General features: G+C 41.3%; 2 protein-coding genes across 2 annotated transcripts; one reads left to right on the forward strand and one right to left on the reverse strand.

Moving 5' to 3' along the window:
* Window positions 1-3665: 3665 nt before the first annotated feature.
* HOMER2 (homer scaffold protein 2) lies at window positions 3666-107663 on the reverse strand. Its single transcript, XM_077828538.1, has 9 exons — window positions 107551-107663; window positions 63552-63708; window positions 37536-37667; window positions 27513-27605; window positions 22952-23091; window positions 19065-19221; window positions 16018-16128; window positions 10137-10217; window positions 3666-3854 (listed from the first exon to the last, which is right to left on the reverse strand). The coding sequence occupies exons 1-9, from the start codon at window positions 107661-107663 to the stop codon at window positions 3666-3668; spliced, it is 1173 nt and encodes a 390-aa protein (XP_077684664.1).
* Window positions 107664-134426: 26763 nt separating this feature from the next.
* On the forward strand, window positions 134427-138942 carry RAMAC (RNA guanine-7 methyltransferase activating subunit). The gene is made up of 3 exons (XM_077828844.1): window positions 134427-134534; window positions 136714-136889; window positions 138545-138942. The coding sequence occupies exons 2-3, from the start codon at window positions 136723-136725 to the stop codon at window positions 138735-138737; spliced, it is 360 nt and encodes a 119-aa protein (XP_077684970.1). The 5' UTR covers window positions 134427-134534; window positions 136714-136722; the 3' UTR covers window positions 138738-138942.
* The last annotated feature ends 5237 nt before the right edge of the window (window positions 138943-144179 follow it).

Raw genomic sequence — 144179 nt, forward strand, 5'->3', positions numbered from 1 at the left:
CTTAGACAGTACGGCAGAAGTGAAACAGCAGAAAATGGAGGGAAAACCTGATACTGAAGAAACCAACTACAGCTTGAGGGAGAGTTCAGCAGTTGTTACCTCAGAAATAGAGGGTTTGGATTCTCAGGGCCCAGTACCTACAGAAAGATGAAGGTGGGCTAGAGAAAGCATAAATGCTAGATCCTTACTACTACCTGAGAATTGCCCACAAAGAGAATGCTTGGTTTCCCAAGGCCCTGTACTCACGGTTTGTTGGAGGAAGGGAAGAGAGGAGAGTTTTTTGTACCCCACCAAGTCCCTGAGCAGCTAATAAGGTTCACATATCTGGCATTGTGAGGTGACTGATGGGCTGCAACAGAAGTTCAATTATAAATAAAGTATTTTGCAGTCATATCATTTTTCATGCTAGGAACTCAATGTGCTTTACCAACATGGATTTACCCTCACAACAGCCATGTGACATAGGTACGTATCAGCTGCTCTTAATGAAAGAACCTATCCGGTAGGGATCAAGATTCAAGGAAGAAATGCCTGTAGGTATCCAAGATACAGAGGTATTAAGTTCCTGTGGACTGGGAGCTTGCAACATTTATAATCTCCTCTAATTACTAGAAGAAGACAGAGTGGCAAAGATCAGAGAAGACCAATTTGCATAATCCTTACAGGTAACAAATAGGGCCTTGAATCCCAGGACCCAGTATTTACATTTTGTTACAGGAAAAAGAGAGAGCAGAAATTAATTAGACCGGGCTGTCAATCCAGTGGAGGATGCAGACAGCCAGAATGTCTGAGCCTGCAAATTGTGTGCTGAGCTCCCCCAGAGCCTCAACCATGTAAGAACTGAATACACCTGCCAAAGAAGGAAGGAATGTGAACACTGGGGTCCTGACTACAGGAGAGAGAACAGAGATTGCTCAAAGGGTATCCGCCTTGTTCCCCTGGTTTCTCAGAAGTATGCAGCACAAGTAGCAGGTCCAGAAATAAATGCTTTTCTTTCTAGACTCTGCCTCCACACCTTCCCTCTTATCCTTATTTCTTCTTTATGAGGCCTTGTCTACATCAGAAAATTGTACAGGTTTTACTTGTCAGTTTTTAAATTAATTTAGTTAAACCAATGCAACCCTGTGTGTGGACCCTCTTATTTCAGTTTAAGAGTGGCTTATTTCATTTATTTTAATCTGATTCCTAAATGGTTTAAGATAAACTGAAATAACTGGATGAACCCAAAATAAATCTGGATTAAACCAAAATAAGAGTGTTTGCACAGCCCTTTGCACCTATTTAACTACATACATTTAAAAATCACACCTTAAGTTAAACCAATACAACTCTCTCATGCTGACAAGCCCTAAGACTCGCTAGTAGTGAAAAAAAGAAAAAGAAAAGAAACAGAAGATTGAGCAAGGCTCTCAGTACGAAGGAGGTAAAAGCATTAATGGGAAGCAGAGTAGGGAGCCTGGCAATGTATACTGTTTGTGACAGACAATTGTTTTACTTCCTTGCTTCACAGTTGGTGCAGCTAACCTTAAGACTAGGATGGGAGTAGAGGAGAAGTAGGTCATCTGCCTTTTTGATGATTCTTTATTCAAAGTGAACTATATAGATGCAAACTAAATACTGAAATTATTTGTTCAGAAAATACACTGTGTATCCTTTGTCACTTTCAATTTTGAGTAGTCGGATCACATTATCTAACCCCACATTATGTTACACATGTATATTCTGCACTGGTGAAAGCTTATTTTCACATGCCTACATTCTATATTATGTTTCCAAGTACCTGATATTTTTTTTTATTTTATTTTATTTTTTTTAATACTGGCACTCTACAACAATTTTTATAAAGACCACCATACACCGAAATAGTCTAGCTTCATAATATCAGTTGTAGAAAAGGATTACAAAGCACACATACAAAAAAGGCAAGGCTAAATAGCCAATACTTCAGTGGTAGATGCAATCTAAAATTAAAGAACTATTGCAGATAGAGTATCTCTACAGACTTCCAGCATCTGGATTATTAGATCTGTGTGCAAAGGTATTCAATGTACTCTTCACTTAAAATATTTAAATGACCAAAAACCCCTTGATTACAGCTTTATTAAGAATTAGAAATCTAATTTGTAATATGTGAAATTAATGTTGTGACATGGCCACTCTAGTCCGTCCTGTTGGAACACATTAATTTCACACTTCAGTAGCCTTTGCCAGATTAAAAAAAAAAAGAGGCAATACCATCAATGTATCGGACATAAACAGAACTTCTTGCCCAAATTCTATTTGCACGGGCTTTCAGAATAACTTCAGAGCAGGCTATTGCCTAATATTTATTAAAAAAATAAAAACAAAAACAAAAAAGCCCATGAAAGTAGTTACGGAGACAAAAGCAGAGTTAGATTGAATTCTGAACCAGTGTTGCTGTTTATGTCACTGCCTGTAGTGAAGTAAGCTTGCTTCTTATTTTCATGCTCCTGGAATCCCAAGCATTCTCTTGTTTTACTCAGAATGTGTTTAGAGCTGCTGAATAATCAAATACGAGTTACAATGTCTTTCTGCAATGCCTTTCTTTTTGTCATTCTAAATGGGCAATTTGGTTTCTAACTCATCCCCTTTAATATGTCATAAGATCGGAAAGTATACTTCAAAGAAAAGTGTTTTGCTTTCATGCTACCTCAACTCTGGATGTCTCCTGAACAGAAACTTGCATTTGTACAAAACTGTCCTCAGCGGTTCTGTGAAATGAACTAATGTTTTTTAGATTAACAGCTCTGAAATCACTTCAGTGGATGTTCACAGCAGTTATTAAGTTATACAGATAATTAGAGGGCCCAGACCTATATGTGAAACAATAACCTATCCCTATTGCTGTATATCTGGTCCCAGGAAAAGAGTGTGGTTTTTTCTAAAGAGGTTTTGATTAACTTAATTATATGAATTTAAACACCAGGGCTGAGGAAAAAGATGCACTTGTTAAACGAGAAGTTCTCATCAGCTGTTGTACGATTTATATGAAGTACAAGAGCTGAGACCGACTGCAACTTTGCAGATTATGTGCTGTATGTGCACATACATTTACATGGTAAACCCTGTATCAGAGGTCACACAAGTATAAAATCGGTTGGTTTCTTTCTGTGAATTAGGCTTTATTGATTTGTTCCTAAGGATCTTAATATCTACTTAGAGGGATTTGCTACACTTGACTGCAGCTCAACTCAGACACATTTTACCCAACTGATTTACACATGGCAGGAGCCCCCTCTAATCTTAACTCCACTCCACTCAACAAAAGAAATAAAATTGCACGTTGCTAGGAGTATTGATAGTATTGTTTTCTGTTTCTATGGTTGCAACAGCCCTTAAGAAAGATATAAATTTCCCTGCAACAACTAACTGCATATTCATATAAGGTAGATCTAGTTCCAGATTCCTGAGACAGAATCTTCCACCTCTTCACAAACCCAGAGCAGCCATATAAATCATTTCTCTTCTCAACAGAATTCAGTGAGCAGCACAACTGGTTTGAAAAAACACACCAAATTTTCAGCCTGTATGTACAGAAACAATACCAACAAGTGGAATATTCTAGTCAAATTTTGTAAAATACACATTTGGGATCAACAAAACACCAAACATTCAGACCCTAGATTACAAAAATCTGTTGCCGTCTAGTTGTCAACTCCCAGTTTAGACAGTCCTTGTCGGAAGTCATGTAGTTCATCTATCTTCCCATCTAGTATGTCTAAAAAATTCTTTAATTCAGTTTTAAGGCTGTTCTGTCTCTGTTTGTTCTCTTCAACATCTGTCCTTAGTGTTCTGACTTTCTCCTCCAGGTCTCTGTTCTTTTTCTCAGCAGCCTTAAAAAAAGAATAGAAAGAAAAAACAACATGCATCTTAGAGAAGATGGATGAACATTTACTAGAGCAAAGTAACAATACCACGCAGACTTTAAACGTTTTGCTTTGACTTTCTATTAGTCTGCCTAATACAAACACCTCTGGAAGCAATTTTAACAGGATATATTTTTTTTTTAATTTGACTAATGCAGGGAAGGATACAGATTAAGTGGAAAAGATGCTTTGCATTAGATTTTGTCATTTGGTTGATATCTTTAAATTCTGCTGGATTTAAATTGTGGACTGTGCATACATTGCTACAGTTGCAAAATTAGTCTCTGTGCCACAAAATTATCTATGGTGGTTTAGCTTTGAAAAATAAGCTTTTACAAACATCCCCTGAGAAATAATGTCGCTTTATTAGGTTCTGCAGGATTTCTTTTTAACTCCTTGGCTGAATACTTAAGCATATAGTCAGTGAAAACAACTTAATGCTCTCCCACACTGCAGTTTGCTTTTTCTTTTAGAAAACCATGTTCTCTTATTTCATTAGCTTTCCTTTTGCTTTTCCTCATTTTAGGACAGTGTACATATCTAAACTTAAGTCTTCTTAAAACTTTAAATAATGAGCTTTATCATGTAGAAATGGCCTATGTTAATATCTTATTCCCACAGCTCACATTTCCCTCCCACCTCTTCAATAGTCTTTCCACTATTTTCACCTAGATGACCTTGTTTCATTTATTCTTTTTTCATGTGTTATGTTTATGGCGGTTTAAGCTTGTGAAAGTGTCAGACTAACAGCCTCAGAGTCCAAAGACCTTTATTTATACCCAGAACAGATATAGCACAAACAGGGAACAGCTCCCAACACACACCTTACCAAGGTGCCTCAGCCATAAGTAATCATTTCCAAGTGAGAGGGTAGTTCAGTTTCCATGCCCTTGCAGTTCTTGATTTTGCTGCTCAGGGTGGTAATTATGATGGTGACTTGGACTCAAATGAAAGCACTCACTTGTATAGCACAGGCCAAAACAACCATCAACTTGCAATGCCTTCTTGGTCACTACCACCCTATACCAAACCCATACCAGTTATCTAGACACTTCCTATCTCAAACCCTGGAACTATAAAGTGCCTCTGGTTCTTACTTTTTCCGGTATATTTACCCCTTAGCCACTGTTCCTTTTGTTGTGAGCTCTGCTAAGCTTGCCTCCACCACAACTTAACTGATGCCAAGAGGGATGAGTATCCTTCCATAAAAGCAAAATCTATTCAAGAAAGGCCAACACACAAAAGACTCAGCTGAAGTATTAGTTCAGTGCATAAGCCATTTCTCCAGTTAAATATTCAAGACGACAACAGATTTGGTGTTTTAGACTTTCCTCTACATTCTGTACAGGGCTAAGCACTGAGGGTGACTGATGAATCAAAAATTAATATCACTGAACAGATTAGACACAAATAACTAACTACAAAGTGAGATTTCACTATTAAAAATGTTTCTCCACTCTTTGTTCAAACAAGAACAAAACTGACCTCCTCTTCCACACTTTCCTTATCCATATTTACAGGGAGTGTCAAATGTTGAAAAATAATTCATTGCTGAAAACATGGCCACATGCTTTTTAGTTTTACTGTCCCAAATATTCATAAAATCTGGACATAGTATGTTTAACCAGGGAACCATACCGCTGTCTCTGAGCTCAACAAAGAAGCTGGAGGCACTGAAGAATATAAAGAGATGTGGGGAAAAGGGAGAAACTCTTTAGCTAAATCAATTCTAAACAGAGTCTTTTACTCACCCCTCCCTTTAGATCCTCACATCTAGGCCATGTGTAGATCTTGCCACCTCTTCCTGTATAATACCTCTAAGATCTGACTTCTCTTCTCCCTCAAAACAGCTCCATTTTTCATCCACTTCTCAACTACTGCAACCTCCTCTCCAGCTTTGACATGTCCCATCTCACCTCACTTATATCCATTCAGAACTGTTGCAAAAATCATTTCCCCAGATTGTCGCTTTGACCACATTACCCCTCTCTTTGCATCCCCCTGTAGGCTCTCCCATCCCTGCAGCATAAACACAAATTACTAGTCTTGCTTTTAAGGTTCTACACAGTTGATCCCTGCCCTATCGATCATCTCTTACATGCTACTGAGCTGTCGAATCTGGAATCTGCTCCACCAGTGATGCCAGTCTTCATCACCCATTTGTTTAAGTTTTGAACACATGTGCGTAGAGGGAGCTTCCCATAAACATTCACAAAGGTCACTTCATCCTACTTCAAATCTCTCCTTAAAACCTTCCCTGGCCATTTCCTTTGCCAAAATGATTATGGTTAGATAGCTGATGTACTGTTACCTCTGTTTATCAGACTGATCAGTATTGTCTCACTGTTTTCTTGTGTTTCCCCCATGTGTTTGTTGCATCCTTGATTTAGTCCTATTTGGAACACAAGATTTGGTTCAAGAGATAACGATACCTAAATCACTTGGTAATGGTCACCATAATATAATTAAATTTAACATCCTTGTACAGGGGTGCAGGAAGTAGGGGTTCTGGGGGTACGGTAGCTTGAAGTGGTTTCCATCATATACAAGGTTTACAGTTTTATTCAATGGCTTTCAGCATCCACACTTTAAAAACTGCTCCAATGCCACTGTCCTTGTAGGGCAGAAAAATACCCCAAAAATTCCACTACAGTAACATTTAACTTAAAAAAGGGAACTACACAAAAATTAGGACACTTATTAGACGTAAATTAAAGGAAGCTGTCACGTGGTTTAAATGCCTGCAAGCAGCACGGGGACTATTTAAAAACACTATATTAGAGACTCAGACTCAATGCATACTCCAAATCAAAAAAGACAATAAGAGGACCAAAAGAATGCCACCATGGCTCAAAGCAGAGTAATGAAGGCTATCAGAGGCAAAAAGGCATCCTTTAAAATTTGGAAGTCAAATCCTAGTGAGAGCAACAGGAAGGTGCTCAAACTGGCGGATGAAGTGTAAGAGTATAAAAAGGCAGACCAAGAAAGCATTTGAGAAGCAATCTGCAATAGATGCAAAAACTAACAGTAAGAATTTTTTAAGTACATCAGAAGCAGGAAGCCTCATGAACAGCCACTGGGGCCTCTGGACAACCAAGGTGTTAATGGGGAACTCAAGGAAAACAAGGCCACTGCAGAGAAGCTAAATGAATTCTTTGCATCAGTCTTTTCTGTAGAGGATGTAGGGGAGATGTCAAGAAGGATATCTCTGATGTGGGTAATATATCTGAAGAACTGCCCCACCCTGACGTGTCAAAAGAAGAGGTTTTAAAACAAACTGATAAATTAAACAGTAATAAGTCACCAGGACCAGATGGTATTCACACAAAAGAGTTCTGAAGGAACTCAAATGTGAAATTGCAGAACTACTAACTGTAGTCTGTAACCTATCATTTAAATCAGCTTCTGTACCAAATGACTGGAAGGTAGATAAATGTAACACCAATTTTAAAAAGTGCTCCAGAGGCAATCCTGCCAATTACAGGCCAGGGAGTCTAACTTCAGTCCCAAGCAATTTGGTTGAAACTACAATAAAGAACAGAATTATCACACACAAATAAACATGATTTGTTAGGGAAGAGTCAACACAGCTTTTGTAAAGGGAAGATATGCCTCACCAATGTAATAGATTTCTTTGAGGGAATCAACAAGCATGTGGACAAGGGTGATCCAGTGGATGTAGCGGACTTGAATTTTCAGAAAGCCTTTGACAAGGTCCTTCACCAAAAGCTCTTAAAGGAAACTAACCAGTCATGGGATATGAGGGAAGATTCTTTCATGGATCAGTAACTGGTTAAAAGATAGGAAACAAAGGGTAGGAATAATGGTCAGTTTTCACAATGGAGAGAAGTAAACAACAGGGTCCCTCAAGGACCTATACTGGGACCTGTGCTGGTCAACATAATCATTAATAATCTGGAAAAGGGAATAAACAGTGATGTGGCAAAGTTCATAGATGACACAAAATTATTCAAGATAGTTAAGTCATGGGCGGTGGGTGAGCCCCCATTTTGGGGAAGCTAACCTACCATCCCCATCCCGCCACATGTTGGAGCCCTAAAACCTGCCCATAACAGGAGGAGTCCTGAGGGGCCCCCTCCACCACGACCAGAACAGCCATGGCTAGCCCACCCCAGGCCGGTCCCCCCAACCCCAGTGCCAGGCCGAGCCACTCCCCCAGCGAGCACCAGGCCAAGTCGCCCCCTGCCTGAGTGCCAGGCAGAGGCAGCGACCTCTACCCCTGTCCAGCTAGTGGCTCCAGTGCCCACTGTTTGCTCGCAGCATCCCTCCTCACTCCTCCACCAGACCCCCGCGCCCGCCGCTTGCTCGCAGCATCCCTCCTCACTCCCCCACCCCTGAGGAGAAGCAACGCAGCGAGCATCATGGACTGGGGGGGCGGGGAGGTGGAGTGCATGTAGATAGGGGTGGTTGTGCCAGGGAAGGCCAAGCCCTTCCTTGGCCTATTATACCCACTGCCCAAGAGTTAAGTCCAAAGCAGACTGTGAAGAGCTACAGGAGGATTTCAGAAAACTGGGTGAGTGGGCAACAAAATGGTAGATGAAAATCAACATTGGAAAGTGAAAAGTAATGCACATTGGAAAAAATAATCTGAACTACACATAAACAAAGATGGGTTCTAAATGAGCTGTTACCACATAAAGATCTTAGAGTCACTGTGGATTGTTCTCTGAAAATTTCCACTCAATGAGCAGCAGTGGTCAAAAAAGGCTAGGATCTATTAGGAAATGGATAGAAAAGATGACAGAAAATACCATAATGCCACTACATAAATCCATGGTGAGCCCACAACTTGAATACTGTGTCCAGTTCTGTTTGCCCCATCTCAAAAAGGATATAGTGGAACTGGAAAAGTTTCAGAGACGGGCAACAAAGATGAAGAAGGGTATGGAGTGGCTTCCATATAAGGAAAGACTAAAAAGATTAGGGCTATGCAGCTTCAAAAAGAGATGACTAGGAGGTGATATTATAGGAAGTCTATAAAATGAATGATGGGAGAAGTGTTATTCACCCCCTTCCCACAGTGCAAACACCAGCATCACCTGATAAAATTAACAGGCAGCAGATTTAATACAAACAAGGAGGAAGTAGTTTTTCCACACAATGCACAATTAACCTGTGGAAGTCATTGCCCTGGGATGTTGTGATGGCCAAAGCATAACTAGGTTCAAAAAAGAAATAGGTAAGTTCATGAAGGGTAAGTCCATCAATGGCCATTAGCCAAGATGGCCAGGAATGCAACCCCATGCTTGGGCGACCCTAAACCTCTGATTCCCAGAAGCTAGGAGGGGGAAGATGGGGAAGACAACTGCCCTTTTCTGTACACTCTCCCTGAAACTTTGGTACTTGCCATGGCTGGAGACAGAATACTGGCCTAGATGGACTATTGGTCTGACCCAGTATGGCTGTTCTTATATACCTGTTGTTTGAATTCATACTTTTATTGTACAGGGCAGGGACTGTCTCTTTGTTCTGTGTTAGTATGGTATATACCATACTGAGGCCCAATCCATGACAGGGACCCCCCAGGTCCAAATTCTTGAATGCATCATTTTGATATATACAGTCAGAGTTCAAAAGCTTTAAAACCAACCAGATTCAAATACTTTGGTGATAGGGGGCTATATAAATATCTACATAAAAATACAGACAATGTATTGTGTTGAAAAAGGCTACCCACCATATAAATACCTTTTGTATGAACTTCTCCCCAACATTATGTAACTTAGTTGTTGGTTTTTTTTAAACAAATAACTTTTCTTCTTTTCTCTTTCTTTTATAATAATTAGCTTTAGCTGCCATCATGATGTTAGTTTAACTGACTTGACTACTCAAAATGGCCGTTTGGAAGGAGACTGGTGAATGCTTGCCAGCTCTTGTAGGTGAAGCAGTCACTTCTAGTAGCACTGCATATGAGGCGAGGCAATGCAAGGCAAGGACGGCATAAAATGCTGGATATAGAATATCCTGGAGTCTGCCAGGTGACAGTTGCAACATGATCCCAGAGTAGCAACTTCTTCAGATAACCAGGCAGAGATAGAAGCTATCTATAATTACTTCTAATTCTGTGGCAGCCACAGTACATTTTGTATGTAATCAGCATTAACTTTTATGAATTGAGGGTCTCTTTATCAGTTAAGTTACAAACAGGTAAAAATATATAAACATGAGAAATACAAAACAAAATGTCCCTTCCACTGTATTTAGATCAATTTCTTTGCTGAACTGTACCTGTAATTTCTGAGATACAGATTCACATTCTGTCATTAGCTGGGGTATAATTTCACCCTGTTTTCGAAGATCCTCCAGTTCCTATTAAAAAAAAAAAAAAAAAAGGAAAATTATAACAAGCTTCAATTTGAAAAAAAGGTAATTTGAAGCTGTGAAATTACTTTGCACAAGTATATTGTATGCCACACAACATTGGGATTTAAAAATAACTGAAAATAATGTTTTGGCTTTATAAATGGCAGTTGTTAATTTAATAAATTAAATATAATAATATTCATTTTTGCAACACATTTAATCAATCATTTCTTGACTACATAGTTTCGACATCTGAACATAATCTAATCTCCAGCTAGTTACGTTTATGAATTCTCACTACACATAGACACATACTCAATGAGACAGGGAAATCTGAAACGCAATAATGCTAAAAAGAGACCTAGCAGACAGCAAATTAGGTATGAGTTTGCAATGGTATATGGCAGTGAAAAAGGTCACTGGAATTTTGAGCTGTAAATGTAAAACATCACAGAGCACGGAGATAACAGACCTAAGCATATACATATATAGCTCTGAGCAACACCACCTGGGATACTGAATTCAACTCTGAGCGTCACATTACCAGAATAATATGGACAAACAGAAAGGAGTTAGAAATGAGCAACAAGACACATAGGTGGCTACAGAGATGGATTGAAGAGGAAAGTTAAAAAGAGTTTGTTGCTCTGCTAACAGCAAAGGCAGTGGTGACGTGGGGAACATATTTGAAGAACGTAAATACCAAGGGCCAAATCATCCCCCTCCCTCATTTAAAGCTGCAGAAATGGACTTTGAGTGAAAATACCCACAAAGATCTGCTCCTGGAGATTTCCCCTAGAGTCCAGGAGGAGGCAGGCTGCAATCTGTGGAGCAGGCTACAGGATCTGCCTCCAAACATGTCTTTTATTTCCTCAAATATTCTAAAAAAATAAATAAAGATAAAACGTGTCCAGCCTCATCAGTTCTTGGTCTAGTTTGATATAGGATAGCCAAGCCATATCACACATCACAAGTAGAGTTGTGGGATATGTGACATCTTGTCTTCCAGGTACTTGTGATCTCACAGCAGAATAAGAGTATACGTATCCCACACACTACCATAAAATTATGCAACAAAAAACATTTCCTCAATATCTCCAGATTTTGTTCCCCCAGGTACTATACCATTTCTCAAATTTCAGTTCCAACCCAACTTTTAAAAGAATCTGGTCTATTCCACAGTGGTTTTTTTTATTTGCTTCCAAAATTTTTGCCAAAAATACCACTACACAGAGACATTGAGCTTTCTCGATGAGCGATTCTGGTATCCAGGACATCTCCAATATTCTGTGTGTTCTTCTCCAACTTTGTGACCATTACTTTACAGTATTAACTGAAAGGCTCAAATTGCTTGTTAGCATGGCCTGTTTCTGACCATCACATTGAAATCAATTAAAAGAGGCTTCTAATGCAAGGGTAGCAGGCACCTACCCAGATATGCAAAAAAGCTGCTAACTGTGACACAGAGGCTCTACTACGGTGTGTCAACAAGTCTTGTCAGGCCTGACATAATCACTACACCTCCCACAGTGGGGTCACGATATTGATTTAAAAGATGACATATAATAGATTGTTTGAAATCTAACAGCACAACGGCTATTACAGTCATGGTGAACGCTTTGTAACAACTCTGTAGATGAAATTATGGATACTCTCTGATATTATGTCCTGGAAACTGTAAACAAAGATGACAAAACAGGTTTTTTAAATATAAAGGACAATGAAAATATGGCGGCAGATGCCCTGTCAGGAAAGAGGACTCTGACCTGCTGCATCCGGGCAGCCAGTGGCTAGCCCTGCTGCAGCTTTGTAAGGGGGGAAGTGTGACCCTACGAGCATCCAGGGCCAGAGGGCAAGGATTTGTGTTGGTATCAGGTGATGAGTTTCAGTTGGCCTGACCAATTCAGTGTTCCCCAACTCTAGTTATAATCTGTATCTAAAACGTGTCAAGTAATAGGTCATTGGAAAACGAACACCACACTGATCATTAATATACTTGTGTGATGGATATATACAGTGTGTATTAAGAGTTATAGATATATGTTGGAATGATTACTAAAATATGTTTAAGCCAGGCATGTCAGGGGTAGTTGGTAAACAAGTCTGTCCTAGACAAAGGAATGTTTGCTTCTCTGACCAGCCCCATCATCAAACACAATGAAGGTCCAATTTACATATTAGATAAAGAAAGCTATCAAGGTAACAAATAGGGGAGGAGACAGCATGGCATCTACACCCAGCAGGAAAAAAGCGTGGTCCAGGATTTATTTTTCAAAGAATACACTGCAAAGATTTACTGGTTTATAAAGACAAGGGGTCTGAACCTCACATGATAACCAACTGAATTAACTGATTGTAAACAATATCACTGTACTATAAAAGTTTATCAAGTGAGGTATTTTATTGAAGCCTAAGATTCACTGACGATTAATATTATCGTAAAAATGTATGTATTAACACTATATATGGATACTTATTGATATTAGGCCTTACAGTATGTCCAAACAAAGGGAGAAACACAGGTCTTTCCCAGACAGGAGGGAACATAGCAGCTATTTATCTGTCTCCTATGTAAATTAAGCAAATTAATAGAAGCCTTATATACATGCCAGGGAGTGGGAAGCCCCACAGCATGAGGTCATCCTGCCTCTTTAAGCAAGATTGTTGAGCTTTGGAAGTTATAAGCAAAGACAGAAGCCATCTTTAGCATCCATCACTAGATGGACACAAGAACTCTTGCAAAATGAGAAAGATGTGTCCTTCTACCAAGGAGGGGTTGAAGTCTCTAGGAACTGAATATGAGTGAGAAATCTGCTTAGGCAAAGATCTTTCACCAAGGAAGACAAGGGAAGCCAGCATCTTGTACTTCTGTAAAAGGTCCGGATGGAAGAAAAGTCAGCCCTGGCTGAAAAGGAAGGAAGGAAGACTGGTGACAGAAACCATCTTGAACAAAGCCTGTACTCTTCTAGTTTAAGTTTTTAGAGTTTTAGGTGCAGATTTTCACTTTTTTTTGCTTGTGACCCTTTCCAAATTTATTCCTTTTACTTGTTAACCTATGTCTTGTTGTTAATAAATTTGCTTTATTTTTACCATAAATTAACTCAGTGCTGTGTTTGAAAGAAAGGTGAATTTACCTCAGTTAATAAACTGTAATGTGCTTTTATCTCTTTAAAGGAGAAACAAACCTTATTTCTCTGAGCTGTCCAGGAGAGGGCTAGATACTTCAAAACGCACATGGTTTTGGGGAAATATGGGACTAGGAGTGTGATGGGGTCACCTTGTTGTTGTAAGCAAGGCTGGTAGAAGCCAGAGGGGGCTGCAGGGTGGTAGACAGGTTGGGGCGAGAGCTGCTGAACTAGGGATGTCTAGCACACAGATACTTAGGGTGTGACCTGCATACTTGTAGGTTGGCTGTGAGCATCTGAGACTGGAAGCTACAGAAGCAAAGCATTGTGAGGCACCCAAGGGTTGCAGAGCAAGTAGTGACAACTCAGAGTTCTAGGGTGTAACTCAGATCAGTGTGACAGTAACTCCCTATGTTTATTTTGAGATGTGAACCCCTATACATCTTTAAGCATTCTGATTCCCTTGTATAGGTCTGTGGCTCATATATCTTTTTCCCAATGCCTCTGCGCCTCTTTCCATCCCTTCATTTTTCTCTCCTCCCTTTATTGTTCCTCAAATGGACAGAATTTCAGAGGTGCTTCTTTTATGTCTGCATTTGTGAGCAGGCTCCATGCTGGTTTGCCTTGCAAAGCCAAGAGCAGCTTGTTTAGGGTGGTTTAGAGCTAATCAGAAATCCACTAATGTAAGAAACAGTCTGAAATCAGGCTGGTGCAGTTCATTCTCAAAAATGAATGGAAGCTAGGCCTGTAATATTCATGAGTCAATCAATTCTCTGGTTGATGTGGTGTCTGGAGAATGTGAACCTCAAGGAAAATGCTAGCACAAAGTAGGGGTTATTACATATGCTATTAGAGCAGAAAGGTTGGGAAAAAAGCATGACATTTTCCTTTGAAACTTGGTGCTGAAAACTACATTATATTTTTAACTGCGCATTAAAATCCATCTCCCTAACCTATCTCCTTGTACCATCTTAAAACTCCTTAATAGCACTGCTCTTTAGGAGTACCAGCTGAGAAGTTATAATGGCGCTAGACACGCTTCACTACATCTGCTGTCTGCGTTTGCTCTTGAGTCAGCACAGAACATTTGGTTTCTCCTATGGGGGGCGGGGGAGAACCTCAAAGATTCCATTATTTTTCCCCCTAGTCAGGGGCTATAAGTTTCCAACATCATTCGTCTTAGCAAAATGAATACCCTCTTGTCAAGGTTCCTTCCCCACTCTGAACACTAGGGTACAGATGTGGGGACCTGCATGAAAACCTCCTAAGCTTACTTTTACCAGCTTAGGTTAAAACTTCCCCAAGGTACAAACTATTTTACCCTTTGCCCTTGGACTTTCGCTGCCACCACCAAACGTCTAACACTGGTATTATTATTATTATTAGGAAAGAGTTCGTTTGGAAACGTCTTCCCCCCCAAAATCCTCCCAAATCTTACCCCCTTTTTTCTGGGGAAGGTTTGATAAAAATCCTCACCAATTTGCATAGGTGACCACAGACCCAAACCCTTGGATCTTAAGAACAATGAAAAAAGCATTCAGTTTCTTAAAAGTAGAAGAAAAAGTAAAAAAGAATCACCTCTGTAAAATCAGGATGGTAAATACCTTACAGGGTAATTAGATTCAAAACATAGAGGATCCCTCTAGGCAAAACCTTAAGTTACAAAAAGACACAAAAACAGGAATATACATTCCATTCAGCACAGCTTATTTTCTCAGCCATTTAAACCAACAGAATCTAACGCATATCTAGCTAGATTACTTACTAAATTCTAAGACTCCATTCTTGTTCTGTCCCCGGCAAAAGCATCACACAGACAGACCCAGACCCTTTGTTTCTCCCCCCCCTCCAGCTTTGAAAGTATCTTGTCTCCTCATTGGTCATTTTGGTTGGGTGCCAGCGAGGTTATCCTAGCTTCTTAACCCTTTACAGGTGAAAGGGTTTTTCCTCTGGCCAGGAGGGATTTTAAAGGTGTTTACCCTTCCCTTTATATTTATGACACCTCTAAACTAAGATGAGAGATTTAGGAATTCTGAATGAAACTGTCAGTAACATCCTCTAATTTTAATCTCCATCTTGGACTTAATTCTTAAAATCAGAAGGTATGGGTGACAAAATGGTAAAATATAAGACTCCACAGAAAGAGAGCCTCCCCTGTCTTAACAAAGATACTAAAAACTCTCTTGTAAGGGATGTTTTTTTACTGACAAACACCTGAAAGTCAACAGCTCCCCTCCTCCCATATGGTAAAGCGATTGGAGTAGGGGACTGAGAACAGTGATTCCGAGATTCTGTTCTCAACTCACTTGCTGTGTGACTATGAATGTACTATTACTTACCTGTCTCAGCAGGTGTTATGCTGTTTAACCAATTAATGGTTTTAAGGGGCACTGAGATCCTCAGAAGTGTAAAGTATAATTTTTGTTAACGATTGTCAAACTCAAATGCCAAATCAGATTAAAAATTCAGAACCTACAATGTTGTAAACGAGTGATTAGGGGACACGACTGACCTAGGAGGTCTAAAGAGTCTTACAGCAGCTAGAAAGAGCAGTAACTTTAAACGCTGGACTCCCTTTGATTGTGGTGACACATTGTATGTGTTGCTTTGTGTAGTCAAAAGCAGATGGGCCCACTCTGACTTTAAAGAATTTGTGCCATTTCTAAGTTTATTTTACTTACTAGTTCTTTGTCTTGAAGTTCTGATTCCAGTTCCTGGAGGCGCCTGTTCAGCTGTGCATTTCTTTCCTTCTCTTTATTTATTTCATTGCATTGTTCCTCCAGCTCTTCAATCTTTAACAAAAGATCATAGCAAACTCCAATTCTCTGCAAATCTAGGGGCAGATCCTCAGCTGGTGTAAACTGTCCCAGCTCCACTGGAATCAACGGAGGTACGACAATTCACATGAGCTAGGATCTGCCCCCCTAGAATATACCAGTTAGTACAACAGTTCAAAGTTACCACTGTTATATTTAAAATTAAGAACAACAAAGTAACCCAATTACACACACTCTAGGGAGCCTCATAGGGTGCATTTATTGTATCTCACGTAATGCCTTATGTAATTACATAGGACTGTGCAAAGCATTGGAATGTCATAATTAGTAATGAAGAGCAACGGATGGGCATAAATTTGCACTTCCATTTTTATGCAAGTATGAGCCAGTAATCTATGGGTTTTTTCAAATATGGTATGAGGAAGTAAGCTCTCTAGAGTTCCCAACATCATCTCCTCAGGGCCTGTCTATTATTCCAGGAGGAATAAGAGGGCTGGATACAGCATTAAAACTTAGCCAGAAGGATTAGTACAGTGTGACAGATGGTGCTTTGTTCTCTCACACAGGAAATGAGCTTGCTGATTCCACACTTCTTCTAGCCATCTCTGGACTCAGATCTTGTGTGCTGCACTGCTCGTAGGCCACCAGGCTCTCTCATTAACATATTTTTAATTCTCAGCGTTGGGTTACTCTGGGACTGTACTTGGCATCATTTTAAGGTAGATCAATGTGCAAAACTGTCTAACTCAATTAACACAGGAGAGAGAATTTCCCAGCACCCCATGCTTGGTGCAGCACCAATGCCTATTCAGAAACCTACTTGAGAGAAGAAACAGAGAAGAATCTCTCTCTCTGCAGGAAGATCAATGACACCATATGCAGACAGTGGGGCTATATGAACCACAGAAAGCATCTGACAGTTGGGCTATAGGTACCTTAACCACTGCGCCAGAATAAGGAAGCATTTTGTGAACCTGCTCATTTTTGACTACACTTAGAGAGAAGTGGCACGTTTGCACCTGGTCATGTTAATGAAAGGAACTTTTTCCTATGTAATATTACACAAAAGCAAATGTTGAGTAAATAAATTTTGTTGCATGATATGCTATTTAACTGTAATCTACTATTTTGATCAGCTATTTCTCCCTTATACATAAAAGAGACCTTCACTGCTAGCCTTAACAATGAACTATTAACTCTTTGCTCTAGGAACCTGATTTATCTAACAACCTAATATTACCTTGATGCTAACAATTAGTTTCAGGCAATCTTGACACCCAGCATGGGTTAAGTCGTAGTCTAAATACAGTGAAAGCTTGTTGTGAAGCACTGATTTGCTCTATTGGAATTATCTCCACATTCTGACAGTGACATCCTCAAACAGCACACAAACAGATATAAAATCTCCATCTTGCAAAGACAGAGTGAAATCCAATAGGCATTTTAGTGCCCTGACAGACAGGTAAATCAGGTTACATCTGCCTATCAGTGGCACTCCCACCAGCTACGACATTCTTCACCTGGAGCCAAGTGGCATGCTAAAAGGAATGAAAGTCATACCTACTCCTGAAAACAATCGAAAATCAAAAATCACTTGCAATCTGCTCTGTACATTGAATGCCCCAGTGATCTGTATGAGTGAAAGGCAAAAACAGCAGCAACAACAGGACCCAGCTTTTTGGAAAGTAACTTAAGATCAATAGGCTGAAATTATCACTACAAGCAGTATTCACAGAAACTGAATTCCCACTGTATTCAGCAGACTTGTACTAGTGCGTGGGCCAATTACAAGCTTTTGATAGATAGCATCATATTATTTTAGAGACAGTACAAGCTACTATTCTAAGCTAGGGTTTTTAAAAATCTAAATTTACATCTCCCAAGTGTTCTCTCTTGTGGTTCACATTCAATCCCTGTACTACAGTGCTGTGAAATTACACGCTCAGTAAGGAAGGGAAAAAGGCTTTTGGCAACAATCTCCAACAGGCTTATGGAGTTGAAATACGCTGCTTTGAAGCTGGTGGGCCTGATTCGCAGCCTGGCTCCTCCTCCTCCCCCCTTTTTGTGTTTACAGTATTGTGGGTACAACTCATGTCATCACTTAGCTGTCTGATTTTGAGATTTAATTAGCATTATTGAATGGTTTAAACCAGCCAACTTACTACAATGAGTGAGCACAAGGCATCAATATGCTTTAGCTAAAAAACTTATAAGAAGAGTACACTACGGTAATTGTCTTCATTGCAGTTCTCTTTCTTCTCATCCTACCCAACAGCACGGACAGACAGTATTATAGCTCCACCAACCAGGGAGCATGGACTCCTGGGTGATATGTAAATTGGCTCTCAGTTCTTTGCCTCCTGCATCCTGGAAGCAAGGAGAAGTAGCCATCTCCATCTCCTCTACTCCATTCTTCCTCTCTTTTTGCCTTCTAGCACAAGGAAAGAAGATGAAGCAGCAGAGTAGACAGAGAAGAAGAACATGAGTACAAAAGAGATGCCACTGCTGTCTCTGTTCTGCCTAGGCTGAGAGAAGAGGAACATCAGAAAAGGTTTAGAAAGAACTAGATTATGGATTTTTAAGCTTAATTAATAATATTACAATAAATATATATTTCGAAATGATCATTCAAAGAGTTTGGGTCTGGATTTTATAACTGGTGGGAATCTGAACTTTGTTTTTTGCTTCTGACCCTTGGTGCTGCTGCTGACTGCCCTCCTCCACTTTGTTCAGTGCTTGGCTGCAGACTCCTCAGTAGCTTCTGGTGAGTATTTGGACAACCTAGTACTGCTGGTTATGTTTGTAAATATCATACAGCCTGGGCTGTTTGTGAGGACATTGGCTTGGGGCAAGGAAAGAGAAATAGGAGAGGAGTCTCCAAGCCAGGGTTCTCTGGCATTTCAACTGGTGCTCTAGGGTTCATTTTATTCTATCCAACCCACTCATGTTACCTTGTTCCTGAGTTGATCATTCTCTTCCTTGCATTCTGAAAACTGTTTTTTCCAGTGTTCTACACTGGCAACAGATTCTTGGAGTGCAGAAGTCAGCCTGGCATTGCTCTCCCTCAGAGTCTGCAGTTCTGTTTCCCATTTCTTTACATTGGAAGAACTGAAAACAACGAACTAGAGTTAGAGTCACTAGTGCTTTAGTTCCATTTATTACTCTGTGAGAACACCTGATTGCAATGGTGGGTGGCAAGCTGAATTAGATACAGTATTCTAGTGCAATGCCCACTGCACATTGACCCTCTGTCACAGAGAATATCAGACCTACTCAAGTGTATATGATTACTTATCTCTAATGAACAGCCCAAAGACAATACAAGTCCTAGAGCTACTACATCTAGCATAACAGATGCTCTGTTAATTCAAGTTGGAGGAGCTTGTGCTTTTGGATGTGAGGTTTAGTTTAGATGTGTGGTGTCTGCTGTTTGCAGTCATGAATTTTTACAGCATTCTTTACTTCCTGTCCTAAGCTGTACTGAAGTGTAGCTGTGAATTGTTAAACAGTGGCTGCATTTCAGGTGGTACCAGCACATAGTGTACATATCAGTTTATAAAGCATGTTGGGATCTTTCAGGATGAAAGATAATACTATAGTATTTTATATAGTAAGCCAAGAAAAATATATATACTCTGTAGGTAAAATACACTTTCACTTCTTTTCTTTGATTTTAAATATCTATATAGCTTTAAAAATATTACTATTGAAGAACTAAACATCCTAGGACCTTCCAAGCTCCTGAAGTAAAGGGTGGGTGATGTACCTTTTAAAGAGGTGAGGGACAATGGATGGAGAAAACTGAAAGCTTCTAGTATCTGAGTTACTAGCCTGTAGAAGTGACTACAGCCAGTAGGAATAAAAAAATTATCCTATTAAAAATTCAAAGGAGGGTTGATGTACTTCACCTGTCGGGAATGGTCTAGATCAGGGGTCAGCAACCTGCGGCATGCGTGCCAAAGGTGGCACGCTAGCTGATTTTTAGTGGCACTCTGCTGTCAGCCAGGGTCCCGGCTGCCGGCCCCACTCAGCCCGCTGCCAGCCTGGATGGACGGAACCCTGGGCCGGCAGCAGGCTGAGCGGGGTGGGACTCCGGCTGGCAGAGGCCAGCGGACGGAACCCCAGACTGGCAGCGTGGGCTGAGTGGCTCTGGGGTTCTGTCCGCCAGCCCCTGCCAGCTGGGGTCCTGGCCACCAGCCCAGGTCAGCCTGCTGCGGGCCCAGGGTTCCGTCCACCCAGGCCGGCAGTGGGCTGAGCGAGGCTGGTGGCTGGGACCCCAGACCGGCAGCGCGGGCGGCAGACGGAACCCCAGACTGGCAGTGGGCTGAGCCACTCATCCCACTGCCGGTCTGGGGTTCTGTCTGCCGCCCACACTGCAGGTCTATGGTTCCGTCCGCTGGCTCCTGCCAGCCAGGGTCCTGGCTGCCAGCAGAGCTCAGCCCGCTGCCAGTCTAGGGTTCCGTCGGGGGGCCCCTGTAAATGTAAAATTTATTACTGGCACGCAAAACCTTAATTTAATGAAAACTTGGCACACCACTTCTCAAAGGCTGCTGACCCCTGGTCTAGATAATACTTAGTCCTGCCATGAGTGCAGGGGACTGGACTAGATGACCTCTCAAGGTCCCTTCCAGTCCTATGATTCTATGATTCATACTGTATGCAACCTTTGAATTGCTTATCGCAGGGGTCAGCAACCTTGGGCACGTGGCCCATCAGGGTAATCCACTGCTGGGCCGCAAGACATTGTATTTACTTTGATCGTCTGCAGGCACGGCCCCCCGCAGCTCCCAGTGGCCATGGTTCACCGTTCCCACACAATGGGAGCTGCGGGAAGTGGCGGCCAGCACACCAATGGGAGTTGTGGAAGGGTGGGGGGTGCCTGCAGATGGTCAACGTAAACAAAATGTCTCGCGGCCCACAAGCAGATTATCCTGATGGGCCGCGTGCCAAAGGTTGCTGATCCCTGGCTTATTGTATCATATGGCTTAAAAAAAAAAAAAACTTTAAAAAGCAACAAGTGACCCTGATATTTTTTTTCCTTTTTCACTCATGGGCATATTCATATGCTAGAGGCAGATGTGGCAAATAAGTTCCAAGAAGAGAATTATGGCATATTAATGTCACTGCTTAGAACATTCCAACTTTTTATTTTACTATGGCTACAAATTACCATGATTTGCCTTTTCAAATAATTTATTAAATCAAATGATACAAAATGTGATTTCAAGGCACACAGGGCACATTTTTAAAGTGGTGCTCAAAGTTTTTTAGAAAGCTATGTAAAGTTAAATTTTTTTCATTAATTTTTATGATGAACTAATAATTATCTTTTGTTATTTTAAATACCCTCACCTGTTTTCACAGCTAAAGTACACCCACTGAAACCGAAGAGAAGAGAAAATTGGCTTCACACAATATCAGCAGTCCTTGCTCCCCTTTGGCCTAAAATATTATCTGCATTCTTAAACCCACATGTCGATGGTTGGCAATGTGAGCTGGTATCACTAGCTAAAAGAGTTTACCTCATCATGCACCAAATCAGAAAGAAATGAAATGGTAAATCTCCCAATTTGACAAAAGTAGTACCTACTAAAGTCAGCTAATTCAATCATCTAATATGTGGTTTTAAATTGATGCAATAACATTTGAATAATTTCTGCTAATACTATTAACCTAGATATTGTAAGCTATGACTATTTAATATTCAGTGGTCTAAATTTTGTAAGCAAACCTTTGATGATTATTAATGTAAATGAAAAATATATAAATTTTAAACCTTTAAAGAGCAGACATTTTAGCAGTATATCAAAACGCCTCCCAATCTGTCAGCAATTTAAAGTTCACACGTGAAACAAAGCTTTTTTTTAGGAACACAAGTAAATTAGAAATTCATGAAGAGGTTTGCGAGCCACACGAGTTCAATCTGGTACGTGTATACCCCTGTCCTACCCCAGTGGCACCTACCCCACACTGGGCTCTAAAGGGTTAATAGAGCCCTAGGGAGGTTGCGCAGGAGGCAGCCAATCAGAGAAGGGCTGAAGGGAGCAGCCAATCAGGGCCAAGCAGGCCCATATAGAAAGGGAGCTACAGGGCAGAGGAGGGCAGTTCTCTGCTGGGAGCCCAGGGAGGAAGGATTGTGTCTCTGTAGGGCTGAGAAACAGCACTCTGGACAGATCAGTGCTACTAGCAGGAACCAGAGGAGTGAGAGTCACCTCCTGGCTGGCTGATGGGGTTTTCAGGCTGAGGCCCTGAGGCAAGGGCAAAGAGGATGCTGGGGCCACAAGGAAGTGGCCAGACAATTCACTAAAGTAGCCACTCAGGGAAGTGGTAGAACAACGGACTGCAGGTCCCCGGAGGGCTGTGTTGCTGAAGAGGACACTGCGGTCCTTGGAGAGACTCAGGTCCTAGAGCAGGAGTGATGGCGGTGAGGCACCACCCGAAAAGGGCACACTAACATGCAGACCTAATTCCCATGACAGCCAGCAGGAAGTGCCAGAGTGGTGAGTGAACCCTGTTACAAGTCCCTTATTGCTACAGAAACAACACATGACTATATGGGCTATGCTAAAATAGGACACATTTTTATTTCCCTTTACAATAATGTGGGTAATAGGCAGGCAATAACACAGATCCTATTACCACTTTTTTTGATCGCCTTCCCATTTTTTATGTAAGCTGTTCCTGTATCTACCTTGGTATCTGCCTTTTAACATGTATAGTAATTATTAGGTCAGATAGCGGTTTCCTTATTGAACCATCCCTGGATATGTATATGTAACCAATCCCAAAGAGTCACTCCACAGCCATCAGTGCAATTTAGATATTACAAGAGATTCACCTTTGGGCTAGAGCAATTTTCAGTTTGTCATTCTCACTTTTCAGATGTGCATCAGCAGAGCCACCATGAGATGCCTTCTCATCATCTGTTCCATTTATGCTGGATGCCCGAGTAGAAGATGGTGTTTCACGTCCAGATTCCTATAGCACAATCCACAGATTAGTGTTTAACATAAAATCATGGAAACGTAGGGCTGGAAGGGACCTCAAGAGTTTATCAAGTCCAGGCCCCTGTGCTGAGGCAGGACCACTTAAACATAGACCATCCCTCACAGGTGTTTGTCCAATCTGTTCTTAAAAATCTGCAACGAGAGGGATTCCACAATCTCCTGGAAGCCTATTCCAGAGCTTAGCTACCCTTATAGTTAGAAAGTTTGTCCTAGTAATTAACCTAAGTCTCCCTCGCTGCAGAGGAAGCCCATTACTTCTTGACGTGCCTTTTGTGGACATGGAAAACAGTTGATCTCTGAGTCTATCCTCTTTATAACAGCCCTTAACATATCTGAAGACTCAACAGACCCCTCTTCAAGCTTCTTTTTCAAGAGTAAGCATGCCCAGTGTGACCGAAAAACCTCTTGGTGCCAACTGGCAGAGGGTACACGGATGTTTATAGAGTTTTACCAGGATCCCTTGTGGCAGATGTATGTATATTCAATTTACCAGAAGGTGGCATGTGAGATATACCCAAGAGCCCACTGGTCATTATAATAACTGTGAAATGTATGTATGCATAATGTTTAAGGAATTGCGTATCAGTACTGAAAATTTTCATCGTAAAGTATGTGAGTTAAGGCACATCACCAGAAGGTGATAAAACAAGCTTCTGTCATGTAGGAGGGAAAAAAGACGCTTCTCTCTCTCTCTGGCTGGTCATGTGTCTATTCTGTATCGTCCGCTTTGCAATGGAGGCCTATTTGCATTACTGAGCCTGATGCTAAGCAGAAGATTGCAGATTCAACATGAGAGGAAAGCTTCAGGAAAACAGAAAAAAGCAAGAGGGTATCCCGTTTACAAGTAAAGACAGTGGATGTTTGGGGCATAACTGGAGGTACTGAGATACATTCCAGATCCTTCACCAAGAAGAAAAACTGTCAGTATGTTCTGCCTTGTGAAAGGACGGTCATGGCCAACCTGGCTGGAAAATACTGCAAAGACTTTGGATGAGCTAAATTTAATTAGAACAATATCTTGGTAGTTAAATCTAGGACTTAAAATGCATGTTATGATTTTATTTTACAGTTAACCATTTGTTTCCAATATTTTACTTGCTACTTCTCAAATCTCTATACTTCATTAAGTAAATTCTTACTAGTATTCACTGTAAACGTTATCTAACTGTTGTGTGTCAAATGGAGTGGTGACCTGAAGGGAAGCTAGTAAGCGGGTGTGGACTGCTTCATTGGGAGCAGCAAATCTGTGAATCCTGTGTGTAGTGGACCAGTGGCTGGTCACTCCAGGGGGACTCTTTGAGAGCTTGAGTCATAGAGTGTGCCTAACCCTAAGAGAGAGAGCAGGGCCTGTGTTGCCCATGGCCCCTGGAGTTGGGGAGCTGACCCCAGCATGCACAGACAAGCCTGCCTCACACTAAGGGCAGGTAGTAATGAGGAACTTTGCAATCCTGGGAACCCCCAGGGAACTGTGTCTCACAGCTTTTAATTTTTTCCTCATACATCAGGCTTTCTAACCCATTTATTATTTTTGTTACTCTCCTCTGGACTTGCTCCAATTTATCCACATCCTTCCTGAGGTGTGGTGCCCAGAACAGCACACAGTCCTCCAGCTGTGGCCTCACCAGTACAGTGGGACAATTACCTCCCAGGTCTAACAAATGACAGTCCTGTTAATGCATCCTAGAATGAAACTGGCCTTTTTTGTAACTGCATCACAGTGTTGACTTGTATTCAATTTGTGACCTACTGTAACCCCCAGAATCCTTTTTAGCCGCACAACCACCTAGTTATTCCCTATTTTGAAGTTGTGCATTTAATTTTTCCTTCCCAACTGTAGTAGTTTGCACTCCTCTTTACTGAATTTCATCTTGTTGATTTTAGACAAATTCTTCAATTTGTCAAGGTCATTTTCAATTCTAATCCTGTCCTCCAAAGAGCTTGCAACCTCTCTCAGCTTGATGTCATCTGAAAATTTTAGAAGCATACTCTCTACTCCATTATCCAAGTAACTAATGAAAATACTGAATAGTACCAGACCCAGTGGGAACCCACTAGAAATGCCCTACCAGTTTGTCAGCAAACCACTGATAACTACCTCTGAGTACAGTCTTTCAACCAGCTGTGCACCCACTAATTTGATCTAGCTCACATTTCCCTAGTTTGCTTATGAGAATGTCAAAAACCTTACTAAAATCAAGATATATAACATCTACTTCTTTCCCCTATCCACTAGGCCAGTCACCCTGTCAAAGAAGGAAATCAGATGGTTTGGCATGATTAGTTCTTGACAAATCCATGCTGGCTATTCCTTATAACCCTATTATCCCTCTAGGTACTTACAAACTGATTGTTTCATGATTGGTTCCAGTATCTTTCCAGGTATCGAAGTTAGGCTGACTGGTCTATAATCGCCCCTCCCCCCAGCATCTTTGTTCCCCTTTTAAAACATATGCCTACTTCCCTACCCCCCTCAAAAAAACCTCAGTGTCACTGAAAGGAAGTAAGCATTTACTTTTGTGACATAACATACTAGGTATGTGACACAAAATGCAATGGCAGATTACCTGGCTTGGCCTATTCGAGGTAATGCTGTTGTCTGGGATGCCACTGTTTGTGGCCCAGACAAAGTAGTAAAAAAGTTTCTCTTCTTGTCAATCAAAATGCAGTCCTATCTTTATCTTCACATTGACTTTATCGGTACAAGTAAATACAGGTATCATAAGAGGTCATATTATATACCATGTCGTGTTATATATTTGCACTAAGCAAGAACATTTCTGATTCCCTTTAAGTAATGACAGATAGCTCCTTATCTGAGCCTAGTGATTCCCCCAATGTGCACCAGTAGCCACTGGGACTGGTGAATAGTGACCCTCACATCTGTGCTATTTGTAACCTTGTCTCATGTCAAGTCAGTGAGACCAGGAAATAAAGACCAGTCTCTTATCAGCTCTCACATGCATTACATTTTCATGGCATACTAGACTATACACAGATTGTAACAGTAAATGTAATATTTAAAGAAGAACATTTAAAACACAGAACAGTAATAAAAAAAACTATCACAATGAAGTGCCCTGGGGGCAAAAGGCAACCTCTTTTCAAAGAGAAAAAATATAATTTACAAAGTTTGCAAAATTTTCCAGAAGAATATTTTAAAATCAGTTTAAGCTACTGGAGCAAAGAAATACTACTGGAAGTTGTGAAGTACCAAAAAAAAAGAGGACACTTTCCTACTCCCAAGAGATTAACATCACACACTTTTTACCAGTGGTCAATTAACTTCCTTTGCTTTACATTAGACTCAATGGCCACAATTTTTTTTTTTTTTTAAAGCATCTAATGTCAGGCTTCTAAGTCTGGTTTAGGGATCTAAACAAGGGGATTGATTTTCAGAAGAAATGAACACTAAGTAGTCTCACTGATGTCATAAAGGCTCTTCTGATTGTGTAGTTGAAGTAATCACTAAATAGAAGTTATTCTAACTTTCCTCCAAAGCAACACTTTTATGCAAAACACAATGAATGAGTTCCCATTAAACAAGGATTAATTCTTAGCTAGCTGTAGACTTCATGCAATTATAATGAATTATTGTAAGGGACTGTGACAAAGCTTGTGATAAAACTTGATTTCATCATATTCTAACGTAAACAATTAACACTGGGTATAGTGGCATCTTTCTAAACTAAACTGTCCCAGACAGGTGTACTCCATGGACATACATTATAAACTCCCTTTCCACCAGTCACCGTGAGTAATGGATGGTAAAGCCTCACCTGCAGACAAACTATAATCACCCAACATCTATGGATCACCCAACTTGGACAATGAAATACATGAGAACTCAAATTACGCTAGCTATGTGACATTGTACAAACTGATCTCTAACACAGCCCCAGCCAAACAAAAAAATGGGTTAGGCAACTGGCATAAGCAAGTGTTACAACAGATTCCATTTATTTATTGCTGAAATACTGCAGTGAGGCAAAAAGAAAAGGAGGACTTGTGGCACCTTAGAGACTAACAAATTTATCTGAGCATAAGCTTTCGTGAGCTAACTTCATCAGATGCATTCAGGCAAAGTCCCCAGTGGCCACCACAATGAAGAACTATATCAAAGAATATATGGATGACCTTGTTATTTTTTCACTAACTTCCTGAAAAGACCATTATATGTAAGTGAGAAAGAGAAGGAGAGCGAGCACACAAGAAAAAGAATATTCCTCTAGCAATGTTAAAGACCAATAGTTAACAATGATATTTAACCATCTTCTTTGTTGACACTTTAAACTAGCTGCCAGAAGCAGGTATATTCCACTGCTGAATCTAGTCTCAAATAATTTTTCCTGCATATGTGTGTGTGTGTACATATATTACAGATAAGTGACTTACCTGGGAATGATTGCTTGAGGTCTCAATTTTCTCTTGAGATCTGTCTCTTGCTAGTTTGGCAGCTTCTTTTACTTCCTGGAATTTCTCTGCAAACTGCCAAATGCATGAAAGATATTTATTAAAATCATTTAGGACACATTAACTGTTCAGAATAGAATCTTTATATGGTTTCTTTGTAGTCCGCAAACACCCATGACCATACAATCGCTTATGGCAATTTTTAAATTTTAGATATGAAACATTAAGTGTGTGCTTGATTTGAATTAAAAACAGATTCCCTTGGAAGGGATGGTAGTAACTCTGTTTTGAAAGCAAGGCAATATCTCCATAGTTTCTTTAGAAATTACTAATAATTATTTATTGCTGAAGAAAGAAAAAGTCTGGGGGGAAAAGCGAACGTGATTTAAAAAAAATGTTCATCTATTAAAGTTTGAGGATAAAAGAAGTAGGTTTAGATTAACGGTTATCAAATGTCTTTTGTTCTGAAGGGAAAGGCAATTGAAAGAAAGAATATAAATGAGCTCGTGAGACCTTTGAGGGATTGAGGACAGGGTGTCATGAAGGAGCAGGAAGGTGAAATTAAGGTAACCCTCCACCCCAAAAATAAAGCAGGAATGTGGGAGAAGATGGCCTCTCTCTTAAAAGTCTCGTTATCTTATAGCTGTTAAAAATAAAGACATTAGACAATGTTTGAAGACTGAAAAGCTTTGGCTGTTTCTGTTCACATAAAATGTTCATTCAAATCACCAGGGAAAAAATGCAGTAAAGCTTCTATAGTTAAATCTAAAGATGGGATTTTCAAAACCAAGTTCCAGTAGGCTTTGTGCTTATGAAAGGCCCATCCTAAGGCCATGTAAATTGAAGGCCTCATTCTGCTGTTCTGGTCTTATATGCAAACCCCAATCATTTAATTTTGTGGATCCTACCCCCAAAACACAGGTTCAAGGGGTGGGCAAGGGAGGCATCTAAATAAAAAGTATTCAGTATGAGGGTGGGTGTCTGTAACACTTCGAATGAGTCCTTCACTTCTACCAAAGGCAGTTCAAACGTACATGAATTTATTGTGGAGAAATTTCCAATATTGGAAAGGGAAGACAACATGAAACTTGCTCAACAGTCAGCCATATTTCCTTCCAGACAGGTATATTCCCTTCCCTAAATAGCATCCAACATGTAGAAGCCACATTTTATTACTTCAGTGTAGCTCATTCCCCCTCCTTCCAATATTGATTTTTTTAAAAAATCATCTGAATAGATCAATTTATTAAGCACCTCTCCACTGAAACAATTGGGCATGGCAGAATGATGGTTGAGAATATATATAATTAAAAACAATAAATAAATAGAACACAACACAACAAACATTCAAATGTGATAAAAACTACACTTACACTAAAATCCAGGAACAGAAGGGAGAACTACATCCGAGAAAGGGACAAGGGAAGAGTTAGCGGGCGTGGGAGGGAAGGGTTGTCACAATAAAAATATATCTTGAAAAGAAAGACGTTTACAGATGTTGTTCAAAGGAGGAGAGGGATGGACTGAGATGGATTATAAAGAGGGAGTACCAAAGTGAAATCTCAGTCATCTGTTAAGTACAATGGTGATATCCCTAAAAAGTGGGTGTCAAAACAAAAGCACCCCTCAGGAAGAAGGTCAAAAGATGCTCAAATATAGCCTTAGACTACACCACTAATAAAACCACATGATTCAACTCTTCAAAATTATATCGAGTCTATCCAAAGCCATTACGCTGGTTAACACTCGGCACTTATCACACATTCCATCCAAAGATCTCCAAGTCCTTGCATACATTCATGAATTCAGTCACACAACACAGGTAAGTAAGTACTCTCATCACCTCAAATTTACAGGCATGGTAGCTGAGGCAGAGAGAGAGAGATGACTTGTTCAAGACCACATAGTGATTTGATACATGCTTCAGCAGCTGACACATTTACTATGGGGTTCTGTCAAATATAAAGGGAAGGGTAAACCCCTTTGAAATCCCTCCTGGCCAGGGGAAAGCTCCTCTCACCTGTAAAGGGTTAAGAAGCTAAAGGTAACCTCGCTGGCACCTGACCAAAATGACCAATGAGGAGACAAGATACTTTCAAAAGCTGGGAGGAGGGAGAGAAACAAAGGGTCTGTGTCTGTCTATATGCTGGTCTTTGTCGGGGATAGACCAGGAATGGAGTCTTAGAACTTTTAGTAAGTAATCTAGCTAGGTATGTGTTAGATTATGATTTCTTTAAATGGCTGAGAAAAGAATTGTGCTGAATAGAATAACTATTTCGGTCTGTGTATCTTTTTTGTAACTTAAGGTTTTGCCTAGAGGGGTTCTCTATGTTTTTGAATCTAATTACCCTGTAAGATATCTACCATCCTGATTTTACAGGGGGGATTTCTTCATCTCTATTTACTTCTATTTTTATTAAAAGTCTTCTTGTAAGAAAACTGAATGCTTTTTCATTGTTCTCAGATCCAAGGGTTTGGGTCTGTGGTCACCTATGCAAATTGGTGAGGCTTTTTATCCAACATTTCCCAGGAAAGCGGGGGTGCAAGTGCTGGGAGGATTGTTCATTGTTCTTAAGATCCAAGGGTCTGGGTCTGTAGTCACCTAGGCAAATTCGTGAGGCTTTTTACCAAACCTTGTCCAGGAAGTGGGGTGCAAGGTTTTGGGAAGTATTTTGTGGGGAAGGACGCGTCCAAACAGCTCTTCCCCAGTAACCAGTATTAGTTTGGTGGTGGTAGCGGCCAGTCCAAGGACAACGGGTGGAATATTTTGTACCTTGGGGAAGTTTTGACCTAAGCTGGTAAAGATAAGCTTAGGAGGTTTTTCATGCAGGTCCCCACATCTGTACCCTAGAGTTCAGAGTGGGGGAGGAACCTTGACAGGTTCTTACACTTTTCTCTGGTAGTGCCCATTGTCAGAGACAGGATTACCCTGAACAACATTATATTATGTATATACACATTTGATTATATATATATATATACACACACACACGCAGATTGCTGCTAGAACATTGCAAGATCATTAGTTTTATCGATTACCATAATTCAGCTCTTACGCATGCCAAATTTCAGCCCGAAATGTAAAACTCTGAGAACGTCAGTAACCACAGACCCTTTTTAGAACAGAACCAAGTAGGTGGCCAGAACTACAGGTGTTGCTCTGTATGCCATCTATAAATAAGAAACCTAGATAAAACTACATCAGTAGGTAACATATTATATAACACACACACACAGAGTGGAAATTACCATTAAACATATGTCATTACAGGATTCCGTTGGATGGGCATGCATGTGCTTAAAGCCAAGGGGAATTTTAGATATAATATAGAGAGGGTTGCAAATATGATCTGTGAAGGTACATATTAAAACTCTGAACTCCAGAGTCCAGTCACCTTCAGCTGGAGTTGCATATGAAAAGTGTTTACTATTTGAAGGAATGTACAGGTAGTATACATGTGATTCCACTATATCTGGAGACCTATAAAATGCACTGAATACAACTGCACTATATTTTGTCCTTGAGTCATGAAACCCTGACCTTTCTAGGTAAAATACATTTTATGTTGCAACTGTTGTTACCAAAACATGTATAACAAGCAGATTATTTCTAGCATATTGTGTCAAAAATAAGCTCCAAACTTGGGTATCTTTAAGTCAGCATAGAGTATATATTAATGTTATATTGAGTCACTCTCTTACAATAAATCTTATGTATCAAAATTCCCATGAGTCTAAGTGCACTAGAAAAAAGATGAAAAACTGGAAAAAAGTAATCTTTCAAATTTGATTTCTGAAACTATCCTCATAATGGACACAGATGACCGCTCTGAAAAATAATGTGTGCTGTGAAGAGAACATTTTCCACCGTTCCATATAAAAAATTATATATGAACCCCCCCACTTCCCCCGACATTCTTTAACATATAACCAACAATGATCTCAGTCTGTTGTGTGATTTTAGTCAAAGCTAAAGTTTACTAATGCATTTTATTTAAATAAATGTGCTTCTAGCAGCAAAGACCAACAAAGGAATTGTCCACCAACTTAAAGGGACATCTTCACTTTAAAAACAGTCACATTTCTGAATTATGTTTACCCAATATTGTGGCTAGAGTTAGAGATTATTGCAACTGAAATTATAATGAAAAGTACTGTCTATTTGTTCAGTTTGTTACTTTATGCACTGAATGCTAACAAATGCATAAACAGTTCTGATGTTTCCTCTTTAGAAATGTCTTTTTTCTGCCTAATTTACACCTGTTGGATTCCACTAAACAATCTCTGCTTTCCACGGTTTGGTAGGTGCACTTAGCTCTTGTGAGAAATGAAAGACTAACACCTGACTGTCCTTCTAACTGTGTAGCCATCGTAGTGGCAGACTAAATGTCTGCACCATTTCCAGTGCCAATTGCTACTTCAGCAACAGACAAGACATTTCTGAGGGAGGTTACAGAGTGTCTATGGAACTTTTGTGGCATTGGTAATATATATAAACCCAATCCACCGTTGGCTGCAGAATCACAGGGATCCTATTTTCTGAGAATTCTTAATATATTATGCCCCCTGACCACAGCCCATTGGTATTAAAACCTGTATGTCACTTCTGTGATCTAGATAGGCCATGAGTTATTAAACCAGCATAACCGCTGGTTGCTTTTAATGTGTACTTTGTAATTAAAATGGCTAATTGTAAGTTCAGTAAGATCCTACTAAAATATTTTTAAAAATAAAGAAATGTAAGCAGAAAGTGATATTTTCTTGAGGGTGGAGGTATGTTTAGTTATTTAAAGTCTTTCAAAAAGTAGCCTCATTCCTCATCCTCACTCTTCTTTTCCCCTACTTCCACTGCTCTGGCTATTTCAAACGAACTCTTTTGGGCTGACAAACCTACCCAAAATTAGCAAAGGAAGGGAGAAAGGGGAGGAGGTAGAAGGAAGGGAAAACAGCAACTAATCATTGCTGCAGGTTTGAAAGTACATTTCAGAGCCAGCCCCAGCTTCTGCAGCCAGTTATGAATTATATATGACATCTCACAGCAGTCCAGTAAACTGTGGGCACAGGCTGTATTAAAGGAAGGATTTGTTGCTACCAAATCTTGACAAGTGTTTTTGGTCTTGAGAAGGTGTATCATACAAATGCTATATTTGGTTATGAATCTCCCCTGCTGATATTTAATGAGGAATTGAAAGTGCTAATAAGTGTCACATAATATGAATTATTTGAAAGTAACTTGAATCTTCAGAAAGTTATTCACAGAAATATATATTTTAGTAGACCTTACATTTTACATGTTTAGGTTTTACATTTCTGGTGTTATGTTTTATTCCTCCTAAGCACAAGTTGCTCCAGTGCCAGAGCTATAAAACAGCTGCTACCCCCCACCCCCCAACCAGTCTCATTTATATTTAATTGCCAGCTCATTTTGCAGGAAGCTCTTGGAAACTAGGCTGTATGAAATTTGCCATTTATGTTTTATGAATGAGTTAAGATAATGGCCCACAATTAATGACTGGCTCATTCTGGCCATTCTCTTTGATATACCAGTTCAGGCACGCCATGTCACATCTCTGTCATCAAATGGATTGGTAGAAAAGTTAGGAGAAACAGCAAAGCATTCAATTAAAAAAAGCTGTGGTGGGCAGAAGAAACACACCTCACTCTGGTTCTTTATGGAGATCACCATCTTAGAAACTACCAAAAACCTATTGCCAATAAGCTTCTTAGGCAAACAATTAACCCCGAAGTAGTTACAAGAGAGCTGTATATCAGGAAACGAGAACTGAAGCAGCTCTACAATAAGAACAACAAAGTTATGCAGATGGCAAGAATATCAGATTCCAAACAAAGTAGCTGATAATTTACACAAAAGCAACAGCTACACTATCCACCCCAAACTCATATGACCTAATCCATGCCTGAAAGCCTGTCTTACAGGAGGAACAAAAGATGGCTAAACAAAAGCAGAGGACAATGACTCTGTTTTTTGACAGCTAACCTAAGTCAGTGGCCACTGATAGGGTTGCCAACTTCTAATCACACAAAACCAAACTCTTGCCTCGCCCCCTGCCCAGAGGCCCCACTCCCGCTCTGGCTCGGGGTGGGGCTAGAAATGAAGGGTTCAGGGTGCAGGAGGAGGGGGTTAGGGCTCTGGGGTGGGGATGGAGATGAAGGGTTTTGGGTACAGGAGGGGGGCTCTGGGCTAAGGCCAAGGGGTTTGGAGTGTGGAAGGGGGCTCGAGGCTGGGGCAGAGGCTTGGGGTGCGGGTTTCAGTGTGGGGTGGGGGATGAGGAGTTTGGGGTACAGGAGGGGGCTCAGGGCTGGGGCAGGTGGTTGGGGTGCAGGAGGGGGTGAGGACTCCAGCTGGGGGGTGTGGGCTCTGGGATGCTGGAGGGGGCTGAGGGCTGGGGTGCAGGAGAGGGTTCGGGTTGCGGGCTCCAGCCGGGCGGCGCTTACCTCATGCGGCTCCCGGAAGCAGCCGGCTTGTCCAGGTCCTAGGCAGAGGGGCCAGGGGCTATGCACGCCCCCTTGCCCACAGGTGCCACCCCTGCAGCTACCATTGGCCCTGATTCCCAGCTAATGGGAGCTGCGGAGCCTGGCCACACCTGTGCCTAGGAGCCAGACATGCTGTCTGCTTCCAGGAGTTGCGCAAAGCCAGGGGGCCTGCTTTAGCCGCGCTGTGCGCCAACTGGTCTTTTAGCAGCCCAGTCATCAGAGCTGCCATGGTCCCTGCTCAACTGGGCATTCCAGTTGAAAACTGGACGCCTGGCAACCCTAGACACTGACCCCTGTCATGTGACAGGTTTATTAAAAACTTTTGTAACTGTGGCCTATTGTCAGGTGATTGGGGCCAAGAAATAAAAAACAGTTTCTTATCAGCTCTTTCTTGTCACCCCTTTATGACAAGGTCCACATGCAAAAAAGTGTACATGCATGTGAGGAGTATATCTGCATGCTCAATAACTCTACTGTGTTCCACAAATAAGGTATGGAATCTTACTCTCTCTTTATTAAAAAGAGATAGGCCTATACAATGCTGGATTGGAAAAGTGTTGTTTGGTTTAGGTATCAGAACTACATCTGTGTGTTAGAAGGTGCCCAGTAAGGACTTTGTTGCCTCAGAAGACTGAATTGCACTTGCTAGTAAGGGAGTTACCGGTGTTTTAATATTTTATAGAATTCAGTGGTACCTACTTCCAGCCCAGGACTCCTCCCTGATTTTAATGAAAAAATCACTTGTGGCCTACTAGTTAGAGCACTGGCCTGGGACTCAGGGGACTGGGTTTTATTCTCAGCTTGGCCACTGGCCTGTTGGGTGACCTTGGGTGAGTCACTTTACCTTTGTGTCTCAGTTTCTCCATCTGAAAAGTGCTGCATAAGAGCTAGGTACTTTTATTATTTCTTCCTATGCTATTGGGCCATCTAGTACTTCCCTTTCACTCTGTGTCAGTCTGGGCATTTTAATATCTTGCAGTATGTTTCCTCCCACGTCTTCCACTTTACATATCTGCTAGTGTATCTCACTTGGAAATAGAATGCTAGTACTTTATTGATCCCTTTGTTTGCTTGCTTTGGAGTACCCCATTTTTGTCCTTAAAGTATGGTACGGCTGCTGTGGGTCTTCTGTTAGAGAGCAGTCTGGCATGTAATCTGCCTGATTTGTTCCCCAATTCATAGAGCCTTTGGCAAACGAGGGAGTTGCCTGTTTGTTTTTTATTGTTGTCAGTACTTCTAATGCTATTTTCGCATTCTTAATCTCTTTGACTAAGTCTACATTATTAGACACATTGCTTCTGCAAAATTTGTTCCTCTAACTCTTCCCGGTTTTGCCTATGTCTTTTTTCCCTATAACTATGGCATGAGATAGTATGTCCCCTTATTACTGCTTTAAATGCTTCCCATCTAGCTCCCAGGGTATATCCTGTGAGCTATTGTCCTTAATATAATTATCAATTATCCATTTCATTCACAAAGTTTGGGTCTTTTAACAAAACTTACTTATATATTACTAAACTTATATATTACTAAATCTCCAGCTTTTAATAATCCTGAACTGGACTTTATTTTCATGAAGACAGGAACAGGGTCAGAGATATTCCATTCAAATAAGATTTCATGTAGGAAACCTTTAGATATTGAAATTAAATCTATTCTAGTAAGTGTTTTTCGCAGTTTCAGAGAAAAAAAGGCAAAATCCAAATCTCCATTGTGTCCTGTTCTTTATATACTAGTTCCAGCATTTGAGCTTCTTTAGATGGACCTTGTCTCATTGGTAGTTTATCCCACATTGTGGCCAGACAGCTATTGAAGTCACCTGCCACTATTACCTTTGAATTCTGGACTATTGCCATCACTCCAAAATTATTTCTGAAGAAATGTATATTCCACACTCGGTGCATGTTTGTCCTCTGCACGCCCAACAACCACCTCATCTGCCTTCTGGATAGGTTTTAATCCTTTTACATTCCCATTCTACTTAATACACACACCTCTCTCTCATGGGAGCCGAAAGATACTCCATGGTACACATTCCTTTTAAGACTGATTCTTCTGTTTTGAGATAAGTTTCCTGAAGCATTGCCACAGATACATTCTCTTTTTTTTAAAGCAGGTAATATTTTTTCATTTTACTGAATGACTTAGTCCTATAAACATTCCAGGAGAACCAGATTGTTACCAGGACACTTTTCTAGTCACCCCAAGAGTGAAAACAATTTTGCATGATCATTTTTGCAAATGTGAAATATTTGCAAAAAATGCAGTCGTGTGGAAAATGCATGAACTCAGTAAGACCAATTTAACAAAAATAAGTTCACGTAGAATTCAGTCACCCAATTGACTGAAAGTAAACACATTACATCCAACAGGCTTTTCCTTTCCCTACAATGGTCAGTCTTTGCTGTTTCAGACCCAAGAAGCAGCTTTTAAAATTTCAACACTAGTACCTCTCAGACCAAAACATGCAAGAAGACAAAAGGAGAGTAATGGAGACTGTTTGGAATGCCCAAGGACGTGATATTTGGTTAACTGATAAAACAGTGCCAATAAGGGTTGAGTGTTCATGCTTAAAACATCAACTATGTGTTAGATAAGTACCTTCTTTTATTGTGAGAACAAACATTCTGGTTGCTTGACTTGCGTTTGAAAAGTATTAATCGAATCACTGTGAGAGGTATTGTTTACACTACTAGTTATTCATTACCAGAGTTGGCTGGATATTTTACAAGCCTTCATTGTAACCTGTTCTGCAGACAAGTGACATAGGGGAGCTAGAACTACAATCCTCAGCCTTCTGCTCCAAAAGCACAGGCTTACCCCAGCTGAGATAAAGGACAACTTTTCTTTATAGTCACTTGTAGTAATAGTCCCCTTAACATCAAAGGGCCAGCCACTATGGGTCAAATTCACTCATCAACACACAAACCAGTACACCACTACACTACATCCAAGGCCATATGTACTTCATAGGAAGACAATTTTGGATTCTAAATAAGCCTATTAGTTGGATGTCTGTTAAAATAATAGAGACTTCTCTGCAACATAGATGTAGAGTTAAGCATGCATAGGCAGCCTTAACGTTGGCATTTTCTGACATTTTAGTGCTTCACTTTGTATCCTTAATGTTCTTTTGATGTAGTTTTTGTATAAAATTAGCACATAGTCTAGGAAAAGAGATGCCAAGAAACCGCTTAGACTGTATTTGAGAACATCTAAAAAACTAAGCTTCAAAATCTCATAGCCTTTTGTTTTTATAGAGGGCCACAGGTGATCAAATTAAAATGTATCCTTGTATCAGTGAACTTTGTAACCTTCACTGAGGCTCTATAAGCAACCACTGGATAGTTAGGAGTTTAACAACTTGCACATAGAGAAGAAGAGATAATTAATGAGCTACCGATAAATTCAATTTGGGAGACTCCTACCAGATTGGTACCGACAGTGCAGCTGTTCCCTAATTCACAAGAACCACAGCTGCTGTTTCAGAAATAAAATGAGCCCAGTTACCTTTGTTAGCTGCTGTTCAGAGGAAAAACCCAAACCAAACACAGTGTTTGCTCTGCTGTCCGCCCACTGACCAAACTTCTGCGATGTTTTCGTAAAGGTCATATTAGGTGTGATTGTGCTGTTTATAATCACCTGTTTTAAAAAAGTTGAAAAAAGAATTAGATACGGAAGCAACACCTGAAATGCATATTCTAGCAACATCATTATTCAGAATGATTAGCAGGTTCCCAGTCTAAATTTGGAGTTTGCGGTAGGCATGAAGGATTTTACTTATGAAATATTTTAATACCTTGACTGTCACTTGATTCACATGCTCAATAACTTTTTATTTAAAAAAATGCCACTGTGGTCCCACAGCTTACTACTCCTGCACTATTTCGTTGAAATTAGAACTCTGTCATAGTCAAAGAGGAAGTAGATTACTTTAGCAATGATATGAGTGAAAATGTTTTTCCTCTGTAATCCACTACTATTAAAAGAGAGCTCACAGAGCATCAGGAAAATGCTTCCTTTGAGGAGCTGAAATACTGATTGAATGCTGGGCTGGCAATGTTGAGAATTACAGGAAAAAATCTTTGGACATAAAAATAATTAATACAAGGAAAAAATACAAAATTAGTCCATGCAATTTCTATAGGAATGTTACAGATTCAAGACAGAGATGTCTTTTTTCTATTCTCCTCTCTTGCTAACTTCATTTTGTTTGGATTTTTTCTGCAATCTTCCAATTTCCAGGAATTTCTTTTGACCAATGTATTTTGCCATATTTTGTTTTATCATCTTCTTTGTAAATAGCTGTAGTTGTAAATGAATGTATTTATTAGATGCTCCCATAAAACTTTCAGTAAGCATTATAATAAATGGCCAGTCAAAAACACCTCTACATACTCTTTTAACAGCTTCCAATACCTGGTGTGAGGGCCAGGCACATCCAAGGCCAAGAGTTCTGGGCTGAAGGGCAGGGTCTTTGTTGGGAACTCACAGCAGCACTTCCAATTTTAGCATTTCATAGGCACTAGGAACCTAATTCTCTGCTGCTGCTTAGCACCTTGTGTAGCCATTACCTACTTAGCACATGTATAAATGACCACACAAGGAGCTAGGCTGGTGAAAGTCAGGCACCAGGGCTGGGAAGGATGTACTTTGTAGGGACTGTCTTTTTTTTATAAACACACACACACAGAAAATATGAAAATATTTTGATTGTCATTTTTCTCTCTCCTTTCCCACCTTGTTGTTTTTCTCCTCCCCACCATTTCTGAACTCTTCTCTCTCCCATTGTCTTTATGTTTTCCCTTCTGTTCCCTGTCCTTCCTTGTCCCCTTCTTCTCAATGACTCCCTGGCTCTTTTTCCCTCCATCTGCGAGCATGCTCGCTGCCCCATTGGTTCTTCTCTCATTCCTCCTTTGTCCTGGTTGCCTCTGTCACTGCAGTGAACCGCTCCTGCAGCATTTGATCTCTGCTGCTGAAGCATCTGGGCAGAGTAGGCCACAGAATGCCAATCAGAAAAGCATTCTCCACAGGTAGGCAGAGCAAGGAACTGCCTTCTGATCAGCGCTCTGCTCCCCACTATGTCACTTCAGGCAGACATGCAAGCTGATCCAGAGGTGCTAAGGGGGTTAACTCCAGAGGAGGGAGCCCCAAATGAGCAGCACAGCCGTGCTTAATTTCAGGACTGTCCCAGGTGATCTGGGAGAGTTGTGAACTGTAGCATCAATAACTGTATATAATGATATCTTCAAGAGCCAGATTCTGCCTCTTTTGCTCAGTTTGATTAGTACCTTAAGCAATGGGGCATCTCATGAAATAAGGTACTATTTTACAAGAGGAAAGCTATCAAAGGGGGATCTGGAAAAGAATGTACTGGAGCTAGCATAAAATACCATCTTACTACACAGGTTTTATATACATCAGTTCATTAGCACAGATCTTAATCATGTGGTTGCAAAAATATAGTTATGTCTAAAGACTTTTTTCCCGCTTGAAAATGTATCTGAATACAATGGTTTATTAGTAAAAGAGGAGCTTTCTTTAGGAACATGCACCATTGTGTCCAATATGCAAATTATATGCTAATTAAGCTATATCTGCAGGACAGTTTAATTAACACGATCAGGAAGTATCCTGGCAACACCATCTATGATGTATTTCAAGCAGATTTTTTTTCTAAACTATAATTTATATTGAGCAAAAAGTGTTTTATGCAATTCACAGTATGATTCCTCCTCCCCCCTCCTTTCTTAACTTTTATGACCTTTCAGAGTAGCAGCCGTGTTAGTCTGTATCCGCAAAAAGAAAAGGAGTACTTGTGGCACCTTAGAGACAAATAAATTTGTTAGAGCATAAGCTTTCGTGAGCTACAGCATGCATCCGATGAAGTGAGCTGTAGCTCACGGAAGCTTATGCTCAAATAAATTGGTTAGTCTCTAAGGTGCCACTAGTCCTCCTGTTCTTTTTATGACCTTGCCATTAGTGCTCCTATTTTTTTCTTATAATCCAGTCAACTTTACTCTTTCCCTCTTTCTACTATTTCCTCTTCTGAATACATACCATAATGCTTTGCGATATGCATAGATATATTTATCACCTCACTTCATGGCATGCGATTTGCGACAAAATTAGTTTTAAAAAAGAAGTGCACAGCAATACAGATCCAAATAGCAACCAAACACAAATGTGCTTGAAGATATTCCCCTGCATTTTGACAAATGAACTAAAATAGAGCGGGGCAGGGGGATGTTACTCTTCTGAAGCTTTTTTTGTTTTGTTTTAAAAGAATCAGAATGGCAGAGGCAGTGGCTAATATACATAGTATGTAACTGATCTTTCATACTACATTTTTCTGAATGGCTGACTCAGAGGTTCAAATATAAACAGATTTCCAGATACACTCTTCTCTACCACAGAAATAGCAAAGGAAATAGCAGCTACAATTCAAAAGAAAATCCAAGTGTAATGTGAGATATTCAAGCCTTTACATCTAAATGCAAAGAAGAGCAAAACCCTAAGGATTTTAGTTAAGTGATCTATATAACTAATTGTCAATGCAATATGAATATGACATCTTGATGAGAGGATACTGAATAGGACCATTGGAAGGCCACGAAAGCCACCATTTCTAAACTGCTTATGGGAAATAGTTTTTTTTTTTTTTAAATAAAACATTTATGTTAAGTGGTTAAACCAACTACAAATGAAATCAAGTTTTTTCAATTATAAAATTTACTTCAGAATTTAGAAATGCTCAACATTTCCAAGGCTTTCAAGTGGTTAAAACTATTCTTTGAATCCTAATCTGCATCTTAAACTGGGCTCCCATAGGAAAATATTCATAAAATGGCAGCCATTACTGACAGACAATGGCCCCACTCACTGGACAGAAACTGAAAGAGCAATAAAATTTTTCAAAAAGCTACTTTGAAAAGATCCTTCAATAAATATTTACATTTCTTAGAACTATAAAGATAGATATATCATTTATGATAATGTGTAATAAGCTATAAAGGGACTAAGACAGTGAGTTGTAGACAAGTAACAACACCTGCTTGGGAAAGGAAATGAAAAACATTAGGTGCTATCTGTTAAACACGGCAAAGTTTAGCTTTTTTGGCAGCCAAAATGCAAGGAAATGTTGCACAGTGATCAGATATCTTCAAGGAACTGACAGTTCATCTATTTATTATAAGCTGCAATTAAGAAACTACCAGTGAGCTGGCTCTAACTGTTACTCCCTAGTCTGCCAATTACTTAATTAAGATTTCTTTTTGTGCACAGGAAAGTAAGAGAATAAAAGGTGTAAGAGACTAAACTAGAAATGCACTAAATTGGTTCAGAGAAGTTAGGGGCCATTTTAACCATATCTATAATATTTTACTACCTGCCTGTTCTTCCTACCCATCTCCATCTAGTCAGGTAATTGGACAAACAGGGGGAAGGATTCTGATAGGAAAACAATCAGGAAAAGTCCACTTTCGAAGAGACTGCTGTGTTAAAGCACCTAAGAATATTCAGCATACAGGTTCACTCAATTATCTGAACATTCTTCCATTTTTTTGAAAGCAGAGATACTTTTACCTGTAATGAACTATCCAGTGTGCTATGGATATGAAGGGAGTGTACTTAAAACAAACAGAGAGAGAGAGGGGAGAGGAAGCAGGCACAAGGCCTTATGTATTCACAAATACATAATACAAAACAGCTCCATCTTAGTGTCCCTGCATTACTAACTTGCTTAGAGCAAGAGTGGTTGTGTCCAAACTGTTCTGCCACTACACTAATAGCACGCAACGCACAGCTGGGACCAACATTTTGTATATTCGTTATTTATCTCTATTGGAAAAACAGATTTAAAAGACAGTTAATTCTATTGGGTTTTGAAATAAAAGTGGGAACTGGAATTTGAATGTTACATGCAGGAGGGAAATTGTGTTTATTTAAGATGTTGCTCACTAAGATAACCTCATGAGATACCCAGCTTGTTTTTAACATGGTTCCCAAAGGAGCAGCAGTCATGTAATAGTGCTCCAACATTACTTGGTACCATACAATACATCATAGGACACAATTTCAAACAGCAGACAATCCTTCCATTCTTTTTGCATAGAACAGGTTTGTTAGGAGAAGAGAGTCAAAAATCTCTTAAATCCAGACATAGCCGCTAACAGCTGCAGTATCATATAGTTAAACAAAAAGCTAACAAGTAAAAAAAAAACCCACAACCCTGGAAAATCCTGTCATTTAATATTTAGAGATGAAAAACACCTCTAATTTCTATGTTTCTGTAGCCTATAAATATTTGAAGACTGTAAACACTAAGAATAGAAAGGACAGAGAGACACAAGGTTATAAGAAAGAATAAGAGGCGCGCATTAAAAAGATAAATTTAGAATGAATATCAGGAAAATCTGTCTGACCGTTCGCTCCATTAGTCTGTGGAATCGTCTCCGAAGGGAAGTGATGGAAACGTCTTTGCTTGGGACTCAAAGCTAAATTATACACTAGATTAGCAAATTCACTTCAATAAAAACTTCTGCAATGGACAGAATAATCTGACAGGACTTCTCCATCTGTAACTTCCTGGATCTGTTATTCTATTTCTGTAAGAAAAGATGACCCAGCAAATCCAACAGACACATGTAATAATTTTGGATTTGGGCTGCACTAATATAATACAAGCACTAGATGCAATTAGGCTGTACCAGAAACCTGAATAATCTTTCAACCTTTAATCCAGAATTGAAGGTTCAATGGTCATAGAGCTCTTGGCAGAATAATCTAATCAAATATGATCAAGACCAGAGATAGTTAGTGAGTTTTCCTTAGAGATGGGGCAGAGGAGAAAGTAATGTAATAAGCACCCTTAAAGAATAATAAACTCATTTATCACACAAACTAAGTTCTGTATGTGTGGTAAAAGAAAGAATCACTCTTTACTTTGACATCTATACTAAGTGTATCAATAGTTATTGTTCCTGAAATGTCTATATAAAACAATTTATATTAATCGCACCTCCTTCAGCAAGAGAGAAAACCCTAATGGATATCCTGTATAATAAAAATAATTAAAAAAACATGATGCAATCCATCTCAGTACAAGCTTAGTGCTACAATGCCCAGACAGCAAGTTCTCAAAGTGATATTTGACTCTAGATACTTTAACAGAATGGCCTGAAAAAGGGAATGTTTGTTGGACAAAAGTTAACATAAATATGCTGGAAGCTATGAAGACACATATACAGCAGATGACATCTATGGTAAAGCCTTTATGCAGAGAGACTCAGCCAAATAAGTAAATTGTATAGGCTACAAGAAAGCATAAATCTGTAGAAAAAGAGAGAGAAACTATGGGTGATGTAAGTTGTCAAAATGCTTGTGAGATGCACAGAGACTTTTTTAAAGTTGTAGGACTTTGGCATCTAAGAAGTCTGAGGTTTGAGGTCTGTGTGATAGCACTGCACTGGGCAGAAAGTAGCTCTCTTGATTCACAGATGTATTACTCATGTACAACTTGCAGAACCAGTACAAAAATGCCAGCATGCTTCCCAAAAGCAAGGCTAAAGGAAAAAAATAGAGATATTTGTGAATCACTCATTACATTACGTATTGTCACCATTTCACGAAGTCATGGATAGGGCAGGGGATTTAAAAACAGCACAATTGTCAGTCAGCTGAAGATCAACAGAATGGAGCTAAGGGATCTTTGGGATTTAGGTTTCTTTAGGTTGGCCTGGTGCTGAACAGATGCCCTGTGGCATCAGGCACTGCTTGCCAGACGAGCACTCCTCCCTGCTCCTCTAAAATAAGGGAGGAGTAAAGATCCCAGAGGCTCAACTCCAAAAGGAAGAGGAAAAAGACCCCACCGGGATCTTGGCAGAGCGGTAGGCATACCTATATGGTGTGGTAACTCGCAAGCAGGACATATTCCAAGGTAATAATATTTCCTATACACAAGAACCTTCTGCAAGAATATCCACCAGGTCTGAATATCATCCAATTTACCTGCTCCAACCAAGGACTTGTCTACATGTGGAAATTAAATGGAATAACTGCTGCAAAGTTCCTTTCCAAATGCAAACAGATGGACATCATACCAAAAGGAGTGAAGGTAAAAAACCCATTACAATCTACATACCACACAGACTATGCTGACAGCTTGTGCCACGCGCTCTCAAAGAAACTGCGGAATCACCTGATCAACATCCTCTACAGCAAACAGGGAAAGATTAAGAATAAGCTCTCAAAACTGGATACTCTCATAAAAAACCAACCTTCCACACAAACTTCCTCGTGGTTGGACTTTACAAAAACTAGACAAGCCATTTACAACGCACACTTTGCTTCTCTACAAAAGAAAAAGGACACTAAACTATCTAAACTACTACATGCCACAAGGGGCCACAGCAATGGTTCCCTTAACCCACCCAGCAATATTGTTAATCTATCCAACTATATTCTTAGCCCAGCAGAAGAATCTGTCCTATCTTGGGGTCTCTCCTTCTGCCCCTCCACCCCCGCAAACATGATACAGTTCTGTAGTGACCTAGAATCCTATTTTCAACGTCTCTGACTCAAGGAATATTTCCAACACACCTCTGAACAACATACTAATCCACAGAGACCTCCCTACCAACACCACAAAAAGAAGGATTCTAGGTGGACTCCTCCTGAAGGTCGAAACAACAGACTGGACTTCTACATAGAATGCTTCCGCCAACGTGCATGGGCTGAAATTGTGGAAAAGCAGCATCACTTGCCCCACAACCTCAGCCGTGCAGAACACAATGCCATCCACAGCCTCAGAAACAACTCTGACATCATAATCAAAAAGGCTGACAAAGGAAGTGCTGTCATCATCATGAATAGGTCGGAATATGAACAAGAGGCTGCTAGGCACTCTGCAACACCACTTTCTACAAGCCGTTACTCTCTGATCCCACTGAGGGTTACCAAAAGAAACTACAGCATTTGCTCAAGAAACTCCCTGAAAAAGCACAAGAACAAATCCGCACAGACACACCCCTGGAGCCCCGACCTGGGATATTCTATCTACTACCCAAGATCCATAAACCTGGAAATCCTGGATGCCCCATCCTCTCAGGCATTGGCACCCTGACAGCAGGATTGTCTGGCTATGTAGACTCCCTCCTCAGCCCCTACGCTACCAGCACTCCCAGCTATCTTCGGGACACCACTGACTTCCTGAGGTAACTACAATCCATCGGTGATCTTCCTGAAAACACCATCCTGGCCACTATGGATGTAGAAGCCCTCTACACCAACATTCCACACAAAGATGGACTACAAGCTGTCAGGAACAGTATCCCCGCTAATGTCATGGCAAACCTGGTGGCTGAACTTTGTGACTTTGTCCTCACCCATAACTATTTCACATTTGGGGACAATGTATACCTTCAAACCAGCAGCACTCCTATGGGTACACGCATGGCCCCAGTATGCCAACATTTTTATGGCTGACTTAGAACAATGCTTCCTCAGCTCTCGTCCCCTAATGCCCCTACTCTACTTGCGCTATATTGATGAGATCTTCATCATCTGGACCCAGGGAAAAGAAGCCCTTGAGGAATTCCACCATGATTTCAACAATTTCCATCCCACCATCAACCTCAGATGCCTGGACCAGTCCACACAAGAGATCCACTTCCTGGACACTACTGTGCTAATAAGCGATGGTCACAAACACCACCCTATACTGGAAACTACTGACCTCTATTCCTACCTACATGCCTCCAGCTTTCACCCAGATCACACCACACGATCCATTGTCTACAGCCAAGCTCTACGATACAACCGCATTTGCTCCAACCCCTCAGACAGAGACAAACACCTACAAGATCTCTATCAAGCATTCTTACAACTACAATACCCACCTGCTGAAGTGAAGAAACAGATTGACACAGCCAGAAGAGTACCCAGAAGTCACTTACTACAGGACAGGCCCAACGAAGAAAATAACAGAACGCCACTAGCCATCACCTTCAGCCCCCAACTAAAACCTCTCCAACACATCATCAACAATCTACAACCTATCCTGAAGGACGACCCATCACTCTCACAGATCTTGGGAGACAGGCCAGTCCTTGCTTATAGACAGCCCCCAACCTGAAGCAAATACTCACCAACAACTACACGTCGCACAACAGAACCACTAACCCAGGAACCTATCCTTGCAACAAAGCCCGTTGCCAACTGTGTCCACATATCTATTCAGGGGACACCATCATAGGGCCTAATCACATCAGCCACACTATCAGAGGCTCGTTCACCTGCATATCTACCAATGTGATATGTGCCAGCAATGCCCCTCTGCCATGTACATTGGTCAAACTGGACAGTCTCTACGTAGAAGAATAAATGGACACAAATCAGATGTCAAGAATTATAACATTCATAAACCAGTCGGAGAACACTTCAATCTCTCTGGTCACTCAATTACAGACCTAAAAGTCGCAATATTACAACAAAAAGACTTCAAAAACAGACTCCAACGAGAGACTGCTGAATTGGAATTAATTTGCAAACTGGATACAATTAACTTAGGCTTGAATAGAGACTGGGAGTGGATGGGTCATTACACAAAGTAAAACTATTTCCCCATGTTTATTCCCTGCCACCCCCACCGTTCCTCAGACGTTCTTGTCAACTGCTGGAAATGGCCCACCTTGATTACCACTACAAAAGGTTTTCTTCCCCTCTCCCCCGCTGACATTAGCTCATCTTAAGTGATCACTCTCCTTACAGTGTGTATGATAACACCCATTGTTTTGTGTTCTCTGTGTATATAAATCTCCCCACTGTATTTTCCACTGAATGCATCTGATGAAGTGAGCTGTAGCTCACTAAAGCTTATGCTCAAATAAATTGGTTAGTCTCTAAGGTGCCACAAGTACTCCTTTTCTTTTTGCTGCAAAGTAGCTAGTCCTTTAGCCAGTATATTTTGGAAGTCGATTAAGCTAAACTGGAAAAAGGCACTAAGAGTACCCACACAGGAGTTAACACAGAATAGCTCTTGCATTTTAAATTCATATCCTTAATCTGGAATAACTTCCCCACATGGACTGTAGGCCTGGCTTGACATGAGTAACTGGACATGGGGGTGGCCTTATTTTTTGAGAGACAGAATTAGGCAGGTAAATGGATCAGCAGGCTGAAAACAGAATGTCTATAAAAGATACGATAAGAGGAAACACACAGGGAACAATTTACAATGGCTAAGATAACAATGGCTAAAATAAGCCTGGAACATAAATTGAGGTAAGGAGTAAATTGTGTGTGGACAGAGCCTGCTGTACAGCTTCTTACAACCCAATCCAAAAATATGTGATGCAATGTATGGCAAATGCAATGTAATGTCTAAATGTAGATAAAGGGAGAGGTCTGCTGTGTAACTTTGGATGTGTGGTATGCCCTGTTCCCACCCTCTATGCTTGAGCCTGACCAACTCAGCGTAGCTTTCCTGTATGCCAAATAAAGGAACCACAGTGATGAGACTGGAGTCAAACTGAGCTTTTGTAGAACCAAGTGGAAGAGGTCTAGAGGAACCCTAATATGGACATGCCCAAAATAACGAAGCCAAGGTAACTGACCATTAAGTCAGTCATTAAGGTTACCTAAACAAGCTACTAATAATTTCTCAGTTATGCTCTCAAAGGTGTGAAGCTGAATGTGTGTGTGCCCCTCAACGGAAATTTCATTTCCCCAGCCCTCTAGGCTGCACGTCTGCAATAAGGGCAAGTCTCAGGGCTTGTCTAGACTAGGGGTCGGCAACCTTTTAGAAGTGGTGTGCTGAGTCTTCATTTATTTACTTTAATTTAAGGTTTTACATGCAATAATACATTTTAACATTTTTTAGAAGGTCTCTCTCTAGAAGTCTATATATCAGGGGTCGGCAAGCTTTCCCCTCCCCTCCGCCCTGCAAGGAGAGAGCGGTCGGCGGGGGGCGGAGAAGAGCGGGCCGCGCAGGGCAGGATTTTTAATAGCAGGCTGCTGTCTGCTGGGGTAGGCAGACAGCAGCGTGCCATTAAAAATTGGCTCGCGTGCCATCTTTGGCACACGTGCCATAGGTTACTGACCCCTGATCTCGAGTATTCTTCCTTGTCTATGGTCCACCAAAAATATATATATTTTAAAAAAAGCTTTGTTAATCAAGACTGCTATGAAAAGAAACAAAACACAGGAGTAGAGCAAAGAAACAATCCAATAGCAACTAAGGAGTCAAAAATTGAGAACAGTACTCTGGCTCAAGCAATGAGCCTGTAATGCAGGCGGATTAATTATAGTTGTTATAATCACTACCAGTGAATGTGATCAAGTTTTTTCCCCCCCCTTTCTGCCAAGTCTTTGTGGGAGATGCTTCTAAAAATTGTGAGTGCTGCTACACCCTGAGAAATACAATCTGACACACCCATTCGCTGGAAATTGAATGTAGTAGCTGTGTGCATGCATTAGTCTTGATTCATCTGCACAACCTGCCATGTACCACTTGCTTTAATTTGGATGAGTTGAAGATAAGGATGTATTAGATAGAGATGTGTCATAATTCAAAGAAGAGCTTTATAATTCTTCTCTCTTCATGTTCCTCTTTGCTCCTCTACATCACTTACGCACGATTGAGGGGCTTAGAGTGTTGGTGGGACAATACTTGAGACCAGACCTGATTTTATCACCAGATAATTAGTTACAGGTGCCGAACAAAAGACCAGCATTTTATCCCCATGTATCTGACAAGGCTGGTTATTTGCAGGGACTTCTGTTGTACGTGCAACTAACCCAGCAGGTTTGGTATTTCAATACTGATTATTCTTCACATCCCTTTGCCCTATGGATCTACTTTGCAGCCAGCCAAAATAGTCAAGTTGAGTGATGGGGGTGTGTTTTTAAACCCCAAGTTAAAACAAATCAAACAAAACCCATATATGATTTACATCTGGAAATGGCTCCTAACCCATTTTATGAATAGATGTAAAAGTACTAAAAAAAAAAAAAAAAAAAAAAAAAAGACTAAGCAGTCTTCCGCTGAGAAAATAATTCTGTGATGAAGTCCCTACTGAGAAACCTGTCTAAATGCAATGAAAAAATGTTCCTGCTTTATGTGAATTCTACTAGGTAATTTTGCAGCTACACCTACTCCAAATATAATATCTTTCAAGGTAATTAACATCGCCACTGGTTTGGGTAGGCTTTTTCGGGGGAGGGTCCAATCTAAATCTCAAATGTCTGCTTTGACAGCTAAATTTTTTTTCCCTTGAAGGCACAGTGCACACATCCAGCCACCCACACTATTCAAAAGCCTGAGTACTGTTTCATGTAGGAAATCTACAGCCTGTCTTTCCAAGCACTTTTAATCATTTGATATGAACTGTTATTTATAGATTTAATGTAATTTTTTAAGGAATATAAACAAAGTTTTCTGTATTGTTTTAACTTGCTAGGAAGGGAGCCTTCTAATTTGTCCATGGGGTGTACACAATGGATAGTTGGGGCTAGATCTGTAAAGGAATTTAGGTGCCCAAATCCAAAATTTAGAACCTCAAGACCCTCACTTAGCTGCCACCAGATCCTGTAGGTGCCAACATTCCCATAAATAAAGCCCCAAAGATGCCTACATTTCTGCTGGTGGGCACAGGCAGAGCCTAAACCTCAGTGAGATTCACAAACTATGAGTTTCCCAGCCTAATAGATCAGGCCCTGCACAAAACACAGCCGTATATTCTATAGCCCAGTGCTTAGATCAGTCATGGAGAATGTGGGCCACCCAGGTTCCAATCCCTACTCTGCCTGAGAGTAGCAGGGACCTGAACCCAGGTATCCCACCTGTGAGGGAGTGTCCTACTCACGAGGCTATGGGGTATTTTGGGTGGGGGCTCTCCCAAGCTTTCCTGTTGAAGCTGTTCCACTTTATAAAATAATAGACTATTCACTGGACTAGAATGAGTCCATGATCCAGTGGCTAGGGCACCCACTGGGATGTGGGAGAGCCACATTCAAGTCTGTATTCCTTCTTTGCAAAAAAAGAAAAGCCTGATCCAGCTTAGGTGCTGAACTCCAGAAGAGGGTTTGTGACTGTGAATCCCAGGTGGAGATAGGCACCTAATTCCCTTTGAAGGGCAGGGCTTAGGCCACACCCCTCTCCTCAGCATTTCCCACTGGCTAGCTCTGCCTAGCTCAGCACACAGTCTTTTGTGGATCCCATTCTTAGGTGCCTAACTGTTCCCATGCATTGTATAGGGTGCCTGGGTGACCACCTGGAGTCGTGGATTCCACTGGTTGGCAGGGCACCTAGAGTCCAGCATTCTAACACTGAGCCTAAGTTTCCTTTGTGATTCCTTAAATTCCTTTAAGATTTTCCTGGTGACTGGAAATGAGAACATGAAAACACTATAATTATATGTCACAAAAATAGTTTGTGGTTACATAATGCCCACATTTTCTGTACCTAATAAAAGCACATTGTCTTTTGTGCAGCCACCATATTACAGACAAACACTTGTATGAAGTCTTATAAAATCTCTAACATTTTCTACACCCCTGTAACGACATTACTGAAACCTCAGGACGAAGGCCTCATGTTGCAGTCCTAAACATTCCTATCTTGGGACAGACATGGCCAAGTAGGCATAGAATCACAGAATATCAGGGTTGGAAGGGACCTCAGGAAGCCATCTAGTCCAACCCCCGCTCAAAGCAGGACCAATTCCCAACTAAATCATCCCAGTCAGGGCTTTGTCAAGCCTGACCTTGAAAACCTCTAAGGAAGGAGATTCCACCACCTCCCTAGGTACCGATGCTTCACCACCCTCCTAGTGAAAAAGGTTTTTCCTAATATCCAACCTAAACCTTCCCCACTGCAACTTGAGACCATTACTGCTTGTTCTGTCATCTGCTACCACTGAGAACAGTCTAGATCAGTGGTTCCCAGACTTGTTCCGCCACTTGTGCAGGGAAAGCCCCTGGCAGGCAGATCAGTTTGTATACCTGCTGCATCCGCAGCTTCAGCCGATCGTGGCTCCCAGTGGCCGTGGTTCGCTGCTCCAGGCCAATGGGAGCTCCAGTACGTCTCTCGGCCCATGCCGCTTCCAGCAGCTCCCATTGGCCTGGAACAGTGAACTGCGGCCACTGGGAGCTGCAATCAGCCGAACCTGCGGACGCGACAAGTAAACATACCGTCCCAGCCCGCCAGGGGCTTTCCCTGCACAAGTGGCAGAACAAGTCTGGGAACCACTGGTAAAAATCCCTCCTCTTTAGAGCCCCCTTTCAGGTAGCTGAAAGCAGCTATCAAATCCCCCCTCATTCTTCTCTTCTGCAGACTAAACAATCCCATTTCCCTCAGCCTCTCCTCATAACTCATGTTCCAGTCCCCTAATCATTTTTGTTGCCCTCCGCTGGACTCTTTCCAATTTATCCACATCCTTCTTGTAGTGTGGGGCCTAAAACTGGACACAGTACTCCAGATGAGGCTTCACCAATGTCGAATAAAGGAGAATGATCACGTCCCTCGATCTGCTGGCAATGCCCCTACTTATACATCCCAAAATGCCATTAGCCTTTTTGGCAACAAGGGCACACTGTTGACTCTCATCCAGCTTCTCGTCCACTGTAACCCCTAGGTCCTTTTCTGCAGTACTGCTGCCTAGCCATTCGGTCCCTAGTCTGTAGCGGTGCATGGGATTCTTCCGTCCTAAGTGCAGGACTCTGCACTTGTCTTTTTTGAACCTCACCAGATTTCTTTTGGCCCAATCCTCTAATTTGTTTAGGTCCTTCTGTATCCTATCCCTACCCTCCAGCGTATCTACCTCTCCTCCCAGTTTAGTGTCATCTGCAAACTTGCTGAGGGTGCAGCCCACGCCATCCTCTAGATCATAAATGAAGATATTGAACAAAACCGGCCCCAGGACTGACCCTTGGGGCACTCCGCTTTATACCGACTGCCAACTAGACATGGAGCCATTGATCACTACCCGTTGAGCCCGACGATCTAGCCAGCTTTCTAGCCACCTTATAGTCCATTCATCCAGCCCATACCTCTTTAACTTGCTGGTAAACATACTGTGGGAGACTGTATCAAAAGCTTTGCTAAAGTCAAGGAATAACACATCCACTGCTTTCCCCTCATCCACAGAGCCAGTTATCTCGTCATAGAAGGCAATTAGGTACTACAAAGAGTCCAATCTGCACAGGCTCTCCCTACCTACTTGGTTGTTTATGGTCAAACTTTTCATACTGATCACATGGGCTGGAACCGGAGAGGGGAAGCAGGTATAATTAGGGGGCATGAGCTAATTTAGTTATCACTGTATTGTTAAGCCTGCTCTAGTGCAGCAATAAATCCACATCTCCACTGCACATATAAAAGAGAAAAATCCTGTTCTGAGCTCTTACACATAATTATATTTTTAATTTATGTTACTATTTCTTCCTCTTTCCCCACCCCCAAGCTCATGACACCCTTCTTCTGTTAGAGGAAGATTAACTGGAACTCCTTTTGAAGCGATTCAGTGCCACTCCTTGATCACGATAGAGTGATCAATGCAACTTACTCTCCGCCCCCGAAAGGCTGAACTTGTAATCACATTCTACTACAAAGACTATCTGTGTTGCAAAAGTCATACTGCTGGGTAGATAATTGATATCTGATAAAGGAAGGAACATGGACAAGTTATTTACAGGCGATGAGAATGTCTCCTGGCCATTTTCCTCAGAAGCATCTGGTCTGGCTACAGTAACATGGAAGGCTCACTGGTCTGATCCAGCCTGGCAATTTCTACATCCGCACAGCCGAAGGCATATGCCTCTGTGTATACACGTATACATCTATAGGATTGTGTAAAATATCATCTCTGTGCTCCATGGATGAAAATCATTTCTATTCTACATGTTTTTCCTCTTTTAAAAAATAATATGCATCAAATTACGTTTGATGCACAAATTTTAAGGAATGCATGTTATAATAGTTTATTTATAAATTGCATCTGGCACTGTTGACTTGATTAGAATGGCTGAAACATTAACTCTCAGATTGTTTTAGTGGTTGTGTGGGGATTTCCAAACAGACACCTCCAGCAGTACAGCAAGGGGAAAAAGAGAAACTAACGATGTAAATTAGCTGTTCCATTGGACAAGCAATCCTTAGAGCTTTAAAAAGCGTCACAGCTTACATCAATTATTCCTTATTACTTTCAGTGGCTGAACTAAAAAAAATGGGTTAAAGCAAAAATGCCCTGTTTGAAGGGAGGAAGGCTTATGTAATAAAGCATTTGCTGATTCATCAAGGAAACCTCTGGGAATAAACTGCAAGGTATCTGGCTTTTATTCCTGTTACAAAAGAAGGGCTGGATAGGACCATGCAGAATCCATGCATGATGACAAGTATTCCCATAGTCAATGAATTCTAGCAAGCAGAAGCAAGGGACTTTAACCACTAGTGCTATATGACACTCATCTTCATCAGTTCACACCCCTGCAAGCTTTGCTTTGAAATCTAACAAAGCCAAAAACCCCCGCACACCCCACCAAGTTGTGCCTGGTTTCACGACCCCAGCAACAGCCTCTGAGCTATTTGTGATTTTTCACTTGATGCCACATACCAGCTCATGCTCATCGGAGACCTGGCCAGAATTTTCTGAAAGATCCACTAACCTCACTGAGCCTGGCCTGAGTTTAGGAGAATGTAACAAAAATCAGAAATCAGATGCGCTTTGCCTGGTTTCAGGTTTCATTATCAGAACATCACACAGTTTGGATGACCACCTGGTGCCAGTGGTCTTGGCACATTCCAATGCCCAGGGTAACACTTGAAGCTAGTGCTCAAAATCTATAAGAGGTGATTATGAATTGTCATTAGTTTTTCCATTATTAAAGTATAGGTGTTTCCATCCATTAAAATGTGATCTTCGGCTTGAGCAAACAATTTCCTTATTAATTGGAAAATGGTGCCGTTGAAATGTGTCTGTAGGGCACAATGCTTTGTGACCAACATACTCCACAAACTGGATCTGAAAAGTGGTTTTTGCAGCATCAATCTGCTGGATGCAATTCTGGGTGCTCTTTTCACAAAGTCAGTGAGAAGCAGCTGGGCTGTCCACAGGAACACAGACACAAGCCACACAGGATCATAATCAAATGTGGAGCTGGTCCAGCTCACTTTTACCACCAAGCAGCTGCTGCCAATAATTTGTCACCTATGTCTGACTAGGTTTACAAGTTTGCTTTTGAAGAATTTATATCCTGCGAGTCAAAGGAAGGGATGTGGGATCTTGCACTTGGATTTTAATAATGTGTAAAGAGATTACAGTAGAAATGATCAATCCATTCAAATCACAAAGCTCCACATGATGACATTTTATTCCGAAATAACGTCTTGCACAGATGTCGGGACTCCTAGTTAATACACACAGAGTCTCAAAGGACCCATCAAGTTTCTTGAAGCCAAATCAGGACACAACAGAGCTCATTCTGTTTCATATCCCAGTTCTAACCAATTTTCTGTTCCCTTCACAGCCTCACGTCTTGTTTATGCCAAAAATGTTCTTCAAAATTTCCCTCCATTCCCTACACTAGTTCAGCTCAACCAGTATTTGCAATTCTGGGAGCCCTTGTGTAGACAGACTGCTGCAATTATTTCAAGTCCCAATTGGTGGTAGCAGCCAAAGACCTGTAATAGTTATGCTTAACTTTAACAGCTAGAGAGCGCTTGTCATAAATATAAAGGGAAGGGTAAACCCCTTTGAAATCCCTCCTGGCCAAGGGAAAGCTCCTCTCACCTGTAAAGGGTTAAGAAGCTAAAGGTAACCTCGCTGGCACCTGACCAAAATGACCAATGAGGAGACAAGATACTTTCAAAAGCTGGGAGGAGGGAGAGAAACAAAGGGCCTGTGTGTCTGTCTTTAGTCTGTCTTTGCCGGGGATAGACCAGGAATGGAGTCTTAGAACTTTTAGTAAGTAATCTAGTTAGGTACGTGTTAGATTATGCTTTCTTTAAATGGCTGAGAAAAGAACTGTGCTGAATAGAATAACTATTTCTGTCTGTGTATCTTTTTTGTAACTTAAGGTTTTGCCTAGAGGGGTTCTCTATGTTTGAATCTAATTACCCTGTAAGGTATCTACCATCCTGATTTTACAGGGGGGGATTTCTTTATTTCTATTTACTTCTATTTTTATTAAAAGTCTTCTTGTAAGAAAACTGAATGCTTTTTCATTGTTCTCAGATCCAAGGGTTTGGGTCTGTGGTCACCTATGCAAATTGGTGAGGCTTTTTATCCAACATTTCCCAGGAAAGGGGGGTGCAAGTGTTGGGAAGATTGTTCATTGTTCTTAAGATCCAAGGGTCTGGGTCTGTAGTCACCCAGGCAAATTGGTGAGGCTTTTTACCAAACCTTGTCCAGGAAGTGGGGTGCAAGGTTTTGGGAAGTATTTTGGGGGGAAAGACGTTTCCAAACAGCTCTTCCCCAGTAACCAGTATCTGTCTGGTGGTGGTAGCAGCCAATCCAAGGACAAAGGGTGGAATATTTTGTACCTTGGGGAAGTTTTGACCTAAGCTGGTAAAGATAAGCTTAGGAGGTTTTTCATGCAGGTCCCCACATCTGTACCCTAGAGTTCAGAGTGGGGGAGGAACCTAGACAGCGCTCAAGCTATTTTAGGTTACCATACCATTTATTACTGTTATACCACAAATACAGACAACCTTAAGCTACTACTAACCCAATGCAGAACTAGAATAATAGATTTTAAGGCCAGAAGGGATCAATGCAATCATCTGATCTGACCTCCTGCATAACACAGGCTAAAGATTTTCACCCAGTGACTCCTGTGTCAAGCTACTGGGTGAAATGTAATGTACCTTTTAGCAAGACATCATATCTTGATGACCTTCTGAGATGGAGAATCACCTTAAGACCTCATGTGATGGAGAATAGGGTACATCCCTTGATAGGTTGTTCCAATGCTTAATTGCCCTCACTGCTGAAAATCTGTCCTTTATTTCCAGTTTCAATTTGTCCAGCTTCAACTTCTAGCCATTGCCAAGTTTGTTATGCCTTTGTATGCTAGATTAAAGAGCCCCCTACTATCAGAAATCTTCTCCTGTGCAGGTACTCAGACTGTGATCTGGTCACCTCTTAACCTTCTCTTTGATAAAACCTCTTCTTAAACCTTTCACTGTAAGGCAGATTCTTAATAAGTTGCATCATTCTTGTGACTCTTCTGAGCCCTTTCCAATTTCAATATCCTTTCAAAAGAAGTTTGCACCCCAGAACTACTAGTCAGTGTCTTCCAGTGACCTCACAAAGTGCATATTAGAACCAGTCTTCTGCAGATTTCATTCATTATAACTTATTCCACTATTCCAGTGTAATTAGAAAATAAGGTTAAAAAACAGCGGGATGGTGGTAACAGACTCTGCCTCAGATGTAGGACAAATATTCCCCTTCATTCAATTTGTTCATCATGCAAAATGAAGGAGAACTTCACAACAAAACCAGCAGCTACCTCTCAAACTGAAGCCCAATCCATTTTCATTATTTACAAAGAAAAAAGACTGCAAGAAGAAACTCCAGATAGCTTTTACAAGTACATTATTTAAACTGCCACTGCTACTAGGACACAGATCTTTATATTCAAGCATTTTTCTTTAACCTATGCTAGGACATCTCAAGCTACGACAGTCTAAGTTACAGCTGTCTCAAAGAACAAAACTGCTTGTTCTGATGAGTCTGAGTAAGGGCTGATTACAATGATAAGAAAAAAGTGTGGGCTTCCAGCAGCTTAACCTATCAGTTTCTAAACCCAAACGATATTTACAGTGCATGCATCACTATACACACTAGAAAACCTCAGCTAATATGCATGAATTCAATGGCTGATTCTCCAATATAAAAATAAAATGTTAATAATAATAGACATAGGGATGCATGATACACATTGGAGGACAGAACTGAGTTCTACAATTACACTTTATATAGAGTCTTTAAAGTTCCAGCCATGCTGTTTTTACCCCATGCTGTTTTCCTTCGTTAGGAATTCCTTTCGAAAACATATTAGAATCATAAAGCAGACGAAGTTCTGTGTCTATAACCATGTCAAAGTTAGCAGTTTTGATATTTCATGGGTAAAGAGAATAAGTTGATCAAATATATTCAAACTGCCTAAACTGCAGCACCCCAACTTCTCCAGCCCTGGGAGTTTCTGCTCAAGAGAATTGTGCTGAGGTTTCTCCGTTGTGAACAAATCTGCATAGGAGTCTAGGAAAACCAGTCAACCTTCATTTGAACTTAGGTGCCCAGAGGAAAAAGCAATTGACCTTATCACTGAGCCATACTATCTTGATTCACCTTACAGTTAACCTTCAAAAAGTTTTATGCAATATAAAAAAGGCCTGAAGTGTTTTCTTTCTGCTGAATTTATGTTAAAAATGGAAGTGGTATCAAGTCAATTTTTTCTTTTTTTGCTGGAGGTCTTACTTGGAGGACTCAAACGTGGACTGGAATCTCTCTCCAGCTCAGCTCCTATCCAAAGGGGTGGGAAGGAGTGCTGTAGGGAACATTCTCACCTGCCAAACTGTTTATTCAGACATTTGAGTTGTTGGACCAAAAAAATAAAAAAAGGTTTTAAAAAGTCTGAACCATTTTCTGGTCACTTGATCAGGTTTCACTGGCACAAGTTGTCTGGATGTCACAATCCTACTGGTTCTACTGTTGCTAATGGATCTTCAGGGCAGGGACCATGTCATCCTCCACAACTGCAGAGTGCACTGCACAATAGGACCTTGACCAGCACTCCGGGTGCTACCATAATATAAACAGCCAACAACAAATAAATAATGACAGCAAATAAAATCCAGCTAGAAAAAACCTGAATTTGTAACGTAAAAAACCCAGGAAACAGAACCTTCTCCATGCGCATGCCCCTACCCATCTCTTTCTGAATATTTTTCCAGGCCTACTTTATACATTATAAAAACGAGCAAAAAAAGGCAAAGCACCACAGTTTTCAGATCACTTTTGAAGACTCCTGAGCTGCTTTCTCCTCCTCCTCTGCATTTCATGACCATAAAATATCTGCTGGTCATTTAACTGTATAGCTAACGGAACAGGAAATTTAGGTTTGACAAAGGTGAATCTCCAATTACAAGCATATAGGTTTTGTTTTTAGTAGATGACATGACCAAAAACATAGACAAAACGTGCAGTCACTGTACAACATATAATTGCAGCTAACACACATTTCCCTTAGGGTCCATAAGTCAGCAGGAGCAAAAGCAGGGGTGGGAAGCCATTTGCCTCCCGGCAATCTGTTCACAATGGAGTTAAATGCTGTGAAATCTATAAAGGGCATGGAAAAGTAGGACTTCTTGCATGTCAGTACTGTCATAGTCACAGCAGCAGGGAGTAGCAGGGGAGGAATCCATTAGCAATTCCCACAGATATGTTTAGCCATACTATATATATCCCCAGCTAATTAATCTGCTAAATCAGGATATCACTACATGTTCACTTGGAATATGCTCACAAGAAATAGAAATAATTGCAACCAAATCATGCATTATATTTGCTACAAATCAGACCCCCCAATTCTCAGATATAAAGTTAAGTGCTATGGTGAATGTGCAAGCATCTAGCAAAGTATTTTCATAGCATGTGGTCTGAAGTCTTTATTTGGTGCCAAAAAAGTATGGAATTGCTTCTCAGCGTCACGCTAAATATTTCTCTTAAAAAGATTCAATACTGTTCTAATAATGGAAATTAGGGCAAAGAAAAAGGTATAAAAGCCAAAACAAAATCTAGAGAAAGGCATGTTTCTCTCAGACCCTCTGACAGCACTAACTGAAAATTCTTCAAATCTGAACACACACCTTTTGGCAGAACATCCCAAACCGTTAAAACAAACAAACAAAAAAAGTGTCCATGCTTTCACAACCAATTAACTTTCATCCACAAAGAAAAGTATGCGGATAGTTTCCTTGAAAGTGGTAACTCTAGAGTTCAGGTTCCTAAATCCACCCCTTTTCACTGAGTAAATATTCAACAAAGAAATGTATGTTCTGTGCAGATGTGCTGAGCTATTGTATTAACTAGTAATGCAGACTGGTGAAAGGATTAGAAAAACAAACCCTGAAGGAATCCAAGCATCATTCTATCATCTTCAGCAGTAGAAATTTCCTTTTCAACATGTGCTATTTTTTACTAATCTCTCATATGACAGGATATGCAATTTAAGGCCAAGTATTTTGCAGAGAGGCTTATTCAGTTTATTCTATTCACTCTGAGGAATATACCCCACAGACCTGATTCTGCCACCCTTATTCACACAGAGTTGCACTTTACTCCACGAATAGGCCCATTGACTTTGATCCACAGGTCTGCCAGATAACAAAACATTGTATCCTGGGACTCTTCCTTACTATATATATTATTTTAACAAGGTTATCAGCTTGGCCATTGCCAGTTAATTTTCAAGGTAACTTATGCTGTATGTTGTTTTATAGCACGTGGAAACAAACTTGGGCTCTGCAAATGAATGGTCACTCTGCAGTTGAAATGAACGCTTTCCTTAAAGCACTAAAGGTTATAATTTCTGTAGCATATATTTACTAGAGCCAGTTTTGCAACATGCTGGTCTTTTCCTTCTGTGATCTTGCTTCATTTCTCTTCTCTCTGCCCATCTGCCTGATCGTCCTCATAGAAATATCTTCTCCAGTTTGTCACAATCACAACATGAGATGTCAGGTTTCTCTGCTGGACTGGTCTCAAAATATCTGTTCCATCCCAAACTATCACTGGATTTTAATTCTCGGGGTAATTTTTTTTCGCCAAGGACAGAATAGAATTGTTTCTCAAAAGATTAACTGGTGCAGTTGTAACCCACACACCTCCTGGGTGTGGTGTTCTGTCCCATCTAATGGCACTGAGACCACTTAGAGAGATTAATGAGTCTGCTCTAGAGCCTTAGCTAGGGGCCCTATGGCTTTTAACTCATGCAGTAAAGGCTTATGCATTTAGCTCCAGATGCCTCAGGTTCAATCCTGCCTGCCAACAATCGGGGTCTGTTGATGTTACAAGTGGGGGCTCGTCCGGGATTTCAGCTGGGACGTACCTCCTCAGGCTAGGGGAAGTATGCAACCCACACACCTCGTTGGTTTGGTGTTCTGTCCCATCTAGTGGTATCGAGACCACTTAGAGAGACAGAGAGAGATTAATGAGTCTGCTCTACACCCTTAACTCGAGACCATATGGCTTTTAGTTCATAAAGTAGAGGTTCATGCACTAAGCTCCAGAGGCCCCAGGTTCAATCCCACACACCAACGACTGTGGTCTATCAGCCTTACACAGGATCAATAGATTGAAATGGGGGGTGGGAGAGGGAGGGGAAGAGACCTAGCCCTTGCTTATTGTCATGACTGCACTGCCCCCATATTTGGAGGGGGCTGAAAATAACAGTTTTAATTCTCAGGTTCTCTATGGAAATATGTTAGGTTCCTATTTTTCCAACCTCAGTTTTCCTTCTTAACAAATATTTACAACTTGAAGGGTTTTTTTTGTTTTAAAATCAATCCAGGCAGTACCATGCATAACTCCAAAGGGTGATGGAGGTTTTTGCTCTGTTTAATTCGCAATCTTTCAGCTCTCTGTGTTTCTAAAGGTAGAATAATATAGATTGATTTTAATGAGGAGTCTGGCCTATGCTTTCCCCCACACACTGCACATTAACCAGCCACTTTTATTAGCTCATGTTTTTTCCCCAGTTTAAGTCACACTCTGACTTTTGCCTAAAACACTAGGGGTTTTCCTATGGCGGAGCCAATGGTCACCTCATTAAATCTGGAACATTCCAAGCCCTATTTGTCAATATTACTTCCTTTAGCGTTCTGTATCTTCCTGTTTAGACGGACTCTGACGAATGACTCCTCCAAGAATTATGATTAAATTACTTTCTTGAAAAAGTTACAAAGTTCCTTTGTTATTATGTAATTAAAAGACATATTGCTCTGTTCCTTTCCTTGGTAATGTTATCTTGGAAAAGATTCTTATGTTCGCACTTGATATAAATACTAACAGCCTATCCAGAAAGGGGAATGTGTCAGCTGTTTTTTCTGTGAGAGGTTACATCAAAGACACTACCCTGGTCTCTGGTGGCTAAGGTTTGTGTGAGTGTCTTCGGATCACTGATCCGCCATGTAGTTTAACTCATCTATGCCATCCTTATAGTTGATACATTACCTCTAGTAACCATTCTGCTGGGAAGACAAATGCTGGTCAGACAGCCAGAGATACCTACTATTCACGTTTCTTTCTCCAACCTGTTTTACTTCATGTTTTCTTAACTGCATATGTTCTCTATAAATGTACAATGCATTTCCACACAGAGAAAACTGCATAGCCCTCTACAGACACATCAAGTGCTCCCTAAACACTCGGTAATTATTAGGGGGAAAAAACATGATTTTCCTAACAAACCACTCTTTCAAGGAGCAAGACCTGTCAAACTAGTGACACATCAGAAGGGTAACAAATATTCATTTAGTATTATGCAGCCAGTCCCTGACTTTATGAATGACAACAACAGTAAAGGGGTTAGAGTGACCCTACATTCTTTTCCATATTTGCAATTCAACATGTAGCTCCAGAGGAACAATGAAAGCTTTAAAAAAAAAAAAAAAATGAAGCTTACACAACCAAACCACCACCAATGTGGAATGAATTGCACTGCACTCTAGAGAGTTTTCATAACATTTTATTGCTGCTACATAATGTCAGCGTGACGTGGTAAAACTATAGCAAATGCGCTGAAGTGGGATTTCAATGCGATTTTTATGCAAGTGTCTCAGCATGTCCTACACTGACTTGTCTAAGCAAAGCAGTGGCCTATAAGGAGGGAGGTTTTGCAGTTAAGGTATAAAATGGAGAGTCATGAAATTTAAGTTGTTTTCACCATAGACTTCCTCATTCAACTAGTTTAATCTCGCCATACTTCTGTTTGCCCATCTTTAAAATGGGGATAACAGCACTTACTCACAGGCTAAGTTATGAAGCTAAATTAACTGATATTAGTAAATGTGCTGAGATTCTTGGATGGAAAAAAGGTGCTAGAAAAGTGAAGCATACTGGCTGAATCTGGCAGCACAATACCAGAGCTTCCTTTTCCAGCCTATATTCCCAAACAGGGGGATGCCCAGCATGGAAGGACTCCACAGAAGAGGTAATGAAGAACTCCAAAGAAGCCAGCGTAAACACTATGTTGCTTCTCAGCTAGCACAGGCCTACTATTCTGGAAAGAGGAAGGACAATCCAGAGGCTGGTGAACAATTCATTCTCTGCTGAACGTACCTCAGGAGATTTTTAATTTCAAATGACTCAGATTGATTTCATGCATGTGCACCCTAATGCTGACAGTTTTTTTGCTCTCTTTTTTAATGTCTTTTGGTAGAATATACCAAGGCTCCTCTCAAAGCGCACTGAGCATGACAAAGAAGCACACAAGCATCAAGAGATGTACTTCACCCCAAACATAGTAACTGAAATGTTTATTTGCTTCTATTAAGTCCAAATAAAACTCTAATTTGTAATCTATTTTAGAGAGAGAAATAATTTACATAAAATAGTCACTGAAGTTGGTCTACTGAAGGCTAATGAACTCTGCCTTGCTAACATTAACCACTGAATTAAGTGGTAAACTGAAGCTGTTCCAGTTTAGACCTTTACAAAGGAAACATGCAAGGGATAAATTCTGCCCTCAAATGCACATCTGGGGCTCCCACTGAATCAATGTAGACATTCTTCCAAGGGCAGAATTTGGCCTTAACTAGTCATTATCGGAAACAATAAAAACTAATTAAAGGAGGGGGGCGCAAGAGAAGGGCTGCAGCATTGTGGAGTTTCTTCACTTTTTCACTGTGCTAGAGGAATGTTGCATGGGGTTGCGAATTACAATAGCAGACTATGTCTTGCAGACTGAAAAAAATGACCAGCAGTGTGACAGTCTATCAAGGTGCAGGCAGGAGGGCATAATTACTCACTGAAGACATATTATTTTATCCCAAGGAGTGGGCAATCCTTTCTCTTCAAAACTAATAGTTCCAGTCCGAGTGTGCACCTCTCCCATTGTACCCTTTAAAAATAGGTTTTTGCCACAAAAATTCAGATGTACCTTTAATGGACAATATTTTAAGACACAATCAGCCAAATACTCGCCAAAACTTGACACTAAGAACTACTGGCCTGCCAAGATGTCAATATTATTAAGCTATTCTAAATTGATATAGTCTTGCCTCCACATGTATAATTGTGTTCAGAAAGCCACTTGTTATTACACACACACACACACACACTTACTTCTGCACTCGAAGCTTTCACAGTACAAATAAACAGAGTGGATTACATACAAATTAAGTATTTATTCAATTATCTCTGTAGGCTGGCCCATCCATATCTATTACCAGTTAATGGTGAGTAGCATCACACGATGCTCTCCAATCAATAAGCATGCCAGATGTATCCGTCAACCTCCTACCTTGGCTCCATCCACACTGATAATCCGATAGCTGTTTCTTGTGCTGTCATAGAAGTAGGAAACAGTTACAGCCTGCTTGCTTGCAGGAACCCAGTTCTTCTTGGTGCTGGGGTCAATTTGGAAGACATGTGCTCTGGTGGTGAAGATGGGCTGTTCTCTGGAATAGGGAGGGACAGGAGAAATGGATGCATGAGTTTGTGGAAGATGAAATGTTGCAGAAGTCCGCTCTTGATCAACCATGTTGAAAACAGCAGACCTAAACCTCACAGTTCAAATGAGATAACCCTGGAATTCTAAATGGAAAAACAGTGCACTAAAATTACTATCTGAATCAACACTCCAGCGTTCTATACCTATTCTTAGCCTTACCATGTGACATTTAGCTCCCTGAACTCACTGACCTTCTTCCCTTCTTGGGCCACCAGTACAAATGCAATTTTAGTTCCCATGTTGCTATAACTGGACACTGTTAAAACATTAGCACCTTCTTCCTCAAATTAGCACATCATTTCAATTAAATTACATTGACACACATCTTTGCCAAATCCACTTGCTTTTTCTAAAACCACACAGCTTTCCTTCCTCATACCACTCAGCCATATGAATCATTACTTAGAGACAGAACTCACTGCAGATTCTCCTTACAATTTTATCAAACCAAATGCCCAGTGTCACTATTTACATACTAAAATCTCAGTCCTTCCGTTCATTCTGTTCTATGGATGTGCACGAAAATTTAATCAGCTGCAAAGTAGCTAACCACGATGAAAAAAGATTGTATTACATTTTAGTTCAACAAGCTGTATTTATGGGTGAAGTATTTGGGGTCCCAACCCACAGCTTCATTTCCTAACTATAGTACTGTCAATTCACAGACAATTTTACCCAACATGAGAATTCCACACAAAGTACAGGTTTGTTTGTTTTTAAAGATGACAGTATAAACAACATGAGAGCAGAGAAGAAGCAGGGTTAGAAGAACAGTACATGTGATAAACATGAAGTTATTTGGATTGAAGACTACAGTTAGGATTTATTAAGGCAGTAATGTCAGTAAATATTCTATTTCCACTTTAAAATTTAACTTGGATGGAAGGTACAATTTGAAGTGTAAAGAAAACTCTACTCTATTTATATAATTTTTTATTCCCTGAGTCTGAGGGCTAACTGATTATATAAAATAGTGAACATTACATGACATTACCACTCAACATAACACATTTAGAATATTATATAATTAAGACATTATCTTGACATAATTATGATAGGATGCTGAAATGTCAGTTTATTCCAATACAACCCACCATATCAGCCTCAGAGAAATAGGATGTTTACAACACACAAACTGAAGAGGCTGCTAGAAGGTGTTTTGCACAAGGCTAATTAATGTCTAGGTAGAACACCAGTGGGAATCTCGGATATTTGTTTTATAAATATTTTTATTTACCCACCTCAAAACCATCTATCTGTGTACATATCTGGCCTCCACGTTTTCCATTATGTTCAATCCTTTGCTCCTCCCAGCTGATTGTTACATCCACTTGTTGTGTTATCTTAGGCCATGGCTACACCTGGAGCTGGAAGAGTAATTTCCAGCTTGAGGAGACAAACCCACCACACTAAAAATAGAAATGTAGCTGCCATGGTGAGAGAGGTAGGAAGCGCTAACAGCCCTGAGTACACAGCTAGCATCTCAGAGCTCTACTCCAGGCGGCTAGCCCCTCACACTGCTGCAGCTACCCTTCTATTTTTAGCGCCCTAGTTCAATCAGAGCTAGTGAGAGTGTGCGTCCTCGAGTTGGAAATTACACCTCCAACTCAAAGTGCTGACATACCTCTAGGCCGTAAGATCTTCAGGGCAGGGACTGTGTTCTGCTCTGTTTGGGTAACATCTAGCACAAACCAGCCCTGATCCTGATTGAGGTCTCTAGGTGCTAGAGAATACATGATCATACAAATCAAATTGAATTTACTAACATTGGGCATATCTGATACTCTAATTGTAGAATTAACTTGGCAAAGGTGGTTTGCTGGTGAAAAACCTAATGAGGCCTAAAAATGAAAAAAAAAACAAACAAACATGCAGGTGCAGTAGTAATGTTTTTTCCTTGTAAGATATCTGCATGGTTTTAAATTTTTCAGGAGCTGTTGAGTACATTTCTGGATGGATGGCTGTGCCAAATTCAATAAATTCAATACTCATGTGGAAGGCACTTCAAATACAATGGAACTTTCTCACTATGTTGGTAAAGATATATAAATTATTCCAGTTATTCCTTAACAGTAGCTCTGTGAGACTGATGTTATATGCAGTCCCAGGTATGTGAATTTGGCTCTCATTTCAAATGCTAATATTTGTGCAGCACTTAGCTAGAAAAAAGGGGCATTTCTCTACATATACATAGACCACTTCAACCATAAAATACTCATCTTAAGAGGCCTAAAGCCCTCTTACATGTCAAGTTTTTATTACGCAAATACATGTGAGTCTATGCCAATAATTACCTTCAAATTAAAACAGGTCAGAATGCCACCTGAGTAAGCAGCTACGGTAATTCCCCATAATGGGGAAGTCAGAGAAATTTCCCCTTTAAAGTACTTGCTCTTGGGCTCTTACAAAAAAATACCAAATAGCTCTGCAGCCAGGGAATAGATATCTTCTCCCCTTTCCCCCATTTGCTTGCTCTGTATTTTTTGTGGGCATAACATAACATAGTCATCCTGAGTCTGGAGACTGACAGTTCCAGTACCTCTGCTGCGGCTTGTAGCTTTGCCAGTCTTGCCTACTGCTATTCAGAACCCTCTGGGGAGCAGTCAAACTAGCAAGACTCAGTCTTCTTTTGCAGCTTGGGAAAGTCTTGCGCACAGGAGGACGCTGGAATTGTTTACTGAAAAGGTAAACCCCCAAAACAGAGTCTTGAGGTTGCTGGGAATCTTTGGGTGGGAGGGAAAGCCTAGAGAGAAAGCTCCTTCTCCAGCACCCAGGATGTTATGTGTGTGTGGTGGTGGCGGCAGTGACAGATTGAGTTTGGGAGGGGGCATTCCAATTTACTCAAAACACCCAGCTGGCATCTACAAAAATAAATGGAGCTGCCAAATAATATTCAGGGGCAGCAACCTGGTAGGAATCTAGCCACTGCGGTGATGGGTAAGGTCGTGCCTTTTCAAGTGGTATTGACTTCTGAGCAGTGAGACCCTCACTGCAGTTTTGTCCTCTGCATATCAAGATGCCTGGTGCTCCATGGAAGAGGGTGTGTATGCAACATTAAGTCAGGGTTGTTGGTGTGTAAAAAGGTGGATGTTGGGGTGGGGGGAGGAAGAGATTGACTGGCCAATTCAGAAAACAGAATTAAGGGAAATATTCTGGGGAAAGACCTGGAAGATACAGAAATAAAGAGGATAGGTACATAAGAATGGCCATACTGGCTCAGACCAATAGTCTATCTAGTCTAATATCCTGTCTCCAACAGCAGTCAATACAAGAGCTCCAGGGAGACCATACAGAACAGGGTAATTCTGGAGTGATCCACCACTATCTTCCACTTCCAACTTCTTGCAGAGGTTAAGAGCTGTATTGGGCAAGGGGCTTCACACTGACCCTCTTAAGCTAATAACCACTGATGGACTGGTCCTCCGTGAACTTAACTAGTTCTTTTTTGAACCCAGTTTTACATTTGGCCTTCACACCATCCCACAGCAATGAGTTCCACAGGTTGATTGTGTGTTGCATAAAAAAGTAGTTCCTCTTGTTTGTATTAAACCTTCTGCCTATTAATTTCATTAGGTGACCCCTAGTTTTAATTTTGTGGGTAAAGCACACAATGAAGGAAAAGAAAAAAAAGAGGAGATATAGAGAAGTGCAAGAACTGACAAAGAGAAGAGGAAACAGACACTGAAAACAATGCATCTTCCCCAATGAATGTTTTAATTTCTAATTGGCACCATCAAGTAAAAGCCACATTCACAACCAGCCAGTCAAATTTGGAGTACACCGGGAGGGCCAAATTCTGCTCTTACTTACACCCATGACACCGCTTCAAAAGATGTAAGAGAATAATTCAGTCCCATTATAAATTAAACACACACCCCCCCGCAGATTTTCCATTAATATTTAATGTGTATTAGTCACATTTCAAGTGCAAATGCCCTGCAACTGACATAGAATAATAATGTGCAAAACCAAGATCTGTTTTATTTCAACATATTGTAGTTTATAGAGACACCATTTTACCAAACACCAGGCTGGGGTGTAATGTAGTTATTTTATGTGCCCTACAAAATGCTTCCAACAGCAGAGTGCAGCATTGGCACTCACTACTGCACAGTATGAGGAAGACGTCTCTAAGACATGTCATTTAGTGTTGATTTGCCATCTTTGGCCCCTGATTATTAAAAACGGAATGGGTATGTTAAGTCAAGATGTGCAGCCCCTCCAAACTCCAGCAGTGGCTGGTGACATCTGAAAGCGTACAAAAGCTCCAGGTATTATTGCTGTTTTCAGTGGAGCGTAACCCTTTCCTTTTTGTCTCACTGCAAGGTTTGCTAAGATCACGGGGAGCAGAGGGAGAGAAGCAAGCCCAGTCCATCCTTCCTGCCTTGTAACAGTCACACCTGCCAAACTTATTTCCATATCAAAATGGCAGAGCTTTCATTTTACAAGATACATGCCTATTAATAAGTAGCTAAAGCACTACAATATTCTAATCCTCTAATTCACACTTAACAGTCGCAGAACGACCAAACACAAAGCTACACCATATCTTCACTCTCACCAGTTTAATTTTGCACAGCTTAATAGTTTTTAATTCCAAAGAATTTCAACACCGCTACACATTTATTGTGTGTAAATTATTAAATACACTCCCAAGACTAAATATGCTAGGTCACTCACTTTCAAATTTCAATTTCCGTAGCACATATTGTAATGTAAATGAAACCTCATATACCTCCAAGATAGAAACACTTCTTGTTGTTTTATAATGTTGTGTTGTTGTTTAAAATAAAATCTCTCTCCATACTCCATGAAATCCGATGCGTTTGCTTTCTGCATGCTTTATTTATTTACAGGCACAGCAACACATACTAATACACAGATGATGGAATAAATACTCTATTCATGTACACTAGTTATTTGGAATAACATGAGCCATATTCATAATAATGGCATTCAGAACAAAATTACAATATAACTAAACACACCCCAGGGAATTATGAACCATGCACGCTGTGGGAGCAGAATCAAATCAAGTGAATAAATGACCAAATCTGCATTAAATAATTGGCATTTTTTGAATACTTTCTGGACACAGACTTGACCACAGCTCTGGGCTCAGCACGATCATGGGTATCAAGTCCTTCCATGTGTACGGATATGTGCCCTTGAAAGAATTCCAGAGATGGCTCTATTTGCAATCAGATATAAGAAAACAGTTGTGAATACTGTAGATGCATAACCCAGCAATTCATGATAAACTGCTCGGCCAGAAAGTTCTTATGCAGTAGATAGCTGTGATCACTGTAACTGCACCCTTCATTCATGAACTATAAATGAACAAACAAGTGCAAAAATAGTAGGGGTATTGGTGGGGGGATTCTACAGTTATGGATGATTTATTCATTGTCAGGAATGTTGCCGTTATTAAAAATTTGAATACGAGCAACAGGATTGCCATCTCTCGTGATTCTATAGAGAGTCCTCCTGTGATATTTGGTGTTTTTCTTAAAGCCCCTGTGCATGATTATGTGAAAATGACCACTTCCATTAAAAAATATATTTCTAACCATCATGGTCATGGAGAAAACCCTGAAGAACGCAAATGTTAAAACCTCAAAAATCAGAAGGCTAAAAGATGCTAAAATTATAAGAGTCTCATGAACTTTAAATCACCATAATGGCTTTTATGGGCCTTCTGAATGTTTAGGGTTGGTAAGAACACAAGAATGGCCAACTGGGCCAGACCAGTGATCCATCTAACCCACCATCATGTCTTCTGACAGTGTCCAGTGCCAAACGTTTCACAAGGAATTAACAGAACAGGGCAATTACTGAGTGATCCATCCCCTCTTGTCCAGTCTCCGTTTCTGGTAGTCAGGGTTTAGGAACACCCACAGCATGGGTTTGCATCCCTGACCATCTGGGCTAATAGCCATTGATGGACCTATCATCCATGAATTTATCTAATTCTTTTTTTAATCCAGTTATATTTTTGGCCTAAACAACATCCCCTGGTAATAAGTTCCACAGGTTGACTGTGCATTGTGTGAAGTAGTACTTCCTTATGTTTGTTCTAAACCTGCTGCCTATTCATTTCATTGTCTTATGTGAAGAGGTAAATAACACTTCCCTATACCATTCATGATTTTATTACCTCTATTATGCCCCCGCTTCTTAGTCTCTTATCTCTCCTCATGTGGATGCTGTTTCATATCCCTAATAATTTTACGTGCCTTTCTCTATGCCTTTTCCAATTCTAATATATTTTTATTGAGATGGAGTGACCAGAACTGCATGCAGTGTTCAAGGTGTGAGCGTACCATGGATTTATACAGTGACATTATGATTTTTTCTATTGTTTTATCTAACCCTTTCCTAATGGTAATACTGAAATAGTGCAAACTGTGGTTTTATTTCGTGCACAGAAGCTGAAAACAAAGCCCCATTCCCACAACTGATTCTACATGTGGTGACAACAAATTGCTGTGCCCCTGGGGAGCCGCATTGACTTGCCTGGCTACAGGGAGTCACCTTCAGGTTCAGGCATTAAGCTACTACGCCCTTGATCATGCAAACACTTACAGTTTTGAGTACTCTTACACACATGAACTCAATAAGGCTCCTCATGTGAAAAGTTTCAGAGTAACAGCCGTGTTAGTCTCTATTCGCAAAAAGAAAAGGAGTACTTGTGGCACCTTAGAGACTAACCAATTTATTTGAGCATAAGCTTTCGTGAGCTACAGCTCACTTCATCGGATGCATACTGTGGAAAGTACAGAAGATCTTTTTATACACACAAACCATGAAAAAATGGGTGTTTACCACTACAAAAGGTTTTCTCTCCCCCCACCCCACTCTCCTGCTGGTAATAGCTTATCTAAAGTGATCACAGCTGCGTTAAAGGAGCCCTAAAGCTAATAGCATATCAGGGATTCATGTGTGTAGTCATGACTGCAAAAAATGAAATAAAAACACACCGCACTTCAAAACCCACATGGTAATTTTTTTCTTAGTAATGATTTCTGGCACCTGAATCAAGAATCAGTTTTACCAGAATTGCAAATGGAAGAACAGTTAATGTTCTGCTGAGGATTCTTTAAATAAAATGCACATTGCAAGGCATGACAGTTCGCTGTGGTATGCTCAATATAAAACTATAAAAGCATTATATAACAAGGAGTGTTCAAGAAAAGTTATTTTCTAAAGGACATCGATTTAAAATGGGAGTCTCTTTTATACTGCTGAAATAGAATACTGGATGGGCAAAGAGATTTCCTCAGTACTACATGGGATCCTGTGGTTTTGTGACTGAGACAATCCTAAAAATGAGTATATTACCCTCTTTTAGAACCAATTTATAAAAAGGAATTTGTTAGAGATATTTGAGCACAAAGGTGCTACATTTACGGTCACTACTCAGACTGGAAGTACTGCACATATGGGTATGATTACACTCCAACTGGAAGTGTTCCTCCCAGCCCAGCAGACAGACATAAGCTAGCTCTGCTTGACCTAGCATGCCAGAAATATCAGTGTGGACGTTGTGTCTTGAGCAATGGGATGGGTTAGACACTTGAGTATGGATCCAGAGGGTCAGGTGGACTTGTACACAGGCAGTTAGCTCATGCCACCTCCTGAGCTGCTAGTCTTAGCACGCTAGCTAACACACAGCCAGCACATGCCAGTTTAGCCGGGCTGTGAGGCATGCTCCCAGCTGCAGTATAGATGTGCCCTAAGTGTCTTCCAGTAGTACTTGCTGGTATGTAGAAAATCATGCCCTACAGCTCCAACCTGCAAGCCTCATTACAACCATTTCTTCTGGGCCGTGGGGTCTCGGGCTTGCCCCATTCCAGCGCTCCAGCTGGGGAGCAGGGTTCAGGGCCGCTCCATGTGGCTCCCAGAAGCAGTGGCATGTCCCCTCTCTGGCTCCTACACAGGTGGGTAACCAGAGGGATCCGCTCTGCATACTGCCCCCACCCCAAGTGCTGCCCCCGCAGCTCCCATTGGCTGCTGTCAGCCAATGGGAGCTGCAGGGATGGCGCCTGCAGGTAGGACAGCCTGGCCATGCCTCTACATAGGAGCCAGAAGGCGGACATGTTGCTGCTTCCAGGAGCTGCTTGAGGTAAGCACCGCCTGGAGCATGCACCCCTGACCCCCTCCTGGGCTCCAACCCCCTACCCCAGCCCTGATCCCCCTCTCATCCTCCGAACCCATTGGTCCCATCCAGGAGGACCCTCCTATATCCCAAACCCCTCATCCCCAGCCCCACCCCAGAGTCCGACCCCCCCAACTGGAGCCCTCATATCCCCCCGCACCCTATCCCAACTGCCCTAACTCAGAGCCCCCTCCCGCACCCCAGCATGAATTTCGTGAGCATTTATGGCCCTCCATACAATTTCTATACCCAGATGTGGCCCTCGGACCAAAAGGTTTGCCCACCCCTGGCCTATCTGAAATTAACTTCTGGCCTCAATGCAGTGGCTAGTGGACAGGTGTTCATATCTCACAGCCCCACAAGATTCCCCACCATAATTGACACTATGGCACAAGCTTATTGGCTGCCTCAGCCAAGAGGCCAAAGGTTGATTGGTCACATGAAGAATGACTACCTTTTCATCCTAAGAAGTGGCTCTTCCAGATCTGGAGAGAAGTATATTTGCAGATAGAATTAGGAGTCTTGGACTGCCCATACAGCATATGTTATGTGGAGTTTGGGGTGGGGGTTGTTTTTTTTTGTTTTTTTTAAAGTTCTGTCAAATCACCTCCATTCACAAGCACCACATTCACTACAGAATTATTTTGAGTGTGTGTCTTTCCTTGAAGAAAATTAACGATATATTAATTTAGCAACATCATCAATTGCTATTGATCTTTTTCAACAGTCACATCTTTACTGACCACTATCCCAGAAAATTAGTGTAGGAAGCAAATATTTGTGCAAGATAAATCTTTTCCCACAGAATGCAATCTAGGCTGTATCTATAGAGAAAGTGAAAACAATGGAGATAAAGTAGATCTTGACACAGCCACCTTCTTATTCAATAAGAATGTCGCTTTGTTTAGAGATTGACGAGCAAGGAAATGTTTCCTGGTAAACATGTCATGTGTGTTTATTCCTTTCTCACTGAAGCTTCTGCAGTGTATTTTAAAGCAATATAGCAAGGAATATCTTTGAACATTGGACTTCACATGTTCTTCACAGTACGCAAATAAACAGCACCTGTTGTTCAAAGACTATATTTTAGATGTTATTGGTAATTGTCACTAAAGCGAAGAAATAATTAGTTAACATATGTGATACACAAATCCTTTAATTCAGAAATCTGCATGGCAGAGAAAACATAATTATAGGTTATATGGGTTCTAAGGTGATTTCCTAATTTCTTTTCTCTCTTTTCTGGGGAGAGGGCATTCTGACAGCAAACAAAGGCCTAAATCAGGTAAGGGGCCTTATTATGTAAGGCTCTATACAAACACACAAAAACACCATTTCCACATCATCCCGCTGAACACCACCATCCCTATCCAGTTCAGATTTCTGTATATAAGAAACTACTGCCATTTGAAACTCAGATAATCATATCAGCACTCCTGATTAGCACCTTGCAAAATCAAAATTTAGCTGAAAAACCTTTTAAAGTACTCGGTTGTAGTATTTCAGAACACTTGCCCACTAGTCAAATTTATTATGAAGTATATAGATATAGGCATGGCAAATTCTTACACAAGTAATCCCAACCTATTTCATTTCTTCACTCTGAAATATGACGATAAAACCTTGACTACCAGTTCTGGAACATGATTTGCTGTGTCTGGCCCAGTCCTGCAAATTGTTGCTTGCAGGCAGAATGCGGCACGCATATGGAACCCACCAAAATCAGTCAGGCTGCACATGGCTGCAGTAATCCACCCATGCATAACAAGCTCCAGGACTGAAGCCTAAAAGTATTAATTTACCCAGCTGTTAACACAGAACCATAGGCAACCATGGTAAGCAGGACTTGTAGGGTTGATTGTCTTAATTCATGCGCTTACCTACTACAAAGGTTGTTGATCTGGTAAGGTGATTCAGGAAAATGTCAGACTGCACCAACATTAAATCACCATTAAGGCATAAAATCTGACCCGGATTGATGCTGACCACCACTCCCCTCAATTTAAAAACTGCAGCAATTTGTGTAATATTTTGTAGAGAACAACAATTTGTTCAAAGAAAAATGTAATATCCTAGAAATGCAGTGTTCTGACCTCAGTGACTATCTCTTATCTATGTTTCAACAGTGCCCAGTAGGAGGCCCCATTCTCAATTCCCTGTCAACGTATCCAGAATTATAATAATGAAGAGGTCAGAAAATAACAAACCTTCCAGCCAAATCATTTGTAAGTGTCTCTCTCCAAAATAACTGTGTGTTGTTTTTGCGAAGAATATGAAGTGTCCAACCACGCACTGCATACAGCTCTGTTATCCAGCTCTGCATACTGACTGCCTTGCATGCCTGTTCAGCTGGTGAACAGCTGTTAAACAAAAGCCTCTAGTTTCCATCCCAGGCTTCCTTGGCACTATGAGCCCCTGAAGAGCTAAGTGGTGAGGCGGGTTAATGCGTCAGCTTCTATATCTTTGGCTACTTCAATCTCCTTATATCAAACACTAAGTTGGACAATTATTCACACACAATGATATATTTTCAGGACTCGTTCAGACATATTTCACCCAGGCATAATCATGTGTGTCTCTGTGTACAGATGCAATGTTCCCATACACACATACCCACCCTCCGCTACCAGTTATAATGATTTTTTTTTTTAAAGATCAAAGCACGGACCCTAACACAGTTGCTTTAGAGGAGAACTACAACTTGTTTTTTTGCACAAGGCATTCTGCACACTGGCTGAAGTTTATCTAAAACTTTAATCATTGTTCAAAAGAAAGAGATCATCCATCATTTTTCAATCTCTGACTACAGTTAAGAAATGGTGCAAGCCTCTTCACTGGTTCTTATGGGGCAGTGAAGAAATGCACTAAATAGTCTTCAGCCAGGGTTGAAGGGCCCAGCTCTAATCTTAGTGAAATCATTAGTGAAACTGCTACTTGCTTTCTAAGACAGCAAGATCAACCTATGCCATAGGTCATGAATTAAATAGGTTTAATGGTCCTCATGGATATTATGAATGCAACACACAATGTGGTACCACAACTATCTGTTTACTGCCAAAGATTAGACAAGCAGGAAGTGTGTCAGGTTAGTATGCAGATATACTGGAAAGGATATGTGGGAAAACCTATGGTTGCTCCCTCCTGAAGTTCATAAATCCACAACAAAGCTCTTCACTGGAGAACAACAAAACGGGGGTAGGAGTAGGGTTGCCAACCCTGCAGGATTGGCCTGGAATCTCCAGGAATTAAAGATTAATCTTTAATGAAAGATGTCATGTGATAAAATCTCCAGGAATACATCCAACCAAAATTGGCAACCCTAGGTAGTAGAAGGAAGAGAGTCTTACTTAACCTGATTATTTGACAGATTTGGGAGACTTTTTTTTTAAAATATCTGACATCACACCTTGAAGAGACTCAGCTATCCAATGTCTAAACTAAATTGTATTTTAAAATATGTAATATTTTGGATTAAACATGAAAAAGATCACTAGAATTAAGTGTAAGATTTTTTTTAAGTTCCATAATGCAAAATGCAGCAACATAATGACAAACTTTTGAAATCTATACACTTCACACCAGGAATAACAGCATGCAGGCATTATGAAAGTAAACAGCTTGTTACCAGCCCCAAACTGGCACACACTAATTAAGTCAGCTCAGTCAGATTCCATCAGATTCTTCATGCAAGTTACACAGTCTGCTGACAGGATGTTTAACAATCAAAAGTGAAATGCATGTTTAAACCCGTGAGTAAGATTGCAAAATATTCTATGGCACAGAATAAGAAGAACAGTCAAGGACATAGGATGGGTGGGACAAATGTGAAACACACCTTTAATTTCATTTCAAAGCACTTAAATGTTGGTAATATCTCCATTGTACATGTGGGAAAAAAGACAAGAGTGGTGAAATTACCGGCTCAGGGTAACAAAGAGAATCAGTGGCAAGGCTGGAAATACAACTCAGGTATCCCAATTCCTTGGTAATACTAACTAAGGTTACAGGCCAACTTTTAAACAAAAGTTTCCCTAAACCAGGAAAACATTTGTCTGTGTTAATTTAACAGAGACTAAAGCACCATTAGTGGTTCTTTTCCTTTAATCTTTGTCTAACTCACTTGGTGGTGACAGTGAATACCGTCCACGGACAAGAAGGGATTTGTGCCTAAGATGGTAGAAATAAGCTTGGGGGGGGGGGGTCTTTCATGTGGTACCCCAGACTTCAGAGTGGGGAGGGAACCCTGACACAAGCCTTGAGAGAGAATATTTGAATAGTGTATGGAAAAAGTATATCAATAATTACATGCATGGGTTCATGCACCAAAGTACATCTTTGTTTAAGGCTCTGTTTAGTTTTATGGCATTTGAAATCGTTAAGCATTTGATTATGCTATTTTGCAATAGCAATGCTTTGATTGTATTACTGATTAAAGTCAAATTTTCAGATTCATTTATACAAAGGCAACATCTTCTAACGTTTTAACTTTTAATATGCAAAGGAACTAAAAAATTCCAAACATCAACATGTTGCCTTGGGAACATCAGTGGATTTGTCCTCTGTCAACTGCTCCCTCCCCACACATATTAATTTTTCAGACTTCATAAATGTTACTAATATTTTTGGGTTCTGTTCTGAAGTTTAATCTGGCTTTTGTTTGGCTTTTTAATAAACACCAAACAGTACATACAATCTGCAAACATTCCCTGCCTCCATGCAGAGCACTGAGCATTCATCCAATTGGCTCAGCAAGCCTCCGGAAGGACATTCATGGTGTTTAATGATGGCAAGACATAATATGCTGTGCCTATACTAGCCTTTTTCTTTAAAAGTTTCCTACCATTGCTAACATCAGTGCAGCTCTACCAGTGGTAGTAACGGTGAGTGTGCAGACAAGGGTCTAGGTGTTTAAGTTGTCTCAACCTGCGCTGAGCTGGTCTGCACACCATTGTAGTAAAAATACTGGCAGTCACCGCACCTTGTCTACCCCAGCACTTCCACCATAGATAACCACCACGGAAAATTTTTAGAAAAAAATATAGTTATAGGCAAGGCTCTGGAAGGACTTTGAACTTCTATTGCTCTGCTTAGTGGAGACGAAGTGGCAAGTGCTGTGAGAGATTTTAGATGTGTGTCTCAGGCTGCTCAGCCCCTGTATTTGTGCCTAAATAAAGTCCCAGGTGTGCCTGCATTCTAAAGATTCCATGAGGGATGAGAGCCTAAACATTTGTATGGACTTGGTTACCCTGTTTGGACAGGTCATTCCTAATCTTAAGGAGATGTGAGTGAGCTATGTTTACGGAAGTTAGTAAATCACAAATCTACAAAAACTAGCTTGCTATTTGTCTGGGGTTTTTGGTTTTGTTTTGTTTTGTTTGGGGAGGAAGGATATTACCAAGGGAAATTACTTGTTGTTCACTTGTTAAGTGAGGTTTATTGCAACGCTGAAACATAGGCCCAGACTCTCACCCCGGTTCTGGTCTCTTTGGGCTGCTCCAACAATATAAAAAGAGTTGGAATTTGGATGACTGGTCAACTGAGAATTTCCCTGTCATAGCGCAGTTCCCAAATGCCATGAAGCAGCCTGCAAGGTGGAGAATTCATGGACTGGAAATAAGATATCCTCATCCCACAAATTAGTAATCCTGACAGATCATGGCTTTTATTTAATGCATGCAATCAGCCTGCTGAGCCAAAAGAGTTGTGGAAGGTAGCAAAGGGATGCTTTCTGGATTCTGTTTGGCTAGGGTTGTCTTAGCATCACAGCATCAATTACAATTAAAAGCTAGGTTCCATCCCTTTTACCTCCTTGTGATATCCGGTCAAGATTTCATACTTCTAATTAACAAAAAAAATGCCCTGCAGTGAAATGTGACAATAGAAACAGTACCTTAAACATCACAGTGCCACAAATGAGGTTGAAAACTTTGAGGACTGAGCACATCTAATAGACGTGAACATGGTTGCCCACCTACCATGGAATTGCAGATGCTCCTTGGAGTCCCCTAACATGTTAACAAGGCCTCAGTTGCTATATATGACAATCTTGGTAGAGGACTCTGTATCTGCACTAACACAAAGAGGGAAGGCAACTGTAAAGCCTAATCCCTTCTTCCTCAGCTCTTTGGAGTTTGAGTTTGTCTCCCATGTCAATGGAAGGTTGTGTGAAGATTCCACGGATCTGTACCAGTGAACCAAATTTTAGAGCTTTTAAAGCAGTAGTTTGTCTTCTCAAGGTTATAAACATATTGTGTCTGAAAGAATTTTCAAAGATACACACAACAATTTCACAGGCTTGTTCACCAAGTAATAAAAATACTTTACAATTTTTTGCTGCCACAGACTGCACTTATTTTTTATTACAGGGAATCACATCTGTAGAGGATTGCTTTAGTTTCCTTTCAGCTCAGCTCCTCTTATTCATATATATAATTTCTGATACGATCTATTCATAGGGCATCTTGAAAAATTAATAACGGTGTTAGAGATGTTTTCATAATTAAGCCAGTATATGAATTAAGATGTTTACATTGAACTGTGTGTTTGAAGCAGGACGTCACCATGCAGTGAGATCAGATGCTGCCATGGTTTTCACCCTCTGATGATTTTTATCCTGAAGAACTGTGCTTGCGGATAGATAAAAAAAATCAGCTACTAACTTAAAATGCATTTGATGACCATTACTTGCTTTACCAGTACACTCCTCTTTAGCTCACCCGGCTTTTCTCTTTCTATATTATTTCTTGCCTCTACCTTAGTACCAGATGGAGCTATTACAGTTCCTACGCGTGCAAGGAGCTCCTATGCTAATTTCCTTCCCTCTGTTACAATGGATCTGTGTAAATGGGTTTTTTGCATGGGTTTAATATCTTCAGCATACTAGTTAATAGCAATTATAATTTATAAAATGGATTCTAAAGAATTCTGGATTGTGGTTGTTTTAACCAGTCGTATTACCCTGCAGTTAATGAACACTATTACTGTGTTCAGAACTTCTTTTCAAGTAGGTAACCTCATTGCCATCATTAATAAGCATATAGATCAATGCTGGAGATGCACTTGAATTTCAGCAGCTGAAAAAGTCACAAATAGGGACTTTCAAATAATTTTGAATTAAAATAACGAAAAAGTAGGTCCCACCGCTTCCCCTTTTCTGTGTATTGTGTACCCCCTCTGCTTGCGGCCTTGATTTTTTTTCAAAAGCACCTAAACTTGCCCTCCAATTTTGCACCAATTGTGCAAATGTGCCATTGTGGCCAGACTTTATAGCACATAAATATCTAAGAACCTGTTTGCATTCACAAATCATGTACTTGAATGTCTGTGTGCTATAAAATGCACTTTCAATATTGAGCTTGCATTTGTTTGTGGAGACAAAACTTGAGGCTGAAAATAGGCCCTATTTTTTCATTTTCGCCTTAACTGGTTGAGAGACAGACTCTTCCCATTCTCCTCCCGAATTCTTCATGTCGCACAGGTATAGAGTACATCCTTCCCCTTTTTCACTCCCCATTCCCTCTGCTTAAGTTTTCTTTTTCCTTCCTCTCCTGCTTTGCTCAGGATTGATTCTCTCTCTCCTCCTAGGCTACGCTTTTTTGTTATGTAAAACTCAAATGGGAGATTGGTCAAGTTTTCAGACCAAACAGAATCTAATTGGGTCAGGGGGAAGAGCCTGTTGGGGAAGTACTGGAGGGAGCTGCAGCCTAACAAGAAAACTTGAAGGAAAGAAAAAGAGGTTGTCTAAAAATGTTCGGTTTCAGAGTATCACAAGGGGGTGGCAGCCCCCAGTAGGGGGCCCAGGTCCACCCAACTCCACTGGGCCTGGGCCCCCCTGGGCAATTATCAGTCATTACTAATCTGGGCCACATTTAAAACCAGACCACCTAGAACCGAGAAGCTCCATATCCCATCAACAACCCAGGGCCCTGCCAGCAGCGGAGCAGTCCGCCACAGGGTCAGCAGGGAATCCTACCAAAACACACTGACCTCATAAGGGTGGGAGGTACCATTCCTTTAGTGTCCTGGCCAGTCATAGGTAAACTGCTCACCTCCCCCACTTCCCCTCTGCCTGATCACAGTTTCTTTGCTTTGAATAAATCATGCTGGAGTAAACACTAAAGCTGCTGATTAGTAAAGTCTTATTTGTCAAGTTTTTTCGTTGTTTGGGTGGGGAACATTCTAATGGTAGAAGAATCCTGCTATTTGCAGCCTTATTAGAACCAGGCTAGTTACAGTTCAGCCATGTGTAAATAGGGATTCTTCTAGCACACCTTAACTAGAGGACAAAAATCACTGAAAATAACGTACACAAAACCATACCAAAGGGGGAGGGGAGAGCAAAGCCCTGGATACACTACACATACAGCCATGCTCCTCGGCACTCGCCAGACCTGGTTACAAAATGCATGGTTATGTCCACAAAACAGCTTTCCCCCCCCCCCCACACACACACACTATTCCTGTGTCAGACCCATTTGTGCATCTGCATCTACCAAGCTGCCAAACTGCACTTGCATCAATGCTTTCTAGGGAAATCTGGGCAGCAATCCCCAAGTGCCTCAGCAGGTGAAAAAGAGTGCCTAAAGGACAGAGGCCAGCGGAACCAACAATACATGAAGCAACATACTCAGGGGTGTTTTACCACATGGAGAGCTGGGAGGAAGGAGAGCCAGCCATAGACACAGTTAGGAGTTCCCATCCATACAGCAAAAAAAGCTATTTACAACATTTCACTCTATTTACAGAAGATGGATCTTTTCTTTCCCCCGCTAGATATTTAAAAAAATATGGCTTGAAGTTTCAAGCTGCTAGACATTAGCTTATTCATCAAAGATGATAAACTTTAAAAATGTAAGACCATCTGGTACCATCAGATCTGCACTGCAGAGTTCTAAAATGTGGATTTATTTATGAGTATAAAGGACTGTCAACAGCATTTGCACATAACTGTGGGTCCTCTGGCATTCTCCTGACCTCCAGAAAGAATGGGTTGTCAGATGTGCAAGATTTCCATGCCTATACTGGTAGAGTCTCACTGTGACTTGACAGAAAATTTGTAGAACAAAAGACATTAATTTGTATTATACCAACTAGCAGAGTTAGGTGTATCGTAGAGAAAACTGAGAGCACAAGTTACAGTATTATTAGAAATGCGTATTATCCATCAGAAATCCAACCCAAGATTTTTTTAAAAATTTTGATTTTGGGTGCCCAACTTAGACACCGAAAAGGTATGTCTACACTGTAGCTGGGAGCTGTAATCCCCGCATGGATAGACAGACGCTTACTCGCTTAGCTCGAGCTAGTGCACTAAAAATAGCAATGTGGATATTACATCACAGGCAGCTGCTTGGGCCTGCGTGAGTCTGTCCATCCACACAGGGAATCATACCACCCAGCTACAGTGTAGACTTACCCAAAGGGACCTGATTTTCAGCACTTTCTGAAAATCAGACCACTCTAAGATGTCTCAAGTGGGGCAACAATATCACTAGTCGTTTCTCTTAACCCTTGGCCCTAGTTCTTCACAGGTAAATATGCTTAAAAAAATAGTTGAGCATATTCTTCTGGTAAAGATCAGTGTACTTCATGTAAGAAAATAAGGGCTCTGTTCCGTGTTTAAAACCCAAACAAGGCACCTTGAAGGACTGAAACAAGCTTAAATATAACCATAGATATATGATGCCACTGACCATGTGTTTCCAACCTGTGGATTTTCAAATTTTATTCATGCATGTAACAGGGCAGAATCTATTATTAAATTCTATTGTTCTATAGAGCACAGAGACCTGCTGATAATTTCTTGGCTGTGAACTTTAAGTTGAAAATAAAGTTAGGATTTGTTTTATAAAATAGAAATGCATTAGCACAAACAAAGATTGAGGAATGTCAGCATTTCAATATTTCATCAAGACCTTTTACATGTATACAGATTTTTTTTCCCCTTCGGGCTAAGGTGAAGGACATGGCTGTAGGAATTTTCTCCATTTCATTTACATATTGATTGTAATAGGGACAGACAGGTAGGCCAATGAAAACTTGTATACTATCAGCAACCAGCATTACTAGGACTTTGATAAACACACTACACAGACTAACTGTCTTTGAGTACATTTGGACAGATGGCAAATTTTATAGCCATATGGTAATTATTTCCATTCTGTTGAAAGTATATTAACATCCAAAAATGTTTAAAATGAGATGATCTAAAATAATTTTTCCATGAAACATAGAATAAATGAAACACTAAAGAGCTAAGATGAGCACACCTTCTGCACACTAGAAATGACTGTTTCCCCCCAGCGTTAGTGTGGACTCCATGGCCCTAAAGCAACAAACTGTTATTGATCCAACTGGCTTTGTGCACTGGGTCCTCAGCTGGAGTACAATAGTGGTGATGCAGCCAGAGGATAACGTTGCCTCATTTTTACCACTGATGCCTTGCCTTTGGTTTAGCTGCCACATTTACTACACGGTGTTTATGCTGTCCTCTGACGGCTGCACATTTATATTCTCTTCCTGAGAATTCTTTCTAAATCCTTCTCTGATCTTGAACTGGATTTAAAACTCAACCCAAATTATTTCAGTCCTGTTACTCTTTTTAAAAGCGCTAAGGGCCAAATCTGCAGCATGGATATGCTGCTTCGGCAGGGCGAAGGTGATGGAAAGCTGGCTTGAACAGCCAGCTGGGAATTCCTCTTGCATGGGGGTCTCCATTTCATCTGCCCCTGTCCCCACTGCCACCTCCAGCACAGGAGCCGAGCAAGAGGGTACGGTACTGTGTTCTAGCAATCCTAGGCCAGTGAAACAGTCTCTAGTTGGGTATTACTGCCAGCATAAGCTAAATCAGCCACTCTATGGAATCAAGCTGGCACCTGATGTCTTCAGGTTCAGGGGGCCAGAAGGGTGGCAAAAAGCAACCTATGCCTGCCTCTCTTCTTCAAGTGCTGCTCAGACACACCTCCATATCTGTACACAGCAGAATTGATAAGCCCCAGAACTACTTCAGCATTAAGAGTTTTCCTTATCATATTACCAAAAGCAAAGTGTTCCTGGATAATAAATCAGGGTGATAGTCATTCCAAATGAGATGACCTGCATAAGACCTTATCTATGATTTTATGCTTTTATTGTGGGGCTTATAGAGCGCATAGGACATTTTACATGCCTCATGAACCCAGATGAATTTAACCCCTAAACACAAGAGAGCTAAACAAACAAACAGGGCCTGATTCTCCTCTCGCATCAGCTTTCCACAGTTGTAACTCAATTCATTACAGTTACTTATTTACACCAGTGTACATGGATGCAGAGTCAGGCCCACAAATTCTAAATAGGGCTTGTTTTATGCTAAAATAGTAAAGCCATGTTATACAAGAGAATTTCCATGTAACATTTTAGAACAAACTTTTGCTTGCTTCATTTTTCTGAAACAGATTTGGAAATTCCACAAGTCCTGTGTAACAACAATGATCTGTTTGGAAAGTGCCGAGCATATACAAGAATCGTTGCCACTTAATCAACAAGTGGCAGCAGATGTTTCTCTTTGTCAGGAGAGGCAAAGTTTATACACCATTTTCCCTCATCTTCCATGAGTAAATTCTATCAAACCACGAGCTAAAATCTGTACTCGTCATAGTCACTATGGTCTAAAATTAGTGCCTGGTGTTAGAATGCAATTACACAGTCACTGAAGACGAAGCACCGATTGCTGAGAAATTCTTACTGTGCTTTTGAAAGTTCACACTTTGGCACCACAACTAAGACTTAAAGGAAGACGAAAAACATGGAAATGAATGGTCCTGTGCATTCAGACTTTTAGTTCTCTACCATTACAAACCATTACCCGCCTTTTAGGTGGATTGCATTACTCTTGAAAGGTGTCAACCAACAGACTCAATGGCCTCTACCTCCCCATCCTCCCACTGGATACATACAACATGGGCAGTCACAGTACCTGTTTCCCCACACCATCCTAATGATGTGCCTCAGTCCTATCCTCGAGAGACGGGGCCGCCTCTACAAATATGAGGGTTGTCAGTCTCTGTAGCCCATTCAGTCTTTGGCTTCTCTGCTGGAATTGCTAACAAAATGGCAGTCATGATGTGGACACATCCATTAGGAAATTAACTAAGATCTCAAAATCACGTTGTAGGCACACCACAGATGGTGGCAGTTATCAGTCATTACTAATCTGGGCCACATTTAAACCAGACCACCTAGAACCGAGAATCTCCATATCCCATCAACAATTCTCGGAGCTATCCAGGCACTATCCCAGAACAAAGGTGTTAATTTATTTGCAATGGTCATTAGTAACACTTTAGGGGGCTATATAGATTTTTTTTTAAATGAAATAAGACTAAATATTTTTAAAACCTTCTCCTCATAGCTCTCCTCCCTCAAGCTGCCCACTCTCCGAATCATCAGGGATTTTGGGTCTATTTGTGGATCACCATCCCAGTGGCCTCAACTTTCCTTCATGTTGACAATATTGCATATAACACTGAGCACCAGGTTCAGATTTCAGTTATACTAGCATCTGTCAAGAGTAATTCCAGTTAAATCAATGGAATTACGCTGTCATAACATTTGTGTATAGTGAGAGGAGAATCAAACTCTTGGTGTTATTAGCAAAATGTTTTCTCTCACCTACCAAGTTCCAAACAGGTTCTCTTCCACACCCCAGTTGCTTTCAGACACATGCTCTGGCTTGCATGATGCAGAAAGTAACACCTAGTGTCATTAGCATATTGAAAATGCCTCAACCCACACCTCCTCACTAACCCTCCCACTGGTCCACAGACACATTGAAGAGAAGGGGTGATAAGTTGGAATCTTGTGGGGGAGAATCCTTAGGAGAGGAAAAGCAATTACCCAAAACTACCTTTTAGGATCTCTCTGCTAGAATAATACTAATAAAAGCACAGCAAGGCAGCCCTGCAGAAAGAGCCAAGTTGGTGTAGGAAATCTTTCTAAGATTTTGGACCCTGCTATACTAGTCTGCTTGCATCAGGAATGTCTTTGGGATCAGAATGTCTAAAACTTCATATGTATGAAACCATATTTTAGACCATCTAGTATACTAATTAATGGAGCCCATTCATGACATCAAAAAACAACAGGCAATGTTTTTAAGTAGATATTTACCAATCCATCTTACATTATTTCTAATAGTTATGTGTCTATTTTGCTTTGCTGACAAATAATTTAGAGGTCATGCAACAGAGCATCTTGACCTCTTTCCATTACAGTCCTGTGTCATACTCTGTCATTTATGCTGTGTTAATAGGTATTTGAAAAGGCATTGCTAAGCACTGCAATGTAACATTTACAATTCACAAGAGAAGTCTTTTATGGGTTACACAGAGTTTCTGTACTTCCTTCAGACAGATAAATTTCAATTAAAAATTCAGGTGAAGGAGGTCTGGCAGGGAATGCAAAATGAACCCGACATTTCATTTCAGCTTCTTACTCTGGTGCCCTAATATGAAGTTTAAAATATAAACTATTCCTCCAAAAGAATTTGAAATTTTCTTCTCTAAAGCCATGGAGAGAAGTTCCAAGATGTGATAAATCTAAAATATAGTCATGCAAGCTTACTGCATTAAGAGGGAAAAACTCATAACAGATCCACTCAGCGGAGGAAAGCAGCGAGTAGCCATGATGGCATGGAAGAGGAGCTGCCAGACCTCAAGAGGTTTATTTACAACAATCTTTTTGAAAGAAGTTAAAGTACCCCGGTTCTGAACTAGCGGATGTTAAAAGCTCTTCTGAAAGCTAGATAGTTTCGAGAAGAGGTTTGGGGTGGCCGTGCACTGTATTAGACATCTGGAGAGCCATGAGCTGCTGTTTGAACAGGATCTTAATTCAGCATCTGAAAGCTGATATATTAGCTTTCCTACTGAATCAGTCTGAGGATCCTGGGAGTAGATGCTCAGGTCTAACTTGCGGTTGGGGGGAGTCCCCAAAGATCCAAACATGAAGATATTTGCGTAGAAATGTCTCAGGCAACATTCAAGGAGAATCCAGAATATCCTGTCTATGAACCCTAGAGAGCACATGGGGATTTTAGGCTTAAACTTGGCTAAGCCCTGAGCTACTGATTCACCAGTAAGACATCTGTCCTTCCAGCTTCTCAAAAAAGCTACAGCATGGAACTGCAGAACATTCACAAAGACATTACCCCAGGAACCTTGAGCACAGGAGAAAGTGGAACAGGCACAAGGAACCATGAAGAAGCTTAGATTCCAAAGGGCAGAAGCTTTCCCTGATCAGTTAACGTCTGTCTATGAAGGGCAAAGAATAGGTTTTGAAACTCTGATGTAGTTGCAATTTTTTTTTTCTTTTGAAAGACTTTCCCAAACAAGGGCTCAATTCCTGAACACTCAAGGAGCATCAAGTCTGATACCTACTTCATTATTATTTCACTTATTTTTAGATGGAGATGGCACAGCGGTTCAAGTTCAGATCTGACCTTCCCTGAATTTGGAGGGTGTCACATCTAGTTTGGGGTCAAGCCCATTCTGTTTTTGGTTTGAAGGCGACAGTTTCCACTTTCAGCACTTGTTAATACAGTCTGTTTGGAAATTTTTAGAAAATCCCTTTAAGTACATTTTCTAAGGGTTTTTCAGTTCTCTCATTGATGTTTATAAGGGTGTTTTCAATAAGGGAATAACTAACTCCCATGATGGAATACACATGGGAAACAATGAATATGACAGAGGGCTGCCAAATGCATGAAGTAAAGAAACTGGAAAAAATAGAGAAAAATATTTTTCTGCTAACTTCTTTAAGTCAAGTCACCTTAGGTGTGGTTTATACCGACGGATGGTACTAAATTTGGGACTAATACGAGTTTTATGTTGGCAGTGTCACTTTAACTGCAATAATCAACACTCATTCCTCGTGATTAAAGTAAAGCTTATCAGAGGGTACTAAACCTCCAGCTACGTAACAGCATAGAGTGCACACATTTGGTTAGGTTTCAGAGTAACAGCCGTGTTAGTCTGTATTCGCAAAAAGAAAAGGAGTATTTGTGGCACCTTAGAGACTAACCAATTTATTTGAACATAAGCTTTCGTGAGCTACAGCCCACTTCATCGGATGCATACTGTGGAAAATACAGAAGATGTTTTTATACACACAGACCATGAAAAATGGGTGTTTATCACTACAAAAGGTTTTCTCTCCCCCCACCCTACTCTCCTGCTGGTAATAGCTTATCTAAAGTATAAAAACATCTTCTGTATTTTCCACAGTATGCATCCGATGAAGTGAGCTGTAGCTCACGAAAGCTTATGCTCAAATAAATTGGTTAGTCTCTAAGGTGCCACAAGTACATTTGAGTAGGTGCTGTATAGGTCTAAACCAATTAAATCCCTTTGGTCCTTTAATTTAAGGAGAATACAATTCTGATGGGTGAAGGAAGTGAAGGAATCATTACTACAAATACTGAATTTTTTAAAGGCCCCCCAGGAATATATTTTATATAGACCTACATCTTCCCCCAAGTGACCAGTGGGATCACATCCCTCCCACCCCTAAAACATACTAGGTGATACCTTGCCTGTTCTGTAGCTCCTCAATAGACAAGTGAGAAATGTCTCAGCTTTCTTCTCGCCAGTGATTTGCCCTTAATGGAGTTGTGTAATTTTTTAAATAAACTGCTAAAAGTTGTGGCATACTGCCAAACACTTCTCCTGGAAGGGCAGGCCACCAGTGGGGAATGTATGAGTCATGTTCTCCCTGTGGTGAGAGGTAAAGTGGATAAGATAGGGTTAGTGAGGAAGCAGAAAGGTCGAATGCTGAAAGCCCTCTGAAGCAAGGGCCATCCTAGTAGTATTTGCCTACACACTACAGCCCTTATCCCTGACTGGGGTCTTTAGATGTTCCCACAATTGAAATGATATGTAATAATGATATGCAGTATTTCTCCCCCATTTTCAGCTTCATAACTTAAAAAAAAAAATTCTGCAGTTCCTAATGAAGCAGTACTCCCACTGGCTTCACTAAGAGTTTTGCTCAGTTAAAGGCTGAAGAATTTGGGTCAAAATATTTTTTCTCCTTTTTCAAATGATGATATAGATATTTTGCAAAATCACAAAACAGGACACAGACTCCTAGCTTAATGACTGTCGATAGACATCTTTAGATATGTGTAACACATTCCTACTGAGAAGCAGAACTACAGGTATCTGGATAAGAAAAAAGGCACGGGACTAAGTAAAGGAGATAAACTGCTCAAGTTGTGTGTGTGGTTAGATTATAGTGTAACTTCCCAAAAGCAAAGATTCAATTTCATGGAACTTTAGTGAAAGTGAACAAGAGCGTGTGGATTCTACTTTGTTGGAAGAATACTTTTTCATAGAAAAAGGCTTAATACACTGAATACTCCCCACTCTTACCACACTTCCTGTCCTATCTCAGAGTATAAATCAATCAAGAATAAGCATAGAACACAAAAATAAATACTCTCTACTGCTAAATAATAAACCTAGTGGTTTCCTTTTAGACTACACGCTAGTTCTAAAGCATATAGTGTTGAAAAAAGTATATTGCTCTATATGAGGACATTTGATTCCACTTGCAGCTATACATCTGCTTCACCATATTGCATAAACAAGTATTTGTCCAATTTAAAAAAAACCCCCACAAATCTTAATCAGGGACATAACATTGCAACAGTCCATATCCAGGAATCCAGAACAAGAGTGGGGATAGCCTATGAAAATATGTTGTACAAGATGGCTATATATTTTCGAACCCGTTCCAAAAAGGCCTTTGCTGCCTGAATTACTTTTTTTTTTTTTTTTTTTTTTTTAAAAGCCTGGTCTTGTCAGAATAGGTTGCAGAACCACTGTTACTATTGTTTGTCCTTTGTTTTATAGCAACGCCTAGCAGCCCGAGTCGGGAATCAGGGTCCCCTTGTGCTAGGTCATATGCGGACATGAAAGCTGGGCTTTTCCAGTGAGTTAGGCACTCAACTCTTAGTGAATTTCAGTGGGGTTTGAGCCCTGTTGTACTAATTTACATGGCATAAATGGGCCCAAAGAGTCAAAGGTGTTAACATAACCCAGTCACTGTCCAATGTTAAAAAGTGTTAAACCTGGTTTGGTATACAGAGATCTCAGCTTGCTTAGGACCAGAGCAAATACACCACTAAAAATCCTTTCAACCTTTTATTAAAGATACAGAGAAGAAAGAAAAGCAGTTTAAGTCTTTGAAACGTAAGATCCCATTTCCAGGAAGACAAGACAAAACACACAAAAGGGGAAAGAAAAGAACAGCTAAGATAGAAAATGCAATTTCTGTCTCTGCTGTTGACTCATATGCAATCTCACAGCTGGAAAAACACAGGCACAGCACACGGTCTTATCAGCCACTCAGATACATCGTGCTGTTTAGGGCATTGCTTTTAGCTGCCACTGTCTGGTTACGGGCTTACAACAGTGTTGCAAAACATCCAGTCTTTGACAGCTAAGGCAGACTCCTATTAGACAGAAGGAAAAAGGAGAGGGATTGGAAAGAGAAGAAATAAGGTGGAGGAAGGAAAAGAACACATGTGGGGAGGGTGGAGAACAAAGTCTTACATCACAAGTGATGTTCAGGATTCAGCCAGAGCTGGTAAAAGTGTCAGCAGCCTCTGCGTCCCTTTCTCTGCTCAGGACATCTCTCAGGATTAAGACGAAGAAGAGTGTCCCAAGAGATGGTGGGGGTGGCAGGAGGATTACCACCTTTAGAATGCAAACAAGTCGGCACAACACACACACACACACAACCCACAAGGACAGACCATCGCAACCCCAACCACAAAGCAACTCCGCAGCTCCCACCCTCCAACAGCCACTTATAGCATCTAGAGAGACAACACATATAGACAAGATTGATAACATGCACATCTCCTCAATCATGGGTGATTCAAACCCTCTCGCGCTCTCTCTCTCTCTCTCTCGCACACACACACGCATAGTGCGCTTGCATGTTAGTTAGCTGCTGTATTTCTAACAGTTTTGATCTGTTATCACAAACTGTGGAAATGGGAACACTACAGCATCTTTAGCCAGACACTGAAACTTTTAACATTAGATATCCCAATGTATTGTGATAACAATGCAAATCATTAGACTAGGGATCTGCAACCTTTGGTACACCCGTGGCGGGCCAGGCCAGTTTGTTTACCTGCAGCTTCTGCAGGTTCAGCCTATCGCAGCTCCCACTGGCCGCGGTTCACCGTCCCAGGCGAATGGGCACTGCAGGAAGCAGCGCGGGCCAAGGGATGTGCTGGCCACCCTTCCTGCAGCCCCCATTGACAGCTTTCCCTGTCAAAGCTTGCTAATCCCTGCATTAGACCCACATAAAAAAAGACAGCAGATTAAATTATTTTTCTGGCAACCAACAAATCCATAAAAAAACTGGCCAGGCTGGTCAAATACAAGTCAGTCGGTAATCCCAGGTGGCAGCCATGATAGAGAAGCTTGTTCCTATAGACAAATTTTCTCCCCAAAGTCTCTTCCTTTATGGGATTCATGGGTGGAATAGCCCATCCCCTTGTTATTTTGTCTACCAGTGAAGCCTAATTCCAGCCACACCAATTTTGGTTCATTGATTTTTGATCTCACACTTCTCTCGTTTACCAGGCATGACCTTAACACAGTCCTTGAGTTATATCAGTAGGCCTTTTGGTTTGGACTAATCCAGTCCATTTCCCTTTTGAACCTTTTCCCACCAACATTTGTTCTTATAGATTATTGTGACGTTTTAGAACATTTGACTAATGTCTTACAGTTGAATTCACAATCTCACAATAGGGTACCTTTGTAGGCCCAATTATCACAACAGCCCCTAATTCCCGTAGGCTCCTTTGAAAGCTCCGGACAAAATAAAAATAAAAACAATTGAAAAAACAGTTCTGCAAAAATGCTTAAAATCTTGTATTTTGACAAGTCACAACAAATGGCTGAAAGCAATCAGACTTAGACTGAGGGGGATTTAGAAGGGAAAAGGAAGATGAGTTAACAGTGAAATGAGCAAGTTTTGGCATGGTAAGCAGTAGCCCCTTTTGAACCTGCCTTCGTAGTCAGACACTGTTTTTCTGTTTTAAATCCACTCCCTCTTCACCATGATAAACCTGTCATTATTTTCCAGCTAAGGCTCCCAGTCCTGCCAGCTTTAAGCATGAAAGGATAAAATTACCATCAAACTTGCAAATCCTACACACCTACACAGCAGAGCTGGTTCTCTCATCTGAGTCATCAAGGCAGACCAGCAACAGTGATGTAATCCACCAACACCTCTTTTTAAAAAAACACCAACATTCATAAATGTGGATTGTTACAAATATTTTGCTTCCTTTTAATCCTGATCCCAGTAATAATACTAACCTTACAAAATAAATCTGAATGATGCATTGGGCACAGTGGTCCCTAACAGTTTCAACCTCAGCGATAAGGTCAGAGGTAAGCAGAAGGCTACTAGCATCACACGTGCTAAGCAGTGTGACTTTGCAGCAGGCAGCACTGAAGAAACCTTCATTCTACAGCAGGTAGAGAACAGGAAGCGTAAGTCATAGAAAATATCATCAAAAGAGACCAACTGCATCATCCAATGTAATCATCTACAGTTTGCAGGAGTATTACACATAATCCCTACTCATGCCTTATATAGCCTGTTCTCAATGATGTGCAGCGATGATGCTTCAATAACCTTCCTTGGTACTAACAGCCTGTGTTCCCTCAAGCACATTTACATCCCAACAAGCAAATTCCAAAATACAATTCCACTCACACACTGTATCTGCAGAAAGGACACCCATAGCCACAAACATGACTAACAGTACTCAAGGGAGAAAAAGAGTTGGAGATTTGATCATTTATTTAGCGGCCTTCAGAAAACCGAAGAACTTCCCACACAACAGCAGCTGTTTCAAAAATATGTATATTTCATAAATTTAATTTCATGGCTAAGGCTATTTATTCTAGCTATTACAGTAATGTTTATATCTGAACATAATATAGAATGATAAAGAAAATCCATAAACAGAAACAGACTAATATCATCTTATCCTGATTTCTCTCCAAATTAATTGCTGCACTTTGCCCAAGTTGGTCATAGAGAGACTATACTTTGAGAAATTAAAGTGACATTGTCAAAGCTTGACCTAGTTTAAAACTGTTTTCTGCCGAAAGGAATGCTTTAATATTTTAAATGGCCACTTGTCTTCAGCATTTCATTCTGGGTTTCATTTCTGTCAGGGGCCCATCTCACTTCCATCCTTTTACACGTGGGGAGAGATTTAAGGGACATTCCATCTTTTGGGGAGGATATTTTATTTAGGAGCTACTTTCAGGTATCAATCAAATTAACAGTGGTAATTAATTTGCTTGGTAGCTGAAAAACTCAGTTGTGATCTCTTCTCTAAAATTAAATTATATCTCAATTGCTCTCTTCATTCTTTTTCTATGGCCTTGTCTATACTAGTGGGAATATTTGCTGAACTCCCACCAATGCAGTGGAATCAGTGGTACCAGCAGTGGGAATTCTTTGCTGAAATTCTCTACTGCAGACGCTGCCTACGGTTCTCTCTCTACTCTGCCCTCCCTGTGCCTCCTCCTGTCTCTGAATAGCATGCAGTCACTCCCTTTCACTTGTTTCTGTTCATTTTCTTCTTTCTTGTTTCAACATCTTCCCGATTTCAGGTTTCTCCTTCACTTAGGGCTTATCTACACTGAGGATTTTTGCACTTGTATAGCAACATCAGTGTAGCTGCACAACCACAAACTCTTAATGTAGATGTGCTGCACTGGTGCAAACAGTAGCCTGCACTGGAAAGAAGAGTAAACCACACTAGTCCAAGTCAGTTTTCACTTTGGTGCAATGCATCTGCACTAGGGGTTTTCACAAATGCAGCTACCCTGAGGTAACTACACCAGTGCCAAAATCCCAAATGTAGACAAACCCATGCTAAGGCTTTCCTGTTTCCCTCTCTACCAACTCTTTTTTTAAAAGCCATTTTAATGTTTCTGAAAGATGTATAATCCTGGGGTGAAATTCTGGGCCCCAGAAGTTTTCCCATTCATTCAATGGAGATAGGAATTTACCCCTAGAGATTACAGTTCTCTGAGCCTGATTCTCCACTGGTCTGCTCTTTGTGTAAGTTATTTATATCTGTGCAAAGTGTGTGTAAAATGCTCAATATCAGAATGGCAGGAGTTCGGGCCCACTTTGCACAGATGCAAATGACTATGCAAGATGCAAGGCTATGGACAATCAGATCCACTATTCACATAAGACAGGGTGGGCAAACTTTTTGGCCCGAGGGCCACATTGGGGTTGCCAAACTGTATGGAGGGCCGGGTAGGGAAGGCTGTGCCTCCCCAAACAGCCTGGCCCCTGCCCCCTCACTGCCCCTGTCAGAACCCCCAACCCATCCAACCGCCCCTGCTCCTTGTCCTGACCACCCCCTCTCAGAACCTCCTGCCTCTAACTGCCCCCCCAGGAACCCCACCCCCATCCAACCCCGCCCGCTCCTTCTCCCCTAACCACCCCCCCGGGACTCCACCCCCTATCCAACCCACCCTGCTCCCTGTCCCCTGACTGCCCTATCCACACCCCGGCCCCCTGACAGGCCCCCCCAGGACTCCCATGCCTATCCAAACCCCCCATTCCCCATCCCCGACCGTCGTCCCCCCCGAACCTCTGCCCCATCCAACCACCCCTTGCTCCCTGTCCCATGACTGCCCCCCAGGATTCCCTGCCCCTTATCCAACCCCCCCCCCCCCCGCTCCCTGCCCCCTTACCAGCCGGAGCCAGCACGTTGCCCGGCAGGAGCTCGCAGCCGCACCACCCAGAGCATTGCGGCGCAGTGAGCTGAGGCTGCAGGGGAGGTGCTGGGGGCTAGCCTCCCCGGCCAGGAGCTCAAAGGCCAAGCAGGACCATCCCAAGGGCCATAGTTTGCCCACCTCTGACATAAGAGGCGCAGTATAGGTAGTAAGGTCTCCACAGCACCCATCAGCATGCCTCTATTCTGACCTAAAAACGACATCCCAAATCAGAGAGTAATTCAGCTTCAATATCTACTCTATCCTCAGTCCCTTTGTTGAGGCTGCCAATAAGAACACCACCTGGGATGACATTTGATGCAAACTGGACTTGTGAGAACTGACAGGCCCTGAACCAAAACCACCAGTTCACTTCCCATAGGCCAGTGAGCCATCAGATCACTCATTACCAGCTTGGGCTGGATTTGAGCACACACTGACGTTCCTTCTCCATCAAAGGAAGTCTACATGTGGCTCCTTCAAGAGCCACTCCATGCTGCTCTGTCATTTGGCCAGAGAACACTGCTCAAGAGTGATGCAAGGTGCTCTCTCCGACATCGATGGATGGCCCAATCTAGTTCCCAATGAAGTAAAAAAAAAAAAAAAAAAAAAAAAGTCTCCAATTGACTTTAGTTGGAGCTAAACTAGGGCCAAAGTGAATTTCCGCTGCAATACCCTACTAACGTGGCACAGCAGCACCAATATAATTAAGATTGCTTCACTACATCAGTGTAAAGGTTGACATTTCTAAGCCTCTAAAATCGACATGCTTGGTCGGATTCCTTTTAAATCTGGTGTGCCCCCGGAGGATGCAGGATCAGGTGAGTGTCCCAAGCTTGGGGTCATTTGAGTTAGGGGTTGTGAAGATAAGAGGCATTTTTTAAAGTTTCTAGGTGGGTTTTTGCGTGTGCAGAGCAAGGGATCAAACTATTAGTGATATGCAGGTCAAAGTTGTCTCAATCTGTCTATTTTTACCCCAGGTAGTTCATGGCACACACTAAATCTTTGGGGGACCCAAATTGAGAATGGTATTTAAGAACATGTTCACTTCTTCACTTGCACAGATGTGCAGTCTGGAGGGATTACAGTGTCCATATACAATAAAGAAAAAAAAAGCCACATGAAAAGGTTTCTATGCGGCCCCTTTATGCTTGCCTGGGTAGATCAGGGAAATGTGTCAACTCATGTTGCTTGCTACAAGTTGTCTCTGTTATAATGTGTTATTTATGGGGAGGTTTACTGTGAACACAGCAGAATAATCATCAGGCAGCGTAACCAAAATTTCTGTTATATCGGGTGGGTAGGAGCCAGAAACAGATGACTGTGTGGAGAGGTGTGGCGGAAGGCCTGGGAGTACAGGAAGAGGGGTTGCAGCTGCGGAGGGGACAGGAAATTAGGACAATTAGTAGGCAAGCCTTGGATTGCTTGTTTGAGAAAATCTGTATTTTACTAGCCTCCAGGTGGGGGGGAAGGGGGAAAATGGTTCCTTCCTTACCTCAGTGCAGATTAATGTGGTGTTTCCAAGGAGACGTAGTGGAAAGTTTTGGAACCCACAGCACGGGCACCTTGACTATTGAGGGGAAAGAAATATGTGTAATGCCAAGGTTGCCAACATGTGGATCCTGTGGGATTCTTGGATCACAAGGTTGCAAAAGTTTGTGGGAGAGCAAGGAGTAGACCATGACATGGAGATTCCATGGAGATTCCACCCAAACGACCCTGTAGTGAGCAGAGTGGTGGCCTGCACTGGCATCAAGTTTTGCTCACTCTGCAGTGCCTAACCCGCTGACTTTTTTTAGAACATGCCACTTCCCTCCATTCTGCTGGCATTCTTTAAGATGTTATGATCTACTGGACATTGTAGTGATTCACTTGGGTGGAAATGATTTGGGCCTTATTCCTGGCATACACTTCATACAGATTTGGACTGCATCAGAGATCTGTGTCCAGGAACTGATAGTTTTCTTGGATTTGGCTGAGCATCTGAATAACTGCTACAGCAACAATATGAAAGCTATTAAGTGCTGGAAGAACATTAATCATTGGAGAATTCACTGGAGGGTTCTGGTCTGGCTGACCAGCAATTTTTACTGTATGCCATAGAAACAAGCTCTGATACCTCACTGTTTCTTGGAAGTGGAGTACATCTATTGAATAAAGATCTGAGGATCTTTCTCTCAAAATGTAAAACTGTCAGCATTTCGGAACAGAAACCAGTTTGTGATTTCCCTCACATGCTCTGCCACAAACTCTACCCTCCAACCATAAGAACGGCCAGACTAATCAGACCAAAGCTCCATCTAGCCCAGTATCCTGTCTTCTGACAGTGGCCGATGCTTCAGAGGAAATGATCACAACAATTATCGAGTGATCTATCCCCTGCTGCCCACATGCTGGCAGTCAGATATGAGGAACACCCAGAGCATGGGGTTGCACCCCATAGCATCTCTTGGCTAATAGCCACTGATGGATCTCTCCTCCATGAACTTATCTAGTTCTTTTTAGAACCCCATAGTTTTGGCCTTCACAACATCCCAGGCAATGAGTTCAGCAGGTTGACTGTGCATTGTGTGAAGTACTTCCTTTGGTTTGTTTTAAACCTGCTGCCTATTAATACAAGAATCAGAGGTCACCCAATGAAATTATGTGAAAGAGTAAAACAACACTTCCTTATTCACTCTCTCCACAGCATTCATGATTTTATAGACCACTATCATACGCCCCCTGAGTGGTGTCTTGTCCAAGCTGAAAAGTCCCAGTCTTTTTCATCTCTCCTCATACGGAAGCTGTTCCGTACCCCTAATCATTTTTGTTGCCCTTTTCTGTAACTTTTCAATTTATATCTTTTTACAACCTATTCACTCTCACCCACAGGATTCCATCCAACACTATTAAAGGACAACAAGGAAAGAAGAAGAAGGTGGCTGCCCGTGCCACTTCCCCTCCATTCTGCTGGCATTCTTTAATCAATTAAAGAACAATTTAGGAGAAAGATGTAAGAGCATATTGCTAGCAGAGGGCAAAAAGGCAGATCACTTCACAGTGTCCTTAAACGTCATCACATAATGGAAAAAAACCAGGACCAAATTGTACCCTCTTACAGATGTACCAACAAGACTGGGAGAGATGTCAAAAACTAGATGAGCGTTGCCTGATGGAGTTTCCAGCTAGTTATCCTCTGAAGTGGGAGTGGCTTTTGAGGAGCAGGAAAAGGGCAAGAGGTACCATTTCCCAACCTCACAAAACCAGGGGATCTTCGGGGAACCAGAATTTACATTAAGTCCCATTGATGGTAGACCCATGTAGAGATGGGGAAATTATTATTTTCTGAAACAGCCAGACAACCAAAAAATCAGTTGTTTCAGGTTGACCCAAAACAAAACAAAATTCAAAATATATGGTGATTAAGAGTCGAAAAAATTGTTTGGGGTTGAAAAAAACATTTCATTTAGATTGAGAATTTTTTATACTTAACATTTTAATGAAATTGAAGGAAATTTAAAATGAAAAGTTTTTTCAAATCAAAATCAAATGGTTTCATTTCAAAAATGTAGAAACAGAACATTTTGATTTTTTCAGAGCATTTTTGAAAAGTATTTTTTCCTGCACCAAATAATTTGGTGAAATTGATACAAAGTCACAAAATGTTTTGGTTGACCCAAATCTGCACATTTTGCACACAAAAAATTGGTTGAAAAATTTCACCCAGCTCTAGACATCAACCCTCTTACTCCTCTGACCTCCTCAGCCATGGCAGTATGGCTCTCTCCACTGGCCAGACACCCCAGACTCTCTCTCCCAGAGGGATGCAGGCATGGAGCCCACATTAATACAGCTTCAAGCAGCATTACTTAGGCACAGATATCTGCTTGAATATCAGTGGACTTTGGAGAGGAGCATACTGTGAAGAATAGCTCCCTCCTGAATAAATGCAACCTGGCCTCCATTCACCTCCACAGCCCCACTGATCTCAGTCCACAAAGAGTTTCAACAGAGGGACTGCCACAAGGTTCCAGAGGTGGGGGAAGAAAGAAGAATTGGCACTCTTCCTTCCTGCTTCACCCCTACGCAAAATCCCACCCCTCAGTCCGCAGAAGTGGGTATAACAAGTAGTTCCATATTAACTAAACTACATTAATTCACACAATAATATAATTCACCATTTATTTTGTATGTTCATTTTTTGCATTTAATTTGTATGGTGTTTCCTTGTGGTGTGTTTTAATATTTGGATGGTTAATTTTCATTTTGATACAAATGCTTTATTAAAAAGGGCTTTAAAATTATGTTTCATTGCTAATAGGTGTTTAGACTAGTTGAATTTTAATCCAACAAATATGAACAACATCTTCAATGGCAAAGAATCAATGTACAACTCTAATCCAAACTGGGTATTTGCCACTTCTCTACTAACGAGCAACATTTTGTAATTGAGGGATATGAAAAATTAAAGGGAACTGCAAGTGTATTGTGGAAATTAAAATGGTAAAAAGAGTCTTAGCTACATTTTCCCCTTTCTGTAATCTAATTCCTTTTAAAATCATTTTAATAAATAAAACTGCCATCTTTACAATTAGCTTTTGTTGTTAAAAAAAATTGAGGTCAAATTGAAACAGGTATTCTTTGTTAGATTAGCAGATATAGCTCAGAAATCTCAGCAACTGATGAGCTAACCGTTTTCTTTGTTAGTTCTTTGCTGAGGTGTGAAAAGACATAACTCAGGATGTAGGTTTAGATTTAAAAAAAAAAAAGTCTTGGAAATTGGAAGTCTGATATACAGTGTTTTGGGAATAGTTAACATTTATTGGCCAGACTATTGAGATAATAGTACCACAGTTGTAGGATTGCAAGGGTGGGGAGTTAGCCCTGGGGAAAAAAGAACTATTTTTCTTCAACATAAGCAACATTAGCGCCAGATCCAAAGCCCATGGAAATCAACAAGACTTGACTTTGCATTGACTTTGGAGTCAAGCTCTCTTTGTTTAGGAGACATTTTATACAAGAGCAGCATTCTCATGACTAGCTGAATATATATTTTTACTAATTTTGTAAAATTTGGAAAAAGTATTGCAGTATAGTAAGCTGAACTGCATCATCACATGCTTCTTTAGAGCTCTCATTTCACAGGAGATTTACGCGAATGACCTGAATAACTAGTTTTACACAGTTCAGGTAGCTGTCAGTTTTCATACTTCTGTACTGTTACTCAGTGCCAAACCCAGGGACAGTACATATTAATAATGGCCAACCACACAAAAACTATTTTAAGTGCTGAGCCAAATTCTTCCCACACTTTACACTTGAGGAACTAGGGGTGGAGGATCCAGGTGGCGAGATGGGGCTAGTACCCTCGCAATCAAAATATTGGGGGAGCAGACAATGTGTGTTTCAACCACCACCACCCCCAGGTTTTTTGCCCTCACACTACCTCACAGAGGTGAGAGTGGGACCCAGAGGAAGGGCTGGAGCGGCCATGGTGGCAGCCCACAAGATCAGGATGGCAGGAAATAACACCTCTGCTCTACCCACCTTCCACACACTTTGGCAAGACACTGGATCAGGGAGGGGCAGGAGCATGTGCACCGGCCGCCAGGGCGGGGGACAAGGCTCTAGCACCTGATCAAGTCTCAGTAGCTCCCTTCATTCCCCTTCCTACCCATCCCTCCCCCATTCACAGCAAGCTTCCACCTGCTGTGTGGAGCCTCCATACAATCCTGACTAGGTCCCATGTAAATTTATCAAAACCTGCCATGTTACTGGATGTAGCCGGAACAACTAGTGCCTGAAGCACTTAAAGTTTGTTCTTGAACCACAGACAGAACTGAAAAGTATTCTCAAACCAGACTGTCTATAACCCTGATAAACAGCAAGGCAATTCTTTGCACTTTTATATTGGAAAAATGTACGTCTCAAAGCACTTTACAAAAATGGATAAGCATTAATATGTCCAGTATCAGGGGGTAGCCGTGCTAGTCTGTATCCACAAAAAAACAACAAGGAGTCCGGTGGCACCTTAAAGGCTAAGATTTATTTGGGCATAAGCTTCCGTGGGTAAAAAACCATTTCTTCAGATCCATGGAGTGAAAATTACAGATGCAGGCATTATATAATGACACATGAAGCAAAGGGAGTTACCTCACAAGTGGAGAACCAGTCCCTATTCAAGCCCAAAATTTGCTGGACTGGGAGTGGCTGGCTCATTACAAAAGCAGCTTTACCTCTCCTGGAATTGACACCTCCTCATCTATTATTGGGAGTGGACTACATCCACCCTGATCGAATTGGCCCTGTCAACACTGGTTCTCCACTTGTGAGGTAACTCCCTTAGCTTCATGTGTCATTATATAATGCCTGCATCTGTAATTTTCACTCCATGCATCTGAAGAAGTGGGGTTTTACCCACGAAAGCTTATGCCCAAATAAATCTGTTAGTCTTTAAGGTGCCACCGGACTCCTTGTCATTAATATGTCCATTTTCCAGATGGAGAAACTCAGAAACAGAGCTGTTAAATGATTTGCTCAAGGTCACTCAATATGCCAGTGACAGAACTGGGAATAAAATCAAAGTATCTTCACTCCCAAGCCTGTGTTTATTTCACTAGACCTGCATTTCCTAAATTGTGGATTGTGACCCCCTAGGGTTTCACAAGACCATCTTGCTTTGACCCACAAAACCCCCTGTCCTGAATGAAGTAACTACTGTCCCACAGAGCTGAGTAAGCTCGGCTCCCAACTGCAGGCATTAGAACCTAGCCCCAGGTGCATGGAGTCACAGAGCTACTCAGGTTTGGGCTGGCCCTTCTGATGCGGCGGGCGCGGCGAAGGGAAATGAACAGGCCAGATCTGAGTGGCCAGAGGCCAGGTTGCAATGTCCAGAGCAGGGAGATGAGCCCAGCCAGCCCTTCAGGACAAGAGCCACAAAAGCACCACTGAGGGTGAACGCAAAGTGGGCTCAGTCTGCAATTCCCCCACTCCCCTGGGCCTCCCAGAACTTGGAACTTTCATTCCACCCAGGCCCAATGGGCATTGCAGCATGAAAAAGTTTGGGAACCACTGCTAAAGCAGCTGTGGCATAGTGCATTATTTGTAACATGGTTCAATCCTGTCTACGCTACAAAAGTGAACTGAAGTGTATCTGTGAGAGGCCCTACTACGGTATAACTATATCCAAGACAGTGGGTTTTGATAATATAGATGGAATCTTCAGCCCACAAACACTATGAAAACATAGAATTGGGGGCTTGATTCACCTCTTACGATATAAGCCTGAAGTAACTTCACTGGCGTAAACTGAGATGCATTGGTGTAAGAATGGGTGGAGAATCAGGCACACTGGTGAAGTCACCTTGTATTTACGTAGGCTTGTGGAAGAATAAACTCAAGTCTTCGCTCTTAGGTTGGTTGCAACATGTCAGAGGTAGTTTATTCTCAAGCAATTGCAAAAGGGGGAGAGTACACAATGGCAGGTCTCCCAAAAGATAAACAATTAAGGCTAGCATTTATACCTTTTGTCACATCCAGTAATGATCAACAACTGCATTTTGTTTATACATATTCCTTCCTGATATCTTACTTTTCTCAGCAGTTCTTGCTATAGTCTGCGTTCCATTCTTATCTAACACAAGGTCAAAGCAACCTCTCTTACAGTTCTTTTCCACTCACCCAGGCCCTGCCTGGAAGTCTCGCGTTATTAGCCTGACTCTTGCTCTTCCTAGAAGAATAAGATGTCTGCGCTTTTTTCCACTTCCACACTCCCCCGTGTTGTGCTTCCAGCACAACTATCAATCTTAAACCTCCATTTTCATTAAACCTTGTATTGCAGACTCTGCATCAGATGCTTCAACCTCATGGGTTTTGATTGGACGCAATGACAATGCATGGTTAGTATGGACATGAAAACTGTTATTATTACGTCTTTTACAACAACAACATAATCCTAAACTAAACAACAATAAAAGCAGTAATATTCCCTTGGTAATAATATGATGGGGTTGTTATACAGTTTTAGTCACAAAGCACAGTACATCATTATTAGTACATAAATAAAGAATTATACACTGGCAGGAACCAAAAAAAAAGCCAATGTTATGTGGTAACCAGGGTAAGCCAATGTGTGGCTTAGGTCAGACCTATGTGAGTTGAGGGGTTGTGGTGACGCCCTCAGATTAGAACACAGGTGTATTCAGTCCGGACGGAGGAGTTGTGGTGATGCCCTCAGGGTTAAAAAAAAGACAACCAAAAACAAAATAAAAAACTGATGCATTGTGGTATGAAGGAACAGAGGCCTTGGGTGTGAGAGAGGGTGAATGAGGGTCACAGGAAGACACCCAGAGCTCTCTGCGAAGCCCACAAGCTCGTGACTGGAGATGTCTCTAACGCAAGCCCTGTGACCGCACCTAGCGGACTAGTAAAAGGTCCTGACCAAGGTAGGCTGACTGCATGGCATGACTGGGAAGGGGCCTGTCTGAGTCTAGGGTTGTGTGACCCTATCCTTTTCCTGTCCTCGGACAGTCCATGTCCGTTTTCTTGACTTCTTTCCTCCCTCTCTCCTCCCCACCTGAAGGCAGGTTATGAGCCACTGACTGGTCTGACCATCTCACCGAAAGAAATCGGAGTAAGTGGTGTTGTTCTCTCTGAGACAAGACGACGCTCTTTGCAAAAGAGGGGGTAGGAAGGTCGTGGACATCCTCGATAAACCTTTCCTGTGTAAGTGACCCGAGTGGAAAATAGGAGGTGGTGTGATAATTTTAGCTTCATGAGCCGCTACCTCAGCGGACAGGGCACTCCTGTGTGATTGGAAAATGGGTGGGGGTCAGTTTAAGACTGTTCCTGTGCCACTGAAGGGCACACCTGCTTATTATATGTATGTGTATTATAGTTCTAGGATTTGTAGGGATTTAGAAAATTGGAATTTTTACACACGTGATGATCCATCTAAACAATGCCCACTAGAAGGTACCTTCGATTTAGATAAAATCATACACCTCAGAGAAAGCCATAAAGAGACTCCATGAGTCTCGAGTGTGGAGTCTGAAGGACTCCCAGGCAAAATTAAAACTCAAATGCAGGATTTAAAACGAAATGTAAAGCATCTGGATGCCTCCCTACCCAAACTATTTTGTTAACCCCTTTGACTTCTTTATATTCCCAATAAGTTAAGGCTGAAGTCAAGGAGAGAAAGGAATGGGTTAATTTGAAAAGTTAGCTTGGCCTAGAGATAAGGAGAAAGCTGCTTTGCGTTCAAGGTCAAGAATCGACACAGACCATGCCAAGCACAAAAACACTGCTTTCAGCCCCAGCTGGCTGTGAAGAAAATATAGACAGAGGTAAAACAAAGGCAAATAAGTTGCAGGACTGAGATTACATTTGCGAAGGTTGGCCACCTGGTGAGACCCAACAGTCTGCCTTTGCAACCCTGGACCCGGTGTGGTTTGGGGATGCTGAAGAAGCCACAGGCAGCCGGCCTGGACTGAAATACCTCCCAAGAGCAGAAGCAAGTTGGAAATTTTTACAGCATATCTCTGGACAGTCTGTGCACAGAATAACCTTCCATCCGTCTCTCTCTGTCTCTCCTACCCCCCGGGCCTGGCAAGCCCAAGAAGCATGTTTGTGAGTATAAAAGGGGGTCAGGGTTTAACATTAACGTTTTTTCTTCCCTTGAGTGATGAGGGAGCATTCCCAATGTTCTTTGCTGTTATTTCATTAATTAATGCTTTAAATTCAGTCACATGGTGTGTTGTCTTCATCTCCGCCCTACGATCCTGTGGTCTTAGCCTGATCAACTAAGGCACAGGCAGATTGGTAATGAAAATCTGTCACAGTTTTAGTGGAAAATTGAGGAGTGGGAGAACCCTGCAGAGTGCACACCATCTATCTATTTTGCCCTTGATATTTCACATTTGCTTTGTTTGGCACAGTTGGTATTACATGTTAAGAATTGCATGATTAAAGGTGCCACAGTAGGTCTGAGAACCAGATAAGGGTTTAGCATTCTTCTCTCCACCCCAGTCGGTGGTGATAGAGTGCAAATGGGTGTACTCCTGGTTGTAGAAGTCCAGGATGATGGAGGGGAGGACTCGGGGAGTCTCACTCCATGCATATAATCCTTGGTGCATACGACCTTAGCCGTAGCATGCCTGGGGTACAAATAGGAGTTGGGGATAAGGAAAGATGTGTAACTGACAGCTAGAATTGAGCAATTAAAAGCATAGATTATGAACAGGCAGCAACTCAAACCTACACCCAGGACAAGTTGCAAGCCTTGAGACAGGACTTCCAGGCAGAAAAGTGGAACACACCCACCTGGAAGCACTGGCTAAGTACCAGTCCTTCAGAGACTTGTCAAAATTTAACCATTTGTGCTCAGCATACGCTGTAACATTGTAAGGAGAGTGATCACTTTATATAAGCTATTACCAGCAGGAGAGTGGGGTGGGGGGAGAGAAAACCTTTTGTAGTGATAAACACCCATTTTTTCCATGATTTGTGTGTATAAAAACATCTTCTGTATTTTCCACAGTATGCATCCGATGAAGTGAGCTATAGCTCACGAAAGCTTATGCTCAAATAAATTGGTTAGTCTCTAATGTGCCACAAGTACTCCTTTTCTTTTTGCGAATACAGACTAACACGGCTGTTACTCTGAAACCTGTAACAGCAGTGTGTCTGCCATAAGAGGAAACTGAATAGTTAAAACGCCAATTGGCCGTGCGTTCTGTCCAGGTGACAAGCCTCACGGGGTAGGACTCGGGTAGCCCTAGTGACTGAGAATGTTTAAAAGAAGAGACTTGGAGGGGTGAGGGCTAGTTGAGAAGTCCACCCTCCTTGCTAATTGGTAGTGGGACAAGTTGGTGCCCATGGAAAGAACCGATCAGCAAGAAAAAAAAAGGATCAGGCCCAGGCAGGCAACATATAGAGAGATTTGGAAACTCTGAGGGCATGGTGGAAACAGGAAAGAAAGAGAGGGTTTAAGTGCAGCCATTTTAATTTGTTAGAAACAGAGCAACTGTTATGCTAAGTCTTAGCCTAATAGCGTGGGACCTGTAGAAGCAGGGCTCAAGTCAGAAGCAGGTGGGAAAACAGCAGCGCAGAGTCAGTGTGACCTTGCCTTGAGATAACAATGTTTTGAGAAGTGAAAGTGAGAAAATGTTGGATTAGACAGGATATAATATAAACAAAATGTGCATGTTTTCAATTAATGCATGCCACAGAAGAGTATAAATGCTTGTGTGATATTGCTTGTATTTTGGAGAAACTGAGACAGCTCTCTGTCAGCTGTATTCTTCCCTTGCAATTACTCGAATAAAGTTGTCTCTGATTTTGTTGCTTCCAACCTAAGAGTGAAGACTGTTTTCTTCCACAGGCTTGCCTAAAGCAAAATAGCCTAGATAATATCATAAATACACAAGAAGTACAAATAGGACTCTGCAAGTGGATCAGTGGACTTCAAATCCTTTGGAACTTTTAAAGAATAGATTTCTGTGGAATAGGACTTCCATGTTTCCAGGTCAGACTGTTTTTTTTAAAAGATGTTTTTCTAATTTCTATTCAAGCTCTCATCCCAGAATAGCTAAAAATATTCTGCTAGTTAGTTAACAAGGATGACAGTGAAAATATTGTTTGGTCACCCAATTGAGATGAATGGGGCAGTTCTTCAGACCCATTTTTCTGTCCATCTATAGATGCAATGAGACAGCATTGCATCAGTTCATATTCTGAAACTTACTTTTATAAATTTGAAAGGCAAGATGCTATCTTGTTTTTAAATGAATGCTTATTTAATGAAGAAACTGATGAGCCCATCAGAGATGTTCTGGTGTGGCATGCTGGTCAATATCCACTTATATCACCCCATACCTATTTCCTCCGCCCACCTTCTTTCCGAAAGTTCTCTGCATCAAAATTAGGCACATTCATTGCATTTTTAAATTGTTCATGTTTATATAATTTACCTTTAGCATACCTGTTGCAAATTATGCCACTTCAGTGATACTGTAATAAATTCTGTAGTGGGAGCTTGCATAGTTACAAAATGGCATAAGTAAACTGAGAAATTAAAGAATGATCCCTCACCACATGGGGGTGAGAAGAGGAAAGATGTAAGAGAATATACAGTAAATATAGCAAATTAAATGATGTGTGGGTTTTGGAATCCCCCCAGCATACCACCTTCCAGGCTTGTTAAGAAGATTTCAAGTCTATCCATAGTTCACACTGAAAATATATGCTTTTTTTTAAAAAAAAAAATTCTTGTTTTCTAAGGTTTTTAGTTTACAAATTCCTTAAACCACAGTATTTACCTTCTTCCCTCTTGTTCAAATTACAAGATATGAAAAAAAAAGTACTATTAGTTTCTCTGAACTAGCAAACTGAATTGTCCAGTGGGGCATGTTCTCAGACCAAAATCTTGTACTTTTAAACAGAGAAAACTTTCAGAAACAATTATCTAAATATAACAAACAATAATGTTTGGATAAGTTTATTGCGTGCTTTCCGTGACTCAGTGCTCTGACTGAATTACAACACAGAGTCACTGAAAAGAAATCCTCTGCTTTTAAGTGAGTTTATACACATGAACAGATTACTCATTTCAAGATTGGAATCTTTCACATTGTATCTGAGGCACTTGCTCAGTCATTTTAGCCATTTAAATCATACCTCCGTGTTTATCTGCTACAAGGACATTTCTGCACACTTCAAGTTTTATTCTACAGCTAACAGCAAAGCTTATTATCTTCACATTTTAAAAAACGTTGCCCCCTTTCTTACATTTATGAATATTTTTTGGTTATCCATATTATTTGTACAAGATCCTATTTTGCCACTACAGCATGAAAATCAATTAACTACATTTAAAACCATTAAACTGAATAATAATACTTTGCACATCAGAAGATCTCAAAGCACTTCATGAACGTGTTTTACAGAACTAAAAGGCTTTTTTTTTAAAAAAATAGTCTTAAAATGTAACAACCAACAAGAGAGAAAGACTCGTATCCTGGGAGCAACAGGGCAACAACCACACTGCACATACATTTTAATTACGAACTCTCATACGAAGGCCTCGAGAACCTTAACCAATATAACTAACAAGACAGGAACCAAAAAGAAACCACGACTCAAGACAAGTCCTAAAACTAGTGTGAACGCCCCCGAACCAGGTTAAATCCACCAGCCATCCAACAGCCGGAAATTAATCTTTGCTGCGCTACTTCAGCCACCACCACCAAACCCCGAAGCCAGAGCGCACAAAGTACTCGGGACCTGCTCGTGCTCCATCCAGCCCCCCTCAGTCTCCCACTGCTGGGCTCGTCCGCTCGCTCTGGCGTTTGCCGAGCTGCGCCTTTCCCCGCTCGTTCAGCTGGCACCCGAGTCCCGTCCGAGCCGGGCAAGCTCCCCTAGCCCTCGCTCCTCTCCAGCCCCGTGGGTGCAAACGGCACTAGCAGAGCCGTGGCAGAGCCGGGCTCCATCCCTGGCGAGCCCCCTCCAGCTGCCCAGTGCCGTGGAGTGACTCAGCCCCCCAGCTGGAGAGGAGCTCGGAACAGCGCTGCCCCCGGGTTAGCCGGGCAGGGTGGCTGCTCGGAGCCAGGCGCAGGAGCCCCGGATACAAACTGCCCGAGGCAGTACAGCGCCCCGCGGCACCCGGGAGCGGGGTCTGGCCGCGCCCCGGGCTGCAAGTTCAACACGCCCCCAGCCGAGCCCCAAGCGGCTCGCTAGAGACCCGCCGGCGAAGCGGCGGCAGCTGGGGAGAGCCCGACCTGAGCCCCTGGGGCGGGAGGGAAGGCAGTGGCCGTGGGCTCCCGGGGACACTCACCCCATTTCTCGGTACTTGTCCCCAGCTGCGCCCGCAGCCTGCAGCCCCGCCGGGCCCCCGGGGTTCTCGCCTCTGTCCCCGGCGGGCGCGGGGCGAGTCCCAACTTCGCACATGCGGCCGCCGGCTGCTAGCGCGCTCAGCTCCTGCGCATCCCGGGCCGGCCCCGCCGGCGGCGGCGGCGGCAGCAGCAGCAGCAGCAACTCTCCCGAGAGCCGGGCGGGCGGGCGGCGGCGGCTTCTCCCTGTGCCCACTCGGCGGCGGCGGCAGCCGTCCTGCTCCTCCTCCTCCTCCTCCTCCCCTTACATAACCTCCTCTCCCAGCGGCGGGGGCAGCCACCAGCCTCCCGCAGACCCCGCGCCGGGCAGGAGGCGAGAGCTGGGGGGTTCTCCCGGGAGCTCCCTCGCACCGCGGAGCCAGGGAAGGCGGCGGCGAGTCCCCACCTGCTTCGCAGCCGCCTCCCACTGGCAGGGCCACACGCTGCTGCCCATGCTGCCCGCGCTCCCCCGGCAGCGGCCGGGCAGGGCGCCTTCCCCGGGACTCGGCAGGACTCCCCCTCCCCTCAGGCGCCCCCTGCCGCCAAACGTGCCCCTCCCCTGAGTCCTCACCCTGCCCGCTCAGTGCCTGGCGGATGTGGGCTTGGACCAAAGGAAACGGGGGCAAATCGACTCCAAAGCCGAACTTTGTGGGGGGAGCCCAGGCGGAGATCCGCCTAGGCCCATCCGTGGCCCCAGCACCCCAAGACTCTGGGTGAGATCCACTCTGCGGCCCTACGCGCCAGCTCCGCCATATGAGCCAACCCCGATCTCTGAGCCCAGGGTTTGGAGCCTCCGCCAATGCCACCTGCTCCCACACTCACACACCCTCGGATCCGTGCACCCCAACGTTTGGGAACGGTCCCCTCTGGTTCTGAACGTTGCGGCCTTTCCACGAGCTGTACCAACAGACACACCAAACTCCTGCATCCAAACACCACAGATTTGGGGGAAGTTTCAGCTCCATCTCTAAGCAAGCAGGTTGGTCTCTAAATTCAGGGAATGTGGTTTGAGCTGTGAAGACTATTCTCACAGATGGGGAAGCTAAAGTACATATAGGCTAAGTGCTTATTAATTAGTCAGTGAGTGACAAGAGCTGATACCATGGTCCAAATTGATCCTTCATGATCCTTCATCCAATTGCACTTATTTCCACTTGGCTCCAGGTTTCTGGAGTCCCACTAACAGTGATGACTCCCAGTCTTTCCGAGTTTTGCACAGCTCTAGCTGTGTCAATCCCTTCCTCTCTATATTTGTCCTTTCAGAGTGCTACTGTTGTGAGTTTGACTGTCATTTCATAATATAGTCTGATGAAATTGTGCCAAACTGTCATCAAGATGCAAAATCACAATATGATGATCTTTTGCAGGCCCTGAAACAGCTTTGGGATGGCTTGTGAGACACACAATCACCTTGTTAAAATCAAGACAGTCCCAAAAATACACAACCCTGCTTGAATTACCATTTACTAATTATATTATGCTAGATACTTTAATTACCTGTGTCTGTCTTTCTGTGACCATAATGTGACTTCTGTTCTCCAGTACTTGCCTCCCCATCACCACATAAACACACTACTGTCTATGAATTCCATAAATATATGTTCACTTTGCAAATGTAAGTTTGCAAATATGTTCTGAAGCTAATTTTCTCTGTTTATCCCACTTCCATTTTTTGTCACTGTGTTCCACACATACATTGTTGTTATGCTGGGGAAACAATGTGACAATTGGGTTTTAACTTCCCCTCTCATTCAAAATTACAATTGATTGGACAACTTAGATATACACTGTTGTCAAGAATGACTACCTTCAACATTTTATTACTGAACATTAATTTATATTTTTTTTAAAAAAAACCCAAAATCTAAAGATTGGAGCTGTGGATAAATTATTTAAATTTACTTGGTTTGGTACTCTGTATGATAGCTGTATTGGAAATGCCGATCTGGCATTAACTAGAAACCAAGCAAAGAAGAAAAATTTAGCCAATGACATAAGGAACAATGTCTCAACTGTACAAAACAAGGCTGACATTCCATCTAGGGGTACTAGTGATATCATAAACCACTCAAGTGAAACTTGAGTCATTTATTAATGTCATTAAAACCCTGTGATGGAATTACAGCCGTATAAGCCTCTTTCTAAGATGTTTCCAGCATTCAAAAAAATGGAAAAGGACATTTTTAAAAAATTTAAGAGCAAATTTTAAAAATGTCATGAAGATAAGCAGCTGTATCATTCTAAACTTCAGGATGGCTGTACTCCAAAGGATTTTCTCACTGTCATGAGATTTGTTATAATGACAGCCAAATGTACTACTGTAGATTTTAAACTGTGTTTTACCAGTTTGCAAGGGCCAGATACTAAACTTGCTTGAAGGAGATTTAATAGGAAAGCCATACACCTCTTTATTTGACAGCTAAAGCCTAAAAACGTCCTATCTCCTTTTCTGCACTCTCTCTTTTTCTCTTCATTCCCAATCTCAGATTAAAAGAAACCCTCTAGTTCCTCCTGGGTAATCAAGAAGACAGTATTAGACTTTTTAAATTCATCTTGGTATTCAGCTTTCACCACAGTTCAAGGTTAGGTTTGAGATTCTTGTCTCACAACTTATTTTTTAAACCTTCAACTCATATCCCTCCTGCCCTGAACAATCCTGCAGATGATAGAAGCAATGCAGTCATACACCCTCCCCATTCAAAGAGTTCGTTTCAGTGAACAGTTACACTTCATGGGCTACTGATATAAGTGGCTTAATGGGAACTTTTACAGATTTCCAATGGAATTCAGATTTATTAAAGTAGAGTGAGGCTTTACGTGTTTCACTATTAAAAGGAAACTGGAATTGCATTTGTCTTAATGTAAAATTATCACCTTTTCTAACCTGTCATCTAATACAATATAAGGTGTGAAGCTGGTACTACTGCACTACAGTAAAAAATGTAAAGGCCACACAAGCAAATTTAGCAAAGGGATGGGTGTGACAATATAACTGACTGGTGAGTGTGTGTTACAGGTGCCAATCTGTAGAGAATTCCTGGTGTGTTAGCCAAAAGGGCAGCCACTGCCAGGCCCTCTCAGAGGTCCAGAGAGGCTTGGGCCATTTCCAGCTTTTGAGGGCCCAGCCATAATAAAAATAAAAAATGACTACACATGAAAACAAAATAAGGCATCAAAAAAAAGAGTGAGTCATAATTTGAATATTTTTTATTTAAAAAATGCTTTTCTAGCCTTTTTCTGTGCAAATGCACTAATTATTGAGGAAAAATCTAGCTTTCGTGCAATATCACAGTTGATATTAAGCATTGCGAGTCCATTCAAATGCTCTTGTCCCATAGTTGAACGGTGATAGTTCTTCACTTGCTTCAACACATTGAAGGTGCGTTCACCTGAAGCCACTGATGCAGGCACACTGACAAAAATACACAACATGTAGCCAACCATATTTGAAATGTTCTGCTGTAAATAAGTAGCATATCCACAGTTTAAAATGTTCTAGTGTTAATAAGTAGCCTTTACAGCTTGAAATGTTCTGCTGTAAATAAGTAGCTTATCCACACTTGAAATGCTCTACTGTAAATAAGTAGCCTATTTACACCTGAAATGTTCTAAAGTAAATATGTAGCCTATCCACACTTGAAATATTCTACTGTAAATAAGTAGCTTATCTACACTTGAAATCTTCTACTGTATATATGTACATAAATGCTGAATGGTACGCAAATGCTGGAAAGACTTAAAACAAATTAAGAACACAAAATGAAACAGTCAGACTAGTTATTATCCTTATCACTGAATCAAACCTCAAGCACACAAGGTATAATATAACAGGCTGAGCTGAAGACAAAGGGATGACATATACATAGTAAACACAGACACAGATACAGACAGAGGGATAACGTCCAAAAATTTCAAATTTGTGTGTCCTCACGAAACTCACCGTACAAGAGTTCCTCACAAATTTTCACCTTGAATCTGGGCCTATAGACTATGAAAGCTGATGATGATGGCCAAGCTACCAACCTAGGGCTCAACCTACCAACCAGTCTTTTAGTTACCATATGAAGATAATAATGAGGAATTCTCACACATAAATAATTCCTTAATCAACTAGATGAAAAACTATAAAGACACGAAAATGTAACAATTCTCTACCTTTCAACACACACTTGATCCAGCACCAGCCACTAGTAGTGGTTTGTTTATATAATCAGCTGATCTGAGAGGACACGGTCTAATCTTGTGTTCATCATGGTCTAATCTTGTGCCATCAGAACCAACATATTTTTATTAATAGTTATGAACATTTTTAACTCTTGAATATGGCAAAATCTATATCAGTTAACAAAAACATTATGTCTTTTACCAAATCACATCTCTTATTTGCTTAAATTTGCAGCTCTAAGATGAGAGAGCATGTCACATTTTGGTCCGATAGGGATGCACATAAAAACAAGTTGCGAAACGTATCAAATGCCAAATAATTAACAAGTGTCTAAATTTGAGGCCCCCTTTGAGCTTGAGGCCCAGGCCAAATGGCCCTCCTGCCCCCCCGCCCCCCGCCCCGATTGGCCCTGGCCATTACAAGTCATCATAATGGTAGCAAGTGTACTGTATATTACTGGGTTTGGGGAGACCTCCCCCACTATGAAGCTTTATTTGTGGTAAGAGTTCAGACCCCTCTTTTGGAAGAGATATAAAACTGTGGTTCTGACTTTTCAAAGGTCCAATGACACATATTGCTTGAGAGGGGAAATTAACTCCAGCATTCTGGCCAAATTTAAGTTTGGGATATTGCATTATCTTTCCCTGAAATTCCTTCTGTCATTCTAATTGGATAAAATATTCTTGCTTTCCTGTCCTAAACTGTCATATTGTAACTTTGCCCTGTAAAACACACAGAGTGAAATCCTGGCTCTATTGAAGTAAATGGCAAAACTCCCATTTATTTCAGTGGGGCTTGGATTTCACCTGAAATGTTTAACCCAGAGGTGGCTACATTTCAGTGCTGAATTAAATAATTTCTCTATATAGGCCCAATCCTGCATCCCTTTACTCATCTGAATAGTCCTTAACTACATGAAGTTCCATTGACAAATTGCTTTCATGAGTAAAGACTACTCACATGAGGAGGAGTCTGCAGAATTGGGCCCATAGTTCTTAAAGCACTTTGGGATCTCTTGGAATAAGGACTATAAATCTGCTGTCATAATTAATTAGTTCCTCAGCTTTCACATAGGACACAAAATTTCTCTTCTGATACAGCTCCTATACAGGATGGAGATAATTCAGTCATGATATATTATTCATAAGAGTGTCCTTTACTACTGTGGCAAGATTCAAGAAAACTCCAAGTGCTGAAAAGTGGAGAAGCCCCCTGCACTATCCAACCTGTGAAACAAATTCATTCTATCAGTGTATCTGCAAATGGAAAGTAAAGTAACTATTGTTCCTGGGAGCCTGTAAAATATATTATTCCTGATTCCTGTAAACCAAGATAAATATGTCCTTCGCACAAGACTGTCCTAGCAAAAATAAGTATATGTAGTCAGTCTGCATTCCACAGAGCTCAAAGATGGCTCATCCCTTCCTACCTCTCTTTGTTTTACTCTCCTTTTTGTTTAGCTTTCGCTATTGCCATATTTTACTGTTTTGCTTTATTTTATTTTACTTCACATGTATATTTTTATGCCATAAAAGGTGCTGTTAAGTCTTTTTAATCTATTTATGTATTTGTTTGGTGACAAATGTTCTCATTATTTCCCAAGATAAACAACTTAATATTAAATAAAATATTGTGTGCTTTCACTTTTTTTAAAAACTAGAGTTATAAGATTTGTATTTTTCACCATGTCGAGAGCCATGCCTTTTCTGATTTTTTGTGATGACAAATAACCAACCTTATTTATGATGTATAAATATGGCCTGAAAGATTTAGTCAAAAAGGTTTTGGTGAGGAGTTCTTGTGTTTTATGTCAGAAACTGAGTTCTTGTCTCCCCTAGAAGATTCTTTGGTGACTGGAGAACAAGTTAAATTACTACATCACAAGAAACAAAAGACTGAAAGCTAAGCAACTGAGAAAGAAAAGGATTTTAAATCAGATAGTTTTAAACACTTTGGTTTATGATTGGTTTTGTTAATATTTATTTAATCCAATGACTAATAAATATTTTGGACAAAGGATGTATTTGTTAAAGATTCAACAGTCTTGTCCTTTCAATTAAAACGTCAGAGCTCACACTAAACAGCTGAGACCTTCAATGAGTCCTATAGCAAAAGCAGAGAAAACCAGATCTGACATCCCGGAGATTTCTAAAGTAAAAACAAGCAGGAAAAAAACCACCCCACTTTAAAAAACAAACCAATTATTCAGGCCTACTATAAAAGGAAAATAAAATTAAATAAATAAATAAATAAATAAATAAAAATCCTGTTTCTTAAGAGCCCTTTGCAGGTCATCCTTAAAAGAGCAAATTAAAGACTAATTGTGTTGTGAAATTTAATCTAATCTTTTTTTGTCAGAGTTCAGGGACCCTGGAGTAGAGATTGATTATTAATTGAGGAGATTCTTTCATTATTCTTCAGATCTTATCTTTTGTATAAAATCATCTGGCACCAGGCGTTTCCTGATTCAGAGTGCTACCACAAAGTGGTTTCCAGCTCTGTTCAAAAGATAATGTTGGAAAATGTACAAATATGCAAATATCAGCTCAAAGCAGTTTTATGTAAATATAAAGAACTACAGTCACCCCCTGGGGCCCTATGCATTTGCAGTGAAGAAAAATCTATGACCAAAAAAAAGTGAGCTCTTCAAAACAAAAAAAGACACACGCACACACATAAAATAATCCAGTAAAGCCAGAATAATGCCAGATTGTCCAACACAGGTCTTTAAACCCTGGAGTGAAACTACACAGTTCAGTGTTAGAGACTGCCAAAATATCTAATAATTCTAGTATAGTCAGAGAGCAGCTGTCAGCATTAATAAACAATTCAATACAGGTCTTCCAGGCATTCTCCATACTTTGGCCTGAAAGAAATCCAGACTAAATCATATCATAGAGTACATGCTGAACCTAGTAAGTCTGAAACTGGGTTGCCACAATTTTCTCTACTGTTTTACTTTAAAAAAGGTGCTACAGAAACGCCAGATACAATATTTTCAAATAGAGTTTTTATCGCTATGAAATTTATCCTCTTTTAAGATAACATGAACATTGCTTAAGTTTTACTATTTGAACATTTGGGGAAGGTTGGGGGAAAAGGACCAGCTCTTCTGATCAAGATTCCTGACAAAATGAGAGCAAGCAAAGCATACTAAATGTGCAATATATCTACATATAAACAGTTCTACAATACACTGTTCCTGGTGCTGAAAAAATCAATAAAGAGCATTTTAAAAAGCGGTCCCCTACTTAGACAAAGCATTGTGCCCTGAATTTGACTGTCTCACTCTGCATGCGGTTTATGCTCATATGCCAGAGATGGGTGCACTACAGTACAGATAGATGAGGTTAGAGAGAGAGTTTCCGAGCTTCTTGTCAAGTCATTTCTTCTTTATAAACTCTGTACAATGAAAAATTTGTTGTGTATCAATGTTACTGTTATGCTACTTTCCAAAGACAGCAGAGAAGGCTGTTGGCATCTGAAAGTGAGTAGGCAAAACCAATAGGCAAAGACATGCTCTGAACCTATTTTTAAAGATACTATTGTATTTGACTCAAAAACAGGGGAGCCAATGCACTCCTGTCCTTGGCTATCCTGAGGAGCCTCCATGCAAGGGTAGTAATAAATATATTAGCTATCAAATTCAGCTCTTTGTTTGTTCAACATCTGAAGTATCATTTGAAAGTACATAGTGTTTACCAAATTACTTGGTCCATCTTCAGATGTTGCTCCCAGAGATTTTGATTCAAGGGTTAGTCTGAGTGCTTTGCATTTGAAATGACTCATGCAGCTCCTATTATTTCTTTCGTAACACAGGAATTGCCATAATGCCTCAGATCCATGGTCCAATTAGTCCAGTATTCTGTCTCTGGCAGTGGCACCTTCAGAGGAAGGTGCAAAAAACACCACAGTAGGTAGATGTGGGATAATCTGCCTCCATGAATGTCTCATCCTAATCCCTCATCATCAGAGATTAATTTCAAACCTGATACGTGAGATCTAATAACCTTCTTCAAAAAATCATTCGGATTAACTATTATAACACTAGAGTTTTTGATCCATATAAATGTCCAGTTCCTCTTTGAATATTGCTAAATACTTGGTCTCAACAACATAATGTGGCAGTGAGTTCCACAGTCTAATCATATGTTGTATAAAGGTATTTCCTTTTACCAGTTTTGAATTTTCCACCTTTTAATTTAATTGAATGTCCCCTTGTTCTTGTGTGTTGAGAACAGAAGCTCCTCATCTATCTTCTCTATACCATTCATTATTTTATATTCTTTTATCATATCTCCACTTTACCCATAGTCTCCTTTCTGAGGTAAACAATCCCAACCTTTTCAATCTCTCTTCATATGAGAGATTGTCCATGCCCCTACTCATTCTTGTCACCCTTCTCTGAACTCTAATTCTGCAACATTCTTTTTGAGATAGGGTGACTAGTACTGCACACTGTATGTCAGATGAGGTTGCAACACTGATCTATGTAATGGCATTATAATATTATCCATATTATTCTCCATTTGTTCCTTATGCTTCCTAACATCTTGCTTGCTTTTTTGACAACTACTTCACGTTGAGCAGAGGTCTTTATTGAGCTGTCCACAAGGATGCCCAGGTACTTCTCCTGAGTTGATACACTTAATTTAGAACCCTGTAAGGTGTATGAGTAGTTCAATTTTTTCCTCCCGAACATGAATTATTTCACATTTTATATTTTCATGTGTCATTTTTAAGCTGTCAGCATTTTCATTCTAAGTTTATTTTGGTTACTTTATTTTCAAATCCACAGAAATAGCCCCTCCACCCCCACCCCCCAAAAAGGTTACAGTTAGCATTTTGAGTTCCATTCTGAGTCATCTCAATTGTATAATCATGTGACTCCATTTACTTTAGAGGAAGTATTTCTGATTTACACCAATATAAGTTAGGGCAGAGTTAGACACTAGCTCTTCAGCTGGTGTAGTATAGTTTTCTTTTTAACTTAGTTGAGATCACATTTTTGGCCCTGTCAGAACAAACTGTATTATAAGTCAAAATCAAAATGTAACAGCCAATATATTCTGATGTTGTGTATTGTAAACAGACCCCTAGTATTGTGGAGTTACTGTGATGGTGTCAGAGCCAGGGCTACAAATAGAATCATAGGACTGGACGGGACCTCAAGAAGTCATCTAGTCCAGTCCCCTGCACTCAAGGCAGGACTAAGTATTATCTAGACCATCCCTGACAGGTGTTTGTCTAACTTGCTCTTTAAAATCTCCAATGGTGGAGATTCCACAACCTCCCTAGACAATTTATTCCAGTGCTTAACTACCCTGGTAGTTAGGAAGTTTTTCCTAATGTTAATGTCCAACATAAACTGCCCTTACTGCAAGAAGCCCATTGCTCTTGTCCTATCCTCAGAGGTTAAGGAGAACAATTTTTCTCCCTCCTCCTTGTAACAACCTTTTAAACACTTGAAAACTGTTGTGTCCCCTCTCAGTCTTCTCTTCTCCAGACCAAACAAACTAAATTTTTTCAATCTTCCCTCATAGGTCATGTTTTCTAGACTTTTAATAATTTTCTTGCTCTTCTCTGGATTTTCTCCAATTTGTCCACGTTTCCTGAAATGTGGTGCACAGAACTGGACACAATACTCCAGTTGAGGCCTAAGCAGCGTGGAGTGAAGTGGAGTGGAAGAATTACTTCTCATGTCTTGTTTACAACACTCCTGCTAATACATCCCAGAATTATGTTTGCTTTTTTCGCAACGGAGTTACACTGTTCACTCACTCATTTTTAGCTTGTGATACACTATGACCCCCAGATCCCCTTCCACAGTACTCCACCTTAGGCAGTCATTTCCCATTTTGTATGTATGCAACTGATTGTTTTTTCCTAAGTGGAGTACTTTGCATTTGTCTTTATTGAATTTCATCCTATTTACTTCAGACCAATTCTCCAGTTTGTCCAGATCATTTTGAATTTGCACTTGCGAACCCTTCCCAGCTTGGTATCATCTGCAAACTTTATAAGTGTACTCTCTATGCCATTATCTAAATCACTGATATTGATATTGAACAGAATTGGACCCAGAACCGATCCCTGAGGAACCCCACTTGATATGCTCTTCCAGCTTGACTCTGAACCACTGATAACTACTCTCTGGGAACAGTTTTCCACCAGCTATGCACCCACCTTATAGTAGCTCCATCTAGGTTGTATTTCCGTAGTTTGTTTATGAGGAGGTTCATGTGAGACTGTATCAAAAGCCTTACTGAAATAAAGACTTTAGTGAAGTCTTAAAGTCACAAAGACTTAGTGAAATAATGAGATAGAGAATACTATGGAAAGAGAAAGATGTTCACATTTTCAGTACAAGCAGCTTAATTTTCAAACACATGAATTTCAGGATCATTCATTTCAATAAAACATTTTTCTCACATGTAAATTTTCATGTAACTCAAATGTTTTTAATTCTCAGACCTCACCACCATCTGTAACTCAGTCTCTATTTCTTAAAAAAATTGCAGACATCTGTTTAAATACCCATCTCTTTCATCACACAGAATTTTAGATTCAAAAACTAATCTCTAACATAATACCAAAGTTGGGTTATACTTCCAAGCAACCAAGAGAGACTGGCATTTAAAATTCTGTTGTGTTGGCTGCACTGGACTCCGTGCTGCATTAGGCATTGTCTAATTGATATCAAATATTAATATTTAATTAAATAGTCAAGTAATCTTTTAATTTTTTGTTAACATTGAGATGTTCAGAGAGAGTGATGGCCAAACCCCAGTTTCAGTCACGTTTTGGTCCACAGCTTTGAGCAGTCAGTCAGTTTTTTAAAGGCCATTAATTTGCTCAAGTGTACACTACAGTACCTACTGGCTAAGGGGTCCAAAGTTACGCACTTTTATCCTCCAACACTCTTCAGATGGCTGCATTTGTGGGGATGATTTATATCACACACCCATGCTGGTGCAAAACATTTTCTGTTAGGTTCTCTCTGCAGGGTTTCTTTCCAGTTCTTCCACAAGTGGAGGTGGACTTTGACCCCACTTTCCTCCCTGCCTCCCTCACAGAAAAAGAATGGCATCCCCATGGATTCATTAAGGGCCAGAACCCGCTACCTCAAGGCCCTGTGCCTTTGTACTGGCTCCTGTAGCTATCTCCAGACTCTCTGGCAGTGGTAACATGTTTTTCCTTGTAGGCAGTGGCACCTGGAACCCTCCATTAAGGGACCAGTCTGTATCAACTCCTGAATGGATTCCCTGCAGGATTAGATGATGCATGCGAAGTGCCATGGGAAAATGAGACGATGACCAGGATTTTCAATGTCGGCTTTAAAAATCCATATTGAGACACCTGCCTGTTTTTCAAAGGTAGTCAGCACCCAACAGCTCAGATTAAAGTCAATGGGGATGTGACTGGACCCTCAGCATGAAAAGATGACTCTCCCCTCTTGGACAGTCTGAGAAGCCATTTTTGGCTTCTCAGACTGTCCAAGAGGGGAAAGTCATCAAGTTCGGGAATATCTGGAGGTTAATAGCCTCCATGCATAGGAATAACTCCTGTTTGTAAGGTTAAATACTGCCTTGGACGTTAATACCCTCCATGCAGAGGAATAACTCCTGTTTGTAAGGTTAAATACTGCCTTGGACATTAATACGCTCCATGCAGAGGAATAACTCTGATTTGTAAGGTTAAGTACTGCCTTACTATGGGATCCACGCTATTCACCATTCTTTGAAGAAGAGCTTGATTTTTGATTTTTCACAATCAAATAACAGAATACTTTACACTCGTCACCAACAGATAAGCACTCATTTTAAAAAATTATGTAGGGAACCATACATCTGACTTCCCTCTTCAACCTGCTGCTTCGCTAAATTTATGAACATAGTATCAAAAGAAGTTTTAGAGCCATCCTTTGATACTGAAGACAAAGATGCTATTCAGAGCACAAAACCTCAAAGTCCTTGCCTTAGATAGCTTCCTTGTTGAATTTTACCAAACATGTGTAGACCAAGTAGACTCTTTTTATTACTTAAGATGATTAGCATAAGCAAACACTAGAAGAGAACTTCTTCCTATGTTCTAAATGGCCCTGATTACTGTCTTATTAAAGCCAGATGATCCTGCAAGATACGGCAAAAGTCTTGTCATGAAGGCTAGAAATTACTCTGCTTAATATCAGTCACCCTAACCAAGAGTGATTTGTCGACAACATATACAATTCAAGCACTTACCTCCAACCTCATTGCTCTGATGATTCTATACCAAGACTCTGTTGACCCATTCATTAGTAAATCAGTTGATGCCGAAGAAGCACTCAATAAGGTGGGCTAGGATTTCCCTTTCTTTGGCTTGGAGAAATATGGGTTCACTACTTACTTTGAATCCTGTCTAAAACTATGTACAGGACCCAAGTCATCCATCAGAACAAGTAGCCTCTTCTCAAATATTTTTCCCCAAGCTGTGTCATGCAACAGAGGTGGTTTCTTCTTATGTATACTTTATATTGCCCGAGTCCCTGCCTATGGCGCCTCATGCCCACCTATACATACATATAACATATACATATAACTGAAATAAAAATCCATCAGTGTGAATGCAGAACAATGATATCTGGTAAGATCGATCCCCTCACAATTTCTTTACAGGTATTTGGAGCAGTGTCAGGATTTAAAACTAATTGGGACAAATCTGATATTCCCCTAATTTCTAGGAGAATGCTGAAGTATATTTTTATTAGATGGGAATTCCAATGGCCTAATAACTAAGTCAGATATCTGGGAATCATAATACCTAGAAAAACAGACCTAATAATCAGTAGCTCCAGTTCATTTATTTATTGGGGGAGGAGTGGGACAAATTCCAGTCCCGTCAGGGACACTTTTCTGGTCTCTGCAGATCCTGTCTCTCCCTCAGCTGGGGAGACGCCCCTCTCTCTTGCCCACATGGTGCACAAGCCAGTGCTACCAGGAGTCGAGTTCTCAGTGGACTCCCCTGCTCTCTGCTATACCAACAGAGGTGCCCCGTGTACCAAACTGTAATACCATTGTGACTGTCTGTCCTTCTGTCTGAACAGCATGAGAGGCCCTGGGTTCAAATCCCAAACAAGTCCTTGCAAAAGCCTGATTTTGTCCTCTACTTTTACATTTTTGGGCTACCTTTGCCTGCTCGTTTTTCAAAAAATAGCATGGAATGGTTGTTGCACTGCATTCAAATATGGTTTGTTGATCTAGGGGTATGAATCTTGTTTCAGGTTTGAGCAGGTCCTGTTCCAAATCCCAGACAAGTCTTCACATGTCTGGTTTGTTGCTGTAGACTTACAATTTTTGCACTAGTTTTGCCTGTGTTTTTTTCAAAAGTCATGTGAAATGGTGCTCACCCAGTCACCTGAAAGTGGCTTGTTGCCTAGTGGTATGATTTTCATTTCAGATCTGCAAGTCTCAGTATTCAAATTCCTGACAAGCCCCTGTAAAGGCTGGTATTTGTCCTGTATATTACAAATCTGGGACTACTTTTGCCTGTGTTTCTGTCCCCCCCTCTCCCCCCCAAAAAAATCACATAGAATGATGGTCACAGTAGGGTCTGAATATGACTTACTTTTCTGGGGGAAGGAGCAGCTCCACTTCCAGTTCCTCCCAGATGGCTGCAATCTCAGGTGGTGGAGGTGACAGCTCTGCCTTCCTTCCTCTCTCTCTTTCTCTGGGTGACTATAATGTCCTGGACAGCCTATCTGTGGCAGAACGCCAGGAATATTTGGAGCTTTTGTTTCTTATCAAGGGCTCCTTCCTGAAGTGGAAAAGTCTTTCCAAAAGATAATCACCCTGCCTGGATATGGGTTATCAAAATTAGTTTAGCTGGAGCAACTCTAAATTTCTCCCACTTCTCAAAGGGCGAGTGGTGCGAAGAACTTCCCAAAACATCCCACCTGAATCTGGGGGAGGAAGAAACAGCTAAGCAAGGGAGAAGCCAATTGACGGGCGGAGGGGAGGAATGGTAACCCGTCTATAAAAGGAAACCTGCTCGAACTGCTCATAAAAGCAGAGCAATGTGGATCTCACAACCCGCCCATTAGAGACCTGGACAATGTGAGAACCTACCAAAAAGAACATTTCTTTCTTTCTTTCTTTCTCTCTCTCTCACACACACACAGACAATTATCTCCCTATGTACAAAGGAAGTTTTTGCTTTCCTAATTCAGGCACATAATATTACTCATTTCTTCAGATGCAAGCAATATTTTGATGTCAGAAAACCAAGTAACCTCCCCACATGGGTTCATATTGAACAAAAACTATTATATCTCACCCCAATCTTTTGCTATTTAGGATTCATTTATTATAGGCATTCTAATGCCCAGTTTCCTGCTGTTGTAGCTATTAGACAAGTAGGGTCACATACCTAACCACCAAACTTAAATTTCATGCTTCTGTTTTATGGGGAAATTACATACTTTGTATTCAGAATAAACCCTTACTTTTGAAAAAACTGGGAAGGGAGAGGGAATTATTACTTTATCACAATTAATCCACCACAATGTCATTAAATCACTTGCAGATGTACAAGATTCAAAGTCATTAAGCCTTCTGCAAATGTCCAAGAGCTGCTTTCTGGATATGTTTGTAGCTGAAGTGTCTGACTGAGCATCATTTTGGCCCCATTGTGCTTACTCACATTTTAAGAGAGAGAGAAAAATAAGACAGGTCAGCAGAGGTCATGTATTAATATCTTATGAAACTTTCTGAAGAGAACTTAGCTGACTCAAGGTTTCTTTGGGAGACTGACCCTGGAACATCCATACACTTCACAATGTAATACCATAGGACACAACCCTAAGCCATCAGCTATGGATCAGCATTGAAGATCCGATCCAACTCCCACTGAAATCAATAGAAAGATTCTCACTGAAATCAGTGGGAACAGGATCAGAGTCCTATGTTAGATCCAGCAAAAGCTTTAAATTGTACAAGAACCCATCCTGCTTATATAAAATAGGTACAAAAAGTGATGATAAATGCTGGCTTTCCAGGAAGACCTTAGGCTCCTTGATTAACATGATTTCCCCCAAAGTAAAAGGGCTTTTTGAAGGATGTACGTTATTATAGTCAATTTCATTTTGCATACAAATATGTTGTTAAGATCTGAGATGTTCCTACTGGCTGAAATTCATCCCAGCACAGGGCCAATGCACCAGTTATGTTCCAATCATATTTTGAAGTCTTGGATAGACTGACTATGCTGCCACACTAGTTTTAAGTTGACATTATTCCCTCAAAGTCAATGGAGTCAGACCAGTATAAAAATAGTGTTGATAAGCACTGGTAATCACACACCAGTAAAACTCAAATGGTGAATCAGCCTCACACAGGTCATGTTCGCAGGTTGAAGGGCACCCACTGGGACTAACATAAGTAAAAATGGGCCTCATGGAATAGAAACTTTGGATACTTCAAGCAAAGTTTATGGCTAAGTTTCTAGCTTTATAAAGAGAGAAATCCAAAAGAGTTGTCTCCACCTATCTGTTATGTCTTGTCTTTTAGATTGTAAGTGCTTTGGGACGGGGTCTGTTCCTGTATGTATTGTATCACACCTAGCACAGTGGACCTCAACATAGTTGGCTTCTAGGTGCTACCACAATATCTGTCCTCATTCCTAAATAATAATAAATAAATAATAGTCTCAAAACATGGAGGACTGGTACAATGGTCTAGTAAATATGAGGCTACCATATAAGCAATGAGAAGAACTTGTGAAGTTCCACATAGTCATGCTTTTCTTCCTCATTAGTTTCCTGCTGTCTTGTTTCCCATATCTTGCTCCTGTCTTCTCCCTTCCTCTAATGTGGAAAAATTATATGCATTATTATCCAATAGGATGGTTTTATCCTCTCCTAGATTTCTAGATTGTTATGGGTTTTCTATTTTTTTTCTGCTGACTATATAAAAAAAGTTTCAAAAACTCAATAAAACATTAATTTACATACACAAAAGGACACACATTCTAGAAATTGGAGAACAGAATAGAATTAGAATAAATATTCTAGAATATATCTTCCATTCTTCAGAAGCCCTTTATCTGTGTTTTTTTTCTGCTGGACAGAAGTGCAAGTTTATGGCATCATAAGAATCTCATAGTCCAGGGGTGGCCAACCCTCTGGTTCCTGAGCCACATGCGGCTCTTCAGAGGTTAACATGCAGCTCCTTACCTAGAAATGGATTCCGGGGCTGGAGCTATAGATGCTAACTTTCCAATGTGCTAGAGGGTGCTCACTGCTCAACCCCCTCTGCCCCAAGCCCTGCCCCCACTCCACCCCTTCCCTCAAGGCACCTGCCTCCTGAGCCTGCTATGCCCTCACTCCTCCCGCCCACAGCCTCCTGCGCATGTGAAACAGCTGATTGCAGGGGGAGGGGAGAGTAGGTGCTGATTGGTGGGGGTTGCCGGCAGGCAGGCAGGAGGCGCTGAGGGCTGGGGAGCGGATGTGGGGGCTGCTGACATATTACTGTGGCTCTTTGGCAATGTACATTGGTAAATTCTAGCTCATTCTCAGGCTCAGGTTGGCCGCCCCTGCCATAGTCAGTGCGCCCAGTCAATCATGGGGCAATGTTTTTGTTTTAACACCAGGCAATAACTAGTTTATTGGGTCATTGTAATAGCCAGAGATGGAGTCATACTCTGCATTAAGCAGGCCAAATTTGATGCTAACTTACCTCTACCATGCAAGCCAAGTGAAGCCAGTTGGATTGCATGAGGTGTGAGGGCTGAATTTCAGTTGACTCAGGGTATCTCAGCTATAGTAGCCCTTTCCCAGAATGGGCAGCAAAACTTGAGGGTTTCCCCTTTAAAAGAGAGAATAGAAGAGCTATTTTTAGAATGCTGAATGTGCCACTCAAAAGCTGCCTTTGATCAAAGAGACAATTCATATATTAGGGTCATATCTAGCACTCCCCACTCAGGCACTCCCATTGAGTCTGCATATTTACACTCATATAAATCTGGAGTAACTCTATTTACTTTTCCATTTAGTATTCCTCCAGATTTACATCAGTGTACCAGAAAATTTTTGGTCTCGAATAAACAATAAGTAAGAAAAGGAGAATACGGCTTTTGCTTTTTTCTAAGATTCCTTCTCAGTACAACTGAAATTTTTAATCAACTAGTTAAACTTCTCTTTATGACCAACATTGGCAAAAGATATATACAATTCTATAGCACAATATAAATTTAACAACATTTCAACTTTTTTGCTTTAAATTAATCCTTATTCAATGGAGTAATATTCAGACACATTAACTGAAAATCTTTCTTAGATACTTACAAGGGTGAGAGTAACATGACTCTATTTTATAAGGCATGAATGTCACATTCTTCTTTAAGGGAAAATTATACAAAAATATAGGGTATCTGATTATTGTATGCACTGACATTTTTGTAAGTTTAATTTGATATTTTTCCCCCCAGGAATAGACTAACCTTTACTAAGACTCACCATTAAGAATGTTCATTCCAGCTCTTCTGTCCATCTGGTGGCTGCCTGGCTTTTCCCTCCTATTGCTATGTCCGTCTGGCTAGCATTTTTTCCCCAAAATACTACAGGATCATTTTTTTCTAAGTTTGTATGGAAGAAGCTAGACCACGCTTTAAAATATCTATTTCAAGGATATAACTTGTACCCTCATGTCAGCAGATCTAAAATCTCAAGTGGTATATCACAAGTCATAAATGGCATGTGACAGAAGTAGTAAGCAAGGAATATATTATATTCTCCTCACATATCTAGCCAAAGTCTGTCAGAGTTAGAGGATCTGGTTGTTTTCCAGATATTTTTTTCTCCCAGAGGGATTCACCTTTACTTAATCTAAGAGAACAAGCCTGACAGCCATAATTGTTTACTATTTAGCTTTCTGAGAATATGTAAGGCCATAGTTTCTGTTGGTGTTACTTCAATGATGTCAAGAGTTACACCAGCAGAGAATTTAGCTTCTCGGATATGATCTGACAGCATCAACTTCAATGAGACAAGATCAGTAGCAGACCCTTAAACTGCAACACGAATCATCATTTGAATGCATAACACATGCAAAGCCAAAACAGTAGTCCAATCAACATCAGTTCTTTAAAGCTTGATTCCAAGATCTCTGATTTCCTCACTGATTGTCCTGGGCCATGTGACAAATACTTATCAAATACTTTGGGGACAAAATCCTCTAGGGTGCAATGTAGTGTCTAGCTAAAGAAATTCTAATTATACACCCACTTGCACAAAGTCACAGACCAGGGGTGGGTGGCCACACTTACTGACCCTCCGAGCCACATACGATAATCTTCAGAAGTTCGAGAGCTGGGCACACCTCCTGTGGCTCAGGGTTTCTGCCTTGCAGCAGGGTGGTGGGTTTACGGGCTTCTGACCTGCACGGAGGAGTGTCTCGGGGCTTCAACCCTGTGGGAGGTGCCTGCTGTGGCTCAGGGCTTCAGCGGAGAATGAAGGCGTGGGCTGGGCGTGAGCTGCACTATAACTGTAAAAGAGCCAGATGCGGCTCATAAACCGTGGTTTGGATACCCCTGTCATAGATGGTATGTTGATATGGTAACACTGCAGCACTATACCTCTCATCATAGAATGAACGTTTTACACATACGCAGGGCTAATCCTGCTCCCACTGATGCCAATGGAAAAACATCCCATTGACTTCAACAGGATCAGGCTTCACCCATAATTAATTAAGCCTCATGTCATTCCTGTGAGACAGATAAGGGATATATAGAGATCACTTCACCCACCTCTGCAAAGTATCTGCCTCTGAAAAATATCACCGTTCCAAAATACACATGAACACAACAGTTTAGAACAGGATGTGGTGGCAAATACCATAGCCAATGGAAACAATAGAGGGAATGCTGATAGCCAGAGTGGAATTACGCAAAATAGAATCTGGCCAGGACACCAGGATTAACGGCTCCACTTTTACAAAATGTGCCATGGATCTTTAATAACCATAAATGGTCAAGACCTTGTTTTTTTGTCTCCAATTGGAAAGATGACACTGCTAGCAGTAAAGCATCTGCTCACACCATGCTGTTGTATCATTTCACGGCTGAATCACCAACATCACTTCCAGCAACACCTAATTGTTCTGTGCTTTTATCCAAGTCCAGTGCCAGAGGGAATTCCCAACTCCATTGAAATAAATGTCAAAACTCCCATTGACTTCAAGAGGGCCAAGAATTTCACTCCCAACATGTAGCTTGTAAGTTCAGACAGTAACTTTTCTCATCTGACAGGAACAGTGAGATCTTGGTCATTTTTTTAGTAACTGAGATCCTTAAATAAAATTTATAACTAGTTTATAACATTTTTTCCAATTTAATTAGAATCTTGCTTCATTGTTCAGGTTGGCAAAGTCTTTTCTTTGTAATATGCTGTAGATGCTAGTGCTCTGAGATTTGCTTTCTAACTGAAGTGTTTACTCAGGAAGTTTGCAATACTCCCAAAGCAGCATTTAAGATAAAAGTTCCTGTATTATTTTTAGAATAAGCAGCTACAGCATAATCCAAAGGAGCAATCACACTCAAAGCATCACCAAAACTCCAGTATATAGATTTTGTGTGTGCGTGCACTTTTGTCTGCTTGTTTTTTAATGAAGTCAGCTCCATCAGGACTTCACTGCTTGTGCTCAAATGTAGAGTTACATCTTTTTACAAACTTAGTGCTCTACTTAGTACAAAATACCTAGGTTCTGTTAGAAGTGATGATCTGCAGTTCAATGGAAGCCTCACAGGCTTCTCTGCAGCTCAGTCGATATGTTTATATAATCCCTAACACAGAGAGGTCTCAGTCCTGATTGATGCCTCTGGAGAGTACTGTAATACAAACATGGTATTTTTTTTAATGGTGTTACTTCAGATTCAGAAGACACTTAGCTCTCCTTAGCTACACCAGCTCAACTTCAGCTCTCTTATTATTTTTATAAAATTAGAGGGACTCCGTGGAAATGCTCAGGAAGTCTCCCTCAAATGCATACAGAGGGAAGAGCAAAAAGAACCTGGTAAATTCTTATGCTTACAGTATTTGCCAATAAAGTCTGCTGGAGAAGGTGATGTTTACTTGTTAGTGCAGGCAGCTTTATTCAAGCAAATGTTGATTCCAATTCTACGCCCATTTAAGGCCCTGATTCAGTTAAACTCTTAAGAATGTGCTCAAGTCTCATTGTATTCAACTTAAGCATGTGATTAAGTATTTAGTGGGGTTAGAGCCTATATTAGTTTGGAGCAGGCTCATAACTAATCTTGCTACTCAACTAGCTGTAGGGCCTATTTTCAAAGAGGGGGTCCCTTAATACAATGGTCAAAACCAACATTTGAATCGTCAGATCAACGCTTTGGTGGATAAAAAATGTTTTTAAGCAGTGGAGTGAAAATCTGAGGGTAAACTGGGTGATTTGGACGTCCTCTTAAGTGATTGATATTCAGGCTCTGTGTCTGAGGGAACTGATTGATGTCCAGTACATAAATTTCTAATGTATCTGAACTAGGAACAAGGACAGACATTTATGAATGATCCTGTTTATTAAGCAAATGTAGTTTCAGCTGACACAAAAAGAAATGGAATATAAATAACTGTTGCTGGGACATTAAAATACCAAAGTGAGAATAACAACTTAAAATTTTACTTTAAAAGTAAGACAAATGCAGCTAAATTCAAGTGCACATGACAGCTAGTCCTCTGTCATGCCACGGGAAGTACAGTCTGGCCGTAAGAGTAGGGGACTGGAACCCAGGTCTCGTGGGTTATATATTCCTGGCCCTGCCATCGGTTCACTGTGTTGCTGGGAAAGTCACTTTAACCACTCTCAGTTCTGCTTTCAGGTTTAATAAATTCATTTAATGTAGGTGAAGTCCTTTATGATGTATGAAAATTATGATAATATAAAGTATAATTATCATCATCTGAGAGTTCCTATATTCCAAAACAGGTAAGTAGGACCTTTTGTTAGGATCTGAGTGACATAGGCCAGGACATTGCTGGTCAGGCCTAGTGGTCAGATCAGAAGCTAGGAAGTAGAGAGCAAAGAGGTCAGAGCCAAGGGTCAGAGACACAGTCAGGAATCAAGCCAAAGGTTGGCGCCAGAGTCAGTAGCCAGGGGTGGGGCATAAATGCAGATATCTGGAACAAGGCAGGAATCTAGATCAGGAGAGGACAGGAGGAATAAGGAGTCAGGTGAGAAGGCAGGGTCCAATGTGGCAGCCATCCAGGAACTCAACTAATTTCTCAGATAACTTCCTGTGCCTCCTTCTGGCTTAAATAGTGAGCCTGAGCCAACTGGAGTGGCTGGGTGTCGCCTATGATTGGCAGTGTTGTGGGTGGTGCCTCTGGTCAGCTATGGTCCACCAGTCCACACTCCCTGTTAGTATTAGCAAGCTGCTGGCTCATGGCTGAAGTCTGAGGCCTACCTGTAGAGCCACATAACTGGGCTCATGAGCCCTCCCACTCAGTTTCTCATTCAAATACCAGCAGCCTTCTTAAAGTATATGGGAAGATTTTCTCTATATACTCACATTCTATGCAGATTGAAACTATCAATCTGGCTCTAACAGAAATGTCAGTATTTCCATATTCTAACAGAGCTGGCAGATTATTAGATTGGATATGAACATTACCGACAAGCCCAAACTAAAATCAACACTCCAAAAAAAACCAAATATTGGGCAAGAACAAAATCTGAATCCAGATACCTTCCAAATGTCTTCTATCTTTATAATGGGCTGATCCAATATCATGATCATCCAAAAAACTTTGGGTTTCCTGAAATCTAATCTGCAACTGGATTTTGATTTTTGGAACTTGAGCAAATCTCTGACAAATCTGGTAAGTCAGAATCAAACTCATTTGTGATTTTAATACGGAACTTCTTTAATATGATCCAACAGTAGTACAAGAATCAGAATTGCTGATTAGGTGAGGTTGATTGTAAAAAGAGAACACACAGGCTATTTAGAGACAACTACAGTGAAGAAGGCAGTAGCAGGAATGGAAAGAGAATTGCCAAGGGCCTGATACTGAAAACACTTTAGGGTCAGATTTTTAAAGGTATTTAGACACCTCAAGATGCACACAGATGCCTAGTTAGATTTGGAAAAGTGCCTAGGTATCTAACTTCCATTGAGTTAGGCACCTTCATGATTTTAAAAATGCCAGTCAACATGTATAGGCACCTAGATACCTTTAAAATATGGCCCTTAAACCTTGTCTGTGTTCAGCTTGAGCATCAGTATCGTGTATTTATCGTGTTTCATATTCTCTGTGTGTATATAAAGTCTGCTGCAGTTTCCACGGTATGCATCCGATGAAGTGAGCTGTAGCTCACGAAAGCTCATGCTCAAATAAATTGGTTAGTCTCTAAGGTGCCACAAGTACTCCTTTTCTATTTATCTAAGGTATTTCTAAGGTGCCTGCTGCCACCTTGATCACATCTGCTATGTCCATTCTCATGGATTCTTGTAGCCTGAAGAACAAGACCACATGAAGCGCAGATTCAACCACAAATGCCCAACTACATACAACATAAAGTGTTAAAATATTGGTGCTATCCTGATCTATCCCATCATCTGTATGTTTTCTCCTGTATGGAGATGGGTTAATCAGGGTTAGTTAGTACCCATTACACCTCTGGCATTTAGGGCAGCAATGAATCTCCTCCACTCCTGTCTGTTTCTGGCAAGTTTTTCAATGGTTCCCCAACTGTGCCCCAAATCTGTTGTTTTTAGGCAGCCTCGTTTTCGCTTGCCTTCAGGTGTCCATCTTATTGCTATTCCGGTGATGGAATCAGTTTCCTTCCAACGCACATGGCCAATCCATCTCCAACGCCTCCTGGTAATGATGGTGTTCATATCTTCTTGGCTGCACTGTGTGAATAGATCTTGGTTTGAGATTGTTCTGGGCCAAAAGATAGGGAAGATTTTTCTGAGGCAGCTTCTATGGAATGAAGACAGTTTGGACATGTCATACTTGGTCAGTCTCCAGCATTCTGCACTATAAAGTACTGTTGAAAGTACGCATTTCTGATAAATCCTGAGTTTGGTTTTGGTGTTGTATTTTGATTATTTCCAGTCTGTATTTAAACTCCTGAAGGTGTTCCTGGCTTTACTGATTTTGTTCCGGATGTCCTGGCTTGTTCCACCTTCCTGGCTGATGGTGCTGCCTAAGTATGTGAATGTTTCTACATTGGTGAGAACATGATCCTCTATCCCTACTGGTGATGGTGAGGCAATATTAAAGGTCTTGATATCTGTTTTACCGCAATTGATTTTCAGTCCAATTTGCTGGCTGAATATGTTAAGTCCAGTTGTTTTTTCTTGTATATGGTGTTGGGTATGTGATAGGAGAGCAAGATCATCTGTGAAGTCCATGTCTTCAAGTTAATCAGGGTGTCCTGGCCAAACTCTAATTTGGGTATTTATATTCTGACTACAATATTAACAATTCCCCCAGTAATTTCATTTGGATTAGGTATTCTTTTCTTTCCCTCTGCTCTTATGCAGTTGCCATGTTTTACCCAGGAGGAGGCTATACTTCAGAGGCAGGCAAAGACTGTGATTCCAGTACCAGGCTTTGACTTTCACCCTGTGCAAACCTGCTAACTATACTCTGGCTGCATGTTATTCCATGCAGAATGTTGTCTCTATGCCCTGATCTTGCAGGGAGTTTCATGCAGGCAGACTTCAGTGCTCATGCAGAGCCCCACTGAAGTCAATAGGGTCCACCCAAATAGGGCTTCTTGCAGGATGGGTCCATAGGCTATGACCCAAAAAAGCAGTAAGCACATGCCTAACTTTAAACATGTGAACGATTCCATTCACTTCAAAGGAACTACATACATATGTTCTCAAAATTAAGCATGCGCTTAAGTGTTTTGCTGGACTGGGATCGTCATTTGTAAACTGCTTTAGGATCCTATGTGATAAAAAGTTCTATATCAAGGTAAATCATTGCACTTTAATGAAAGCCCTCAATTACCACTGAACACCTTCTAAGGGCCTATAGGAAGAAAATAATCGCTTTGCTTTTTTGTTAAAGACCATCTTACAATTTTTCTACACAAAATGTCCTCTGTTTATACTTGTAGCTATAATATCCCTTGGTTCAAGTGAAAGATGTACAGAGAGGAAATAAAAGCCTCAGTGATTTCTGCCCATTTAAAAGGGCAGCCACTAGAGTAAGGATATAATCTTTCAGATTCAAATGAAAATTCATCTTGCTTAGAACCAGAGACCCCGGACTAAGATATCTGCAGTAGGCTATGTGGATCCTGGTCATCCGTTTTATTCTGTGACTGAGAGCAAAATCCTTCTTTGGTGCATGCAGGACAGCAACATGTGATATTTCTGTTTACATCAAACCATGAACACTTTTACTACTGATCTTTCTGGAGGATAGGAGGCAATATCATTGTCGCTGAAGACTTTTTAAAGTGCTATATGTTACTGTGAATTTTTGTGCTTTACTACTGTGTGTGAGCAATAAAGAAAAGTGTCAAGTATAAGACTCTTGGGTGTATAAACTTATAAAAATCATTGCTTTTTTTCTAACTGGTTCCTAGAAAAAAACCCCCACACTTTATCATATGGAGCATGAGACGGGGAGGGGGGAGGAATCTGGACTCAAGAATTATGACTAATAATAAGCACTGAAAATGCTCTAAGAGTTAGTGTATTATAATGGTCAGAATGACGTGGAGAACAGTGAAACGGGCACAATTTCTTGTGTCTTACAGTCTCAATTAAATCACATGCTTAAAAGATGGGAGCAAAATCAGACCACTACATTGCAAACCCTTAGGGACAGGAAGCGATGATCATTATGGCAGTGACCTACTGTTGTACAGTCCAGTGTCAATTTATGGCAGTTCATAAACTAGTAATAATAACTTTACTTGAACTGCAGCTAGTCAATAAGAGAAGGCTTAACTTTCTGCCTGAAATATTTATGCATTTAGGACGCAATTCAGGAAGGTACTTAAGCAGGTGCCTAACTTTAAGTACATTGAAGTCAATGCAGCTACTCACAATGCTCAACTTTAGGTTGTTGTGCAAGTAACTTGCTAAAGCAGGGCCGTATACACAACACAAAGAAGAGACCCTTCTGTACTAACACAAAATTAGTCATAAAACAGGAATCACACTTCACACAATTTCAAAAACTTTTATATATAAAGCAATCAAGTTGCCTTTGAACTCTGTAGGATTGAGCAAAATGATCAACTTTTTAAAGATATGCAGTTAGATAGAACTGGTATAAGTAAGCACAAAGTGTGCTGTGTGAATTTTATCAATTTGAATATTGTTCTTCTGTTAAAGCTCAAGTATTTTATATTACCCTTTAAATAAAATATACTTTAATAGTCCCTGAAAAAACTCACATATCTCTGATTCCTACTTGTACTTCATGGGGTTTCAGATCAGGCCCATAATGTATAAAGTGCAACACATACATAAATCTTTGCAAGATTGGGGGCTATCTTCCAATTCTGTAAAGTTACTCCTGTGAGTAGTTACTCCCACGCAGAGTCCCATTAACTTCAATAGGACTCCTTGTGTCGGTAACAACTGTGATCAAGGGCATAACTGTTTGCAGGATTTGGCTCCAGTTATTTTTCCCCCTTCACTTACTGTGATTTCAAAACATGTCAAGACAATGAATATTGCAGTATTTTCCTCTAGACTTTACATGATAAGTCACTTCATCCCACCTTAGCCTCAAATATGTATTAATTCTCTGAAAATAGTAATGAATGTCCTTTGGTGTAATTTGAGATACTAAGAAGGGTTAGCCTCAAAAATTCTCAGCCTAGAGAACTACAAAGCAGAGTTGAAAAATACTGGTATCTTCTTATGCATTACTTTTTGTTTATAACATTGTTACTATTTTACAGAAGAGAAGCACACACACTAATGCTACACTGATGTAAGAAGCATACTGCATCCTACACTAAATAAAAGCCATACATTAAAATACAGAGGAGGTTACATGTACAGTACTCAGTGAGCTCCGACAGCGAAAACTACTTTTCCTGAAGAGTATGTAAAGTTGCTCACATCAGTTCTAGCCTTCTCATGCGGGAAACACACTTGGTTGAACGGGCATGAGAAATTCCACATCCTAGAGATCTAGAGGAAGAGTAAACAACTAAGGAGTTCTGTGTCTTTAAGAAAGATTTATCCTGGGAGGTCAAGCACAGCAGAGGCAGATGCTGATCTAGCTTAGGTGCCCTGACTGAATAATAATCAAGACCTCGAATGGCAAAGAAAGTCTTTAGCAACTGCAAACACTTATGCCCGTCAGTAACTCTACGCACGTTAGCACTGCGCCACCTCTCTCCCCCACTCACCTGCACAGGTGTTTGCAGACTAAGGACGCTAGGAACTAGAGACGGGGCTTGGGCTGTGTCCCGAACCAGGGGCCTTTTAACCTTCCTTGAATGACCTACGCTTCTGTGCACACCTTGCTAGGGCACATCGCGCGCTGGCGCGGGGCGCAGAGGCCCAGCCCCGGGAGAACACTGCTCTGCCCAGCCTCGCGCCCCCATTTGGCCCGGCCCAGCCCCTGAGCCCGGCGCTCCTTAGGGGTCACAGCCTCCCCCGCCCCGCCCCTGCCGCGCTTCTGCGGCGCCCCCTCCCCCCAAGGCGGCGGCGGAAGCTGGAAGTCGAGGGGGCGAGGCCCGGGCCCGGAAGAGGAAGGGCTTGGGCTGCGGGAAGGCTTTGGACTGTGGCTGCTGCGGGCTCTGGGTGAGGGGGGGGGGACGCTGGGTGAGGGGGAGGAGGCTTGGGGTGGGGGGGACATGCGGCGTCTATGGGGGCTGTGGAAGGGCAGGAGGCTGTGTCCATGGGGACTGGAGGGGGCGGGGGCTGTGGAAGGGCGGGGGGATATGTGTGGCGTTGGAGGGGGTGTCTGTGGGGACTGGAGGAGGCCGGGCCTGTGTCTATGGGGACTGGAGGGGGAGGGGGCTGTGGAAGGGCGGGGGGATATGTGTGGCATTGGAGGGGGTGTCTGTGGGGACTGGAGGGGGCGGGGGCTGTGGAAGGGCGGGAGGCTGTGTCCATGGGGACTGGAGGGGGCGGGGGCTGTGGAAGGGCGGGGGGATATGTGTGGCGTTGGAGGGGGTGTCTGTGGGGACTGGAGGAGGCCGGGCCTGTGTCTATGGGGACTGGAGGGGGAGGGGGCTGTGGAAGGGCGGGGGGATATGTGTGGCATTGGAGGGGGTGTCTGTGGGGACTGGAGGGGGCGGGGGCTGTGGAAGGGCGGGAGGCTGTGTCCATGGGGACTGGAGGGGGCGAGGGCTGTGGAAGGGCGGGGGGATATGTGTGGCGTTGGAGGGGGTGTCTGTGGGGACTGGAGGGGGCGGGGGGATATATGTGGTGTTGGAGGGGGTGTCTGTGGGGACTGGAGGGGGCGAGGGCTGTGGAAGGGCGGGGGGATATATGTGGTGTTGGAGGGGGTGTCTGTGGGGACTGGAGGGGGCGGGGCTGTGGAAGGGCGGGGGGATATATGTGGTGTTGGAGGGGGTGTCTGTGGGGACTGGAGGGGGAGGGGGCTGTGGAAGGGCGGGGGGATATATGTGGTGTTGGAGGGGGTGTCTGTGGGGACTGGAGGGGGAGGGGGCTGTGGAAGGGCGGGGGGATATATGTGGTGTTGGAGGGGGTGTCTGTGGGGACTGGAAGGGGCGGGGGGCTGTGGAAGGGCGGGGGGATATGTGTGGCATTGGAGGGGGTGTCTGTGGGGACTGGAGGGGGCGGGGGCTGTGGAAGGGCGGGAGGCTGTGTCCATGGGGACTGGAGGGGGCGGGGGCTGTGGAAGGGCAGGGGGATATGTGTGGCGTTGGAGGGGGTGTCTGTGGGGACTGGAGGAGGCCGGGCCTGTGTCCGGGACTGGAAGGGGCGGGGGGCTGTGGAAGGGCGCGGGGAACGGTGTCTATCAGGGCTGGGGGCTGTGTGTGGAGTTGGAGGGGCTGTGTCTGTGGGGACTGTAGGGGTCGGGGGCTGTGTCTGGGACTGGAGGGGGTGGGGGGCTGTGTGTGGGGACGGAGGGGCTGTGTCTGTGGGGACTGGAGAGGTGACGGAGGGGGGTGTCTACCAGTGCCCAAAGCTCTACTGTTAGTTTATATGCCCTGTGCATTGCTGTCTGTCTCTCAGCTTGACTCCTGTCCTCCCCCCCTTCCCCCCACCCAAAACAAATCTCCCTTGCTGTGGGCAGGTCACACACTGATGCCTGTCCACCAATTGTTCCCAAGTGGCCCTCAGAGGGAAATGTGAGGCCTTTATTTGACTGATTGTAATACAGCCCAGGTCAGAAGTGACCTAAACATAATTGCTTATAATAGCTGTCTCTGTTAGCAAAAAGAAAAGGAGTACTTGTGGCACCTTAGAGACTAAGGTGCCACAAGTATGCATCCGATGAAGTGAGCTGTAGCTCACGAAAGCTTATGCTCAAATAAATTGGTTAGTCTCTAAGGTGCCACAAGTACTCCTTTTCTTTTTGTGAATACAGACTAACACGGCTGTTACTCTGAAACCTGTCTCTGTTAGGTGTCTGAGGTGTAATAAGTTGATGGTTTCAGTTCAGTTTCTAGTAGACAGGTGTCTCTCAAAAACCTCCCATTACATTTTGACTATCTGGTGGCAATCCCACTGTAGGTGTCAAAGATTGTAAACACATGGAGACAGGAGTACTTTTTCTGTTTTAGAAGTGGTCCAGTACAAAGTTGAGGCAGTGAAAGGAAATTAGTTAGTACTTACCTGAATCTTCATTTACAGAATAGTTAAGACAGTATCAGGATTGTCAGTCCAATACGTAACTAATAATTTAAAATGTAACACTTCATTACCTCAATTTTCACTAAGTGGATTTAGTAGCTGTCCTTTTCATGTCTTTTTTTTAAGCTACTGCAACTGTATTTTATGCTAATAGTATTTCAGAATGACTTCCTCGCTCGAAGTTCCTCTGAATTATGAAGAGATGTTTTCTCATCGATTCACATCAGGAGATGAGGAATATCAAGAGTATTTAAAACACCCAGCAGATCCACCTCCTCTAGTAGAAGAATGGAAAAACAGATCTGGTGGTAACCAAAGAAATAGAGATCGGTACTGATTTTTTAAATCTTTGTTAGTTTCACAAACACATATTGATGTCATAGCTAGCACTCTAAAATGTTTGTCGGCTTTAGAATAAAGAGAAGTAGGTTTGCTGTATGCTCCCCATTATTTGGTAGGTTTCTTGATTTGAAAGAAATTCACCTCTCTCCAGGATAAAAGACAGGATTTCTCTAAATTAATACTGACTGTTTTTTCATTTGATAGAAGAGTATGAAGCAAACTGCTATTCTCTAAAGAATGAGCTGGAACCACTTAAATCATTGCCCTTGGGGCCCACTGCTGCTTGGCCATGAACTGATTTTTTTTTTAAAGGGGAAAGATCAGAGGTTTGTCTGCTAAACCACAAACAGCTTGTCTTTGGAAGCATAACTGTCAACAGAAAACTGACTCTGCCAAGTAGCAGAGTGACATGATGACTCTTTTAATGTACAACTAGCAAAAAATATAATTTGCAACCCAGATAACATTTGACATATTGTGACTAGGCTAGATTGCATTTCTTTTGTCTATTTGTAAGGACCATAGAATATATCTCCCCCTCACAAGTGCACTGGAAGATCATATTATATGCCTACCAAAACTGTTTTGAATTATATTGTTTTTCTCCAGGCTGGGAGTGTTGCTCCCTTAATCTTGGATACGGACACTTGATTTTTGGAACTGAAAAAAAGAATATGCCTGCATTTCATGCCCAAGCAATTTTTTTTTTCCTTTTAGTATTGCTGGGACTGGATTTCATATTAAGTTACTTAGGCTCCAGGCCTGCAAACACTTAGACACACAACTAGAATTTTCTCATATGCATAAAGTTAAGAAGGTGTGTAAGTGCTTTCTGGGTTGGGGCTTTGTTCTTCTCAAAATAAACAATTCCAACATTTTCATCATTCTACAAACTTGTCAGTAACTTCACACTTAAGTTGTAAATTACAATTTACCAACAATGACTGTTGAGGAAGTTGTTCTTTAAAAATCTGTTTTACGAATTTATTATGTGAATTTTTAAGCTAAATTTTAGGTTTCAGAGTAGCAGCCATGTTAGTCTATATCTGTAAAAAGAAAAGGAGGACTTGTGGCACCTTAAAGACTAACAAATTTATTTGAGCATAAGCTTTCGTGAGCTACAGCTCACTTCATCGGATGCATGCAGTGGAAAATACAGTGGGGAGATTTTATATACACAGAGAACAGTGTGTATGGTAACACCCATTGTTTCATTTTTTCTGTGTATATAAAATCTCCCCACTGTATTTTCCACTGCATGCATCAGATGAAGTAAGCTGTAGCTCATGAAAGCTTATGCTCAAATAAATGTTAGTCTCTAAGCTAAATTTTAGTAATTCATTCCTTTTATTTCATTTTGAATGGTTTGTGCAAAGGCTGAAATTTTTTCCCTTGTAAGACAGCCAGTAGTTTGTTGCATAGCAGTAAGTAGTTGACCTATCTTGGGTCCGAGAATAGACTTGAATAATCACATCTTTGACATGTATTTTGCCCTAAAAAAGGATTAGCGGTTGTTTGTGTGTTTAAATAACTGGAGCCAGATTTTAGGAGTACACTAAAATAGTTTGTTTGTGAAAGAGTTCAAAACCTTCCCTCTTTAAAATCTCAGAGCTGGTGTTTATACAAATTTCTTTTTATTACAGGTTTCAAGATGGCAGGCAGTTTAGAGGCAGAGGTGACAGGCACGACTGGCAAGGTGGTAATAGATCTAATCAGTGGCCAGGAAGAAGCTGGGGTAACAGCTACCAACAGCACAGACAAGGACAGTCTTACTACCCCCAGTATGAATATGGCTACAACTCCTACAATCCAAGGCCTCATTACGGCCGTTATTAATATGATATTTTGCTGTTAAGTATCCACTAAAACCATTTAACTTGAATGCCAGATTTTGAGTTTTGTTTTGCTCAATTTTCTTGTATTTTCTATGTAACTCTAGGTAATGGATATTGGTTTTAGAGAGCCTGTTGATGTCATTTTTGTAATGCAAATTAACACAGATGTGACCTTTGTTGTGAGTAATAAAATTCTATAAACAATCTCTAGTGAGCCCACAGATAAACATGATTAAGTTTCTCCCTCCAATTCTTTTTTGCTAGGTGCATATTAGAACATTGTTTTCCCCCACCCTGTCCCTGACATTATCCCACTATATTATAGCTAGAAAAAAATCAGTAGTTCAGGGAAACAGAAGTTTGCTTTGTCTCTGAAGCACATTCAGTGACTATGCATACATGCCAGGGTGTTCTTGAAATTCTGATGCAAATTGTGTCCCTTGCTTGCGAGGAGTGTTGCTTATTGTGGTCATCCATAATGGAAGAAAAGCATGCAATCTGGGTGGGATTTGTTTTTGAACTACTATTCCTACTGAGCTAGCTGAGGCTGCTGGAGTTCATGAAAGTTCAAGAAAGACATTGCTGTCTGTGTTTTAACTAATCATAGAATATCAGGGTTGTAGGAACCTCAGGAGGTCATCCAGTCCAACCCCCTGGTCAAAGCAGGACCAATCCCCAAATAAATCATCCCAGCCAGGGCTTTGTCAAGCCTGACCTTAAAACCTTCTAAGGAAGGAGATTCCACCACCTCCCTAGGTAACACATTTTAGTGTTTCACCACCCTCGTAGTGAAAAAGTTTTTCCTAATATCCAACCTAAACCTCCTCCACTGCAACTTGAGACCATTACTCCTCGTTCTGTCATCTGCTACCACTGAGAACAGTCTAGATCCATCCTCTTTGGAACTCCCTTTCAGGTAGTTGAAAGCAGCTGTCAAATCCCTCCTCATTTTTCTCTTCCTCAGACTAAACAATCCCAGTTCCCTCAGCCTCTCCTCATAAGGCATGTGTTCCAGTCCCCTAATCATTTTTGTTGCCCTCTGCTGGACGTTTTCCAATTTTTTCACATCCTTCTTGTAGTGTGGGGCCCAAAACTGGACACAGTACTCCAGATGAGGCCTCACCAATGTCGAATAGAGAGGAACGATCACATCCCTTGATCTGCTGGCTATGCCCCTACTTATACATCCCAAAATGCCATTGGCCTTCTTGGCAACAACAGCACACTGTTGACTCATATCCAGCTTCTCATCCACTGTAACTCCTAGGTCCCTTTCTGCAGAACTGCTGCCTAGCCATTCGGTCCCTAGTCTGTAGCGATGCATGGGATTCTTCCATCCTAAGTGCAGGACTCTGCACTTGTCCTTCTTGAACCTCATCAGATTTCTTTTGGCCCAATCCTCTAATTTGTCTAGGTCCTCCTATCCCTACCCTTCAGCGTATCTGCCTCTCCTCCCAGTTTAGTGTCATCTGCAAACTTGCTGAGGGTGCAATCCACACCATCCTCCAGATCATTAATGAAGATATTGAACAAAACCGGCCCGAGGACCGACCCTTGGGGCACGCTGCTTGATACTGACTGCCAACTAGACATGGAGCCATTGATCACTACCCGTTGAGCCCGACGATCTAGCCAGCTTTCTATCCACCTTATAGTCCATTCATCCAGCCCATACTTCTTTAACTTGCTGGCAAGAATACTGTGGGGACTGTGTCAAAAGCTTTGCTAAAGTCAAGGAACAACATGTCCACTGCTTTCCCTTCATCCACAGAGCCAGTTATCTCGTCACAGAAGGCAATTAGATTAGTCAGGCATGACTTGCCCATGGTGAATCCATGCTGACTGTTCCTGATCACTTTCCTCTCCTCTAAGTGCTTCAGAATTGATTCCTTGAGGATCTACTCCATGATTTTTCCAGGGACTGAGGTGAGGCTGACTGGCCTGTAGTTCCCCGGATTCCCCTCCTTCCCTTTTTTAAAGATGGGCACTACATTAGCCTTTTTCCAGTCATCCGGGACCTCCCCCAATCACCATGAGTTTTCAAAGATAATTGCCAATGGCTCTGCAAGCACATCCGGCAACTCCTTTAGCACTCTCGGATGCAGCGCATCTGGCCCCATGGACTTGTGCTCGTCCAGCTTTTATAAATAGTCCCGAACCACTTCTTTCTTCACAGAGGGCTGGTCGCCTTCTCCCTATGCTGTGCTGCCCAGTACAGCAGTCTGGGAGCTGACCTTGTTCGTGAAGACAGAGGCAAAAAAAGCATTGAGTACATTAGCTTTTTCCACATCCTCTGTTACTAGATTGCCTCCCTCATTCAGTAACGGGCCCACACTTTCCTTGACTTTCTTCTTGTTGCTAACATACCTGAAGAAACCTTTCTTGTTACTCTTAACATCTCTTGCTAGCTGCAACTCCAGGTGTGATTTGGCCTTCCTGATTTCACTCCTGCATGCCCGAGCAATATCTTTATACTCTTCCCTGGTTATTTGTCCAATCTTCCACTTCTTGTAAGCTTCTTTTTTGTGTTTAGGATCAGCAAGGATTTCACTGTTAAGCCAAGCTGGTCGCCTGCCATATTTACTATTCTTTCTATAGGTTTGTCCCTGTAACCTCAGTAAGAATTCTTGAAAATACAGCCAGCTGTCCTGGACTCCTTTCCCCTTCATGTTATTCTCCCAGGGGATCCTGCCCATCAGTTCCCTGAGGTTGTCAAAGTCTGTTTTTCTGAAGTCCAGGGTCCGTATTCTGCTGCTCTCCTTTCTTCCCTGTGTCAGGATCCTGTTGACCAAAAAGCAAAGCAGAGGAAGAATTGTAAAAGATGCGAAGTAAGACTCTTATACAAGATGTATTTCTCCCTGCTGAATGCATGGCTTAAATTTATAGCCTGTTTTCCCCTGTCTTTTTTTAAAGCGCTACTACATTCCTGTAATATTCTTTTGTTTGACAGCTCTTCTTACAGCACCCTGAGGGACAAAATTCATGGACCTAAAAATCCAGTTCCATTTCAACCTTTGTTATAGATTAGGACATTTTCTTCAAAAGCATCCTAAGATGTGAAATGAAATAACTCGGGTTGTTTGCTCGTTCCAATAGATCATTACTAAAATATTTTTACTTGCACTTAGAAGTGACACGTCAAGAATGAGTTTACATCTTTTTAAAATAAACTCACTAGGTACACAATTCTCTTCGGGAGTCCTGTTTCCCTCAGTGCCAGCTATAGGTTTGTGATGGCTATTTTAATTTTTTTCTTTATAGGAAATACTTATGTGATTCTTAGCACTCTTATGTCTGTTCTTGGTAGTTTCCTTTTATGATTGTATATAGTCTTTTGCATGAGAAAAAAGCAAATATAATACATAGAAGTATGCTTATTAAACCTTTTAATTTTTTATGATTTGAGCTCTTGTATTTGCTGAAAGAAATGGATTATAACAACAAAATAAACACATTATTGAAGATTTAGGAACTGCTGTGAATAATATTTATGAAACCTGCTCTTAGAATGCTGTTATGTTGTAACACTGGCATTTTAGGTTGACAACTACACAAGAAGTGACATTTACTGATAAATGTTTCATATTGGGCAGCTGTTCACTGAAAGGAATGGTCTACACAACTAAGGCAGACTTACTGTTAAGAGGATAAGACATAATTGATTATAAGTCTGGAGTGTTAATCCATTACCTTACCCTCTACTATAATAGGGTCACAGCCCTTCAGTTTTCCTGATAAGCACATGTGTGTTAGGAGAAGAGGGCATTTCCTTTAGTTAACATTTTGTTGAGCTATTCTGCAGAGTACAAATCCAGCCAGACCCCTCTACTATAATACCAAGATACGCTGCCATGTAACTACATCATGATATTCAGTAACAGGAAACAAAATATTAATGCATCTTGATTATAACGAAGAAATGCATAATTCATATGAGCAGAAAAGTCATGCTTTTCAAATTCTTTATATTTTAAAAGTAATTTTATTTTTGGTCTCTGTATTTTATAAACATGAGCTGTGGGTGGTTTTTATATAATCTGGGGTGGAAAGAAGCTATGAAGCTCAAATGTCTAGCCACTTACCTAGCAAGCATTTATTTTTATTTATATTTTATTCCTCTGTCTTTTTCCTTGTGATAGCTTCTGGTTCAAATTTATAGTCTAGTCCCCATAATAATTAGTTTGAGTTTGTTTCTGCTTGTTTAAGTTCTGTAGCATCCAATTTATGAACAGGGCTGAGGTGTAAAATAAAAGTATTTCAGAGGGTAAAATTCACCCATATGTGGCCTCCACAAAATCCTTCTCAACATTAAAGCATCACAGCTCCCAGTGGAGCAGTTGTATGGGAAAGGGGCAGGGGCAGGGAAAATAAGTGGAACAACCTTGCTCTCTGCATGCTGCAGTTAAGGTCTCAGCATTGGTCCTGGAGATCAACAGCCATACCATAGGATTCACAGTTATGCAGACTCATCTCCTGCAAGATGCTTGACATCCAGAACTCCAAGTCAATGGGAACTAAGATGCCCCTCATCTGGCAGGACCAGGCCCACATAGTGCAAGTTATGCAGAGGAAGCAAGAGTGGGCCAGGCTACTCTTCCATTTCATAGCTTGGAATGGCATGTCCAGGGGGAGACTCTGCAGCCTGAGTGGAGGGAGTGGATTTTGCTTTGTCTGAGGCCCATCCACTTTATTAGATAGATTTATCCAATTTCACTCATAGCGAATAAAAAAATTGGGTAGGGAAAACTAGATAGCTATGACCCAGTTGTAGGTGTAATTAGCTCAACCTTTTATTATTATTATTTTATTTTAGTGGAAGTCTGTTTTGATTTTAAAAGATTAGTAAGCCTTTTAGTAACAATTTTAAGCCAGTAGTTATTTGGTTGAAAAGTGTTTTAATAAACCCTTTCACTGGATTCAGGTGCCAGTTACTTTTTTTTCTTTACCATTTATAGAATGGTTCTGCCAATAATCCCTATGCACATGAACAGCCAGGCTGTAAATATGTTTAAATATTTCAAACTTGACTCAGTGTGTCACACCAGCTAAGACCTCAGGCCAAACAGCCTCATCGGGGGTAAATGGATGTTCTGATACTTACCACATTTAGGTTGTGTCCAGTGATCAGGTTGTCAATATAGAATGCTCTGAAGAACTGATAGTGCTTTACATCTTCAAACTGCTATACAAACAGTTAACCCCTTACAATATTCCCTATTAACTAGGTAGGTAGGTAGGTAGGTAGCTGCTATTACCCTATTTTATAAATGGGGAAACAGTCAAAGAGACTTGGTTAAAATCTCACAGTAAACCACTGGCTGAGCTCAGGAGTTCCTGGGCATAGGACTGAGATCCAAGCCTCTAGATCCTGCTGTCTCTTTGTTCTTGTTTTTACAGGTCTGAATAGTGTTATTTGTTTAACTTGCTTCAGCATTAAAGCTCT

Source organism: Eretmochelys imbricata, chromosome 10 (assembly GCF_965152235.1).
Source record: "Eretmochelys imbricata isolate rEreImb1 chromosome 10, rEreImb1.hap1, whole genome shotgun sequence".
Lineage (NCBI taxonomy): Eukaryota > Metazoa > Chordata > Testudines > Cheloniidae > Eretmochelys > Eretmochelys imbricata.

Bases quoted from the DNA above. Each gene is read 5' to 3' on its own strand.
- RAMAC (XM_077828844.1), top strand. From the start codon at position 136,723: ATGACTTCCTCGCTCGAAGTTCCTCTGAATTATGAAGAGATGTTTTCT. The intron at 136,890-138,544 runs GTACTGATTTTT...TTTTTATTACAG, and splicing joins AACCAAAGAAATAGAGATCG to GTTTCAAGATGGCAGGCAGT.
- HOMER2 (XM_077828538.1), bottom strand. From the start codon at position 107,663: ATGTGCGAAGTTGGGACTCGCCCCGCGCCCGCCGGGGACAGAGGCGAG. The intron at 63,709-107,550 runs GTGAGTGTCCCC...TCCCTATTCCAG, and splicing joins GACAAGTACCGAGAAATGGG to AGAACAGCCCATCTTCACCA. The intron at 3,855-10,136 runs GTACAGTTCAGC...TCTTTTTTTAAG, and splicing joins CTGTATCTCAGAAATTACAG to GCTGCTGAGAAAAAGAACAG.